The sequence below is a fragment of the Amblyomma americanum genome, chromosome 1 (assembly GCF_052857255.1).
Source record: "Amblyomma americanum isolate KBUSLIRL-KWMA chromosome 1, ASM5285725v1, whole genome shotgun sequence".
Lineage (NCBI taxonomy): Eukaryota > Metazoa > Arthropoda > Arachnida > Ixodida > Ixodidae > Amblyomma > Amblyomma americanum.
Window position 1 is genome coordinate 533022105 of NC_135497.1, and position 121896 is coordinate 533144000.

The window sequence follows — 121896 nt, forward strand, 5'->3', positions numbered from 1 at the left end:
TCCAATCATCATCATCATCATCATCATCAGCCCTACTACACCCACTGCAGGGCAAAGGCCTCTCCCATGTCTCTCCAATTAACCCTAGCCTTTGCCAGCTGCATCCACCCTTTGCCTGCAAACTTCTTAATCTCATCCGCCCATCTAACCTTCTGCCGCCCCCTGCTACGCTTACTTTCTCTTGGAACCCACTCCGTTACCCTTAAAGACCAGCGGTTATCTTGCCTTCGCATTACATGCCCTGCCCAAGCCCATTTCTTTCTCCTGATTTCGACTAGGATGTCAGCTTCTCCAATATAACTCCCTATTTATGTCCCGCGTGAACTACGCTCACCTAGTTTGGGGAACAACCACAGTTTAAAATAAAAATAAAATATATATTCTACAGAAGAAGGCTCTGCGTGCAGTACTTTACGTCGGTTATGAAGTAGAAACACGCGATCTATTCAACCAACTCAGTGCTGTAAAAATATTTCAAATGTACCATGTTAGGCAGGCTGAAAGGTATAAAAAGGAAATAAAACAAAATTTAAATCACATGAGCTACATGGCGCACCTTTCGCTAAAAGTACAAACTTACCCACACAGACATAGCGGATTGTGGCACGTTCCAACATGCCGCACCAATGTATGGTGCCCATAGCCTAGCAAACACGTTACCCCGTCTTTTAAATAAGTTTCATCCTGCAAATGTTGACGTGTCCCGAGTGTGCCGAAAAGATATACAGAGTGTATGTGCTACATTTTAGATTGTCACATGCATATTTCACTGCTTCTTTCGAATTCATTTCATGAAACGGCGTTCTTGATGTAGCCTCAGACGCGCTTTGCGATATTTTTCTGTTCTTTTGTTTGCTATTATTGCTGTTTCATAACATATCTTGATTGCATATGTTTCGCTTCATGTTGCATACTGCCCTGTGTGTAGGGGCCGAGGGGCTCGTCAAGCCACATCTTACTGGCTTTCTTCCCTCGACCCTCTCCATGTGTACATGGAAAATGAAGAATTGAATTGAATTTTTTCCTGCCCCTGCAAAGTTGTTTGGACTGTTTACGGGATACAAGAGGCGTCTCCCTGTGTTCCTCTCCGCTGCTGCTACCACCTGGCTCCCTTCCGCCATTCCTTCGACGCATCGCCAGCGACCCGCGTTCGCCCTGTCCGCAAGATATCCCCACTTCACTTTGGCTGCTCAGTACCTGGTGAACTCTTTCCTTTTATTCTGAAGTGTTGTGCGCTTCCTGGGTGTGTTTTTCTTCTTGGCGTGTGCGTTTCTTACTGGCCTCCTTTCCTTAAATTTATAAATACCGGTTCGTTTCGTTTTGTTTGATCTCATTGTTCTCTTGTTCTCTTGTTCGAACATGCACGTGATAGCGTTCCCCCTGGGAGAGTCGGGGACGCGCTACCAATTCGCGAAAAATACATCGCATGGACGATAGATTTTGCTGCCAGATAGCTAACCAGAGTTTTTTCAAGGTCTTCTTGATAGTGGCGGCATATTTTTTTTCTTTCGTAAGGAAACGTGCCGCGCATGAAACGCTTCGGCTCGTGCCGCCGCTCGTAAACGCTTCGTAACCGCCTGTGCCGCTCGGCTCGAGTTGGCTTCTCCGTCGTGTGACTATCCGATAAATCACGGGTGAGGTGGGAATCAGCACTTTTTCTGCATATTCCATTGTCATCCAAGATTTGGCAATGAAGAGGGTTGCGGCGAAATTCGTGCCGAAGCTGATCACGGTGGAGCAAAAGCAACTTCGTTTTGAACTCTGACAGGACATGCTGGATTCCACAAGCAGTGACCCCGACTTATCGAACACAATAATCACTCGTGACGGGACTCGGGTGTACAGGTACGACCCGGAAACCAAATCCCAGTCGTCATAGTGGAAGCATTCCGCGTCACCAAGACCAAAGAAGGCCCGCCAAGTGCGCAACATCAAAGTGAAGCTGACGGCTTTCGTTGAGTCCCGTGGAGTGGTACGCCACCAGTACACAGCACAGGGTGAAACAATTCCCATATGGCACCACAGAGATGTCGTCCGTCGCCTACGTGATGCTGTGCGCGCATTAGAACGGGCTTGTGGTCATCAGGAAATTGATGCATTCATCACGGCAGTGCTCCTGCACATTCCTCGCACCTTGTTCTGAATGTTTGGCAAAAAACCAGAACTGTACTTCAACAGTACTTCAACAGGCTCATTAATTTCCTGATATAGCCCTCTGAGACTTCTGGCTGTTTCCCCAAATCAAGAGGCTGTTGAAATTAGTGCGATTTCAGAGAAGAACGGATGTTATGGCTGAAACGACCACTGAGCTAAACTCGTTCCGGAAGATTTCTTCTCAGAATGCTTCCAAAAATGGGAGCACCGCGGGGAGAAGGGCGTAGAGCCCCAAGGAGGCTACCTTGGGGGTTATTATGTTTCCAACGCTCCAGTTATGCCAGTTTTTTTTTTCTTCGGCCAAAGGTCGGATACTTTTCTAGCAGACCTCGTGTACCGCCGTTCAGGAGCGGCTGGCCTCTCCTTCTCTGCATCATTGTCAAACCCATTGTTAGAGCCGCCCATTAAACTCCGCCTTTTTTACGCAATGCTGAGCATGCGACGCGCGGTTCGGGCGATAGAGCGGCGTGCGGCGAGTAGGCGACGAAGCGGGCGCCGCACCTGCTGCTCGTCTCCGGTTGTAATGGTAACGGCGCATGCGCACATCTGGGTAATCCCAGCCACCGCGAAATGCTCGACTGGCAGCCCAGTGTACATCTGGCTCAAAATCTGCGTAGTTAAAGTAAAGCGTTCGTGGGATGCTGCGGAACACCACGATCGAGGCGCGCCGCATCTCGTGGCGTACCGCAGGCTGTTCGCTTTCGAAAACCGTTGTTATGCCAACATCCTGGATTTCGGCTTCGATTCTCACCGGCAGGGAATCCGCCGCGTCAAACAGCGCCTGCCTCAGCGCCCCCCTTCAAATCGCGAGCATGCAGTGGTTTGGAGGGCGCGTTGTGTCTGAACGCTGCTTCTTCTGCTTTGCAAATGCCGTCGTGAAAACAACGGGGTTTATTGTAGCGAGAGGTTCATTGCCCGCAGTCTCGTCATTTCGCTGTGGCGATCGGTCGCTAGTTCTGCGCATGCGCGAGGAGTTGAGTGACGTCAGAGCCGCGCAGCTGGTGCGCCGAGCGCCTACCGCGGAGCAGACGCCGCTCACCTCCGGCCAAGGAGACGGCGCATGCGTGAGGAGCAGAGTTACGCATAGCACTCAGCTGGCGCACCGTACCGCTGCGCTCTATTGCGCATGCGCGGCAAGGGGAGGAGTGGTCGTGCTGTAGTATATATAAGAGGGGTGGTAGTGATGTGGCGGTGGAAACCACACTGCCATGGCGGCCAAAGAGAGCAAGACCGACGCTGAGCGGCATAGAAGACAGGATAAACTCGAGTCGTGTGATACAGAGGTTGTAGCCTGGCAGTCAGCCGTCCAGGCAAGGAACATCGAGCATTGCAAGGCCAAGAGAAATGCGGAGACGCCGGAGCAGAGAGAAGAGCGCATGGCAAAGCGTAGACACCAGGGGGCATAATAATAATAATGATTAGGCCCCCTTCGACACGCATGACCGCCGTTCGGCGCCATATTGTCTCTCTGATTGGCTCATAAGGCGATCACGTGCAGGTCACGAGTTTCAAATTTGTGGCGCGAAACCGTCAGGCTTCGAAATCGCTTTCTGCTGTGACGTCAAAATGACGTGTCCTTGAAGACTGATTTTTAGCACAGTTATACTTGGTGCCAGGTTGGTAAATTTAAGTGTCTGTGGAGGGGAAACGAAGCTACAGCTGGCAGGAAAGAAAGAACTTGGCTCGTTTTAGCAATTTTGAGAAAAAAAGTTCTTACTGTGAAGGGTTGCTTCCTAGAATGTGATTGGCTGGGGGAATGTCACGTGAATCACGTGATACGCAAGCGTAATTCAGTGAAGTCAAAATGACGTTTCGTGAAGCAAAGGAAATGCTGCTATTGCTGAAAAATGCCCCATTTGGCCACCGTAATTTGAGACGGCCGCAAGATGGTCGAATTATGGTGGACATAGTCGAATTATGACCACACTGAATTATACGGCTGTTAGCTCACCGTAGATTGGTAGGCGCTTATTTCAAGTAATAAACTGTTCAGAAACATGGTTGTTTTGAATGTAGGAGCATTGAAACGGCGTTATAATGTTACCTCTTAATTAAGCAGCCTTTTAGAGCCTTAATTATCAGAGCGTAATTTTACACCCGCGTGAGGACTCTAGCTGCGCTCCCGTTTGAAACGCTTCTCTCATGCTAAGAAATTATCGGTCCGCGCGGTCGCGGTTGCTACAGCGCGGATATGGCGGCGTCCGTAGCTGCCGTTTGTTGTCATGGGCTGCGAGAAGCGAGGCATTCGTGAGTGCGCCTCAGTGTTTTCGAAGGACTGCGCGGTTCGTGAGTTTGACGCCCTGGCCTGTGTTATATGGTGTGGTGGCTGTGCAAGAAGCTTTGCGGCAAGAGGCAGCGCGTGAGCACTTTGGTCTGCCTTAAACTTGGGATTGTAGGTGCTCCGGCCGTTACTCTGATCCTGTGTTTCAAGGCGCGATCGGTAGCTGTGAACGTCTGGACACCAATTAGTACAGTGTTTGCCTCTATTTACACGCTGTCGCTGACCTGATATTCAACTGCGTGAGTGATGAGAGGGTGGCACAAAAGGTTGTCTGCCGGCTGAGCAACATGCTTCCAGAATGTGTTCGGCTTGTCGGCGGGACTGTGCTCATCAGTGCATCATCTGTGTGCATCAGTGTCTGTGTGCATAAGGTCAGTTTCTGAAGACAGCAGTGTCAGCAAGGCAGCGTACATGTGCCGGGTACATTGTCTCGAGCATCAAAGAGGTAAGAGAAACAGCAACGAAAAATTGCTGTTGACTTTCTTCAGATGGCTGCATGCAAGGTTATTCATATTTATGGTTGGTGGCTTTCTTCGGGTGTGTAATAACAAGTCCCTTATGTTGCTATCCTTTTTTGGTCACATGCAAACAGCTATGAATCTCATGGCACATTTATTTGTAGCCTATTAAGCGAGGAAGCCTTGTGCAAATAAGAACAGCATTTCAAAATGGTATTGTCTGTAAAGTAAAACACACAACGAGTTTTCAGATTACTACAATATGCGGATGTGGGCGACTCGTAGGGCGTCTGCATGTCTATGGTTTTCTTTCGTTGCACACAAACACAATGTCTTGGCATCTGCATTTTGATAAATGCAGTTTCAAAAGCATTCGTGTACTGAGATATTAGTGCAGTTAAATATTCTGAAGTAAAGTTAACCTTGGACTTCCCCTGCAATGTGCCTTGTAGCAGTTGCCTTCACTGCAACACAATAAAAATAAATATGTAATAATTATTTATACCCATCAGTCTGGCTGTAGTCAAGCTGTTTTCACAGTTCTGTTTTGCTTCCTCCATCATTTTGATAGAGATGACCAATAAAATATAACTGTTACAAAAGCAGTTTATTTGAGGAGTAGTTACAGTAATACGTGAAACTTTAGTTTGATAATTGCAGCCCTGTAATGTCACGTATTTGAAAGTCTTTTCTCTTGTGTGTATGAAACTTGCATTGCACTCAAGCTCACGCACTAAAGACAGTGTTGATTGCCTTCCAGGTGACATGTGTATATTGTGCCTCTTCGATGCATCACTGCTATCCTAGGAAGTCATGTGCTGAGGAATGCTGCTGCAAGGTTCAACATCGTTCACCTCTCAGCTAGAGTGCTTCTCAAGCAAAGAATCCTTCTTTGGAAGAGTTGCATTGGATGTCTTCACAGGTGTCAAGTGCTGTACATATGAAACAGGATTCTTTTCAAAGGCGATCACAACTTGCACTGTGCGACACATTGCATGCATCCGCACTTAGCTGCAGGACTCACTGCCATAGTTTTCACCTGTAGTCATGCTATGATCAGTCTATTTTAACATTTTTTATGCTTCAAGTTTCATTGCACACAGCAAGAAAGCTGTTCAAGTCTGTGATTTTTGTGCTGCTCTTTAAACAGGACCAAATTTTACTTTCAGTTTGTCACTCGAGTGTGTAATGACAGGTGTGTTTGATGTGTAGACTAGGCTTTTCTCTAGTGCTGCAGTTCTTCACGTGACAGGAAGCGTAGAAGAAACTTTTCTCCTACCATCTGCAAATTGGCCAGATGTGTGCTTAAACACATGCTTTAACGCTACTGAACAGTTGCTAATACTTAATGTACTGCATTGCTGTGTGCTCTTTTTATGCAGAACGTGCATGTTGGTGCTTTAGTGCAGCGAAACAGAGGAAGTCACCAAAATGTTTTTCTCCTGCCAGCAGAGCTTTGAACCAGTACTTCTCTTTGATTTCTGTTAAATGTTTGTGCTCCATGACGTGATTACTGCTTCACTGAAATTTCTTGACATGCACAAAACATAGGGATGTGTATGCAGTCATTTATCACATCTTGCTCAGGGCGCAGTCTGATTTTGTAGGCAACTGTTCGTCCGATAGGGGGTCCCTAATGTGTCATCTGTGTGTGCTCACAGAGCAAAGCAAGCTCTGTCTTCTGCCATTTCTTTGCCTCTGTGCCTGTTTTTTACTGTTCCTTTTAAATGCTATATGTAGTGATACAGCAATCTACTAGTTTTCCTCTGAGCAAAAAGTGAGGCAACTCTTTCATGTTTGCCATCTGCCAAGCTTGTATGAATGAAAGACAAGGCAGCCGTCTGCTAGTTCGACCAGTTTCGCTGTGTAAGGCCCTGCTTTTACCAACCTTGTTGCTGGCACTTTGCTTCTTGGCTGCTGCTAATGCTGTTAGGAGAATTTGACAAAAATTCCAGACAATCTGTTCAACCTATGTTTCTTTGGTAAAACTGGGGCATCAATGGACGCATTGCTATTTTTTTATTCAACACAGGAATCTACTGGATTTGGCACTTCGTGAAATGGGCATTATAAATGCGCACACATACCGCATCACACTTCTTTCACACATTGCAACTTGTCTTGTTACCGGAGAAATCTGCCTCTGTGACCCTGATATGGGCGGGATTTTATCACTTTTGCTGTGTGGCAGCAGCAATCGACTCATTACTGTCATTGCCATCACATGTCCTGCAGCAGTCATGAAATTTTCTTTTGTATCAAAAACAAATGTGTTTGTTGTCATACTTTGCAGAAGGGAAGTTTGTTCTACAGCTGACTTGCTCCGAAATTTTCCTTGAGCTTCAAAAGAAAATTGGAAGCAAAGCAATTATTTTTTTTTAAAACAAGCTATATTTCAGGGGGCTCAAATTTTGTGCAATATATCTTCCAGTGCACTCAATTTCCACTAACATATTGCAGTTTTCTCTGCCTTTGTATTACAGCTGATGTGTTTAGTCCATAAAATGCACCAGTTTCAGCCGCCGCGGTGGCTGAGTGGTTACGGCGCTCGGCTGCTGGCCCGAAAGACGCGGGTTCAATCCCGGCTGCGGCGGTCGAATTTTGATGGAGGCGAAATTCTAGAGGCCCGTGTACTGTGCGATGTCAGTGCACGTTAAAGAACCCCAGGTGGTCGAAATTTCCGGAGCCCTACACTACGGCGTCCCTCATAGCCTGAGTCGCTTTGGGACGTTAAACCCTATAAACCAAACCAACCAAACCAACCAGTTTCACTTACATCTATCCTGATCACCAGTTTGTCGTCTACTTTACCCAGTACTCAGGCCTTCCCTTGCGATTAACTGTGCCAGTGCCACCAATGTCTAATCCCACCTCTGTGTAAAATTATCTGTGCATGCGTGGCTGTGCTGATGTTCGGCAAAAAAAAATGCAAATGACTAAATGCATGAGAAAATTGCATTCAACCCTTTAGGGCACTTTGTACACAACTGCGTACATTGCGAACTCATTTTTCTCGGGGTTTGCTTCAGTTGTCACTGATTTATTTATTTCAATCCCATTTAGCATCCATCGTCCTCTAAACATGATGCTTTTTATGGTTGCAGCACATATTTTTCTGGCAGACTAAAACAGCATAGCAACTGCTCCAGTATGTATGTTTGTAAACAATACCTAGATCAAAAAATGGAATGCTTGTTCTGCTTCGTATTTGGCATTTCTGTTTTGGTTTTAATGGTGCGCCAGCTGTCTTGAATTGTAATGAATTGCAGGGTTGTAGTCAAGTCTTCAGGCCACATGGTCTGCTTTTGATTCCCGAAGTGCAACACGCAGTGTTCTTGAAGGTTAAAGGGCCTTGAAAGGCTAAAACAAGGGCTTTCCTCACCTTGCAGAAGTTTACAGCATGATGGGTGCCTTGAATACTCCACTACACAGCTAAAAAGTGAACCCTGTGGCGTGAAGACTTCACGTAGGGGTGTACATGCACCGTATCGTTGCAATTCCTACTGCTGACTTCTCCTTTTAGCTGTGTATTGTATGGTGCTGTGAGGATAATTTATTTCGTGTTGAACAATCTCCTGTGGTTTATTAATTATCATGAATACATCCTACGTGGTGCACACATTAATAAACCTACCGAAAGCCAATGGCTACCGTCGCTGGCTAGATTGCTTTTTGTGCATCCTGGAGAGTTTTACCTTAATAGTACCCTAACCAGAACACTACCGCTGTCTGTATTGGTGCCTCCCATATGTTGTCGTGTGAGCGACATCAACATTGAATGTCTTGCCTATTTTCTGTCTAATCTTATGCTTTTGTTTTTCCTGCCATGTTCCGGCCTCTATTGCTGCAATATATGGCTGTATTAAATTCGAAAAAGCAGTTACCAATTTTATGTGTTCCCCCACTCTTCTTTGTATGCCTCCGGGCCTTCAGACTATGGAAATAAATTAATTTCCTAATTGTCTGTAGTGCTCTTAAGTTTACTGTCATTTTTTTGTTCTCCGTCAGCTCTTCGGCTCATGGTGTCACTTAGTTGTCTCTTTAAATACTGCGTGCAAGATCAACTGGAATGCTTGGCCCCAAAACACATGTTCGGGCTTTGTGTGACGTTTACTAGGCAATGAGTGTGCATACATGAGCATTAAATTAAGTTTCTTGCATCATACAAATAAAGCTGCCGCGGTGGCTCAGTGGTTATGGTGGTTGGCTGCTGACCCCAAAGACGCAGGTTCAATCCCGGCCGCAGCGGTAGAGGCCCGTGTACTGTGCGATGCCAGTTCACGGCAAAGAGCCCGAGGCGGTCGAAATTATCGAGAGCTCTCTACTACAGCATCTCTCATAGCTTGAGTCGCTTTGGGATCATAAACCCCATAAAACAAAGCAAATAAAGCAAGTATCTTGCACATTACATGTGTCTTACTGTAATATGGTGTCCACCACCGATATTTACTCTCTACCTCTATGTTCCTCCCCTGCTCCTTTGTGGAATAACAGGTGAAGGAACTTTTTCTTATCCGACCTCTCCACCTTTTCTGGCATATATCTTCCTCTCTTACTTGGAAGCTTGCTGTACTGTACTTGACCAGGCATCTAAAGGAGCTGCTTGATTTTATGGTAGGTGCATAACTGTTATTCTACAACGAAGAAGCTTCAAGACGCTGAATGACTCGTGTTGCTTGTGTGGACTGCAAGGAAGGTGAGGCGGCCTGTAAGTGCTCAAGAAAATAATTTTGCCCCACCTCACAGAATGTTGTGCTTACTTGCATCGCACATATAGTGTATTTGCTTCTCTGTGGTGTTCGTGAGTGTTACGCATTCACTTGAACAAGTACAAAAAATTTATGCCTTTCTAGGAAGGGAAAAACAAGCAAAATTGCTGACAGCATTTGTAATTTTTATGAAGTAATATATGTGCCACTTACATCACAAAAGTGCATGCGTGCAGGCTTACGAAGCAAAATATGAGTACATCACTGAATTTTGTAAGGGTACGCTCTATTCAAATTATGTTGTGTGTGTGTGTGGGGGGGGGGGGGAGTTTTCGCATTGTTTTATGTTGTTTGTTATTAATGCCAGAAAAGAATCTTTTTTTTTCCCCGGCTTTGCACATCTAAGTTGATAATAAGGGATGCGCACTTGGTGCGTTCTCCTTGAAGAGATTTACTCCGATATTCCGCGCTTTGGAGTTTCGTTTCGTGCGCGGGTGCGTGCAAAGATGACTAACAACAGAGTCTGGTGCAACGCGTTGCCTAAAATGTGCACATCGGCTTGCCTTGCCAAGCATGCATTTCAGCACTAAACACATCTTGGAGGCCTTCCAAGCGCACACAGATACAACTCCGCTGCACCCCGCTCTCTGTTAAAGTCGATACGTAGCGATTAAAAGCTTTAGCACCCTTGCTGACCTGACGGTAGCTTACGCGGCGCCTAGGAAACAGTGGTTTTCCGCACAGTTTACAACGCTAAGAAGTATGCGAGCGTTGTCCTCGGGCAGGGACTGCTGGCCTGCGCGGATTTAGGCGCCGCTTCGGGCGCCTTTTCAGCAGTGGCGGCACCACTCTAAAAATATAGCTCTCGTTGCTTCATTTCCTGTACCGGACGAGATGACTTTTCCCCCAGAAAAGTACCAGAAAGGTACTTTGAACTAATGCTCCATTACTCTAAGGACGAACGCGCGCTGCCACACGGACGCGCCAGAGGACACCTAGCTCAAAGGAGCTTCGAAACAAGGCAGCTCGAGTTCGTCCTTTGAGGCTTCAAGGGAGTACTCTCTCTCCCAGCGAGTTAACAGCATAAATAAATTGAGAAAAGAAACGTTCAATTTTAATTTTATAAATTCACTTCATAAGATTTGTGGTTCATAAAATTAAGGGAACAACCGAAGAACGAAGCTGAGCCTGAGCCAGACTGAGCGAGTTGGGCTCAGTGTGGCCAGCACTGTGATGTTATGCTCTGTACTTGGAAAATCATGTCATTATTGCGGTTAAAATGGCGTTGCTTTAACATAATACGGTTATGACACTAATTTACTAAAAAAATTGACATTTCTGTATTTACATGTGCAGTGAGGTTTGAAATTTTATAAATGCTTTTCGCCGATGAGGGCGCTAAAAACTTCTTGCGAAGGTTGTTCCGTGACCGTGTAGCACGGACGAACTCCCTTGAATTAGTGCTCCTTTGGGAGCGTAAAGGATCATTAGTTCAAAGTACCTTTAGAGTGCCCGTGTGACAGGGGTAGGTTAGGTTAGGTTAGGTTAGTCTCAGTTCCTGCATTCAACTGTGGCTGGTAAGCGAATGTGCGAAGCTGTCGTCGATCTTTATGAGGAGCAATGCCACTAAGGCATCATGCCGGCCAAAGCTTTCACTTTCCGCTCCCATTCGGCACGTACGCCATTACGAATACCCTGGCCCCGTTCCTGATGTTCGCCAGCTTCTCTGCGCAACAGTACGCACGCGTGTGACGCCGCTCGTGACTCGCGGGTACGCCATCAGTTCACCTCGACTGCAAAGTCGTCTAGGCTGCGCCCTTGCTCGCACCGCCGCATCGAACTAGATGAATCCTTTGACAACCGACGTGCGAGTCCTTCGCACTGAGTAGCCTAAGTCTTCCCTTAGCTGCTGCCAGACATCCGACATGATACGCAAGAGGCCGCAACATATGTCACTCCTTCGCACTTCCCCTCGACGCGTATGCACCGAAGATTGCAACGCAGAGGCTCAGTGCAAGCTCCCGGAGCGGCGTTCTGTTCCGTACTTGGCGCCAATAGTAGCAGACGACGGTATTTATTTCTAGATCAGTTTTTACTTTTTTTATCTACACGTAATCAGATTCTGTGGGTACGTAACCTGGCACCGCCTTGATGGTTACGTCACGCCTACGTCACAATTTGAACAAAATGGCGAATTGTCGAGAATAGGCCCCCTGGTTGTGGCAGTCACTGCCTCGTTTCGGAGCGCAACCGGCCGCTGCAATCCGGCCGCCGACCGGATTGCAGCTATTGGCTGCTTTTCCCGTGACGTCAGTGACGTCTCAAGCCCCTCCGCCCTCCGCCTCGGTTCGGCCCTGCCGGGGCAAGATGGCCATCCGTCGAATGAACTGGGGAGCGCGGCCTGGGCAGTGGCAGCGATGTCGCGAAGCATATTATATCTGCCACATCTTGATATTACCAGTGTTCAGAGCGACTGCAAACTTAGCCGCGTTCAGTAGTGGCGAGCGATAGTTCCACTAGTTGAATTCTGTAATCATCTACGCTGACGGAGTTGACAGATCGCCTCTTCAAACCGATGCAAGACCTGTGCAGTGGCGGTGTCACGAAGTGTTTATTTCTAGCTGTTTGTGGTTGTTGCAAGCGTTTACAATTCCTGCGAGGATCATCACGGACAGCGGCGAGTAACAGCTGCTCACGGTGAATTTCTTGTGCGTGCACGAGCTGCATAGCACAGTGACAAGTGTCCGCGTAGTGAACGTGATTGCGATCGGAGCGAGTGCTTTTACGTCAAGGCAGCGATGTGTGTACCTGCGAAAACTCACGACGGACGCCTTGCTTTCCGAATGCTGATCGTGACGTTACGCAGCTAGTCGCATTCGTTGCGACGGTTACAATGATCGCGACCACACGATGTTATTTCTGCTACGTATCCATTAACATTTTGACCGCGATTCATGCGGGCACTGTGCTCTAGTTGTGCCGTGTGTGCGACGTGGCACGATCTTGGCTGCACGGCCGTCGGACTGTTTTCTGCGGTGACAAAAGCAACGCCGCCATCCTTTTGCGTCTTGGTGCTCCATTCAATACATTTTGTGATTATGGGTGCTCGGGTTACGAGTGGCCGGCGGCACTGTGGGACTTTTGTGAAAACATGGGTGTGCAGTGCAGACGTATCTTCGGGGACGTCATTTCTTTTTATTTCCTGCCCGCTGTGCAGACATTTGTCTGCATTAAGTATTTTCGCGATGAATGGGTGACTGAACACTTCCTCTAGCCATTTCGGTTTAGGTTGTGACAACATGGTATTACGCGATTACGAACAAGATTCATTGCCGCATTTAAATCACGTCTAGTTCACAGTGTAGAATCTCTAATACGTGTTAACTCATGAGTCAACTTTTAAATGTGCATTCCACTCTGTTGCGCAAAAAAAATAATAACTGTGGCAGCAGCTTATGGGGTAAAAACTGTCCACAGAACAAGTTGGGCATAACGAGTCTTGATGAATATATATATATATATATATATATATATATATATATATATATATATATATATATAAATAAAATCTTTTCCATTGCTCTTTTTCTCTTTCTGCTTTGACAAATTCTTGCCAATGTGAAGTTGAAGTGGGATCTTGGTTTCCACTTTAAACAGAAAAATTCGGTGATCTTGAAGCGCCTCATGAACCGTGACACTGTTTGTTGTTGATTTTGCTCACGGTCTCTTTCGATCAGAACATCAGCGGTACGAAAGTGGATGTGTGCACAATGCCATTGTTGCAGAGCAGCTCGTGAACTCTGCTTTGCTTGTGTTAAGTAGTTATTCAGCAGCACTCCCTGGGACAGCCGCACCAGTTTGTTTAACAACACAATTTCGAAGCCTTGAGAAGGAGATTTCAGAATTCACATGCACCCTGCTACCTTCATTTACCTGTGACTGCTTGCTACGGACATGGTTACTTGTCTGCTGAGTGATGGCGATGGCGAGCACAATCAGCTGTGTATCGACAGTGTAGAACGCTTCCCAGATTTCCTTAATTCTCCTTACATTTTATACTAACAAAAATTTATTTCCTGACATATAGACGCATATTTGCACCTTCCCCAGTGATCGGCTAGGTTTCCTGGTCCACTTATCCTTTCACATTTGTGTGGTCACGACAGTACCATTCCTGCACAGATTCAAACCTACAATAACAAGGCTTATTTCAGTTCTTTCAAATGTGCTAAGCATTGTTACATGGTGGTTGGTTCTGAAATACCGACGTTGCCCTGTTTCTGAGAGTCCTGTAGTATCTATGGAACCGTTGACTTGCCAAGGCAAAGACCACATTTAATTTGAACCCGTTCCTTTACTTGAATGAAATGGCTGTTGCTGCTTGCATTAGCAGATTCCCCGCTTTGCACCGGCGCATAGTTCTGTTCTTGCCCGCTGCGCATGCCTGAATCAGGAGTGTTGCATTTTTCTTTTCTTCTGCGGTGTACTCAGTATAAAAGGTGCTAACCTGGCATTGCGGGCTGCGGGGAGGCATATGTGAGGTTATAATATAAGCAAGCGATTCTGTTGTTTTAATTTTAAGCAGGTTATTTCATTTTGTGCAATGAGCAATCCAAGCCAGGATGTGAGTCGCCGAGCCCTGACAGTGATTTTTACACTAGAAAGAGAAGCTATTTGGCAACCAGAAAGTGTGTGAGCTGGTTAGAAGTCAGTGTGCCTGGCAGTCCACGGGTTAGCATAACAGTCTGTGCAGACAGTGGGGCAAGCATTGTGATGGCAATTCTAGTGTGCAAGAAAGGTATATGATTCAGGCAGCGTTCGATTTATCTGCTCAAATCCAAAGTTCTAAGTCTTTCCCCTCTGCACATTAATGGGACAAGAACACATGCGACAATGGGCCGTACGCATTTTCACTCTGTCCACTATGATCAGCAAGTTTCTATGTTAGCAAAGTGTAAGTAAATTGAAAAAAATTTTTCCCCAGAAATACTACTAATAGTTTGAGTCCATATTAACGAGGACTGCACTAATGAGGAATGGCTGTATGATTAAAAGTATGGTTAATTTTTTAGTCCTGATGATGACACAAGCAATTAATCTGTGTTATTTTGAATACGAGACTAAAGAAGTACATTTATCTTGCAAATTATGAAGATGATTAGAAGGATGTGTTGTATGGCACAGCAGTTTGTTGGTTGAAGAATAGCGATTGGCTTTACCTGACACCACTTAAAACAGCAAACAGCAAAATGAGCCCTGTAGAGCTGGTAAAGGTATGTTAGGAACAAAGTCGACGGAAAATAGCGCCACTGCACATAGCAGCAATTCTTGCTCTGTTGTCCTCGTCCCTTAGCGCAGTTTCAACATGCAAACTTACCGCCGGCTCACCCAACAGTACACTCGTACCAAGTTTTGTTAAATTTGTAGCAAACATCAACAGGACAGGAAGCACGGTGTACGCAAATCTAGTGCATACTGTGCAGATAGCTTCCTGCCTCATCATAGCTTGGCCCCTCTATGTTTCTTACCCATCATTACCCAGCACCTATGGCCCTATTTATGCAATTGGCATGTGCTGCAAATCACCAAACATATTTTGTACTCTTGCCCTGCTAGATTGTTTTGGCCCATTAAGTTGTTTCATCCAAATTTACAAGCTTTTAGAAAACATTCCTGCAATAGACAACTTGCTCTTGTTCTTCACGACATGCACCTTGACTGCAATATCCCCCTCGATGCTTTTCTTCTTGGCTTTGAAAAAGCATGTGATTCGCTTAATTATGTATGGCTTTTTTGTCGTGCTTTAACTTGTATCCAATGGCTCTAATCTGGATCCAAGCCAGCCGTCGGCAGATTTCCCTTGCCAATTCTTAAGCATCCTGCCTTTTCCTGCAGTCTTGGATGTCCCCAAGGCATTGCCCTTGAGCCTCAGCTTTTTACTACCTACATTATGGCTTTCATTTCAGTGTTTTGTTACATGCCTTCACTCATGGCTATATTAAGGGGTCTGCCATCTTGCAATCAATACCCATGTTTTAGTTCTCCAAAACAACATTTTGCATACTCTAGAATGGCCTGTTTGCTAATGTTACTAAGAATGCACTCATATTTTTTTTATTGTTAGCAAAACTACATTTTGCCTACTTATAAGGCCTTACCAAGAAAGGTATATTCACTGGATACTGGTTGAAACACTCAGCCATTCACATGGCTCGCATGGTCTCACCTCATAATGCTTGTGCGCCCTCCCACAGCCTAGGATATTTACACCATAACATGTACTTAGCATCGCCGTCTTCCAAGTTACAATTCAGATCCTCTGTGTGACATCACATTGGGCGTTCTAATGGTGCATGGCACAAACCGAACTTAACTAAAATCCTAGAATGAGTTCAGACCTGAGCCCTTGCTTTATTTTCTCAGACTATTGTTGAAGCTCCAGTTTCACGGCACCAAAGGTGAATCTTCAAATTTCTTCATGTCGTGCAGAAACTGCAGGGTTTTTTTTAACTCTTTACCGTCACATAACCAACTAATCTGTTCTGACCTATGTTTCCTTCTGCACTAGCCGCACTAGTACTGTTGTGCCTAGTTAGCTCATGCCACTGCATTTCAAGATTGATTTTTGTTTTGCCACTAAAGGCTGGAATGGCCTTCCACCTCACAAGGCTTACTAACCTCTTGTCCCTTGAGCAAGTCATTGCAGAAATGCACGCAATAAATGATGATGCCTGTCCACTAATTAAAGTAATTCCCTCAAGGCAGAGAATATTTTTAATAAGCGAGTAATCACTCACTGACATCCACCAAAGTTCAGCCATAAGGCCACAAAGAAGAGCTACAAAGCTTTCCTTTGTAGCCGTATGGCTGTGCTTGGATGCTAATGGTTGATTACTTCTACACAAAGCTGACCACTCAAGTACTGTCATTTAGTACTGTTTAGGTATGATAAATGTTAAAATAAATTGTTCTAATGAAGTGCTTAGTCACTTGCTCAGCTCGGCTAGCCAATGCAATGTTCTCTTACGCGTAAGAACTTTCCTCACAATCTATTTCAAGTAATATTGGGGCACATTTACACAATAGTTTTGTCGGACGGCATACAGTTGCATTTACGCTAACTTGCACACTGTGCACAAGATAGGTCTAGCCAACTGAACCTGTGCACTCAAAATCTAAGCATGCATTATTGTGCCTATCTAGGTCATTTTTCTTCGTTTCTCTCTTATCGTCTCTTCAGCTTAGCAACACACCGCCTTCATAACATGGCTCAGTGAGAATGCTACGAATGCATGTTTATGCATGTGATTTTTATATATTCATGATAGTGTTAACAGGGCTGTTGGTTCATCTTGAACACAAAAGCCGTCAACTTCAATTTGCAGCAAAGAGACACCAGTAAACACAAAAGTCATCACTGCTTTTCTGGGGGTTTTTTTTGGCTTTCTTCGGCCTAACTTCTAATTGGTCTTTTCCAAGTTTCTGATGCCTATCCATGCCTCAATTAATTTCTTTCTTTGAACACCAGACTGGCAGAGAAATAGGTATATTTTGCTGAAAATGTTGATAGTCGGCAACTAATAGCACACTCTAAAATTCAACACACGTTGAGTGGTATAAACATCAATTAACAGTAAGCAATGCTCACTTTTGCTAGCTAGATTGTGAACTGGTCACCTTTACATTCAATCAGTCTACATTTTACTAATGAGTGAAAATAATTCTTAAACATTACTTTAAAGTTGTATCAGAGAACATGCGCATATATGCCTGTCACATACTTAAATGGCTCAATTTTTATTTCATTTTATTGTGCAACATCATAGTCCTCATACTGGAAATCCAAGTTTACAAATTCTGCTTGAGATGTTGGTGTTTGCTCGAGATAACAATATTATACGGTCATTATATCCTGTTTCCCTGACAGTACAAAGTATTCTTTCCCAGCCTAAGCCAGGAGCCATTGCAATGTAAACCGTCCAAATTGGTTCTTGCATTTCCTCTACCTCTAATCCACTTTACTGGCTCCCACATCTCATCATGTTTATAGTAATAGAAAGACATGTGTAGACTTATGCAGTACAAAGGCACCCAAATTGTTTTCCACTCACAGCGACATTTGAGAATGCTTTGGAGTTGCACAGAGTATATGCCAGCTTATTTTGTACATGGCAACAATGACATGGCCTTCGGCAGAACTTCCCATACTTGTTTTCAATGCTGTAGTCTGACTTGTGCAACGGCAATATCAGCTCATGAAGATATGCTAAAGGACTACCTGATGGCCCGCTGTCTCTGTGGAGAACAAAGCGCCTTGCACTACAGCCAAGTGATGCATGTCTAAGCCCCTTTGCAGCCACACAGTGCTATTTCTATTTTGGCTTTAATAATGGACTGAAAAACAACAAAAATAAGTCACTATCGTTACATTGTCACTGTTCTGTAAAATGTGGAACTGCTTTAATTAGAACTGATTTTACCTGTTCCAAACAACTGGAAAAGTCATAATTTCTCATGTGCATTTGTGTTTGACAGCAGTGTGCCAAAATGTGAATTTTTAATGCATACACAATTCAGGCACACACACACACAACTTATATATTGAATAGATAAGCATTTCTTTTGCATTAGCAGTCAGCTGGCTGTAGGTAGTTGAGGGGGGGGGGGGGGGGGGAGGTTGTTTACATATTAAAATGACAACTGTGCAGAAGACAGGCCAACCGTCGGCCGATTCAGTTTGCCAAAACCATGCCATCGTGATGTCTGGCTCTATGTCACACTGCGCCGACGAAAACAGACGGTCGACTGTCGGCGTCGGCGCCAGGTCTCCCACAAGACAGCAGTTGGCCGATGGTTCGCCAACTCCAATGTCACACTAGCGAGACAACGTGCGAGACCTCCCGCCGACTTGGCCCTTTCTCGTTCTCACTCTTCTTTTGTCATTTCCTGCTATGCGAAATTCATGGGCCGGGACGCTTCATTTTTAACTCTTTTAAATAAATGCCACCATAGTAAAACAAACTCTTTAACACTTGTGAATATGAACCTAGACTGAGTGCAGCCCAGTACTGAGCGGCACTTATTGCTGGGTCAGAAAGGCATGGCTCGAAAAATAAATTCAGTCGCTCGCGGGTAAACAAGACGGGAGAGATTATTTAAAACTAAAATAATAAAAAAGGAAAAAATTCCCGACCACGCGGATTCGAACTAGGAACCTCTGCAATGCGAAGCTACTGCTATACCCACGACGCTATGGAGAACAAAGAAAGCATTCCGTTATTTTCAGAGGTACTGATAAGGAGCACTCAGCAGTGTGATACTCGTGACAGAAGTAAAAAGCAGGCGACCCATGTGCGAAAAGTCGGCCGGTGCGCTGCACCGGTCGCTGCTTGCGAATTGCAGCCCCACTGCAAGCAGGGACACACAGAGCAGCAGGCATCGTTGCGCCGCTCGACTCAAGCACTCGAGCTCAGAGCGTACGCTTTGCCACTCGCAGCGGTCTGATTACTGCTTGGCTTGGTGTTGAAGTTCGCACCATAAAAGGCAAAATAACCATATTATCAGAAACAGCGCCTGCTATACGCGAGCAGCGACAAAGCATGCTTGCGCTAGTAGCGAGATTTCGGCAACGGCACCGCCTGCGGTCGCGCCAGGCGACGAACTGCGCTGCTGCCTGGCGCAGCACACGCCGCTTCGCGAGTAGCCTGCGCTATAATATCTCTTAATATCGCTTTGCTGTTAACAGTATAATCTCACCATAAACTAAAATTACGGTCAATTTCCGCGACACCTTCGGCTGCGGAGCCAGCGGACCGCTGCGAGCTACAGGCGAGCCTGACCACAACGGCGGGCCAGCGGCAGCTTGCGAGGCGATTCTGTCGAGAAATTTTGCTCGTATCAGAGTTGTTGCTTTTACCAGCAACTCGGTGTTGATCAACGATCCTCAGGAATGATACATTTGGCACATTTCTCTTTCTCAGCGTTTACTGCTTAGGTCAAAAACAATCTTAAGCTGATTTTTATTAAGGCGGCGGACGGGATCCAAGCTGGACTGCCGGCGAGCAGGCTCGGTTTAGTTCACGTTCGCACCAAAAAAGACAAAACAGCCATGCTAACAGAAAGGCCGCCTGCTATATTCGAGCAACGACAGCATGCCTGCGCAACAGCCGCGCTTTCGTCAACGACGCCGCCTGCGGGAGCGCCAGTGCGACGAACTGCATTGCTTCCCGGCTGCCGTGCTCGTCGCTAAGCCTAGCTTGTTTCGCATCGATGCCGCAGCTCAGGGCGCTTTGGAACAAGCCAGCGCCGTAATAAAGAAACTTCTCTAGTCACCCCTTTACTGCCAACCTGTCCCATAATAAAATAACGTTATGCTCGATTTCCGCAACGCCTTCAGCAGCGGATCTAGCAGACGTCAGGCGAGCCGCACGAAGCAGTAGCAGGCGGCTGAAATTTGCTTGTATCGTAGTTGTCACTTCAACCAGCACCTTGGCATTGGCCAACGATCCTCAGTTATGATACTTTTTTTGGACATTCATCTATCCCAGAGCTTGTTATGAACGTAAACAAACAGCACTATAGCGGAATCGTGTTCGTGTCTGGTGAATGTTTCAGCTCGGCGACCGATCTCGCGTCGACACGGTCAGTCGGCAGACTGGATTTGTCGGCGTCGCGGGCGTCAAAGCATGTCACACTACGAAGACATCTGGTCGTCGGACGCGTTGGTGTCGTTGTCGGCCTAGTGTGACAGCTTCGTCTGCCACAGACACGGTCTGCCGACCCGGTCGGCCGATCATCGGTGTCGTTGTCGTGTCTGCCTCGGTATCGTGTCGGCCTAGTGTGACGGGCCCCTTAGGAAAGGCTGCAAGTGCCATTATATTTTTCTCTGTCAGCAGTGCAAAAACACTGCAGTGTACAATTTTGAATAACTGACTAAAATATTAAGTATGTAATCTGAACTATTTGAAAAATGTGATTATACTGGTTATAATTACGGTCGGTTGATGTCGGTTGTAATTACGGCCTGTACTGTGGCCTGACCCTAACGAGAATTCGCAATAAGAATCGCGTCGTTGTTCTGAATTCCTGAGGGTAGCCTAACTTTCAGAGGGGGCAGTCTTGTGTTATTTTGGCAAATCGTCGACCGTTGTGAAAAAATCGCGATCGAACGAGGAGGAGTTAATAATAATAATAATTGGTTTTTGGGGGGAAAGGAAATGGCACAGTATCTGCCTCATATATCGTTGGACACCTGAACCGCGCCGTAAGGGAAGGGATAAAGGAGGGAGTGAAAGTTCGCGATCGCGATATTTTTCGGTCTCTTGGATATAAATGGTCCACATGTCGTTTCTCACACATATCACAGCCGACCATGATTGTACCTTCGACGAAAATCCTGCGGCAAAAAAAAAAGCGTTGACGGAACGGATGTCTCGAGAACGCCGCAATTAATACGGGCTATTCCTACTGCAAGATATCTGCGTGTTTTTCTACAAGCATGCATGCCTGTACCGCCGCACGCGATTAGACGACAGGCACTGCCGGGCGCGCCAATCGGAAAGCTGGGACCATCCCCCTCGCTCACAAGCGCCAAAGTGATCGTACAACACCTCCGCCTTACGTCCGCCTGGCGGCCGAAAACTGGCGGACCGCTCGCGAAGCGGTCCTGGCGGAAGCCGCTCCGAAACGATCGTACAACGGCCCTTAGACTAAGTGCTTTTCCTTATACGTGGAACCTTCTGCAAACTGCAGTGGCAACCTTTAGTTCCCACGCTACCGCTGTGAAGTGCAGGTGACTGACCTTCGACGCTGCCATGGGGCCCCCTTCAGGCTATTCATCACTGCTGCCTGGACAGCGCGGACCATAACCTGCCAGAAGTGGCAAGAGTGTGTTGTTGGGGGCGTCCTGGAAGGCAGACCCTAAAGACTGGACACGTGATCTACATCACAGTGATTCGACGCATTTTTAATGAACTAAATTCCCCAACTAGGGACCTGGGGACAGCGGACCCTATTTAAGCAGCGATCTGGTGTGTGATCAGCCAGCTCCCGATTCACTCTTTCGAACTATGTAAAAATGTAAATAAACCCTTTCAGTCTTTTCTCCACCTCGAAGACCCTCTCATCTCTTCGTCACCCCACAACAGCAGTCTCCCGATCCGGAACCTGGGGACACCGACCTTGGCGAGAGACGGCACAGGCGAACCAGGGGCCCGCATCTAACTACTGGTGGCAGCGGTGGGATCGAAGCGCAATCCCCCAACACCGGTGGCCTACTATGGGGTTGTAGCCTTACTCCTAACAACTCTTCGGCAGCGGTGGGATCGACGCGTAATCCCCCAACACCGGTTTCCTGCTACGGGATAGAAGCCCCACCTCTAACAACGGTTAGCACGAAACGCCTCCTGGCCACTGGTACCCACAATACCGTGATCAAATTAATAGAGGCTGAACGCACCAACCAATTAGTCCGCCTGAGTCGCACGAAAACAGGACAATGCCTACTGCGACAACTCTGTCTTAATCCTCTCATTCCCACCCCAACAAGTCCTACACCTTACATGATTTCTCTGCCCACGCAGGATCACATATATCAGAAGGTTCTACCTCGCAATATGAATGCTAGCCTCCATCAGGGCAGGCGGCAGGCTCGAGCTAGCTGTTACACCAAAACATACAGCAACCGCTCCGATATCCTTTATGTCGACGTGGCAGAAAGTTGTAAAGTAGGATTCTTCACGGCAGTCGCAGCCTATGAAGACCGCACTGGGGGGAGGGGGGGGGGCGCCGCCACTATCCGAACTAATTCACCTGCAGAGGCGGAAGGAGCCGCGATCGCACTTGCGCTGGCCCACTCCACCACTGACAAAAACATAACCGAAATTTGCACAGATTCCCTGGCCGCATACCGCCACTACCTAAAGGGTGTGGCGACGCCGGCCACACACCGTATTCTTGCCACAGCCACCTCTCTCGACCGAACGGTTACTCTGTCGTGGATCCGAGGGAACGCCTAAATCCCCGGTAATGAGCGCGTTCATGCGCTGGCCGGAGAACTCTGCTCCCGGACCCCGGACGATCAGGCACCCAACCCTGAGCAAGATGCCCCATCGGTCCTTTATACATATTATCAAATCACCGCATTCTACAAACTCAGCCGCATGAAATTACCACCACGCCATGGTACTTTGTCTCCCTTATCCAGCGCCACATAGCGACAATTACAGACGGGGTGCTTTGTTTCACCCTACCGTCTCTCATGCTTTCACCCCACCTTTCCTCCTCATTGTAACACCTGTGGTGTGCCCAGATCCACACTTTTGCACTACCTTTGCGAATGTCCCCCACAGGCAGTACCCCCATCCCCAATCCCACTCATTCTTCCTGGGAGGCTGCTTTACGGACCGCTCAGCCCACAGGCCAGAAATGGCTGGTGTAACGGGCCTTATGTGAGGTACAAGCCCGGGGACTCCTGGACCAGTAGTAGACCACCCTAGAAGATTTTTTCTTTCTTTTTGTTTCTTCTAATCAAAGTTGTTTTCATCCATTCGTTATAGGTTATTACTTAAAACATTTGGACGTAATGGCAGCTCGAGAAAAGGAGTCTATTACTTAAAACATTTGGACGTAATAACCGCCGTCTTCCTTTATTGTCTGCCTATATCCAACTCAGGAACTGCATAAAAATCTGTTCTTTGCGCTTACGTTATCTTTTGCCTTCGCAGTCAGCGCTATAAGATTTGAAGGCTGAGTTCGCAATCTAGATATTTCATTTTAGTCTGGCTGCAACAAAATCATTTCTGATGCCATAGGCAGCAGGGCATTTCATGCATTGCATCAAACTGTAATAATAAATGCAAATAAGGTGCATAAATTTAAGGCATATTAGGAAATAAACTCTGCGTGCTTGCTGACAATGGCGGCGGTCAATAGTAATAATAATTGGTTTTTGGGGAAAGGAAGTGGCGCAGTATCTGTCTCATATATCGGCGGACACCTTAATCGCGCCGTAAGGGAAGGGATAAAGGTGGGAGTGAAAGAAGAAATGAAGAAAGAGGTGCCGTAGTGGTGGGCTCCGGAATAATTTCGACCACTTGGGGATCTTTAACGTGCACTGACATCGCACAGCACACAGGCGCCTTAGCGTTTTGCCTCCATTAAAACACAGCCGCCGCGGTCGGGTTCGAACCCGGGAACTCCGGATAAGTAGCCGAGCGACCTAACCACTGAGCCACCGCGGCGGGTCGGAATAATTTAAACGACCTGGGTTTCAACGTGCACTGACACTATGCGTTACGCCGCCACCGAAACGCGGCCACTACACGTACGTACGGCGAGAAGAGCAGGTTGTAATGCGTGCTGTAGGACCTCAATACTGCAGTCGCATTGGCTGAAGGCGAAGATGAAAACTTGTTTTTAGGGAAAGGAAATATCGCAGTATCTGTCTCACATATAACGGTGGACACCTGAACCGCTCCGTAAGGGAGAGAGAGAGAAAAACATAATTGCTGGAGAGGAAGTCGGGGCACGCCACTGGGTCTCCGCACGACCCCACTGCACTCAAGTGTTTATGTCCCTAAGGTCCGTAACACTGGCAGCCCGGCCGGTGGCGATTGTCTAAACGGCCGGGTCCTCCGAGCGCAGCAGGGTCTCCCAGTCCTCCCAGGTCTTGAGGTCCTCTAGGCCGCGCGGGGGAGGTTCCGCCGGGCAGAGGGAGAGGATGTGGAGGGAAGAGGCGAATGGTTCTGGGCACAAGGTGCAGGCAGGAGTGGGGAAGGAGGGGTGATAGTGGGCTAGGGTCAGGGGTGAGGGGAGTGTGTGTGTCTGTAGTTTGCGAAAGTGTGTTGCGTGTTTGTTATCTAGGGAGGGGTGGGGCGGCGGTAGAGCTGGCGCGAGGCTCTGCAGGCCTGCGTCATCTCGCTGAACGAGTGTATTCGCTCCCTCGCGAATCCCCGATCCGAGGCCACCTGAACCCGGTTTAAGGAACCTCGGGCTAAAAGGTTGGCGGCCTCGTTTCCGGGATTCCCGGAGTGCGCAAGCACCCATATAAGCTCTACATGGCGGGGTGGGGGTGCATCGGGCGAGCCCAGTATGCCAAAAGCAGGGACGTGGACTCGACCTCGCGCAAAATTTAGAATTGCAGTTTTAGGGTCTGTTAAAATGTACTGGGCTTCCGTGCGGGTGATGGCAATTGCGATGGCGGCTTCCTCTGCAGCCTCTGGGGTGGTGTCAGGGGGGAGAGGTAGTGCGAGGAGGGCGGATGAAGAGCAGTCCACCACGGCTGCGGTTGCTTCGTCACCCGTGCAGGCGGCGTCCACCCATACGGCGTCCGGCTCGGAGCCGTACACTCCATGGAGTGCCTTCGCACAGGCTCTGCGGCGCTGCTCATGGTGGGAGGGGTGCATATTTTTTGGCAGTGGCTTGATGACCAGCTCTCGGTGAAGGGATCAAGGAATGGAGAGGAGGGTTGGGTCGTTGGCCGGTATTCTGATTCCGAGGGAGTCCAGGATATACCGGCCTGTGGAGGTTTGTGTAAGCCTTATGTATTGGGCCTGTCGATGGGTCTCCACGAGTTTTCCGATCGTGTTGTGGAGGCCCAGGCCTAGTAATCTGTCTGTGGGGGTGTTGAGGGGAAGATGAAGTGCGACTTTGAATGCCTTGCGGATCAAGGCATCCAAAGTATTTATGTCGGGTTTGGATAGTTCTAGGTATGGGGTAGTGTAGAGCACACGGCTGAGGACAAAGGCATGAATGAGGCGACAGAGGTCGCGCTCCTTCATGCCTCTATGATGGCCCGAAACTCTGCGGATGAGATGCGATATCGCGCCTGCAACCTGCTTGAGTTTCTTGAGGGTGGTGGTGTTTTTGCCATCAATCTGGATATGCAGGCCCAATACGCGGAGGGTGTCAACCTCCGGTACCGGGTCCCCATTCAGTTCGCTGGCAATGGGGGAGCGGGGGGAGCGTTGGTTCTTTGGCCGGATGAGGAGCAGTTCGGACTTCTCTGGGGAACAAGACAGTTCGATGTTCTGTGCATAAGTTTGGGTGAGGATGGCTGCTTCCTGTAAGGTGTTCTCTATGTCGCCGTCACTGCCGTGGGATGTCCACAGTGTGATGTCGTCGGCATAAAGAGTCTGCTTAAGGTGGGGGATAGTTGCCAAGTTTCGGGCGAGGGAGCTGAGGGTGATGTTAAAGAGGAAGAGGGAGAGGACGACCCTTGAGGGGTTCCGATACTCTGAAGCGTGTAGGAGGGGGAAGAGAGATGTCCAAAGTGTATCTCAGCCGTGCGGTCAGTGAGGAATGCTTGAATGTAGGCGTACGTGCACGCACCCACATTCAATGGAGATAGGGCAGTCATGATCGCCTGATGTTCGATGCGATCAAAAGCTTTGGAGAGATCCAAAGCTAAGACTGCCTTTGTGTGACCAGGCAGAAGCGGGTCGAAAATGTCATGTGTAAGTTGCAGCATGGCGTCCTGTGCGGATAGATGGGGCGGAATCCCACCATGCTATGCGGGTATAGATTGTTGTCCGCCATGTGCATTGTGAGTCTTGCTAACACAACATGCTAGAAGAGCTTTCCGAGGCATGAGGTTAGCGAAATCGGGCGAAGGTTTTGAAGTGTAAGTGTTTTGTTGGGTTTGGGTATGAATATTACCTTCGCGTGGCGCCAGGACTGCGGGAGGATACCCTCCCTCCAGCACTGGTTGAAGTATTGCGTAATTTGGGTGATCGATTGGTCGTCCATATTACGGAGCATGGAGTTTGTGATTTGGTCTGCACCAGGTGCGGAGTTGGTTCGGAGAGTCAGGAGGGCCGCTCTAACTTCCGTCTCAGTGATGTCTGTGTCGAGTGTTGGATTGGCTGGTCCTGTGTAGGTGGGTAGAGGTGTGGGGGCACCCGAAGAGGTGTATGTGTTCTGAAGTGTGTTTATGAGGGCCTCGGGATCGTCAATATGTTGGTGTGGGAGGCGTGTCACGTGGTGTTGTGCTGATGATTTGGTGTTTGTGGGGTCGATGAGGTGTCGGAGGAGTTGCCATGCACGTTTGCTGGACAGGTTTCCGGCGATGCCGTCACATATCTGTCCCCAGTTAGATGGGCAGAGCTCCTCCGAGTGTTGGATTTTTGTCTGCAGCGCGACCAGCCGCTTTTTAAGTGTCTTGTTATATTTATTGCCTTTCCAGCGTTCCAGGAGGCTGTGATAAGGCTCCCAGAGGTGGGCTAGGTGTGTGTCCAGGGTAGGGGTTACGGTGGTAGTTTCAATGTGTTGCGTGTTGTGGTGAACGTCATGCTTGAATGATTGCACCCAGGCGTCGATCTCTGTGATAGGAGTGCCTGGGGGGGGGGGGGCGGTGCGTGCAGCGCGAAGTGGTCCTAGTTAACCAGTTTATGTGTTGTATAGGAGTGACGGGGTGGTTTGTACGGGACAGTGATTTGTATAATGTAATGATCACTGCCCAATGTATGTTGAGTTCTGTTCCTGATAACACCGCGGATGTAGCGGCTCAGCGTCAGGTCCGGACTGGTGTCCATGCTGTCACTGTTGCCGATCCGCGTGGGCATCTGAAACGTGTTGTGAACAGTGAGCTGGAGGTTCTGCAGGAGCAGCCACAGCCTGCGGCCTCGATGTGTCGTGGTTGTGTATCCCCAGTCAGTATGCTGACTGTTGAAGTCCCCACCAATTAATAGAGGATGTTTCCCTGCTAGGTGGTGTAGCTCTCGCAGAAGTGATTCAACGAGGCCATCGGCTGGAACGGGGGGTGGTATATATTTGCTATAAAGATTGAAGGAAGTGTATGTGTGTTATGTATAAGTTCAGTGATCACGCAGGGTGTCTCAGACGTGATGTGATGAGTTTTATAGGTGAGGCTGCGGTGGATGAGTGTGGACGCCCTGGGTTTGCTAGTGGTGTCTGAGTGTGTAGATGTGTAGCTGGGGAGGGTTGCCCGGTGTGCAGTCTCCTGGAGAAGAAGTATATGGGGAGTGGGCGTGAGTGTGGGAAGGAGAAGTTGCAGAGGTGCGCGCTTGGCCCGGAAACCGCGGCAGTTCCAAGTTAAAATAGGGAGAGAATTAGTGTTCCGCCCTGCCATTTTGGAGAGTCGGGGGGTTGAGGAGGGGAGTGAGACGGGTGTCAATTGGTATGTGTTCAGCAAAGGGGGTTTGTGGTTGCGGAGGTAGGGGGGAGGAGTGGAGGTGGTCTGAAATTGGGTGAAGCGATGGGTAAGGTTATGTTCCATGAGCTCCATCATCTTGGTAAGCATAGCGTCCATGCGCTGCTGAAGTTTTTCGGTGAGGGTGGTGGCAAGGAGATTGAATCTGGCCTCAAGGCGGCCGTCTAGCTCTTTTAGTTTGTGGTCAAATTTGGCATCCAGTGCAGCGAATTTAGCGTCTATTTCTAGGGGTATGGGAGGCGGTGTGGCATCTGAGGTGCGGTGCTTCTTTGCAGGAGGGGTGCTCGAAGTGTCTGTGGATGGGGATATCGGGTTAACGAGAGGGGGTGCGGGTTGAGTAGGCAGAGAAGGGGTGGGGCTGCTTAAAAGGGAGGGGAGACGGCTTACCTCGTCGCGCAAGGCCCGGAGTTTCTGGTCTCTCGAATCTTCTTGGGAGGACTGGGGTGGCGTTGCCGGAAACGCGGTCTGCCCAAGTGAGACGTGAGGCGTTTTTGCTGCTGTTCTGTCGGTTTCTGGAACTTGACCGGGAAGCCGTCAAGCTGCGTCCGTTTGTTGTGCTTTGTTGATCACGGCGAGACAGCCGCGATTTAGACGGAGCAGAGAGAGTTTTCCTCGGGGACGCTAGTTTACGGCCCCGTGCTTTGCAGTTCGCAGTTCCGGTCATATGTGGGACCCCACAGAGAATGCAGCTGGGGGTACATGATAGCACATCTTCTTTGGGATCAGATTTCCCCGCCGTAAGGGAAGGGACTAAGAGAAGAAAGGAAGAGTTACCGTAGTGGAGGGCTTCGAATAATTTCGTCCACCTGGGGATCTTTAACGTGCACTGACTTCGCACAGCACACAGGTGCCTTAGCGTTTTTCCTCCATAAAAACGCAGCCGCCGTGGTCGGGTTCGAAACCGGGAACTCCGGATCAGTAGCCGATCGCTCTAACCACTAGTAGCCACCGCGGCGGGTAGGATGAAGGCGCCCCAAAGCACAAACCAGGTTCCCCAACGCACAAACCGTTTTTTTGCCGCTTGCGAACCTGTAGCATGTATACCATCTTGACGCTCATGTTAGCAATGAAGCAGCACATCTGGCCAAGAAATCGTTTATTTAGAACTGAGGGGGAAAATTGTTCAGAATTTGATCTACAACACAATGAAGCTTCAGTGTTTTCCGTTTCTTCTCACTATCCTCCTGATTTATACCCTTAACGAAAAAAAAAATCTTTGCCAGGCAATAAAAACGTACAACTATGCTGTCAGCGCAACAGAATGCTCAAAACGACTAGTTTTTGGCACATATCACTAATTGACTGTAGAAAACCTCTTCCGCAGCTTCGATATGCAAGCGCGTTCGGCTGAACGCATGTGCAAGTTCGTTTTCAAGGATAGTGACAATACTGTAAAATGATACTGACGGCCTTGTCGGCACTTTGGATCGCTCGAGACCACTTGGCAAGTATTACCTGGCAGGCAGGGGCACGGAACAGAAAGTTATTGTTTGTTATTTTTCTGTATCCCATGCCACACCCAGGCGCAAAGCACAAACGCCCCGTCTTCTTTTTGTTGTCGAAGGCATCTCACCCTCGGATGAGAAAACGCAACTACAGGCACTCCAATACAGGTGACGAAACGAACTGAACTGCTACGGGGTGCGCAAGGCCGACGCGGCTGAGCTTACCGCGCCGCTACTAGCAGCGCCACATTCCTCCTGGCGGCATCGGTGGGCAGAGGGGTCACGCGCGGCCGACGGAAAGCGCCGCGGTCTTCACACCCTCCCAGTCTTGCCACCTTACGAGAGACTTCCACATTTGGCACTCCTCCAGCGCGCACCTTCTAGTTCATGCCTGTTGCCGCTAGGGAAGGGCAGCTACGGGCGGCGTGGCGCTACATTTAACCTGTTCAGCAAGAGGACGTCGGTTATTTTACTTCAAGGATGAAATAGTTTTTTTCATTTGTCTACGTTTCCAGTATTCGCAAGTTCCGTAGATGGTGGCGCCGCGCACCGGTGAGGCCGAGAAACGCCACAGAGATGATCGGCGCGAGCAGGCGCAGGCGTGTGTGCGGGAGCTAGGACTTCGCAGTTTTTTACTTTGTTCGAGCTGCGCGTCAGCGGCGTCTTAAGGCTGTTTGCGATGGAAAAAAGAAGTGCAAGAGCAACAGGATGTGCTGCGTGCCGCAGTGCACAAACCGGGCAGTGTGCGGACAAACAAGTCTGCATTCTTTTCCCGCTGACGCCCGTCTGAAAAAGCTGTGGGTGATTAAGCTGCGCATCGGGAAACGTGTGACACCGCCGATGAAGGTGTGCAGTGCCCACTTTGTGGAGGAAGACTTCTTTTGGAGCCGTATTGGTAAGCGATGTGCTATTCATTTCACTATTATGCTAGCCCAAATCGACTGTCTAGCGCAAATATTTCTGCAGTGTGTGTGCGCAAGGAATGAGCGGGCGACAAATGCAGATCTAAGGATGTAGAAGGGAGCTGCAGCAAAATGCGTCGCTAAGCTGGGAAGTTGGCGTCAAGCTGTGCATTTGTATAAATGCACAATCGTGAGATCTTTTCTGCCCACTAACAGCTGCTCATTTGTATGATGGTACCCACCGCGATGCCTCAGTGGCTTTGGCGTTCGACTCGTGATCGCAATGTCGCGGGCGAAATGCAAAAAACGCCCATGTTTTGTGCGATGTGAGCTCACGTTAAATAACCCTACATAGTCTACATTAATTCAGAGCCCTCCACTACGGCAACCTCTCATTAGCTGAGCCGCTTCGCGACCTCAAAACCCACAATCCACAATGTGAGGTCACTTATGCTCATTGGTACCGTCGCGGGAATACACAAGCAGACGTGGGCACAAGTTTCTTGTTAATTTCTGCTTAAAGCGAATATCACTGTCTGAGTCACCGACTACGGTGAAATAACAGCCTGTGAGGGTAGTGCAGGGTAGCTATGATACAGTTCAGCGTAGCGTGCGATGCCGCAGTCTACCACTGTCTTTTGCTGCAGTTCCATGCACGGAGTACCCTCAATGGAAGCAATATATGGTTGTACTTAAACAGCTGTGTAAGGCATCTTTTTTCAGTAATTCCTGCAGCAGTCCTAGTGCAGTGCTGCATCAGTTTGCAAAAATTAGTAGCTTGTGCAGAGTGAAGCAACTAATGATAGCATTTCTGTCTTAACAGTGCCGCACTTTCAAACCATTGTCAGAGATAGAAGGCGTAGCTGCATTGAGCTAGGAGGTAATTCATAATTTATTCTACAGATCCAAACATATGGACACCAGTTCGCAAGAGGCTCAAGAAAACTGCTATACCTTCACAATGCCTACCAAACAGAACTCACGACCACCAGGACCTTCGAAGAGCACAAGCATCAACAGCCCGTGCTACGCGAGCATCCGCTAGGGATAGCCACGGTAAGTTATTTTTCAAACCTGGTTGAGACATGGTTGCATTAATGCCAAATTTCTTTATTAGATGCTAATTTCATTCAGTCAAGCACTTTGCTTTTTAATAATTCTACGCTGTACAAATTACAATACACTAGAAACTACTGACGCATACACCTTTCTAAAATCTAAGGTACACAACAGATTACACAACTTTATGCAGTGGCACTTTTATTTCTTTGTTATGGCAGAGAAATGTGCGTGTTCATTTTTTTCAGTGATGCTACCCGAACGCAGTGGCATCTAGGACCTGTCCTCTCCACCATTGGCCCCTTCAGATGGAGATACATCTACAGGGATGTCTGCGATGAGCATTGACTTACCACATTTGTCTGGTTTGAAGCATTACTTTCTCTCTGAAAATGCTCAAATACTCTGTATCAGCTGTCAATTTCCTGCACCATCCTTTGCATCTGTCGTCATTCAGGTGACATGTGCAGACAGTGACACTATCCCTTAATCCTTCGTTAAGGCATATTGATAACATCTGCTGTGAAATACAAAACTCCTGGGTAAAAGATTAACATCTAATGAGGCACAGTGTGGCGCATGTGCGACTCATAAATTTCTACAGAAATTTTGTGCAGCTGAGGAACGCATTAATAGCTAAATATTAACATTGCAGTAAAATTATTCCTTTGCATGGAACATAGAAAACTGAGAAGTATGTAAAAGGTATGTTACTACTTTTTGTACCTATTTTAGTGCTCATGTTGTAGCTACATCTTTTTCTTCAGTTGTTGGTGTGTGGAAATTTGTTTTGTCAAGGTGTGCTAACCCAACCATCACGAGACAGAGGGAGCCTGCTGCACTGATGGCCAGTTTTTGAGAGTTAGGAGTAGGAATAATTGAAAATCACTTGTTCCAGTACCAAGTTGGGCCTGTTGCATGAGCCTCGCAGTGATAGTTCTTCGGGGTGTAATGAAAAACACTAATAAGATTTGTTTGTGCATAAGATGGGGAAAAAGGACAGTCCCAACTTGATTTGTAGATAACGAGGCGAGCTGGAAATTATGACATGTAGGTATGTCTGGCTTCTGTATTTGTTAACCGTGCTACTTTCAATGTTTATTCTCCAGATTCCACTGCAGCAAATTGCAGTACCAGCAGCATGTTTCACAGCATACTTGTCATCCTGGCCTTAAATCCTAGCTCAGATTTAGAAGGAATTTTCATATTTTTCTTTTAATGTCATGCCCATAAACATCTTTCTATGCAGGTGGAAGATGATTGGCATGCAGCTGCATTTCATACTGCCCCCCATGATGGCGAGATTGTGCCCAATCCAACAATGACGGATGCTGAAGTGGAAGAGGTCATGCTTCAGCTAGCAGGGCACAGCCACACCTACACAGACCAAGGTGTACAAGTTGATACACTTTCTGTTCCGCAAAGAAAGAGGAAGGTTGTTGAATTACTGACAACAGATGTAGCTGTGCGAGTCTTCACTGGTGTGAAGTCAAAAAGAGCGCTTTTAGCTATTTCAGAAGAGGTGGCATTGGTCGACGAAATGACCACGGACATTCCTGTGTATGAGCGTGTTGTTCTTGTACTTGTACGCCTAAAAACATGCCTGTCACTAAACTGCCTTGCCACACTATTCTGTACAAGTAAAACGACAGTGCAGAGGCATTTCTATGGCACCCTTCGCAGCCTTGCTGCCACACTCAAAGCAGCCATTCCATGGCCATCAAAAAATGAAATAATGCTGAGTATGCCTCATTGCTTTGCTCAATTTCAGGAGGTGCGGGTTGTCCTAGATTGCACAGAAGTGCAGGTGGGAAAATCGCACTGTCAGTCTTGCCGCATCCTGACATATTCTTATTACAAGGGAACACACACGGCTAAGGCACTTGTTGGGGTGTCACCTGCTGGCCTTATAGCATTCATTAGTAATGGATTTGGAGGTCGTGCATCGGATAAAGCTTGTGTGCTAAAGTCCAATGTGTTGGACAAGCTGAAAAGCTTCGAAGATGACGTAATGGTTGACAAAGGCTTCTGCATTGACGACATGTGTGCAAAACGGGGCCTTGGTGTGGTACAGCCACCATTCCTGCGCTCTGAAGAGCAGTTCTCAGCTGAGGATGCGACTAAAACAGTACACATTGCCAGAGCTCGAGTGCATGTGGAGAGAGCCATCCAACGCATGAAGGTGTTCAAGGTGCTTAAGGGGCCTATTCCGTGGGATCTTGTTGGGGTGCTCGACCAAATATTGGTTATTATAGCAGGCATTGTTAACCTGTCAGCTCCGATATCGTCTGAAAAACGACTTAGTGGGGGTGTCCAGTTGCAGTACTTCTTTCAGTGTAATTGTGATTATAAAATTGTAAGGTTAGCACCATGGTCATATTTTTTTCCACTGTCTTCAAAATACCTTACTACAAATCAACTGTCTACAACTAACACTATTGTTTGCTGTGCCCTTTTCACCACTTAATGCAGTTTATCAGGCTTCATACGCCCTGGCATAACGAAGAATTGTTCTAATCATAAAATGCTTGCAGCTCCCATTCTCAGCAAATTCAGGCAAACACCGCCTGTTTGCAAATGTCCCTATCAGATTGGTTTGGCTCAATTTATGGGATTTCATGTCCTAAAGTGACTCGGGCTATGAGAGGCGTCGTAGTAGAGGGTTCCGAAATTTTGACTGCCTGGGGTTTCTTTAACATGCGCCGACATTGTATAGCATACATGCCCTATCATTTTGCCTCCATCAAAATGCGGCAGCTGTGACTGGGCAAACAGAAAATAACTTCAGGCCTGAGTATGATTCAATCCAGCACTGGCACCAAAAGAGCTGCTTCAGTTTCTCCTGCTGCGGCAAACTTGGCTGTCGCCACAGCTTCTCATATGGTGTGTTTTACTCATAACCTTTTGCACTCTGTATCGTTGTCCTCATCTTTCATCTTTTTTCTGTGCTTCCAAATGCTTAGAGCCAATTGTGTGTGCTACTGCCGCTGGGCCTGTGCAACGGAGCCAGTCATGCCTACAGATACAAGACCTCGACAAGGTCTCTGCAGCTTTATTTAGGTAGACATGAAAGTAAGAAAAAGAGCAAGGAGGTCAAACTTGTCATTACGACCAGCAAAGAGCTAGTCAGTGCTATTGTGTGCCGAACAGCAAAACTAAATAGGAATGCTGAGCGCACTGCCTGCCAGCAGCAGCCAAAGCAGCCGAACGCACCGGCAGATAAATCACAAGAAGTGGCGAATGAAGGCGACCTGGTGATATCAGGCAAAGACCGTGACTTATGCTAATGTATGCCATCTACAGTCCATGAGCTATGCTAGTGTGAGGTACGCTATTCCACGCAATGCTTTTCAAGCTTTCACCCACTTAGTGCGGAGACAGGCTAGAAATTGTTTGCATTATCAGTAAACTCAAGGTTGTGTCTATGGACAGTTATTCTTTTTCTGTTAGGTGGGCCATTACTGATGGGCCAAAAGTTGTATAGCACTGGTTGCACCTTTTGTTGTGATGGTACTCTAGAGTTAATTTTATTTCTGTCTGGACATATTCTTTGGTGTGTCTGCCTTCAGGCAACTGGGTACTCTGCTATGGTCAGTACTGTTCTATGTTATTGAGCATCTGTATAATGTGCACTTTTAATTAGCACGACATACTTGAAAATGCTTAGCATATTGTGAAGTTTTATTCTCAGAATTTTGATGTATTGTTCAGTGCTGTGCATCTTTCTTTCTCCTGGCTTATTTATCCATTCATTATTGCATGTTATTGCATTTTTGTTGTGCTTGTACCAGTTGTGATGACGTGCAAAATCAATTGCTATGGTACATGTTGTTCTACTCTGTTTTAGTAAACATTAAGAGCATCGTTTTCATTCTTGTGATGTTCAGTGTAGCCTATTTGTGAAACAATGTCATTTGCTGTAGTTAATTTCTGCAGAACATTCATTGTGTGATTTGGAAAGTGTGTGCTTTCTTTTTTTGTGCTATGTAGATTTCATTTAGCCTGTGCACGCCGCATTGCTTTTGTGCCTTTCTTCCCATACTATCCTTCAAGGTTATAGCAGTGAATTTAGCAATTCAATTTTTTCAATTTTCAATTATTTTTCTTGCCTGTGACGTTAAGAAAACGTGATTGCGACGTGCAGGCGTTTGCAAACTGCCATCACACATTAACTTGTGTTCTGTTAATTATGAAGTTAAATTAAATGGAAATAAAGCTATAAATGATATTTGTAGTTTCATGCAAAACACCTTTGAAAATTTACTCTCGAGGCAGAAAATCTTGCCGTCAATGAGTTGTAGGGCATGTGCTTTGGAATCACACAAGTGATTTCGAAACTGATCGTTTAGTGCTGTCTTGGGATACGTTTTCTGTACGTCATACTGACAGGCTGACTGTTTTTGAAGCTGGTTATTTTTCCCTCACTGTCTATGTTTTTTTTTCACCCTTTGCAATTGCTGCATAAAGCGGTATGTTCCTGCTGCGTACAAGTCCAAGAAATTACGTCTCTTCTGCAATATCTTTAACCTTCCTTAAGGTAGCATTGCTTGTTTCTTTAGTGCAACAAGTAAAACAACCACAGGTTCTCTGTGCACTAGAATGAAAATGTTTATTAAAATTGCACAAAACCTGCAACGTAGTCTTCTTTCTTACAAGCTGTGCTTGTTAGCGTAGCAAATCAACCTTATGCAACTTTTGTCAGCTTTGGGAGCAGATGTTTAAAATACACGAACTGCAGTTTGCGTACAAGATCATCAATGTTATGGTCACATCGCGCCACATTTACAATGAGTGACTGTACCTTAGAATACACGATGAAATGTGCCATATCCAAGTTCAAAAGGAACATCCCAAGTTGCACTTGAGAAAAATAATTGTGATGTTTGTTTACAACGAAATTTTCACCATCTTTCTTTAAGTATTTTACCTTCCCTTTATGGGCAATATCAATTGCTTCCTGAGTTTTTCCCAGAAGGGGACTTTTTACCTCAATCAGGATGGCAGGACAACCATTCTTGAACACAACGCCATCAGGGCTGTAGCCAAGCCAAGGGAGGAGAGGGTTCACAAGCAGCCCTAGCTTTGTTACAGCATTTGATGTCATTTTGTAATACTCTTCTAGAGCAGGTCCCTCGGAAGCTTTCCCATACCGAGTAGCCTTGTTTCCTTGGAAACAATAGGCGAGCACTGCGGTCACTTTTTGTTCCCATGACTGGTCTTCTCTGGGTAAAAAGGTGAAATATGCACGGCACTTGCTGCCAGTTATCCGCACTTGCCGTTCGTTCTCTTTGCCACTTAGTGGTATTCTGGGAGTGGGTTTATTTGCAGATCCTCACTGCTTGTTCTTGGGACACTTCTACATACTTCTCGTAAAACTGTTGCTCTGCTTGTGACAGATGACTGTACGAAAATCTATATATATTAAGTTGAAATTCATCGGTGAATGCCACTTCATGGAAAAGCATCTGTCTGTATGGCATCACTCTGTCAGCAGCCATGTGGCACACCATCACATGTTCTTTTAATGTTGCGGTGGCATTAGTTTCAGTGGCATCAGTTTGCCGAAACCTTCCGTGAAAGTGCAGCGCAAGTGCACTATCTGGTACTGCTGCCATGAGGCGCTGTCGTATATCGTGCAGTCTCTGCTCTGTAAGTAGCAGTTGTGGCTGCGCCTGCACATGGAACAAATCCTTCAGCTCTTGTGCTTCGTACAGCGGTTTGGATCTCAATCTTCCCCACGCCCTTTCCATATCCGTGCATGTAAGATGTTCAAGGTTCTGTATGCCCGTCCTGCAGATGAACCAAGAGAAGAACACAGGTGTTACATTGCTAGTGCTTAAAAATATATTGCTTCTCGTATTCAAAGTAGTAAGACATTTGAAGACGGTGGTAAAAACTGTGCTTATTACATTTAAGCAGTTCAGCTCATTAACATTGTATTTCTTTGGAAAAATAAAACAGAAAATTTCTTGCCTGTTCATAAACAGCAGCATTGCAATGATGTGCTTGCAGCGTTGTGATTTTCCTGCTTTGCATGAGCACTGGCACTGAAAAAAGAGGGGGGGATTGCACAATCAAATACTGCAACTGAGCTGCCGCGGTGGCTGAGTGGTCATGATGCTCAGCTGCTGAGCTGAAGAACGTGATTTCGATCCCGGCCGCGGCAGTCGCATTTCGCTTATGTGCGATGTCAGTGCACGAATCCCAGGTAGTAGAAATCACGGAGTGCTCCACTACGGCGTCTCTGATAACCTTGAGTCGCTTTGAGATGTTAAACCCTACAAACCAAACCAAATACTGAAACTGCTCGCAAACGGCAATTATTTTCATTCAATTTTCCGTGCATGCCTTTCTCCCCTAACGCCTCTGCAAGCGGAAACATCGTTACGGGTGCCGCGAACGTGTACGCTCGGTGCCAAAAACGTAGTAAATGTAGAGCACTCGAAGTGGCGTGCTGTAGAGCAAGTGAATTTAAACCATATCACGGAACTCTTGGCTGTGCGGTTATTTCTGCTCGACTGCGCTCGTGCGCAAATATCAGTACTTACTTTAGAATTTCGCTTCACTTCACCCGCACAGCACAACTCGCGTGATCGAGAGGGAGCAATGTGCATTCCCGCTGCTGCATGCACGCGCTTTTCAGTGCGATTCGGGCACCGCTTGAGACCGCACTGCCTATGAAACTAGGTCTGGCCTCAGTTATCGCAGGGCCGTTTCACATGATGTGATTGTTGCCGCAGCGCAGTGCGATTTATTCCGCTGTGCGACAGAAATGCGTGTCGTTCTCGTCGCAGGGCCACTGCGACAGACTTTCAACAAGGTGGTCGCACTGTCGCAGCGTCGGTGCGGTCGCAGCGACGGCCACAGTAGTCAGCCTGGTTGTCTGCTTTGGAAAGGCGAAAACGTATTACTGAACATAATAATACATCATGGCTCGATATTATTACCCATGATTACGAAATCAACGCCTGCCACGATGTTTGACATTTATTGCAGCCGAAAAATATTCGGCCACTGAAAGGCCGCACCGACGCTAGGGCGCTGGTGCCGACGGCACCGACTGAATTCATCGTTGTCATGTGAAACGGCGGCTGCGATTACCGTCGCAACGACAGTGCGACCGGGCCGTTTTTTTTTCATTCGCGTCGCACCATACTACAATTTGTATGCAAAATGTAGACTCACATACCTGCAACGAGGCATCAATTCTATAAACGCACTTCACTTCGTGCGGCTTCTGCTTCACGTGCGATGTTTGCAAGCGGAAACGCAGACGCAGGGGAGCAATCCTTCAAGCCACAGCAGATCAGATGGCCGGCGTTGAGGACTTCTTCGCCTTCAATCAAGCACCGGATTCGTCTTTTCTCATGTCCAATATGTTTCATTATGTCTCCTAGACACAATGGCCGAGTAAACGAAGGTGGCATGGTTGCTAGCGAGCGAAGAGCACAACGAAGAGACCGGCCGTACGCTGCGCTTATGGACTAGACCAGCTATGCGGCCGCACGGATCATCTCTCGGGGAGCCATATTGAATTGCCTCGCGCGCCACCTATAGCTCGTGGAACTTCCGAATTGATCATTCATCTACTGCCTTAGCAAAGATGCCATAAAGTCACACACATGCATGCGCGAAAACTGAATATTCACCGCTAGGATTTAAAGAAATGTCATATTTGCATCGTTCATTACTAGGTTTCAAAATATTAAGACAGGACAAATGCACAGGGCGGCAGTGAGAGGAGAGAAATCATTTGTCGAAAGCAGACGATGATGAAGATCCTGACAGACTGGAAGAATACGGCTGCCATTGTGTGAGGTCAACAACAACAACAACAATACGGCTGAACCCTTTAAATCGGGCGGTCAATCGAGCGGTCAAACAGGTCAGTCGAGCGTCCTCTACCGCCAAAAAAAGTTAACGAAAGTTGGCGCACGGAGTCCCATAGGACCCTGCCAAATGTGCAGGTCACTAGTTCTGTAGGTGTAGTTTGGAAATACGCAGTCACTGCCCAGTAAAACTATAGTGCTCTAGAACACTACAGTCAAACTGCGTTGCTGTCAACTTTTCTTGAGCTATCAGCCAATCTGTAGCCAATCCAAAAGACAACAGCAGAACACGAATTACAGTGAACTAGGATACTATTCTAGTGGCGCGAACGGAAAGGCGCGGGCGTGCCGTTTGGCGTAGAAACCACCAGCGGGCGCCACTGCAACTTTTTCTAGCGGCGTCGCGGCGTGGTCGCTGGAGCTTGTGTGTGTTTCTCCGAGTCGTTGTTCCGGTGTGGTGCATTAATACGCCTGTAGTTAATAAGCATGCATGCCATTTGCTTCAACTAGCTTCAACGTAACCTCATAGGCACCTTTTTTTTCCCTGCCGTGCCCCTTTGAGCATTTCGGCGATGATGAAAAATCGCGTCGTCGTATGCCATCTGCTACCGAGAACGGGCGCCGGACAATGAGAGAGGCTCACGGATTTGCCGGTGGATGCTAGTTGTCTAGGTGCATCTTTTGCCAGGCTGATATTGTTTATCTGCGATTATAGTTTGGTGCTGCGGGTATAACGTCCTAAAGCAACTCAGGCGGTTAGGGACGCCATAGTGTAGGGCTCTGGATATTTCGACCACCCGGGTTCTTTAACGTGCACTGGCATCGCACAGTACACGGGCCTCTAGCATATCGCCTCCATCAAAATGCGATCGGCGCGGCCGGGATCGAACCGGTGCCTTTTGAGTCAGCATCCGAGCACAATAACCACTGAGCCACCGCGGCGACTTAATTATAGAGAACTACACCCCTCATTCATCTGTGCGCGCGCCTAGGCGAACGTAGCTACGTGTGATCTAGTCTTACGGAAATCAGTTTTTTCCTGAAACAGTTAAGCGGCCTCAGAAACGCATTTTGTTCAGAAAATTTTACCCATGACTGAAAATATTTCCAACCTAATTTTCGGAAAAATTTACTTGCAGTGTATGCATGACATAAGCCAGGTTGATAAATATTACACGGGAGGCGAGCATTATACACTTATTGGCAAGTGCGGACATGTAAAAGAAAAAAATGAAGCGAATATTGGTTTGATGGCAGGCACATTATTGGCGTAACGAGCCTAAATTAGGTTACATAGAAATTTCATCCGTGGAAACAAGGCTGCGCTTGAAGCTACCCTAACAGGGTGCTTCGCAAATCTAAGCGCATCGACTCATTTTCAGGTACTTAAGCTTGGCATTTCCGGTTGTTGCTGCTATTGATGCTTTTCATAAAAAATTGAAGGCGGGTTGTTATGTAAAAAGCAGTGAGCTAGGCTGCAACATTCTCACAGTGGTCTGGACAGCCAATTAAGTCGAAGCTCTGTTTTTGCCTTAACCACATCTACAATATCAATTATACTGTCTGCATGTAGTTCCAGGAGGCTAAAACATGTTGTGAAAGCATTTTCTAGGTCAGCTACAAATTTGTACAGGGCGGCAGCGGGATACAGAAGACCACCGTTGTCTTTCATGCGAGTGAATTGGGCTAGGTTTAAGTTCCCAGCCGCCACTTTGGTCAACAAAAGCAAATTGAGGCAGCTTTCACAGCCCGCCTTCAGGACACATTTCCTGGCCACATAACCAGCCACAGTGCAAGTGGAATGGTCTGGGGGTAATTTCGGGAGCACTGCCTTTGCTGCATCTATGTTGCCTGCATCGAGAAGTTTATCAACAAGTTCCTGCCTGCCACTATGGGAGCTAAATTTGCTGGTTAGCATCTGCATCCAAAAGGGGACAGCACGGATTTATTGTGAAGAATTTCAAGTTTGGTGTCTCTTCGTATCGATGTTGTTGCGAAGAGCACGCTGGCGTCACTGTCGCAATTTATCCGGCACCAGGTCTCTGAGGGAAGCATCACTCCTCGAAGCATGTTAACTGTGAAGGGCTCACTCTCGGTGGGGCCTGCAGCTTCATTTAGAGCGTTCAGCTCGGAAATCAAAACATCGGTTACAGGCTGACGAAGCGCTTCCTGCGCGACATCTGCACTTTCATTCGGTGCGTCCTGTCGCTTGCTGTTCCTGGCCTTCTTTCTGGCCTCTGTTTCGCTCTTCGGACAGAAAGTTAAGACGGACAGTCAGGCAGGAGGGTAGGCACCGCACCATGTCCCAGTGACGGCTTCCCACGGGGAAGTCGCACTTCGGAGCCATTTATCATGTGTATGTAGTCCCGCAATATGCACTCGGGCTCAAAGTGGCGCTCACAGACCGCTGAGGACTCAGTGAAAGGTTTGTCATCTCTTCGCAGATTGCGCTCCCACTTCTTCCTAAGTTCGTCGTCCGTGGGAGCAGCGAACAAAGACACCTTAGGAGCTCTTTGATAACCGCTCCGACAGCCCGGGGAAAAGCAATGGGAGTCCGTCTTCCTTTTCGGCATCGTGCCTCTCTGTAGTCTTTATAGCACGAACTTCACACACGCAAGACGATTTTCTCCGGATCACTCAGAGTTTACAGCTCGAGCAGCCACGTCGAAACGTAGAACGCAGACAAAACACTTCGTTTCAGCCAGTTCAGCGCCCGGGGAGCCGTTCCGAATGTGAGAAGCAGCCCGGCAGCGGCAGCGCGGGGCTAGTAAAAGGCGCAGTAGCGCCCCTTGCGGCGAGGAGAGGCGTTTTGCCTCAGCTGCTACGCTGCCACGCGCCTCCGTTCGCGCCACTAGATAGGTATTCCAGTTCACTATAACACGAATAAGTGAACTAGAAGATAGAGTGTGTCAAACGCCTATGCCGCCTTTGTATCAAAATTGAGGCAAAAAGAGGGTAATTTCCGATAGGATCGCTGCGAACGTCATGTTTCCATAGGTGCCTTTTTAAGGGCAGCAGAACACGCGAGCACTAAGTGGCGTAGTGGTTAGTTAACTCGCTTCACACGCGGGAGACCAGGGTTCGATTCCCGCTGAACGAGCGACATTTATATTACTTTAAATCGCAGTTTGTTTTAGTGCAAATAAGCCGTGATAGCAAAAAAAAAAGAAAACCGAAATTGAAGTTTGTGAAGTGCCGTCTTGCTGCTGCCGTCAAAATATAACGGCCCCAGAATCTCCGTGCCACCTGCAGCGCCAACTTTGAATGCGCGTTTAGAGCACACCCGACCTTACTCTCCAAGCTCCGACCCGTGCTTTTAACAGATGGGTAAGACAAGCACTCCTTTGAAACAGTGCTGGGAATATTTTCGTTCAGCTTGACGTCTGCGAGCTGCGCAGAGTGCGCCACGCAGAAGTACGCTATCACTTAATGACGGCCAGCTGTGGGGAGCGAGTTGATGCATGACTGAAAAAACTTCGGCGCAATGAAGACAACCGAAGGAAGAAAAAGACAACACATGCGCACACTACTAACTGTTTATTGGAACAAAAGGGGCACATTTACAACCCTCATTCACCGTTCTATCGCTCACAACCCAGTAACAAGTAATATGCAAATTAAAAGATTAAAAACAAAACGCTGAAGGCTTATCTACAATTCGCTTAAACGCCTAGCTTGTGTAAACATTGCACAAAGCACTAGGTTATAATAGAAAGATAAACCAAACAAAATCTTAGCAATAGCAGTGTCACTCAATCGTAGGAAAAGCAGTGTCATCCATTCGACGCAAAAGCAGTTAAAGCCTTAGATATAAAAGCAAATCAAAATAAAATAATAAAAGCCACAACAACCGCCCCACCGAGGTTTGGGAGTCGGACGCCGGAAAGGAAGAGACTGATGAAGCAACGAAGCAGCATGGCAGAGCGAAATGCGGGGAACAAAAAAAAAGGAAGATGAGTGAGAAGAGAGAATGGGGCGAGATTAGAGAAATCCCGAAAGCAAGGGGGGAAGGAATGCGGAAGCCAAGGGTACCTGAGAAATTACGGGCATAAGAAAAATGTAGAATGACAAAGTAAACAAAGAAAGCAAACAAAAAAGGAGACTGAAGGGGAAAAGCTCGGGTTTGGGTGGAGGGACAGGGTGAAAGAAAGGTTAAAGCGGCGATATGTAGCACTGAGAAAACATTTTACCTCGTGGAAGACATTTTTAAATAATTACGCCAGTACTGGAATGTACCAGAGCAGAGGTAAGTTCAACAGAGTATACTGAGGGGCCAGTTGGTCAGACATATTACAAGCAAAAACGTAGCATATGGACGGGACGAAAAGGGGCGAAGACCGGACGGTAGTAACCGTCCTGTCTTCGCCCTTCTTCGTCCCATCCATATGCTACTTTTTTTGTTATAATAAGATTGTAAGTTTTTATTTTATTTATTTAGTAATACTGCAGGCCAATACTTTGGCCCATCGGATATGTTGCTCCCTGCTGGTTGCACGGTTTTTAACTTCTGCAGTGCGGATACCTCTCTGTGTTTTCTATCTCTTGCAAATTTCAAGCCATTTTTTGCACGTTATAGAACACATTTTTCTCGGCTGCCGAGCATAAAGAATGTAATTGGAAGGCGCACATGTACAACCCTCACTTACCATGTGACACCACATTTATGATTATGATGTGGCCTTTATGATTAAAAAGAAGGGGATCATATGCATTAGTGATAGCTGTAGCTCTGCGACATAATGAATTTGCTATCTTGAAGCGTTTTTTGAAGACCTGTGCCGCCAAGAATTTGCATATTACTTGTTACTGGGTTGTGAGCGATAGAACGATGAATGAGGGTTATAAATGTGCCCCTTTTGTTCAAATAAACAGTTAGTAGTGTGTGCATGTGTTGTCTTTTTCTTCCTTCGGTTGTCTTCATTGCGCCGAAGTTTTTTCAGTCATGCATCAACTCGCGCCCCACAGCTGGCCGTCATTAAGTGATAGCGTACTTCTGCGTGGCGCACTCTGTGCAGCTCGCAGACGTCAAGCTGAACGAAAATATTCCCAGCACTGTTTGAAAGTAGTGTTTGTCTTACCCATCTGCTAAAAGCACAGGTCGGAGCTTGGAGAGTAACGTCGGGTGTGCTCAGTGGTTGGGGCGCTCGACTACTGATCCGGAGTTCCCGGGTTCGAACCCGACCGCGGCGGCTGCGTTTTTATGGAGGAAAAACGCTAAGGCGCCCGTGTGCTATGCGATGTCAGTGCACGTTAAAGATCCCCAGATGGTCGAAATTATTCCGGAGCCCTCCACTACGGCACCTCTCTCTTCCTTTCTTCTTTCACTCCCTCATTTACCCTTCCCTTACGGCGCGGTTCAGGTGTCCAACGATATATGAGACAGATACTGCGCCATTTCCTTTCCCCCAAAAAACAATTATATAGCAAGACGGCGCTTCACAAACTTCAGTTTTTCTGTTTCGGTTTCCTTTTTTTGTTACCACGGCTTGGTTGCACTAAAACATACTGCGATTTAAAGTAAAATAAATGTTCGTTCAGCGGGAATCAAACCCTGCTCTTCCGCGTGTGAAGCGAGTTCACTAATCACTACGCCACGCAGCGCGCCTGTTCAGCACCTAGGGAAGGATAACGTTCGCAGCGATCCTAGCGGAAATTATCCTCTTTTTGCCTCACTTTTCGGCTTTCGTTTGACACATTCTATCTTCTAGTTCACTCTAACACGAACAAGAACCAATCATAGCTCTCTGAAAAAAAAAATCTATAGAAACCAATCAGGTTTGATTTCAAGAATCACATGGTCTCAAAACGAATTTAAATGGTACGATTCGCGCAGTTGCATTCCCAACTGTGTTGCATTTCTAGGTCTGTGTGTGTTGCGTGCGGTGGGTCTTTTATTAGCTAGCACGCGACGCAAGGAACGCTGTCAACGCACCGCTGCCTACAGACCGTGTTGTTCCCCGATGCGAGGTAACCTGTAGACCAAGTTATACCCCTGTCACACTAGCAAATGTAATGTCATTCGTTTCGAATTACATTCGCACCTAATGCGATTAACCTGCTGCTACACGGGAACATTTAATGTCAGTAGGTTCGAATGCCATTCGCTATCGAACGAGTTCACGAAACTCATTCGCATTCGATGTCGAACCGAATGTGTACTTTAGACACCATACACGCAGCAGAAACAAGCGACGCGAAAAAATTGTGTGCGCACTGTCAAAGTTAGAAATTATATTTATTTAGTTCTGCTAAAAAATGTTAATTTTGGTGCGAACTTCACATTTGTAGCTGTCGTGGATAGCTATTACTAGATCTCGGTCCCAGCAGCAGCCAAACGGCAGCAGCCGACCGTGTGGGTCGCGTGTTTCTTTCTGGTTGGCGTTACATGTTCGTTTAGCTCGGAAGTACTTAAAGATGTCACTGAGCACTTCACCTTTCAGAAGTCAATTCCACGCTCCACGCGTCGCCGCGGGGCGCGTCTAAATGGAGCAGGAACCGATAGGGACACCAGCCCTCTAGCGCAGGAACCTAGCGCCTTATGGCCCCTAGGCATTTTAGGTGTTTCAGAAATTCCTAGGTTGCGATATTTACGTGTCAAAAAGTACCTTGTCATCTCGCTTTCCTTTCACGCGAGTTAACCCCGCGAACTTCGACCGTGCGACCAAATTGGCGGTTCTTTTCCTCTCGCTGTGCTATATGTCGCTTCCAGCGTTTCTTAGTGCCGATTTGCAGCGGCGTTGCGCGGGGCACGCGTCAGCGACATCCAACTGAAGCGATTGTACAGGTGCCGTCTGCGGTGTTTCCCGTCGGTGGAGACGTGCAGATTCAGATTTGGTGGCTACGATGTCGTGCGCATCAGCCTGCACCCTGCAGATTTCGTGATTTTGTATGTGGGGGGAAACGACCTGTCGAGGTCCAATGCGAGTGCGCAGTTTACCAGCGACAGCATCAAGGTACGTGGGTACAATGCGCTGAACCTTGGCAAATTTCTCTAATGAATTGGTATTTATAATTTTTCATCACAGGCCGCCGTCTTGCATCTTCTGCGTGGCCCCCCTGCGGTGCTTGTCTTCAGGATCTTGCCAACTTTCTCGGTGGTTTGCCACGGCAGACGTTGAGGCGAGCCGTCGCTGGCTCGGCCGCTGTCGCTTGTTCAACCTCAAGTTGACAGCTACGATCCGGACGTAAGTACCCGACCCATGCTTGTCTTTCTGTACGCCTTTCGAGTGAACAGAGCACAAAAAGGCAAGTCCCAACTAGCCCAATAGCAAGCACTTCTAAAAAGAAGACCAGAAGAACACAGCACTGGCTTACAACAACATTTGGGAATCGACATTTGTGCATTGGAATCAATTAACAGTTAAGGAAGAGTCGATTATAAGACCTGTTGGCGCGAACTGGCATGCTCTCGGCCACCTCGGCCTTGCCCAGCGGAACCGAACGTCTTTTGTTTGAACGACTAGTCGCCGCGCGATACTTTTCCGTCATGAATTTTGATGACCAGACGGGTTTCCGTTGATACACTCTTCGCCTTCTTCTGCAGACACCTCAGCTTCCTTATTTCCCTGCGTCTGGTCATCTTTGTTTCGGAGGGCGGAAAAACCCACTAATTCAAGTGTGCGTCCAGAGGTAATACAATACAGTTTCCCTTCGAGGCCAGTTTTCACCATGACGGCACTCACACTCAACATTTCATAACAGAGTGGCTACTCTTGCAAGCATGCTAACTGCTTAATTGCTGCACGAGGAAGGACTGTAGTATACCACATAGTCTACACACATCAGAAACTTCAACTCATGATAGCACTCAGCAACATAGCTACTATGGGCCAGAAACTTAGAGGCTAACAAGAAGGGTTCAACTTAAATTCAGGACAATGCAGTGAACTTTGGAAATGAAAGTGATAAATGTTACATTAAGAGACAAGAAGAAAGTAGAGTGGGTCAGGGAGCAAACACAGGGTAACAGCATACTAGTTGAAAACAAGAAGAAATGGTCTTGGGCAGGGCATGTGATGTGAAGGCAAGATAACCACTGGTCCTTAAGGGTAAAAGATAGGATTCCAAGGGAAGGGAAGCACAGCAAGGAGTGGCAGAAAGTTAGGTACGCTGATGAGATTCGGAAGTCTGCGGGGAAACGGTGGCCGCAGCTGGCACAGGACAGGGTTAATTGGAGAGGTGTGGGAGAAGCCCTTGTCTTGAAGTGGACATAGTCAGGGTGATGATGTTGATGGCCATATCATTAGAAGAGTTAACTGCTGGGCTAGTTGGTGATCATACATACTAAAATGATTTTTGCGCCAAAACAACTATGCACACAGGAAAGACGACGACACCATAGGCCAAATCATAATTGGCATGTTCCCTGAATTTGGCCTATTTCTGAGCAAAATTCTATTTTCTTTTCAGCTTCGTTTCTTGGGTGCAGCAAAAGCGCAGAATAGGCAATTTTTTGCTGGGGACGGGTACGACCTATCGGCAGGAAAAGGAATTGAGGAGCCCGCCAAGACCCTCATCAGAGGCCTGGCAAAGGTGTACATAACAGGCATTCTTGCACCTTCGCCATCCAGGCAGTCCTTTTAGCAGCGCCATCACTGTGTTGCCAAGGGCTCTTTAACATGCAGTGGCATCACACAGCACACAGGCTTTTTGCATTCGGCATACCTGCCGGCATTTGTGGCCAAAATCAATCCAGAGCTCCCCAGTCGGTATCGCATGTAGCCCATGTGGACCTTTGGGACGTTACAGCCCATGTTACAAGGATTATTCACATTGACTGCTATTTTGCTGTCCTCCTTCACAATTTCTACCAATGGCAAGTTAGAAATCTTGGGCGGGAAGAATAATTGTGAAGGACATGCAGTGTGTGGACCTTTACTCCACTGTAAGCTGCGTCCCTGCAAATAGCAGACATAGACATGTACCTCTGCTGCATTTCTCTAGTCCACCAAATCACCTCAGCACAGTGAATGTGCCTCCTGCTATGAAGTAAGCTTGCTGCTTAGCCATTTCCCAGTGTATGGTGCACATGCATTTTGTCCAGGCCAGTCTTGATTGACTGAGACTGTTTGCATCAGGTGCCATGGAGAGGGTCGCCTAGCATCTTGGTGCCTAATGAAACATTGCACAACGACAGACTGGTCCCTGAAAACATGTTCTACTGTGTTGGCCATGTGGGTGCTCTGAACATACAAAGACATTCTGAAGTAGAGGCCTGCTGCTTGCATTGTGAACGCTGATGTACTCAGTCATTTACTGGTGACGTCGTCTCCAACTCTGGAGTCTGTCCCGCAGAAGGGTTCATGATAGAGGAGTCCTACCCAAGGGTGTTGCCTGCCTGTGCTCTGGTTGAGGGAACTGTAAACATGCAAACACTAGTGAAGCTTTTGGATGATTTGTGCCTATGCAGTGACTCATTTAAATCAGCTTTGAAACAGCATGCAAGGGCAAGGTAGCTGTGTTCATGAGAACTGCATATTGCTGTGTGCTAGAGTCAAAATTGCTCCGTTTGTACAGCATGCCATCCTGCAGTTGAGTCGCAAAAGACAATGTAGTGTCATTATAATTAATCTTACAGCCAAAGGCATATTGGGTGCTCTTCTGTCGATGAACATACCACAGTCACACTCCATCACTGGCTAATATGTCAGGACCATCGCACGACGTTCCCTTAGCCATTTCCTTAGTAGCTGCACTTGTGCCTTCTTGTAGAATTTGCAGCACTTCTTACACGTTGATATCACATTGTCATAGTGAATGGTTTTGCAAAAAGTTTAAATATTTTCAAGCACACATTTGCTCATCAGAAGCCATAATTTTGAGTCTATTTCATGTTCTCTAGTCATGGCTTGCCTGAATTCATTGCCTCTAACTGTGGTGCAGCATTTACTGCTTGTTTGAAGATATTTTTGCACCACAATGAACCACTGCATCGTGTCTTCCTGCATAATGGTGTTGCTGCAGATTGGGTATAAACACCTCAGTCCACACTCAGGAAAGTCACTGATAAAAATCAGCTAGCTCAGTCAGATACCGGTGAAATATGCGGCAAGTCTTTGACGCAACAGGGTCTTTATGTGCACAGCTGCTGGTGGACTGGAAATTGAAGGTAGCATTCATTGTGCTGCACCCGGATCTCGATTCGTTTGTCCTGCAGGAACAAGTGATGACATGTGACATGTATGGTTCCTCCTTCATAGCCACATGAGGCAGTTTTTGTCTGAAACCTCTACCCAGGACCTTCCAAATACATCATCATCATCAGCCTGACTATACCCACCGCATGACAAAGGCCGCTCTCTAATTTCCCCTATTAACCCAGTCCTGCACTAGTCGCGATCACGTTATCCCTGCAAACTTCTTAATCTCATCTGCACACCTTACTCTCTGTCACCTCCTGCTACGCTTACCTTCTCTTAGAATCCATTCCATTACCCTTAATGACCATCGGTTATCTTGCTTTGTTATTATATTTCCAGCCCATGCCTATTTCTTCTTCATTTCGACTAGGATGACAGTAACTCGCATTGTCCCGTGACCCACTTTCTTATCTCTCAATGTCACACTTATCACTTCCTTTGGATAGCTCTCTGCATCACCCTCAATTTAAGTTGAACCCCTTTCATCGGCCTCCAAGTTTCTGCCCCATACGTCAGTACCGCTGGAATACAACTATTGTATATTTTTCTCTTGAGGGATACTGGCAAACTGCCCTTCATGATCTGAAAATGCTTGCCAAATGCACTCCATCCCATTCTTATTTCTCTAGTTACTTCAGTTTCGTAGTCCGGATTTGTGGTTACTACCTGCTCCGGGCACATAATTGACAGTAATTGGTGCACAGAATATTTTAGGCGTCAAGGTGCCGGATAGTCAGTATTGTTACCTTGACACCCAGCTGTGTTGGGAAACTAGGGGTCTGTGTCTATAAAACCTGGGCCACGTTCGGATGGGGAGACGAGATAGAATTACTAGAGCTCAAAATGAATCAAGTTCAAAAGCATTGTCACGTGCACATTCTGCTGTAGTGACTCGCATGTCACTGCCTGGATGAAGCTGGAGCTGCTCTTATAGGAGGCTGGTTGTGCAGCTGTTGATTGCACTTTGTTGAAAGGAGAGGTGGATCACTTCACTCATTCTGACGTGCTAATGTAACATATTCTGATATGATGTGTACTGAGTGCATTTGTGTGCTAATTGAATTTTCTCTTTGACAGTGCCTAGTGTTGTGCGTGCGTTGTAAATTTGGATAAGGCTTAAAGAGTGCAAGTGCTGTAGTATGCAGCTGTTACCATTTGTACAAAACATTTCAGCTCTGCACATTTGTTTCCCTATCCTCCGCTCGTGTCTTTTTTTTGTAGTGCAGAGATAGGAACAGTAAATTAGCTCGGTACAAGTGGTGCTTACAGAATGGAAATATGGGTAGTGTTGGTTTAATGGTCCTACCTGTTGTGGCTGCATGCTCGTGTCTGTTCACCGAAAGAAGCGACTGTAATTGGTTACTGCATATATTGGTTCTGTCTCTGTTCTGCTTCCATTCCTTGCAGAGTGTCATCACAAGATAGTGCTGAGGAAGGTTGTTATCACATGCAACCATTCTTTGTCCAGTGGACAGCCTTGTCACATTCCTAGCTCTGCCTGTGCGTTCTTAAAGGGAAACTGCATTGGAATGTCTACATACCTAATTGCTGTGCATTAGCAGCAGATCCGTGCACAAAGAGGTAGTATGCACCCCCAAGTGGCATGATGAAGAGGGCACAAATTTTGTCCCCCCATATGGAGAGAGCTGAGCATGCTTATGGTTAGCATTTAGAGTAACCGCATGACTCACAGAGGTGTTTCTTGATGCCTTATCTCCTTGCATCTCGGGATTACAAAATTCTGCTTACATTGTAAACAATCTATTAAGCTTCTATGCTGTCAACTTTGGTGTTCCTCTTGTGCCATCCTCTATTCTGGTTGTGCTGACTTCTCGGAAATGCCATTGGTTACTGGGGGTCAAGGGACTGGAGCATGGCATCATCTGCTAATCGCTGTCACACTTTCATACACTTATGCATTTCTCCAGGCTTCTTTCAGCTTTGCAGTGAATCACCTTTTAAGTGGCTGGTATTGCATCGCAATTGCTTTTGCAATTATACTTATACTGCAATCATGACTAATTATTCCATGGAAATGACTGCTCTTGTTTTTACCTGCCCACATTCTGACATGCTCTCATTGCAGTCATTTTCAAATCACATGGTGCCTGTCAGTGCAACTGCAGCAGAACGGCCCTAAGCACTGCCCGTGCTTTCTGGAGGTACCGTATTTTCACATAAATAAAGCAACTGTAATTATAATGAGAGTGTGGAGTTTGAGACATAATGAAAATGAAAAAAAAATCCAATTATAACGCGATCACAGCCTGCTCATGCCAACTACAACCGAGAGCTTGGAAAAATGAAGACGGCACGCAAAAATAAGAAAGCGATGCATTGTCTTCACATGAATGTTACATAAACATTATTTCAGAGGCAACACTCCAGAAGAGCGTACAATGTTGTCGAGCGCAGCAATGTCTCATATGAGTTAAATGCAGTCACACACAGTAGCAGCCGCCATCAGCACCATGCCACCATTGCAGCATGTTTTATGCCGCCCAGTCCTGTGTCCTTTCGCCCTTCTTTCTTTTCGTTACTCCACCCATCTATTTCAGTGCCCTCTCTTTCTTGGCGGCCTGCGCAGCTTTTTTTCTACCTTCAAATTTTCACCCTATGCGCTCAGCACGGCCCCAAGGTCGTCACAAAGCTCGCTTTTTCTAGGAGCTTGGTAGCCTTGCGGTGAAGCTTGCTGTAGCTAGCTTCAAGAGCAGCGAGGAAAAGAAAATCACGTTATATTTGTCCTTGCTTTCGAATATAACGCGATATGCATTCTGAAACCACTGAAATGAGGAACAAACTCGTGCTGTATTTGTGCAATTGCGGTACTTTTTGCGAGACTGCTCTCTGAATCTGTTTTGCCAAGAGAGTTCTAAACAGGTCCAGATGCCATTGTGGCACTAACAGTCAATGTTTAAATTCCATCTGTTGTCGCTCCACGGCATAAACATGAATTCTGTGTTACATGCTATATGTAGTCTGAAATATTCATAAGTGAATATTTCTTTGGACTGCAGAACTGTATCGGTGTTGTGTGAATGAGGTGTTTATGGCCTGGCATCATGGAAAATAGATCTATCGAGCTCTGTTAGGTCCTTCCTTATGTAGCTAGGACAGCATAACCGGGAAATGGAAAAGAGAAAGAGGGCATGCCCTATGCAGAGTGGAAAAGATGCAGCTCACATTGCAGATTGTCGTATCACAGAACATATCACAATGAGTCAGCACTTTTATTGTGTACTTGACGTATTCACAGTAGGTGCCGTAAGGAAGTCAGAAATTTATTACAGGAAAACTCCTCCTCTTTAACTGCAATTTCGCACTTCTCGGCTCTGAATTTTGCATTTATCAGGCTAGCTTCAGAGCTTTCAATGCACATTAGGGCATTGATTTCCTTGGTCTATTTACGCTTCCTGCATCAAATGTGGCATCCGCATACACGTGAATGCCAGAAAGGCTGGGCCAGTCTTCTGTTCCCAGTAGATATCTTATAGGGTACGGTAGGCATCGCAAAAGAGAAATTTATTTGAATATTGGTTAATGCAGAACCGCCTGTGCATTCGGGTAAGGACGTGGTCATATGTGCTCGTTGGTAGCTGCAACCACGTGATGGCCTCCTCTCATGAGACGCACCTATGCAGTGGTAGTAACCTCTGGGTAGCAAGGTGGTAATGTTGCACTATGTCTGACTACTAGGCGAGGGCCCAGCCTGGAGACGGGCATGGCGTTCCATCTTCTGTCCAGCTGCCTGTTTGCCCCAGGGCTCAGAAAATGCTTGCTCGAGTCCAGCATGGGCACGCTGGTTGCTCACATCTACATCACTTCAACAGGGAGTATATGACGTGGCTGAGTGGTGAGTAGCTGGTGGGCTATGGGGAAATATGTCTGCCGTGGCAGGAACGGCAGGCTGATCAGGGAGCAGTTATCTCATCTTCGCTGTGACGAAGACAAGATCCAGGATGGAGCACTCTCTAGTGGTGCAATCAACAAGCTGAGTTAAATCAGATCAGACGGCCAAGTCAGTCAGTGTATTACAGAGAACCTTGTCGCGGCCAGTTGCTATCGAGGAATTCCAGTCGACTTGAGGTCTGTTCAGATCCCCACAGACAATCAGTTTACTGTCAAAAGTTTGTGGTTTACGGTATAATCAATGAGAGCCAAAATGGAGTTGCCACCGTCATCTGGAAGTCGATATACAGTAATAATTCTTACAAATAAATTCCATATCCTAATCCTACGCCAGGCAGACTCTGTTTCAGAGAGATCAGGCAGCATCACGTATTCGGTATAATTTTTATAAAAAGTGCTACACCACCACCCCGACCAGAGAGGCTATCTTTCCTAATAACTGAGCAATCTGGTGGCAAGAATTCTTTATCGGAAATTGATCTATTCAACCATGTTTCAGTGGCACATATTACTGATGGCTCATGGCATTCTACAAGGCAGTTGAAGTTGACATAGTCATTTACTAAACTGCAGGCATTCACGATCAAAAGTGTTAGGTTGTGTTTCAGGGAAGGCAAGGATCGCTTTGTGCAATTGTACTGGCAGGCGCTTTAACAAAGAACTTGTCGACATCGTCCCACGATTACCAAACATTGTCTATGAATAGGTGGTCAAACTGTAGATGAGATTTGATGGCGTTCTTCCTATGGAATTATTCCTTAGAAATTTACGCACAGAATGCACGTGCGCCGAAAAATCCTCAGTTATGTATTCCTTGGATCCCTTTAATTTGCTAACGTTGCGCATATAGCAGACTTAGTTTGAAAGTCTAACACGTTAACAATCACAGGCCTTACTTTTCCATCTCTTTTAACGCCTAATCGTTGCCGACGCTGGATGCTATTGCATGCCACACCTACCATTGTGGTTAGCTGATTTGAGTAGCGTGCCAGGGGTCTCATCTGGAAGTTCCGCCAAGCCGTGTATGATTAAGTTGTTCTTGCGGGACCGATTGTCAAGATTATCGTTGTTTTCGTCAATGCTATGCATAATTCCCTTTATGCCAATGAGAGTTTCTTCCAATTCTTCAACACGCAAGGCGGTGTCATTTGTAGCAGCAGAAGCCGCTTCTAGTTTTGTGAAACAATCGTCAAACAGGGCATAGCAGTGACGGCAGCGAGTTCTTGGCTAATGTGGGCTTGACTAGCCAGTAATTCACCCAACATTTTTTCTGATCCCGACTCAACATCATGTTCAAGGGTGGTCCAGGGTTAGCCTCAGCATCAACAGAAAGAAGGAGCAAACTTTTTGCAATCCCTGATAACAAACAACTGCTAGTTTCAGCAAGCACAACAAACACGGTGGGGGCTGCCAACAGCACTAGAAATCTATAATCGCTTCTATAGCACCTAGTTATGAAATTCACCCACCTGTAAAGCGAAGCAAAAGAACCTCAGGAAGCTGTCCGTGCTGCCGCGAGATCCTGAAGCACTTCATGGAGGGCGATGGCCTTTGAAAGGTGTGTCAGCATCAAACCGCACGTGAAAGCTAACAAATTGTCCATAAAAAGGCTGCATGCAGGTCCTTGCTTGAGGCAGGATAAATTTTCCGCATATTTTATGCACTCCTCGGCAAGGCAGGTAATGCTCGGCGATTACAGTTTTGTGCATAAAATTGGCATGGAAGCATTGGGCATTGTGAAAAAGCATTACACTTAGCGTCAAATGTCCAATGCGGTTCATTGGATGTTCGTTATAAGCCACTGCACAAAAATTTTACTTTGTAAAAACGAGATGTCAGTTATATGGGAGCTTCCAAGGGGATTAGCCAACTCCTTCATTATAACCATTATTTCATCGCAAACCATTTTGTTATAGTCAGGTTTGACTGCACCTGTCTTTTTTGCAGTCAAGGTATCTCCAGTGTGCACTCTGCATTTGGAAGGGCCCTTATTTTCAACATGGATCTTGTACTACATGTTGCAGATCTCTGCTCCAGTCAAGTAGTGTCCAATCCATCACTACAGGGGGAATGTGGGTTTCCAACAAGAAATTTGTACTTTATGTTGCATATGTCTTTTCCACTCAGAGCATGTCCAGTCCATCTCCACAGGTGGATATGCATCTGCAATGATCCTCTTAACAGAGACTCATACACTCAGCTTTGCTTCTATGGCTTCCATCTGAGTGGCTGACAAGCGCTGGTGCTTCATACTCTTCTTGTGGTCACAGTGCTTAGCCTGGTACTCCATAGTTATCTTGCTCACTTTCTTGTGTGACGACCATAGTTGCAAAACAATGCGTGGTCCTTAAACACTTGTTCTCAAACTACATTTATATTGGAACCAGTCTTTATGCTGGAATACCATTTCTTTTCCTTTCGTAGTTGCTCTCTGGCTGCAGTCTGTCAGGTTGGCATTGACAGTGCACACATTCAAGCTGTCCTAGGCCGCCGCAGTGGCGCAGTGGTTATGACGCTCGGCTGCTGACCCGAAAGACTCGGATTCAATCCCGGTCGCTGCGGTCGAATATCGATGGAGGCGAAATTCTAGAGGCCCGTCTACTGTGTGATATCAGTGCATTTTAAAGAACCCTGGGTGGTTGAAATTTCTGGAGCCCTTCACTGCGGCGTCCCTCATAGCCTGAGTCGCTTTGGGACGTGAAACACCCTAAACCGCATTCAAGCTGCTCAAGTACACTTCGCCCTGAGAAATATTGTTACATGCAAAATGTTTTCATACGCATAAAATGTATTGCATTGGGTTATGTATCTACTGTATCTTAGTGTTCAGTTTCGCTTTGTTATACTGAGATGACTTGGGAGTCAATGTACTACTCATAGGCGGCAAGTTTTCAATCTGCCGAAAGGAGGGAGGTGGGCTCCAATTAGCACCCTCTCTCTTTTTAATTGTTTCCTCTCTCTCTCTCTGTCTCCCTACCCCTCCCATACATGCTCCTTGGCCAGCGATATACATGCGGATATACAGTAAACATCAGTTTTGGCTTGAGTTGAGCGAATATGCTATACAGAATGACCCCATGGTTCTTAAAATACTAAATAAATTATTTAACAAAAATATCTGAAGAATACTAACCTCTAGGTAGACGTCCATAATGTCCATAGTCGAAGTGAAAGGAAACACTGGGCAACACAAGCATTTCCACAACACGCTAACAATTCATATATCACAGACTCATTACAGATTATTCATTTGTAAAAACTACTGGGTAATGCAAACATTTCCACAATAAGCTAACAATACAAAAACTAAAAATATTTTAAACTTTTCATGTCTAAGGAACACTGGGCTCTACAAACATTGCCATAGTATGGCAACAATCCAAAATGTAAACATGGATTAAAATACTGCTTGTCTATCAAAACTGTAAACCAACTGCCAAACTCTATACAAAACAAAAAACAAAAATTGGAATCAAAAGAGCAAAGGTTGTAATGGGGAAGCGGAAACACGAGGAATTGAATGCTGATTTTATGGGAAGGGGTAATTTGAACTGTCACAGTTTGAAGAAAGCTGGCATACTTTGATGAAGTTCACTGTCGTTTGTTTCATACAAAGGCTAGCATGAAATCAAGATTGTTTCGTTGCACAGTTGATCTCTAAATAAAGTTTTCCGCGATGCCACTGAGATTTATTTTGCAAGTCAACTCTGTGTGCCCATGGAAAAGCGCTATGTGAATGTGATTTAATGAAATCCACAACACACTGTCAGGTTTCTGTTGCCTCTGAATTCCATCACTACTTGGAAGCACCCGCTTGTTATCTTGTTGCGTAGAAAGGTTATCTATGCCCATATAGTAAAACTAGTGTTGCGCGCTTTCTATGCGAAAAGGGAAAAGCAGAGTTAAAGAAGAGCTATTTTGAAAGGTGCGCTCATAGTTGAAATTTCGGGTCAAAACATGATCCCAATGCTTAGGGACAGTTCGAAGTTTTCAAAAAGACTATGTTCAAGCAAAAAAAACTGCACTTATCAAGTGGCCAGTCATTTGATTCCGCATAGAGACTTGGAACAGGAGACGTTTGGTGAGCTCCTGTTGCCAGTCAGATCCTTGATGATGAACTGGATCTATAACTTACTATTGTCGCCCTTCATAAGTGGGAAACAAGTCTATATGTATCCGTGGCTGTTTAAGGTCATGCTGTTCTTGCAGTGTGATTAGGCAGCTGTAACTTTTTTAGAGAATTTGTTGCTGGGCTAGTTGGTTTTGGTCCGTTCTGAATTATTTAGGGTGGAAGGGCGTCCTGTGTTTTTCGACCTTCGTCCTGTCCTTGCGCCCTAAATAATTCAGAATGTAATTTTTTAATTAATTTGTCCAGAACCGTATGGAACAAGATATGCTTCCCCCTAACCACATTATTCAACCTTCGAGGGGGACAGAGGAAAAAAAAGGAGGGGGGCTTCAGCCCTTAAGCCCCCTCGCAGTCGGAGCTTATGGTACTACTTGCAGAAGCAAAGCTGCACAATAGTTTCGCTGGGCTAAGACCTGTGCAACTTGTGTATAGTGCGTAGACCTTTTGCACGACTTTCAACAAAACCTTTTTCGTGACAGCGTAGGCAGCTCGTTTGGTCGGAGAGCTACATGTCCGCACCGTGCGCCGTAAATAATCGGGGGTTGAGTAAAAGAAATGTAACATTGCCACACAGTGCTTTGGATGGTGTCATGCAATTCAGCGTTTCGTGCAGCATAAACTTTCTAGGTATATAAGTTAGACCCTAGCTTGTGGCAGGGGTTCGAACAGACGACCTATTACCGGGGGCCTGCGTAAAAAAAGTTTATCATGGCAATTTGTGGGTCTAGTGAGTGATCAGTGTGTGACAGGTGATGAGTTGATGAAATCAATATAATTGATTAATTAAAGAAAGTAAAAATTGGAAAAGGGGGTTCATAGGTGTCAGATTGCTCTGAATAAAAAGGCACTGCTTGATGATGATAATTAGGAAAATGTAGAATGTGTAGCTGTTAATTTAAAGAATTGAAACAGTTTAAACAATGAAAAATGCTTGCAAACCTGTCTAACCGCTCAGAATGGGAAGCCTAACACACAATGATATTGCGTCATACCCGTAAGGGGCAGCTTAAGTGGCCTCTCCATGTTTTTTTTTTTGGGGGGGGGGCAGTTGTGGAGTATGCATGGGTGGCATTCAATCCTCATTAACCTCATCTCTTTCTTGCGCTACCACCACAGCCCAGTGTTGACTATGGCAGCGCCTTTGGACTTATCTGGAAAGGGGCTGTGCAGAAGAAATTTAGTCCTCGCTGTGCGAGAAAGAACGCGCAGTTTGTCTTAATTTCTGTTGTTAATAATATAAGGCTGCTTCTGTATCAGTTTGTAAGCAAAAATACACTTCCGCATCAGTTCCTACTTCACGAGTCCGTATCCATTGCAAGTCAAAACGAGCCTGTAGCCGAGCACAAATCCGAGAAACAAATAAATATGGCGGAGTGCGTGCATGAAACGCGGAGTGTACTTCGACCTGCTGCTTAACAGGCATAGCCATCGCTAACGTGTAGAATAGTAAGCGAGAGCGATAAATGACATTTAGCTACCGATTCGAGAGAATTAGGGTGCCAAGAGGATCGAATGCGAGTGATTGATGGCAGCGGCATTTTTGAAGTGAGTTATTCAGAACGCAAAACACTCTTCTTAATTAGCATGCTGGTACTCAATGTGCGGTGTTTGTTTTCATTGCTTACCTGAGGCGGGATATACTTTCGTACAGGTTCGGTCATAATATGGAGCATGCGTTATACACAGACCAGCTATTGCTTGTGGTGCGATCGCCTAAATACAAGCACAAGAAAAAGCTTATCTTCTCTACAGTCGCCGCGAGAAAAGTTACACTTTGAAGCGTGGACCTTACTATTTCGGCCGCTCCTGTGCATGAGCCTTAAAAGTTTTCGGAACACTAAAAACACGAAAAACGTGCAATTCCACATCGCCCAGAGGCCCAGCCAGGTAATGATAGTACAGCCTGCAAGCTAGATGGGCACAAGCACCTTTCCCGGAAACCTTGGGCTGCTTTCCAACTTGTTTTTATTGCACGGTGCACATTGCTCAAGCGCTCTGCACAGGGGTGACGCAGACTGTGCACTTTGCAGGTGGCACAGGGAAGTACAAAGCTTATCCTTGAGTTCGTGACCGCTTACTTGTACTGCATAGCGGTCGGGCTTCATCATATTTCTGTGTTCCAAAAACCTCTGCGCTATGCTGTTCACCAGTTGAGGAGTCTGCCTTCTAAAATGGAGCTAGATGACGCATCTTTTGTCCTTGGCGTTGGTCTTCCGTGTATCTGTTCCTCGCGTGCTGCGGTCGGTTGTCGCTGTGCGCGCTATCGTTGCTTGTGTGCAAAATTGTGACAGTTGTGTGCGTGACTTGTTGGATTGCTTGGGAAAAAAACTGTAGCTGTGCTTTTGTCTGGAGAGTGTCATTTGCACGTGGTGGTAACTATATTTCGTCGACAGAACGGATTTGGTTGATTCTAGTGGGCTTCCAGAGTACACGAAGTGGCTGTTCAATCAGGCCCTCCGGTGCATGCTCTAGTCGTGGGGTCCGGTCTTTCCATTCCCAGTTCCAAAGCCCATTTGACGGCCTGCAGTTGAGATGGTGGGTCCAGGCTGGACGCTGCATCCTCCCAGTCTTGCTCGTTTAAGAGTTGCCAACCTTTCTTCAGTTTCAAATTGTTGCATTCGAATGAAATGTGGTTTAAATCTGCTTTTGTGGCCCGGCAGAGCTTACAATAGGGGGTGTAGACCCCTGGGGAAGCCCTGGAATATGGTGGTTTGGAAATGTGTCTATTTGCAGTTTCCGCCATGCCACCTGTTGATGTATGCTAAGGCTTTTTTCAGTCGGCGGGAGCATTCTTCTGTTGTTTCTATAATGTGTATTTCCGTAGTAGGTGGTCAGGGTCTCTCTGGCCGACCGCAGGACCGGCTCTTGCATTGCCAGGTTAGCGAAACGTCGGGATAAGTTGCAGGCCACCTCATTCCCGGGGTACAACGTGTGGGCTCGAACCCATATGTTTCTAATGGGTTTTGTGTTAAGATATTGCTATTTTAGGATTTGTCTGACGGGCTGTCCAGAGGCCGATGTTGCCGCGTAGAGTGGCAACGATGGGTTTGGTATGACGACAAGAAGCTTAGCCGTGGATATGAGGTTTGTGTTGAAAAGAAACCAACCCTTCCAGTGTGCCTTTGATTCTTAGCTGTAGCCTATCTGACTTGATGCTTACAGAAGTGATTTCTGCCTTTAGGGCATTCGTGATGGCAGTGTTGGTGACATTATCAGTCTTTCGTGAGGTCGAGTGCCAGTATTGCTTTAGTAGTGGCGTTAGTGTGCATATTACATGTTCAGAAAGATTGAGCATTATAGCTTGCATACATAGGTTGGGTTGGAAACCCGTCATCATGTGCGGGAAGAGTTTGTGCTTGTCCATGTGGTCCTGTAAACTAGATAGCGCCACACGCTCCAAAACCTTCTGTAAGCATGAGGTTAGGAATATGGGCGGGAGGTTGGTTAGTGAGTTTCTTGCCAGGCTTCGGTATGACTAATAGAAGTACCTTGGTGTGTTTCCGGGTGTCTGGCAGCCATCCATCTTTCCAGCAGTTGCTGTACTCTGTGATCTCCTGAATAGAGTACTTGTCTAGGTTGCAGAATATTTTGTTGGTAAGCTCATATGCTCCTGGTGCAGAGGATGTTGTAGTTTTCTGCATGGATGCTATTACCTATGGTATTGTTTTGTCTTTCTCATTTTTAGGATTGGGGTTGCTGCTGTAGTTGCGAAGAGTTTTTTTTTAATTTTGCATAGGTGTCGTTTCTGCATTTTCTTGATCATCTCTTCTTCATTGGGTGGGCTTTCATGCAGTTTGTGTTACTGTTACCTGGGTCTAAAATGTATCTTAGATTTGTTCTCATTATTGTTTCTCGAGCATGGCTCTCGATTTGTCTCTCTAGTTTGGCTGTTCTAACCGTTAGTTCTTGTTGTGTTTGTTTCAGCCATCTCTTTTGTAAGCTGTTATGTGTCTGACACGTGTAATAACATACTATCAGTGGCTTGGTTTTCTGCTTCTATCCCTATAGTCTTTGTGGTGTACTCTGCATCCTTCAAGAGTCAGTGCACTCTTTTTGTTTTTCAATCTTCTCGCCATCTGCATTGCATTGCCTTCTTTCTTATCCCAGTTTACCACTCGTGTCTCCCTTCTTGAGTGTGCTGCTAAGTAATGGTCGCTTCCTAGGTTCTCATTTATGTTTCTGCATTGTGCATGTATGATGTTTTAGCATAGGGTCAAGTCCGGGCATGTGTTGGCTTGCGCACTATTTCCTATCCTAGTTGGCACTAGCAGATACATCACATGTGTAGCCATTGCCTTGAATGTGTTGCCAGAGGCTCATTCCTTTATTTAAAATTGTTCTGTAACCCCATGCCATGCGTTTTGCGTTGATACTATCAGGGGATTCGTTTTGGTTGTTTTTCTGGCTTCGTTCATGGCTTTCATTAATATAGGATTCCGCTTTTGGGGTTGCTATATATATCTAGAACGGAGTATGGGGCCTCGTTTCTTTTTTTGTGCAATGAGCTCAATCAGGGGGTAGCGTGCTCCGTTTAATTCTGTGTTGTGCTGTATTGTCGTCATATTTCTGTGGACCAAGACAGCCGTGAGTGGTCTTCGTTCCTTAGCATTTTCACGTTTTACGGTCGTGAACTTTTACTTTTTAGCGTGGAAGCACTGCTGCACGAGCAATCCCAAAAAACCTGAGGGGACTATAAAGCCACAACTTATTTCCCTCGAGGGATACTGGTAACTGCCATTTATTATCAGAGTTGCCGTGAGGTGGAAATTTTCTTGCCCCATACCCAAAATCGAATTAGGGCATTATGTTCATTGACTTGGAGTTAAGTATTAGACAAATTCTCTTTCTACATTTTTAGAGACGTCGGTAGCCTTTACAGGCTGCCACGTGCTGTGGTTGACCCTTGGTCTAGGATGCCACACCTGGTTGCTGCCGTATTGGCTTGACGTACGAGAAACCTCTGTGCATCTCCTTCCTCGCTGGGCAGCGGGTGCTCCCACTGTGTCACGTTTGTGTAGTCTTTTTTCATATACAACTCTGCATGCGGGCAGGTCCATATTACATATATGACTGTCGGTTAGCTTGCACCACGGGCATTTGTCAGTGTATTGTGCAGGGCACATCTTTTGGAGCTCATGCAGGTGTGCGCAGGTGCCTGTCTGCAGCCTTCTCTAATCTACCACCTCTTTTGGTTAGTTTTTTGTGCAGGGCTGAGTAGCACTTCCATCAGCCCCTGCAATAATCTAGGATGTCTCAGTATGTCGGAATGGCAGGTTATATGCTTGGCCCACCCCTCAAAATTAACTTCGCCCAAATCGAGAATTGAGTCGACCCGCTTTCGCACGTCTTGATCGATTTCACTGTGTTATATCCTAATCATTTTTTACCTTTGTTTCTTGTAGCCTTTTTTCTTTTGAGAGGGTTTCAATGTGTAGCTGTAGGTTCTCCCGTTTTCTGCAAAGTTCCTACAGTTCCATTGCCATATCTCCACCAAGCCCTGCTCCATAATTGGTTTTAAGGAAGAATATGGGCTGTGCTGTGGGATGACATAAGGCTAATTGAGTAGCTGATGGGCAACTTCAATACCAGGGCAGGCAAGAAGTAGGCAGGAGACCAAGCAGGGGGAGTGGTTTGTTAATATGCACAGTACACAGGTCTCTACCATTTCACCTGCGTTGAAATGTGACCACTGCAGCCAGGGTCGAATTAGCGTCCAGCTGAGCTACTGTGGCTCCATGTTGCTGTAGTAGCTTGTTGGTTGCATTTGCAAGGACTTTTACTTTCCTGCTAATGCGTTGACCTGATCTTGTTTTTATGTTTGCTTCTATTTCCTCAAATCTGCTCGTTGCAAGCATGGTGCTGCCTTTGCTATTAATGTAGTATGGTGAAGTGGTACATGTGTAAATCTAGTCCATGGAAATAAATGGAAAGTCATCCCCAGAGTCGTGGATTTATGCCGGATGCTTTTCTTTCTTTTGGCAGACTGCAATTTTGCAAGGTTGCATGCTACAGGAAGGCCCCAATCAATAAGACGGCGATACCACAATTGCAGGTTTATTAAGCACACTCAAGCGCTGTGGTAAGTTTTGACACTCCAGGCACACAGGTCTACTTTGTCAATATTCAGGCTTTTGTAATGCAGTCATTTAAGGAGCACACGAAGGCACTCTCTCCCCCACAGTATCATCATCATCATCAGCCTTACTACACCCACTGCAGAGCAAAGGCCTCTCCCATGTCTCTCCAATTAACCCTATCCTTCGCCAGCTGCATCCACCCTTTGCCTGCAAACTTCTTAATCTCATCCGCCCATCTAACTTACTTTCTCTTGGAACCCACTCTGTTACCCTTAAAGACCAGCGGTTATCTTGTCTTCGCATTACATGCCCTGCCCAAGCCCATTTCTTTCTCTTGATTTCGACTAGGATGTCATTAACCCTTGTTTGTTCCCTCACCCACTCTGCCCGCTTCCGATCTCTTAACGTTACACCTATCATTTTTCTTTCCATGGCTCGCTGCGTTGTCCTTAACTTAAGCTGAACTCTTTTCGTAAGCCTCCACGTTTCTGCCCCGTAGGTGAGTACCGGTAAGATTATGCTCTTGTACACTTTCCTCTTGAGGGAAATTGGTAAACTGCCACTCATGATCTGCGAGAATTTGCCATATGCGCTCCACCCCATTCTTATCCTTCTAGTTATCTCCCTCTCATGATCCGGATCAGCTGTCACTACCTGCCCTAAGTAGACGTATTCCGGCACAATTTCTAGGCTCTCGCTGCCAATTGTGAACTGTTGTTCCCTTGCTAGGCTGTTGAACATTACCTTGGTTTTCTGCATGTTAATTTTTAGACCCATCGATCTGCTCTGCCTGTCTAACTGGTTGATCATGATTTGCAGTTCACCTCCTGAGTGACTCAGCAAGGCAATGTCATCAGCAAATCTCAGATTATTTAGGTATTCTCCATTTATTCTTATTCCCAACTGTTCCCAATTCAGGCCTCGAAATACCTCCTGCAAACATGCGGTGAACAGCATTGGCGAGATCGTGTCTCCTTGCCTGACGCCCTTCCTTATTGGAATTTTATTGCTGACTTTATGGAGGACTATAGTAGCTGTGCAGTTGCTATATATATCTTCCAGTATTTTGACATAAGGCTCTTCTACCCCCTGATTACGCAATGCCTGTATGACTGCTGAGGTTTCCACTGAGTCGAATGCTTTCTCGTAATCAATGAAAGCTATATACAGAGGTTGATTATATTCTGCGCATTTCTCTATCACCTGATTGATAGTGTGAATATGATCTATTGTGGAATATCCTTTACGAAAGCCTGCCTGATCATTTGGTTGATTAAATTCTAACGTGGCCCTCACTCTATTAGCGATTACCTTAGTAAATACTTTGTAGGCAACGGATAGTAAGCTGATCGGCCTGTAATTTTTCAAGTCCTTGGCGTCTCCCTTCTTATGAATTAAGATAATGTTTGCATTCTTCCAAGCTTCTGGTACAGTCGAGGTCATAAGGCATTGCGTATACAGGGTGGCTAGTTTTTCTAGCACGATGTCCCCTCCATCCTAGTATAGGTCGACACATAAAACTGCAATAAAAGTGACAAAAGAAACGTAACAGGGAACAGTAATTTATTCTGTGGGCCAGTGCCCTCCAGTACCATGAACTCTCATAATGAAGCAGTTCACCCACAGGAATTTTTAGGCTGTTTTCATCCACAGTTGGACAGCAGCTTTCACGTATTGCACTTGCAACACATTGAATGCTGAATATTAAAGAAGTTGCTTCCTTGCAGCAGACGAACCACTGGTGATGCCATGCTGCACGTCTTTGGTACGCACATGTAAGAGAGAGCCAAAGCAACACGCACAATTAGTTTAGCTGTAAGAGAGGTTCCTTTCCTTGCAAAACCACAGTTCAAAGGCGAATGCACTGGTTATGTATGTGCCCTTTCTATCTCCATCCTTCAAAGCTGGCCTGTATTGCTAACTGCATTTTAATGACAGAGTCACTATTTTCACCTGACTCAGCTTAAAGGGACACCGAGAACAACTCTATTGTTAGCAAAATCCAATATGTGGGCATTTCAAATAGTTGTTTGTCCAGCAGCAAAAGACTAATTTATTGCAGAGAGATTTGGAATCTGAGTTCAGAACGATTTTTCGACCTCTCTGACTCAAACTCTGGACTCTCTGATGATTTCACCTCCAAAAAGTGACGTGAACCATGACGTAAATGCGGACTCTGTGATTGTTGACTGCAAGCGGGGCTAGCAGCAGCCGAAGTAAAAGCAACCGCCGGCCAGACGTTGAAGGCATCTTTTGTCTCTTCGTTGACACCAGCAGCTGGTATGGATCCCGTTCCTAATAACAAAGTTTTCGCAATAAACTCTGTTAGCTTCGTCCTGCATTTCCCCAAACTTAGCCCCAGAGAGTGCACAATGCTTTTGAGGACTTAGAAAACTGGACTTCCTGGATACCAAAAGTATTGGACACTGACGAGTTGGCAGCAAACGAGCTATTGCCTCGACCTGCAGAGTGCGGTCGTATGTTACTGCTGAGTCTCTCTCTCGACAGTGTCGCTCGAACCTTGGAACCCTCGTGTTTAGTAGATAGATGGATGTCGTTGCATGTGCCGTCCCTAGTGCCGCTAACCATGCGCTCCGTGGAAAGAATCTGAAGGGAGACTTCTTGTGAGCACAATGCAGGTGCGTTAAGTGGCGGCTGTGATGTGTCTGCACTCTTGATTGACAGGAATACAGTAAAACCTCGTTGTACGTTTTTTTTTACTTGCGGGAAGAAACATATTCAAACCACCTCATTTTGAGAAATGTAACTGCTGAATTGAGGGAAAAAAACATTTATTGACAATTTCACTTTATAAAAATGCCGATTGGCATTTTTTGGCAGAAGAGCTGAACAGATCCTATTCCAGAGCTCTCTGAATGCAATCTGCGTTCGCGCTTTCTTTAGCGCGGAAGGAAATTCGTAACGCGTACAGTCCGTCGATGGCAGTGACGAAAGTAACCAAAATCTCTGCCTTGCAATTTTTGGATGCTTCACCCCGTCGCTCTCTAGTACTGTGGAAAAGCCACTGCGGCAGCTAATTGTCGCAGTGCTGCTTTTTAAGCTGCATGTCCCAGACCCGGCCAATACATATACAAGTTCATCGCTGTAGTTGATAGAAGCTTCGCCTCGTTTCCCTTATGCACCGCGAAGAAACCTCAGCGTTTCTCGTCTTCATATTGGGACCCTGCAGAAATGGCCATTGCGAACGCTAGCACGGTTTTTATTTTTTGTTCTTGATGGCGGCGGTGGTGCTTCGCCTCGTCGCATTGAGATGCCGCAAAGAAGCCACCACAATGGGTGACTGCCGCAAAAACACGTCATGTGCCCTCTCATTCGGCCTACTTGTATGTTTGCACATGTGTGCTTGGTCAATAAACGTATTATACGACCACAATTTGTCAAAAATTTTAAGCGTAGTAGCCGGGAAATCGCGTTTCTGGGAACATATTAACTGGAAAAAATAAGACAATTATAGTGTCCATGATTTTGAGGGTACGAACCGGGAATGTATCAACGAGGTTCTACTGTACTGACAAACTTCGTCCGAGGAACACTTGGAAAGCGTTTGGGTTAACTGCTGCTCCATACTTGTAAATCATGGCACATCAAGAATGAAACCACACGGACACGAATCGCCAGACCAAGGATACTGAAACTATCTGCCTGCCTCTGGGGCCACCAAGTAAAATCTGTCTTTAACTTGCAAAATTCAGACTGCCTTTTTCACTCTTCGTTGTGTGATGAAAGTGCACTAGCATTTGGAAATGACGCTTGCTTCAATACTCAGATGCGTAACCTTCATGGACATTTATCAGCTTCATAGATAGTGTTATTTTGGCGATGTCATCTCACCTGCACTTGCGAAGTTGGCCTGTAGCAACGATACCTATATTTCAGTTATAGCTTTTTTCTATGTTCCAAGAGGTGTTTTTTCAGCAAGACGTCTTTTTGTGATTAGGAGCTGGCATTCTATCAATACTAGCCAAATTCAAATTCTCCTCTGCATCCACGAGACAACTTTTCCAGAAAAAACAGCAGATAAGAATAGAATATTACAGCACGATAAAACTTTAAAAAAAACGCACTTAGTAACAATGGGCCATGGTCTGCAGCATCTTGCATTGCTCCGCTGACGAATCAACAGTCAAGAAAATGAGCTTTTTAAAGCCTCACTATCTCAAACAAACCACAGGCAGCAAAATTCGTGACATTGTAATTTCGGCTTGCAATTTAGCCTTTTATTGCTCGGAGAACGGACTTTTTCATCGAGTACGAATTCCGTGTGACGGCCCTGAATGTGGGCCCTAATGAAAGTGTTAAATCAGATTGAATTTTTAATTTTGCTAAATATACATGCAAGGCCAGCAGTGAAACTTTAAAATAGTTCACTAAGAGGGAAATAACTGTTCATGTACATAAAGGTGAGGTGTGTAATTACCAATTGTCAAGTATGTTGGAATGACTGTAAAAAAAAAGCTTGTCTTTATGCAGGCATCTTTTTGGAACTGAAGCATAAAAAAGTTACTTATTCTAGTTCATTGCACAGGCAAATATATAGGAAAAATAGGTAGCAAAAAATGTTTTTCATGAAAAACAGCTAAAATTATTTGAAACATCTATGAATGCATAAAGCAGTCGAGAGGGTTGCTATCTGCCAAATCCATACGCTGACAGGAAGATTTCCAGTTATAGTCCCATGTGAGGCAAGCCTTCAATGTTTACACATATAACTTGATCCCATTGTGGTTCAAGAATTCTAGCATCCTTCCCTTTCTATTGTTGAGATGACACATGGCACCATAGAAACCAAACATCAGTGTTGGTAGGATGTAAACTGAAAAAGTAAATGTCACAAAAATCTTCCATTTATTTTCCTGTGTGTCAAACTGAAACAGTTAGCTTTGGTTTCGCGAGACACATTTAATGCTCCAACTTTTCCTTCATGTTTGGAACGGTGTAATGGGAACATGATTTCTGAATGATTTGCAAGAAAAATTAATATTTCAATAAAGTGTGAAAAATTCTTTTCCAAAAAGGTGATGGGGCGATTCTACCCTTAGGTGTACAATGCAATAGCATTAGAGATCCCTCCCGTGATTTTTTTCCCTAGGTTTTTGCTCACAAGCCCAAATGGCGTTACGTTACTGTGTGACATGCAGGAGTGTTGCAGAAGCAGTTCCGTAGTGCCACCTGGCATGGTAGGCATGTTATGAGGACGCCACATGATCATGTGACCTCTAATGACCAATTAATTTTCGCCCCCCACAGTAGGCAAGTTGCGATAACAAATTCACGTGATCTCACTCGACCAATCAGTAATTAGATTGCGATGTCACAAGGTCACATGACCTGTCTCTACCAACCAGGAATTTTTATGACACAGAGAGATGCCACTTTCTTTGAAGAAATTGCACCTTTAAGGCTATTGAATTAATGTGCAGTTTTCAAAGCAACCTCATAACATAAGCTTTTAAGGCCAAAAATGAAATGCACATGTTCCTATCACCAGCTGATTTCTGCAAGTAAACTGCAGGGTTTGAAAAGTTTCTTGAGATTAGACTACACCGCCATTCACTTTCAACAGGGTTCTTTATGTGTGTGCGAATTATGAGCTTGAATAGAGTGGCTGGGAAAACTTTGAAATGCAAATTTTGCAGCAGTGGATGAGTCTGTTGCAGAACCATTACCAACAAAGCCAGAATGGTCCATAAATTAAATTTTTACCATGAATGAAAAAAATCTGCAATGAGCAAAACTTGTCAAGACTATGATAGAAATCCATACGCTGTCCAATTTCAATTCCGCATTAAAAATCGCATGAAATAAAATAAGCTGCAGTGAAACCTTGTCAATAGTGTATCAGACTTTGTGACCGCTTAGCAAAACACTGGCATACAGGCAAAAAATTTTTGGGCGCATGTTTTTTTCATTTGGAACCATGCTATGTAAATAAAATTGTATATACGAAGACATGGCATTCGCTTAAGCCTGCTGATAATTTACGATTTTTTCCTCATGCCGTTTCGATGTAAACGCTGCATGGCAGCAGTGACATATGCACATACATGATGTGTCCAGTTCACAGAAGGCATGCAAAAAATAATCGTTCAACTATTGGGTTGGCTTGCGTAACAGTTGATGTGAGGTGAAACGAATAAAGCAGTGACCATACTGCAGTTTTTTTCATGCCTTGCGCAACCTGAGCGCCTTGTGTACATCACAGCGGTCGTTTAGAACTTGAAACCAGAACAGCGAAAAAAGGCAGTTATAAATTATGCACCGCTTGTTGCCGCAGTCCGTCTGCATGGCCATTTTTCAGTGTGCTGCGCATCATTCGAAAGTGAGAAAACAAATCAAATTTAGTTCTGTACTCTTTCAACACCATGTGTTTTCAGTTGGAACTCTGTTCTAGCAGATTTCTCAGAAATCGGGTTAAGCTTCATTTCTTCCCAAAACTGCAGCTTCTGGAAAATATAACTTGCCACAACACAACGCCAAGAGCACTGCACAGGTATTAGTGGATGCCTTGTACTTGTTATAGAACTGCATTTTTAGCGCATGGTGTAACCTGAAGTTGAGTTCGAACAGTACATTTTCAAAGTGAGAGGCCTAGACAAGGTAGTGTCCAGCGTCATTGTATGACCACTACCAATGATAATGACATGTTGAGCCAAAAGCTGGAACAAAGCAGCCAAAGGAAGAGGAAAGGCCAGCAGGGTCTCCATGGCTGCTGCATTTCCTGTGGCATTGAATAAAGGTTTAACGAAACAAAAGCAAGCAGTGTCCTGTGCATCCTGTCGTTTGTTGCTAGGAAAGAAAAACATGCACTAGATAGAGGTAATTTATCATTGTTGGTAACAACACAACATTCCTAGCTATAAAACTTGAATAGCCCGCCCTGTACCTAAGTTTGAACATTAAGTTTGAACACTCCATGTTCAAACTTACGTAATGCCTCAATAGAGGCCTTTAAGGGTAAAATAATGATGGCGACCTAATGTTTTTATCCTCCGAATTCTGGGCGGGGTGGGGGACGAAAACAAAGGGCCACCATTTTGCTGGATGTCCAAGGGTCAGGGCGGACACGGGTGGATGAACTGCGACGTGTCGCTGGCATTGCGTCGAAGGAATCGGTGTAAGGGAGGCAAGTGGTAGTAGGAACAGAGAGGACCACAGGAAGACACCGGTGCACTCCTGTCAACAGCCCCAGGAACTTGGCAGCAGCAGGAAAAGCCATAGCCAGGACCCGTCGACGACATCCTGAAACGCCGTAGGCTTAAAAGGGCTCCGAATAAAGTTTTGGCATACCTACGATGTTAAAAGGTGCTGGTCACAAATATCCTCCGGCTAAAATTTTTTTAATGCGTTTTGTGGAAGCTGAGTTATCTGTAGACAAAATTTGAATTAACGCATCTTCGCACCTTTCTCCTTTCTCTCGTCACTTTTTTGCGCGCTGAAATGTTGGCACGCCTCTGTCGGTCCCACCCACTCGGTGGGAGAGGGGGCGGAGATTCCGGCCGCGGCCATGGGAGGTGCGTGACGTCATGGCAAACCAATAAAAGACCTTTGCTGCTGACTTAACGAGCTTGGGTTTCGGGCGAACACGCGGCACCGCAGGTCGCCGCGAATTTTAAATATATTGTAAATGATTGGTCCGCTTTTGAAGTACTGTACACGGCATGAACACTCGGTGGCCGGTACTATACAAAATGCAAGGCGCTATTATAAGCAAGCTCAAATACCCTTTTCAGGAACCTTTTAATGCAGACAATCCAAGGGAGCCTCTCGGCAGCACGATCCCTCTGCCGATCGGTCCACAGGCAGAGGCTCTTTCATTTTTATTCTTTTTCATTCCTCACCATAATTTATGTCCATCGGCTGCCACCTCCACGTTTGAATGGGGCGCAGTAGGCTTGCATCGGTGGTTCAAGGGAGGTCCACGACAGCACGGACCTAGTGTCCGATGGCTGCCACCTCCATGATTGGATCACGCGACCTCCGCTGCGCTGTCTCCCTTCACAGCTCGGCGACACCACGAGTTCCCGAGAATCCGCAGGGACATTCCCGCAGGGAGATGATGGTGAACAGTGCTTCACCACGGACCCGAGCACCCGCGCTTCGCCGTGCGTGGCATCGCCATGTCCGGGGAGACGGTGTTCCTTGTGGTTGAGCCGATGCCGAGTGTGTGGACCTGTAAGGCCTCTCGGCGAAGGCAATACACCACTTTGGCCCCAGCTTCCTGTAGACGGCACCTCCGGCCTGACCCAACTGGGGGAAATCTGTAGTCGCCTTTTCCTATCGTCTCCTCTATCTTTCACTTTCCTACCCCTTTCGCACAACTATCCTTCCTCCTACTCACTTCGTTTTTCCTGGCAGCGAGGGTTAACCTTGTGTGACCAACCACCGTGAGTTGCGCCATATTTGATTATAGTTAAGGTGTACAGGTGGCGTGGGCACGCCTTCCTTGCAAATTCCTGTCTCGTCGCTTAGTTGGGCTCCATGGTGGGTGGCTGGCACCATGACCGAAAAACTTAATTTTTTATGGCTCCCCCACTTTAAAAACAAGATCGCTTTCTCAAAAGAGGGCAGAACGAGGAAGACGACTTCTTTCAAAAAAGAAGAGTAACTTTTCCAAAATATCACGTGATCCACAGTGAATAAAATAAGCAGGCAAGAATAATATCCCCCTTCCTTGTGTCAATCTACTTGACAGAAACATTAGGCATTGGCTATAAGCTCTCAAAAATGGCCAGCGGCGATTTATTGCTTGAACTGTGCGACAATGTCCAACACTTCAAGTTCTTTAACCTAACGTCCATAGCGGAAATCCCTGTCTCCGTGACTTCTCATCGGTCACTTAACACTGCCCGAGGCGTAATATCCGAAAATGATTTTGTTCACATCACCGAAAAAGAAATGCTCGAAGGGCCCACCAACCAAGACGTTATAGATGTCCACCGAATCAAAATTCAGAAGGACAATAAGGAAATAGACACCAAACACTTGATCCTTACGTTCAACACCAGCACATTGCCCGACACAATTGACGTGGGATATTTGAAAGTTAATGTAAGACCATACATACCCAACCCTCGCAGATGTTTCAATTGCCAAAGGTTCGGCCATGGCTCACAGAGTTGCCACGGTCGCAAAACTTGCGCAAAATGTGCTTGGAATGATCACCAGTCTGATGAATGTGACGCAGCCCCGCACTGTGCAAACTGTGAAGGAGACCATGCTGCATACTCCAGGGCGTGTCCGTCCTGTAAGAAAGAAAAAGAGATAATCACCATAAAAACAAACGAAAACATTTCATTTAAAGAAGCGAGAAGGCGTTTTGCGCTTACAAACACATTCTTTTTCACAGCAAAACAAAATTTCGCTGATGTGGTGCGCAGGAGCGTAGCACCACACAGCAATCCGACACCTGCCAAGGCCGCTTTCACAGATCCTATGGCAGGGCCATCGACGCCCCAGGCAGGGTCAGCGAAAGCTGCCCTGTCATTGCCAAAGCAGGGAGCGCCGGTCCATGGGTCGGCATCCCGCAGGACTTCCCCTGTCAGGGGAGGCCTGAAACTAACACAACCGCAGCTGCGTGGTCCTCCAGCAGTTCTGGCAAGGTGATGGATATAACTCCCAGTCCGCCTGCTTTGCAGCGGCGGAACAGCTCTCTTGAGCGAAAAAAAGACAGGCCCCTCATAACGGGCCCATATCTAAGTAAATCCCCTTTCATTTCCTCTCTAAAACACAAACATGCCTTTTTTTAATTCAGTGGAATTGTAGGAGACTTATGCGGAATTACAGTGACATAACACATATTTTAGGGTGAAAGTTACCCGTAGTTTTATGTTTTCAGGAGACCAATCTTGGTCCACAACATGTGCATATCATGAAACATAAAACTTTTAGACGCGATCAAGAGCAGGCAAATCGACTCTTGGGAGGCGTTGCGATTGTCGTTCAAAGCGGCGTCCCTGCTCAAGAGATCAAGCTCATTACAAAACTTGAAGCGGTTGCAATCAGCATCATCACCTATAAAACACTAACAATCTGTTCAGTATACATTCCTCCACAATTTGCATTAATAGCCCATGATCTACAAGAACTGATAGATGAACTTCCAAAGCCATATCTGGTAGTTGGGGATTTATACGCCTACTCCCATTTTTGGGGAAGCGAGCGCTGCGACTCTAGGGAGCAAACCATCCAAGATTTTATTCTCACAAACAATATGTCTTTTAAACATGGAAAAGGCCACATACTGCTCTCCAACTTCAGGCAATGTGAGCTGGTTAGATTTGTCTTTTAGTTCACCATCTGTTTTTAACGATTTTAAATGGGACGTTATCGACAACCCATATGGCAGCGATCACCTTCCTGTATTAACAGTTTGACATCAGCACCAGAAATCATCCCAACTAAACCGCGACATTGGAAGCTGCATTTAGCAGACTGAGAAATTTGAACACAGGCCAATTTAGAAAATATAGCTTTAGAAAACCTCAGCATCAACTAAATGTTCCCGAATTGCATAATTACTGCCGTACACTTAGCTGTTCCTCAGTCTTCAGGAGTGGCGCGGCAAAAACAGTGTGGTGGACAAAGGAATGCAAGGAAGCAAAAAACAACAAAATAAAGCTTGGGGCAAATTTCGCAGATACCCTACACATAGAACCTCAAGCTCAGTACGTCAGTCACAGTGCTGAGAAAGCCTCATGGCAGACTTAAATTTCTTCTGTAAGCTGTCAAATAACAAAAAAAATAAGATTAACATTTGTCCTTGAACCCCGCGAACTTGATGCCCATCAATGCGGTTATAAAAAGGGATGCTCAACAACAGACCATTTAGTTCGCCTCGAAAACAATAAGAGAAGCTTTTATACACAAACAGCACTGTCTTGCTGTTTTCTTTGATATGGAGGAAGCGTATGATACAACCTGGAAGTTTGGTATCGTCCGCGACCTTGGCGACCTAGGTATCCGCGGTAGGATGTTAAGCTGACTTCCTTTCAGACCGCTCATTTCAAGTACGCCTGGGATCAGCTCTGTCCAGGAGCTTCGTTCAAGAGAATGCGGTTCCTCAGGGATGTATTTTAAGCACGACATTGTTTAGCATAAAAATTAATGACATAAGTAAAATAATCCCAAAGTCCATCCTGTATTCAGTGTACGTTGTAGATCTTCTAATAGCATGTACATCCTCAAACGTAGCAACATGCGAGAGACAAATACAGTTGACAATGAATAAACTAGTGACATGGGCAGATCACTACGGTTTACAGTTTTTCACACAGAAAACAGTAGCCATCCTTTTCTCGCTTAAACGAAGCATACAAGCTGACCCTTTTATACACCTGAACGGAACACGGATACCTGTCAAAAAAGAGCACAAATTTCTCGGTACAACTTTTGACAAGAAACTCAATTTCCTGCCTCATATAAACGCACTGAAAAAGAAAGCCTCCGGATCCCTAAATATACTGAAAGTACTGTCACGTAAACGTTGGGGTGCTGACAGGACGTCTTTTACAAATTTATCGCTGCATGGTACGCTCCACCTTAGACTACGGATGTATAGTTTATGGGTCAGCGAGGCCTTCATACCTGAAACGACTAGATCCAATACATAATTTAGGTTTGCGTCTTCACTCTGGTGCTTACAGAACGTCAAACATAACTAGTCTGCATGTAGAAATCAACAAACCATTGCTTACAGATAGAAGCACCATGCTCACATGCTCATACATTTTAAACATCCGTTCACTGCCCAAACACCTATGTTGCCCAATAGCCGCAAAGTGCCCATCTAGAACACTGTTTCACAACAAACCGCTCGCTATCAGGCTACTCATTCTGTGTATTGAAGAGATGTGCCAAAACCTCGGCGTACTAGATACATTACCGAACATTGCTCGGAGACGAGATCCACTGCCTGCATGGTCCAATTTTCCTGCAATCTGTGATCTCACTCTTACACAGTTTCACAAGAAACAAACTCCGCAACAACATACAGTACAAGAATTCCTTGCACTGGAAGAAAAGTACAGTAGTTTTATACAGATGGTTCAAAAACGGACGTTTACATAGGAAGTGCAGTGGCCCGAGGGAAGTCAGAGAAAACAGCACGATTTCCACAGTGCTCATCCATCTTCACTGCAGAATGTTACGCAGTCTGTGTGGCCATAGAAAAATAGAAAACGAGAACCTTACCAACAGTATTATTTACAGACTTCCTCAGTATACTTACAGCTTTTCACTCTAGAAATGCAGTCACTCCGATTCTTGGTGACATCATGCACAAGATAGTAACAGCCGCAGCTCGAGGACAAAACAAAGTTCTGCTGGGTTACCAGTCATGTCGGAATAAGAGGCAACGAGAGGGCAGTTACTGCACTGCTAAAGCTCGTGGGAAGGAAATAAAAAAAGTTAATATACCTTTTAAGCATTGCATAAACTTGGCACAGCGTGAATTAAGAGAAAAATGGCAGTCGGAATGGAACGGCGAAGTGAATAACAAACTACACTTGGTGAAGCCAGTTTTAGGTGAATTTAAATCGTGTGCACCAGGAACGTTTTAAGGAAGTGATTTTATGCCGTCTCCGGATATGTCACACGCACCTTACGCATAACTTCCTGCTAACAAAACAAGGCAAACCTATTTGCGAATGCGGAGTTGATCTTACGGTCAATCGCATTTTATTTTCATGTGTGCAACTGGAAACACTGAAAAAAAAGTATTTAACTTAATTTTATAATGAATGCATTCCTTTTCATCCAGCACTGCCCTTAGATGATAATGCCATTGTTAACATACATTATGTTTTTAGCGTTTTAAAAGAAGCAGCGGTGCTTAAAAAACTAAATCTTGAACCACTGGTTTGCTTTAATACATGATGCACCTCAGCGACTTTCTCATTCCTGAGAAGGCTGAGGCTTTTTATTTCAGATTCAGACCATTTTATTTCCTTTGAGTTGAAAGTGGAAGGCGAGGCAAAAGGCATGGAGCCTGGCAAGGCCTCGGCTCCCATCTTTAGTTCGGAGCAGTCAAAACTTCAATACATTTGCAGGGATTTCTCCTGATGAAACGGTGTACACATAGACATAAAATAAAAAGTACATATGAACACAAAATGCTGGAAACCATGTGCTCGCAGAGGTGCGCTGCCTTTTGGGCCAATAATCTGGCTGCTTTTCCAGATTTTTGTTTGTAGCAGTGCGCTTTGCTGCAGATGGCTGCTTATCCGGAAATTGCTTTAGCGCCTGTCTTATCTCATGGACTTTATCACGAACTCTTCTTGTGCTGCATCGCCTGATTCCTTGTTCGCTAAGTCTTGTAAAGCAGCTCCAAGCAAAGTACGGATGTTTTCAATACCACGACTTTGCGGCTCAGGAATTGCATCAGCCTGGATGCTGTCGAGAAGTGTCTGGGGCTCATCCAGAGCGAATGAATCATTTTCTGTTGAAGTCGAAGGAAGAGCTGCGCCTTTTTCAGTCGATCCCTGAGCGCTTGAATTGTTTTTTTTCACGCTCCCATTGAGCAACTACATGCATATGCTTACACAAACTGAAGTGCTGCTTGTAATCCAAGCATACACATTGTAAGGTGTAGATACATATGTTGCATTGTTTGCAACTGTAGCTGCACCCTTGGCATGATGTGCTGCCCTTTACTACAGTGTGCTTAAACTCTTTCAAAGATTGCGACTGCACCAGCCACCATCCATCAGGTGATTCACTCACGCCAGATTGAGCGAGCTCGACACCTGCGCGGTGCTTCTTATAGCAGTCTGCTGTCCGGTGGCTTGCCATGGGCCTCACATGTGAAATGAGCTGCTTGATGAGCCGATCATTCGTAAATTCCAGTAAAGTATGCAGCAATTTGTCCAGGCGCTAGCACTGCTTTCTTCGCAAATAAATAGCTTTTAGCTCATTGTGCATAGACTCTATGTGATTGTCGTGAGGCCGGTACCTTGCCTATAGCAATGCGCCCACTGCTCGGGATGCTTCGCATAAGACTTTTCGAAATACTCCACAAAGTCTTTGCACTCCCCCACAGACTAAGCCGCCAGATATTTTTGAAGAAGAGCCTGAAATTCTGGTACGCTTGGGCAAGCCATCAAAGTGTGCAGAGTGTCTGACCAGTTTTTTTATTTTCATCGCCACTAACTTTGCTAAGTTTGAAGGTCCAACTGCGTTTTACGTGCCAGGTGCAGAGCAAGCGTCTCTGAGGAATCCCCATTACCTTTTGCCAAGCATTGCAATATGCTGCTGCATCGTCAGACATGAAGGCCTCGCAGCAAAGTGCCTGACCAAATACTATCTTTTATTGCCTGAAAAAACTGAACCATACTTTCTTCCGATGTGTTTTGAGAGAGGAGATAAGCACAAGGTATGTCTGACCAGTCAGCCGCAATTACGAGCACTGCCATAAGCAGAAGCCCATAAGAATTCGTACCATGCGTCGTGTCAACACATACAGCCTTGGTGCTATAGTGCAGAAGCATTTCCATTTGAGTGCAAGTCATAAGGGCCATGTTAAACTCTTTGATGTCTTTTCGTGAGAGCCACTCGTTATCAGCATACAACAGAGCCGAATCTGTGCTTTCCTTTAGATCATAGATCCACATCTGCATACTGACAAAGTCATCGGGATCTCTTTGCTCCTCATTTCCAATTTGGTACTTGTACTTTATGTTATATATATATATCTTTCGTAGTCAAAGTATGAAGCCTGTCCAATGCAACTCCAGCAAATGAGTGTGCATCTGCAAGAATCCTTCTAATGGGGACTCCTATACCGATCTTTTGTGCTATGGCAGCCACTTCAGTGGCGGACAAGCGCAGGTGTGTCACACTCTTCTCATAGCCATATTGCTCAGCCTGGTATTCAACGGTTACCTTTTCACCATCCTGAGTGACAACCATACCAGCAAAACAATGTTGTTGCATTTCACACTGCCCACTGCCTTTGGCTGCCGTTTACCATGTCCAGACTGCACAGCTACTCCGGTACGGTGGCACTCTAGGTACCTCTTTGTCGCTCCAGAGGACAAACGCGTCACCCCCCTTTGCGATGAAGTGCGCTTGCTCCTTCCTTTCAGTGTTTTCCTTCCAGGCTTGAAATTTTGCAAAAAAATATATATATTTATGCAGAGATCACACAATGAGTGCATTTGATCTGCTATGTTCACAACCATTTACATGACATTCTTCAAGCCTTAAGGCAGCCAGCTGTAGGCTTTGACCAAAAAGCGGAAGTTAGTCACTCTCTACACGACACAGCTACTAAATGACTGCTCAGACTACTTTGAAGACAGCACACTGCCACGATGGCTCGATAGTTATGGCGCTTGGCTGCTGATCCGGAGGACACGCGTTCAATCCCAGCCGCGGCGGTCGCATTTCGTTGGCGAAGTTCTAGAGGCCAGTCTACTGTGTCCGACGTCAGTGCACGTCAAAGGACCCCAGAGTGTCCCTCATAGTCCGAGTCACTTTGAGATGGTAAACCTCCATGAACGTAAAACCCAAACCACTACCAACACTTACACTTCACTACTGTCACCAGCCTAAGCTTTAAAAATGGTTCAGTGCACTTTTTAAAGCAGGCGTCATGCATTTTATAAATCCAGCAACCTGTAAATAGCCTACGAAAGATCAACACTAATCCTGAAAGGGCACATTATTACGGTATACCACCTACCGCTGTGTAAAAATCGAAGATTACCATGCCCAGTCTTCAATGTGTTTACACTGCATGCATTTATTTCATATTCACTTGTCTTTGATTTCATGCATCAGAAAGACCACTCCCGATATAAGGTGAACAGTGGGGCTTGTTGATGCATGATATACTGGTGACAACAGCATCTAGAGGATGGAGGATAAGGGACACAGCACGCTCTCTGCACAACACAGCTCGAGGGCTTCAGACAAACCTCCTTCCCTGTACACAATTAACATATTCCTTTATGCGTGCATACACAAACAAAAACTAAGAACATGCGATTCTTTCTCACCTGCAATGTAAGAGAACTGAACCGTGCTGCGTCTCGCCATAAAGCCATGCTCCTGCTCGTGGTGCTGCAACAGTTCACGACGGTGGAGAAAAGCATTACAGCAGAAGTCACATGCGAAAGTTTTCTCACGAGCTGATGAGCTCGCAGCTTCGGGGTGCTTATTTCGCACATGCCTACTTTGGGATTTTAGAAAAGCAAATTCAGCTTTGCACACAGGGCACAGATACTTATCTCGCGCTGGTGACTCAGCAGGTGGTGAATTTGGTACTTCCATTCCAATGAGGCCACGAGGCGGCAGGCACAATGCTCACAGCACTGAAAAGAAAACATTAAACAAAGGACGCGCAACTGCACTGACAACAAAACGTAAAACAAAGGGCGCGCAACTGCACTGAAAACAAAGCGTAAAACAAAAGACGCACTACAGCGCGCGCGCTACTGCGCGAACTAGCGAGTGGACAAGAGCACTGAAAACAAGACAACAAAGTACGCGCAACTGCGCAAACTGGCGAGTATAGAACGAGAGAATGTGACTCAAACGCAATTGGCGTAACAACTACCAAAGAATCCCGGTGCACCTCAAGCGCAATTAACGGCGATGTCCTCGCCCTTTGTCCTAACCTAGGCGAGGTAAGTAACCTGACCGCGTAACGGCAGGCGGCGTGTCTCTGCGGTCCGACAGATTCAAATCTGTGCCTGTGAAATGAAAGTAGTCACGTGATTTGACACAACTAATAACAATGTATCCACAAATTCAATTCACATAGAAACAGATCATAAAAAATGTGTTTTAAAATTCTTAAACTTTGTACTGTACTACAATCATATCCAAAATTTTTATTAAATGAGAAACAAAAACAAACAAATCTTGCTAGGGACAGAGAATTCTAGGGAGGAACCAGAGCTAGGGACTGCTGGGGACGGACTGAAGTAGACACAAAGAAAAAGGCCGGTTCCGGGCTCTGTCTAGAGGGGCGTATTAAAAACCGAGCTGAACCCGCGAGGCTCCGCCATCTTTCGCCACGGCTGTTGAAGGATACCTAGGTTCGGCTCGGTTGGGGATATCCCTAGCCGTCCCTGTTTTTTTGTGCCTGTTGTGTTTTGCTTAATAATAAGCTTCCACAAACGTGCCTAATTATAAACTTTTAAACCTTATTTCAACCTTATTTCAACATTTAGTTATTTTTTAGACTATAGTTCAATTACATTTACCGTCGGCGCGGTGGTAAATGCGTTTACCACGTGACCATGCTCAATTGCCTTGTCAAGGCCTTGGCTCATCGCCATTGATCCTAGCTGGTCACCGAACGATCTCTGTGAGCAGATTTTCTCTTACCCGGCTGCTGTTTCTATCGCCAAGATGGAAAACCAAAGTTCAAGCAGCGCGGAATGCCTTGCTGCGGGCTCCGCTGAACAAGATAAGTATCTATGTCCGGTGTGCAATGCTGCGTTCACATTTGAAAGTGCACGGAGGCGGCACGTGCGAAAACAGCACCCTGATCTCGCCGACTCGTTGGTTCCCAATTGTAGTGCTTTGTTTGAATGTGATGTTTGCTGTAATGTTGCGTTTCCCCACCGTGGTGGCCTCTTGCGGCACCACGAACAGGTCCACGGGTTTGTGCCGAGGCGCATCAGGCTTGAGTTCTCTTCCTTAACAGGTGAAGTATAAACGAGATCTCCATATTGTGCAGGCACCGTTTTCTGTCATGGGGTTGCGGTATAGGAGGTATTCACTGAGGCCGCACTACCAGACGGCGCGTGCGCCGCCGCGGCAAACGCGCCATGCTTGTGGTCGTTTCACGCCAGCTCGCGCAGTGTCACGGTACGCCGTGAGGTATCCGGCCTGAATTGTTAGTGATCCGTAACATCTTTGCACGTTGTTAAATGCGTCAACGTCCACTTTTCTTTGCGGAACGCTTATTGTGCATAAGGTTTGCAGCAGGATTCTGTACCGTGATTTTACCGAGCTGCCTGACGCGACTCGACAGCAAAAGTGGCCGGCTGCATTGCACGCAATAACGTACACGACTTGCAGCTTTTAATATCAGTTCATAACAGTCAGCTACTCGTGCAGGACACATCGTGGATAACACAGCACATGATTAATCAGCCATATTCCAAAACATGCTGCAGAAACACGTATTGCTAGCGGCTGTAGTCCACGAACTGCTGAAGCCTCATTGTTTCAGCAGAAAGGCAAATTGCGTCATAGCTGCTTTATTTACGCGACAAAACGGTCGAGCAAATACTGTCATGCACTCGCAGCACGAATGGCAGACGTAGCGAGAATGTTTTGCAGGATTGATTGTAGAAACGCAGCGTTGCTTCCAGTGCACAAGACCTGGAATCTATAGGACGGTTCGCAGCAGCGCGATGTCCAGCAATTCCGCTACATTGAGTAGTGACATGTCACTTTCAGCAGACAGAGATGACAAGTTAGGCTAGCTAAACGAACAAACACGTTTAACTACTCACCTCTCCAAAAACAGCACTTCGGCCGTCGGCACCCTCAGCACGGACCTTCGGCTCGCCCATTTGTCAAGGTTTTTCACCGTCTCATAGGTTTGCATGCTTTAATTCCTTAGCATGTCGGCAAACTTACGCCGTGCACAAGGCGGGCCTCATTATCGGTGAATTTAACGCACAACAGCAGTCCTGTAGTACGTCACACACCACGCCGGCGCCTGCACATTCCTACGGGTCGACGTTTTCATGAAGTGTAATATTTTCAGTGCGCCCGCTCTTTTCTGCTTCGCACAGTTCACGGCGTATTCACTAAGTCACCCAGTGTTACGGGGCGGACAGAGATGATCTGCGGCGAGACGCTAAATACACTCACATTTCACACATCACAAGCGAGGTAAATGCTGCGGCTGCTGCGCGTGCGACCACCAACATGGCAAATGCCGCGCCGGCCGCTAGTGCCCCTTGCGGATGACGTCATGTAAATACCTCCTTTAGGGAAGCCACACAAGTTGAAATAACGCATCTCGGAAACTTTCTCTGCATTTGGATGTTTTGTGATGCTATGCGCTAGTACATATGGGCAGAACTATTGTTACGCCTGGGTGGAGCTAGGCATTTTGAAAAGAATTAGCTGCTCTTGAGTTATGTCCAGGAAGAACAACTGCCACTTGAGTTCTGTAACCTAACGTAAACTAATTAAAACAAGCCTAACTGATTTACATGCAAAGTGCTTCAAAACAAACTATTCACCAATATACTGTTGTACTGTTGAGGACAAAATTTTCCAGGACGCACGACTGATGATTTCGGCTTATAGGTGTGAAGTGTGCTATTGTTTGCCTTATTTCACTAATACACATTATACATTCCAAGGCCTAGTTTCATCTCCACAAGCGTGATTTCCAACCGCTGGCTGATAACAAAGCTATATGCTTTTGATAACAATTGCGTGTCCTGGGCAATTTTGCCCCAGACAGTACGTGCTGCGATATTATATGTACAGTCTACTGCGATTTGAAGGTGATCTGTTTAGGCTTTATCAGCTTGGATTAACCGACCTAACACGATATTTTTATTTGAAAGAAGGTTGCAACCACGATATGAACGTAGCTAGCCAAAGATTTTAATGCAACAGTGTTAAGGCTCCCGTTCAGCAGAAAATCTCGCGTCTGTGGCGGGTAAATTATTTATTGTGAGAAGTTGCTCAGAAGGGCAACCCCCTCCGGTGCACAAGGCCCGCCACCTCACCTGTGACAGCACCTGCCATCGCAGGTCAGTGGCACATTGCTTAACTGCTGCACCACTGTACCAGGCGTGGTATGAAGTCCACGGATGAATGTGAAGTCAAGAATGATGAATTCCGCACATATGGTACACATTACAGCTATTGCATCACACTATTAAGGCGGAGCCTAAGTGTGCACTGCAATTTTTTTATATCCTGTAATCACTTTTGTTGCGCACCAAGTGCCCATCATGACAGGAAAAATTTATTGGTTTGTGTTAGGTGGAACAGGTGCGACAACCTTCAAATTTCACTAGTTTCTACAGGTGTTATTGCGATTAAAACATGATGGAAAAATTTGATGCCAGGGGTTAGCTCCAGAAAGAAATGCAGGGTCTGTTAAGGATGGAACTGCAATGCTGAAGTGCTGTTTTTTAACAGAACTGTAGCAGCAGTCATGTCATTCCGTGTTCCGTAACATTAGGCACCTTATTTCGTTTTTTGATGCCAGTGCATGCAAGCCTTCTGTCTGCAATAAACCAGAATCGAAACATTACCGTAATGAAATAGCCTGCTTATAAGTTTAGTTTATGGGGTTTAACGTCCCAAAGCGACTCAGGCTATCAGATACGCCATAGTGAAAGGCTCTGGAAATTTCGACCACCAGGGATTCTTTCATGTGCACTGACATTACACAGCACACGAGCCTCTAGAATTTCGCCTCTATCGAATTAATGTTGGTTCGGGGCACAACAGCCTTTTGAAGCACTTCATCCTTTTTGTGTAGCAGTTTGGGCCAGATTACGCGCACTTTCTGTTTTACGCTATGGCATGTTATAAGGAGTGCATACACATGGCTTATATCGTTAAACAGTTGCGAAATGAACCGAGATAGGTATGGGAGCACATTCAGGTGGCTGGAAATAAATATGGCAACAACAAAAACCTGTCTGCATTATTTGGGATATGTGTCAGCTGAGAATAAGCCTTCCAGAATAAGGAATGCATGCATATGCAAAAAAATGCATCATTCAGTGCCAGGAGGTAACATTGCTGCAATCACTTTGCAGTAATTTACTTGCAGTTCTGGGGATTGCTTGCTGTAGCTTAACTCATATTGATGCCTGTTCCTTTTTTGCAGATTTTGAAAGCTGGAAGGATCATGAGGAAAAGACTGAGCTTGTCCACTTTGTTCTGTCAGGGGGTACAAAACATCTGGCATCTGGAGGGACAAAGAAGTATCTGGTTTGTCATCGCTCAGGGTTATATGTGACGACAGGAAGAGGTAAGCGCCAATCAAAGGTTCATGGTAGTGTGAAATGTGAGAGGAACTGCTTGGCGACAATGGATGTCATTGAAAAAAATGGAAACGTGGTAGTAGACTATCAAGCTGAACACTACGGCCATGAGAAAGAGCTACGGTGCCAGCCCTTGTCAATTGCTGCCCAGAAAGACATTGCATGCAAGCTGAAGCTGCAGGTCCCCCGTAGGGGTTATTCTTTCAGATGAACGTTCGCCTGCCAGAGCTCCACTGGACAGACTTCACCTTTTGACCTCATCAGGTTCAAAACATAAAGATGAAGTTTAATATTGGCAGTGAAGGGGAGAAAGATCGTGATGACTATGTCAGTACACAGAAGTGGATCGTCGAGCTACAGGATCATGGTGCTTTGTTGTATGCAGAGGCAGACAAACTGACAGAAGAAGGCATTGGTGAGTTTGTGTTGGCAACGATGAACACTACCCAGGGTGACATGCTGCTAAAGCATAGTCAAAGAGCAGTGTGTGTTGATTCAACTCATGGCACAAATCGCTATAAGCACCAACTTACAACTGTGATGGTGATAGGAAATGATGGGTCAGGCATTCCGTGTGCCTTCCTCCTCTCTTATAGTGTGTCTTAGGATGTCATGGTAAGATTTTTTGCTGCTATCAATACAGACTTGGCAAACGAGTTAGCTGTGGTGCATTCATGTCAGATGATACACCAGCATATGCAAATGCATGGGCGAGGGTCATGGGGAACCCTGTGAAACGCCTGTTGTGTGTGTGGCACGTCAGACGGAACTGGAAGTGCAACATTACCAAGGTAACTGACAGCCAAAGCCGAGAAGTTGTGCAGGAGAAGTTGAATGCATTGTGGACCAGCAGAAGCGAAGAGGACTTTCACAAGGAGCTGTCAGAGTTCCGTACTTTAAAGAAGTTTGTTGAGTGCGTTAAGATTGTTGAATACTTTGAGAGAGTATATGCTAAGCGCCCAGAACAGTGGGCTCTTTTCTACAGGCAGGACACCGGATTGACTACTAACAACCATCTTGAGTCAATACATAACGAGCTCAAGAAAAGTTGTTTGGAAGGGTTTCAGAACTGGCGGTTCGACAGGCTGCTGGTGTCTTTGATGAAATTGTCCACTGACCGGGTAATGAAACAGCTGGTCTGTCAAGTGAAGCGCAGGGCAGACCATCGCACAGCAGACTGCTTCAAGAAGCATGCTGCAGGAGTGGAAGTCTCCAAGTCTGGCGTGACCAGACTTTCTGATGGAAAGTGGTCTGTGTAGTCGCGATCCGAAGAACGTCCTGACAACACTGTTGTCAGACAAGGTACACAGTGCCAAGGGTGCATGCTTAGCTGTCCTGAATATAACACTTGTTTCCACAGGTTCCAGTGCAGCTGTAGGTATTTTTATCTGTGCATGAAAATGTGCCACCATATCTATCCAGTTGTGCAGTGGGAGCTGCGGAGAAGGAATGCAACTGTTAATGATCCGATCATTGAGGATCCATCTTCTGTTTTGGCATCTGCAGATGATCATTCATTCTCACTGAATTAACCTCCTGTTCACGAGTCAGTCAGTAAGGACAGATCTGCAAATGATTCATTCCCAGTGGATGATCATGCAGCACTATTTGAGAGCATTCAAGGTGACATAATTCAGTCACAAGACTCAAATGTGCTTGCAGGTGTTGACATTGAGCTTCCTGCTCTTACACGCAAATTCAGTAAAAAAACATCAACTGACCCAAAAGTGGGAGCATTGGTGCGTGAATACATTGGCAAACTTGCGCAGGTTGTCAGGGGGTGTGCCGACAAAGAGGAGGAACCACCACAGCCTAGGCCACCTCCTGCCAATAAGCGACAAGAAAAGCAGTCAAGGTATTGGCCCAAACGCAGCAATGCCACCGCTTCTACATCAGCTGGATCATGTTCTCAAGGGGAGCATGTGAGACAACAGCTTGAATGTCAACAGGGTCCACCTATCCGCATCGCAAATTATGATACTTGTATCCACATTCTGAGAGAGCACGACTACGCAAAGCTCTCCTGAATACAATTACAATGAGCAACCGCAGCAGCTTCGCTAACTATTAAACCTTCCTATTATGTGCACACCCCTAAATTTTAGACTATTTGTTTTCGTGTAACAAGTATGCAAATGCATAGAAATCTAAAAGAAGGGTACAGCAGCTATGGGGGATCACCAGTGGCCTTCAAGCTGTGGGCATGATAAGGAAAGCGTTATTGGAGTGAGGACACTATAAAATGCACACTTATGGAGTGTGGTATTTGTTTGGTAGCTCATCTTTTGGTGGCCAGCACTGATATATGAAAGGAAAAAATACAGTAAACAAAGCTGTCATTTAAACTTAGGCTGGTAATATGTTTGACAGCTGTCAAGTCAGGCAGCAGTTGAAAATTAATTTGCTTTGTGTAATTGGAGGTATGGAATAGCTTTTTCATTAATATGAGCCTGTTGGTATGTTGAGAAAATGGCAGATAATTAGACACAGTTAACAGTTCAGTATGCTTTCTGGAATATGAAAACACAGTACAGGTTTACATTTCAACTCTCAGTTCATGAAACTGCCACATAATGAAAACGTTTCTGTTCATTATGTGTGCAGACCTGGTCTGGGGCCTTTTAAAAAGTTAGGCGTGTAACTGTCCTTATATTATGCACACCTCATCGTCATGGAAGGCAGCTCAGTCACGCTCTCACTCACATCCACTCAATCGCACTCACACTCATGACCACACGTACTGACAGCGACTCGCTCACACACGCGACCACCCACTCACGTTATCACACTTGTGTCACATGCATGCGATACGAGTGCACTCGTGAGTGAGTGTGCTGACCTGTGATATTATGTAGGCAGTGGCACTAACTGGCCTGGGTGGTACACCAGTGAGAGGTGCCCCCAGTGCTGGTGCCATCTGTGCTCAAGCTGCTTTTGTGTGCCATGAATGCTGCAGTGTGAATGGGCGACAGCCATTTAGAGTGTTTAGTTTGAAAAGTCTGTCCTGTCCCAGCAGTGTCTGTCTGTGCCTTGTGAAAAGCATTAGTGGGCTCTACAGGGTAAAAGTTGCTTACAGTGGTGGTCCTGCTTTCCAGTGGTGTGCTCAGTGTGTACAGTTGTGGTCTGCAGCCAAGTGGCACTAACTCGCCTGGGTGGTACGTGAGTGAGAGTTGCCCCCAGTGCTGGCGCCACTTGTGCTCAAATTGCTCTTGTGTGGCATGAATGCCATGATGTGATGCGAGAGGTGCTGCTAGTGCTTGTGCCACTTGCATGGTGTGAACAGTTGTAATATGCTGTGACGACGCAGACATTTCTCATGTCTGCGGGTGGTTATCCACATTATCCAGGCGAATATTTGATGACATCCGGTCTGTCGATAGTAAAACCAGCCAAGGAATCTCTTTCCGGTCATCTTCAGATGCTTCACCCCTTTGCAAGCTTGCAGTGCAGAAAAGCGCTTTGGCAGCTGACAGCTCAAATGTCGACTGGCGTTTCTTTGCATAAGCTTTCAATGGCTTCTCGGGCTCGCAGAAATCAGTCCACATGTGCATTGTTTCAAGTGCGGAACGAAATTCGCTAGGCATTTGGTCTGTCAGTAGTAAAAGCAGATAAAAACTCTTCCTGGTCACCTTCAAATGCTTCGCCCTCCTTGAACTTGTGCAGTGCAAGGAAGCGATGTGGCAGCTGACTGTCTTAGTGAGTGCCTTGCTTTTCATGCTGCCTTCTCCGCACTTCGGCCGCTCGTATGTTAGCGCATCGTAGTAGTAATTGAATCAAAGCAGTTCAAAGTCGTGAATTGACAGATGGGTTGCGAGGGACGCCGTATTGGAGGGCTTCGGATTAGTTTAGACCGCCCGGGGTTTTTGTAGCATGTGCCAACATCGCACACACCACACCGCAGTAAGTGACTGCTGCTGCATCCTAGTTTTTCATGTTGCGTGCTGCCATGTTTGGCCCGTTTAAATGTTTGCGCACCTATGGTTAGTCATTAAACATTATACGAACCAGAATTCGTCAGAATTGTAACTTTGGCAGCTGGGGAAACGTGCCGCATGGTGTTGTATTTGTAATTCTAGGAGGAGACATTTCTGCTGTTCGCGATTTTGAGAGCTATCAACTGGCAACATATCAAAAAGGTCTTAATGTATTCATAATCTAGGGAAGTGGCACAAACAGGCCAGGATGTGATTTTGCTAGTGCTGTTGCCACTTGCATGGTGTGAACAGGTGTAATATGATGTGACGACGCAGACATTTCTCATGTCTGCGGGTGGTGGTGGGTCCGTCACACCTAACACTAAAACAAACCGTGCTTTGACTTTTTGCCTGAGTGGAAGTCGGACTGAGGGAATTTCTCGCTACCTTAGGCGGTGTCCAGTAATAGTGCGCTCGCACAGTGTACTACAGTGTAACCCAGTGATGCACTTCAGAAATGTGCACACAAAAACACTATCCAGGCGAATATTTGATGACATCCGGTCCGTCGATAGTAAAACCAACCAAGAAATCTTTTTCCGGTCATATTTAGATGCTTCACCCCCATGCACTTTTGCAGTGCAGGAAAGCGCTCTGGCAGCTGACAGCTCAAATGTCAATCAATCAATCAATCAATTTTATTTCTGCCTCAAAAAAGTGACAGAGGAGCTGCAGAAAAAGCTGTCATAGACAGCTTGACTGAGCCGCAGCCCCCATTATACCGGGCAGCAGTGACAGGCAACAAGAAAAAATAACAAAACAAACAAAAGAAAACAATTCAGAGAAAAACACATTAACACCAAAAAAAAAAATCTACCACTAGATTGTACATGTGGGCAATTTACATGTTCATCCAAACATCATTGCATAAGTATCTTTCAGCAGTACAACAAAAGCACAATGAAAAAAAAATCATTTTGTAACACAGTCTATGTATAGGCAACGCAGCTCACGATTAGTACAGGTAGACAAGTTGAAATTGGCAGATTTGTATGTGTTTAGAAGAGAAGGAAGTCTATATTGCAGGCGCTGTTTACCGGTATTTATGCGTGGTGTAGGCACCAACCAGGTTTCAGGCTCTCTAAAAGGGTAACTCGCTTCTTTTTCTTTCAAATTTGCCAGACGTCGAATATAATTTATGTTATTTTTGGTTTCAAGTTTAAAACGCACACTCAGTCGATATTGATATAAATCAAAGATTTTGATTATGCCCGTTTCATGAAAGAACGCTTTGCTGGGTGCTCCATAGTCCGCATTAAAGACGTAGCGAAGAAACTTTTTTTGCAGAACATAAATTTTTTGTAATGAAGAATACGTTGCAGTGCCCCATACAAGCTGGCAGTAGTTAATGTGGGCACAGAACAGTGTGTTATAGAGAAGTAGTTTAATTGATTTAGGAAGAATGTATCTAATGCAGCCAATCGTGCCTGTTACCCTGGCTAACTGCCGGACAACATGATTTGTGTGATCTTCCCAAGACATGTGCGAAGAAAATACTGCACCTAGGCATTTGAAGTGATCAACTATTTCTATTTCTCTCGAGTTAAAGGTAATACTATCGTGTGGGGTGATCAGTTTGTTTCTTGGTCGAAATATTACAGCTTTAGTCTTTTTTTCATTCACGCGCATATAGTTTGATTGTGACCATCTTTCCAGTGTGATCATTGTTGTGTTGCACATTTGTATCAGGTCATGTATGTTGCTTCCGGAGAAAAAAATGCTAGTATCATCGGCATATATGATAAACCTGACATTTGGGTTAATGTTCACAATATCATTAAGGTAAATGTTGAAAAGTAGGGGCCCAAGTATGCTTCCCTGTGGGACACCAGAATAAATTTCTTTTATTTCTGAATATGTATTATCTATGTTGACAGTTTGTTTCCTTTTTGACAGGTAAGATTTTATTAGTTCTGCAGACTGGCGTTTCTTTGCATTAGCTTTCAATGGCTTCTCGATCTCGCAGAAATCAGTCCACATGTGCATTGTTTCAAGTGCGGAACGAAATTCGCTAGGCATTAGGTCTGTCAGTAGTAAAAGCAGCCAAAATCTCTTCCTGGTCACGTTCAAATGCTTCGCCCTCCTTGCACTTATGCAGTGCAAGGAAGCGATGTGGCAGCTGACTGTCTTAGTGAGTGCCTTGCTTTTCATGCTGCCTTCTCCGCACTTCGGCCGCGCGTATGTAAGCGCATCGTAGTAGTATTTGAATCAAAGCAGTTTAAAGTCGTGAACTGACATATGGGTTGCGAGGGACGCCGTATTGGAGGGCTCCGGATTAGTGTAGACCGCCCGGTGTGTTTATAGCATGTGCCAACATCGCACACACCACACCGCAGTGACTGCTGCTGCATCCTAGTTTTTCATGTTGCGTGCTCCCATGTTTGACCCGTTAAAATGTTTGCGCACCTACGGTTAGTGATTAAGCTTTATACGAACCAGAATTCATCAGAATTGTAACTTTGGCAGCTGGGGAAACGTGTCGCATGGTGTTGTATTTGTAATTCTAGGAGACATTTCTGCTGTTCGCGATTTTGAGAGCTATCACCTGGCAACATATCAAAAAGGTCTTAATGTATTCATAGTCTAGGGAAGTGGCACAAACAGGCCAGGATGTGATGCGAGAGAGGTGTTGCTAGTGCTGTTGCCACTTGCAAGGTGTGAACAGGTGTAATATGATGTGAGGACGCAGACATTTATTATGTCTGCGGGTGGTGGTGGGTCCGTCACACCTAACACTAAAACAAACCGTGCTTTCCCTTTTTGCCTGAGTGGAAGTCGGACTGAGGAAATTTCTCGCTACCTTAGGCGGTGTCCAGTAACAGTGCACTCGGACAGTGTACTACAGTGTAACCCAGTGATGCACTTCAGAAATGTGCACACAAAAACATTATCCAGGCGAATATTTGATGACATCCGGTCTGTCGATAGTAAAACCAACCAAGGAATCTCTTTCCGGTCATTTTAGGATGCTTCACCCTCTTGCAATTGTGCAGTGCAGGAAAGCGTTCTGGCAGCTGACAGCTCAAATGTCGACTGGCGTTTCTTTGCATAAGCATTCAATTGCTTCTCCATCTCGCAGAAATCAGTCCACATGTGCATTGTTTCAAGTGCGGAACGAAATTCGCTAGGCATTTCGTCTGTCAGTAGTAAAAGCAGCCAAAATCTCTTCCTGGTCACCTTCAAATGCTTCGCCCTCCTTGAACTTGTGCAGTGCAAGGAAGCGATGTGGCAGCTCACTGTCTTAGTGAGTGCCTTGCTTTTCATGATGCCTTCTCCGCACTTCGGCCGCTCGTATGTAAACGCATCGTAGCAATAATTGAATCAAAGCAGTTTAAAGTCGTGAATTGACACATGGGTTGCGAGAGACGCCGTATTGGAGGGCTTCGGATTAGTTTAGACCGCCTAGGGTTTTTATGGCATGTGCCAACATCGCACACACCACACCGCAGTAAGTGACTGCTGCTGCATCCTAGTTTTTCATGTTGCGTGCTGCCATGTTTGGCTCGTTTAAACGTTTGCGCACCTACGGTTAGTCATTAAACATTATACGAACCAGAATTCGTCAGAATTGTAACTTTGGCAGCTGGGGAAACGTGTCGCATGGTGTTGTATTTGTAATTCTAGGAGGAGACATTTCTGCTGTTCGCGATTTTGAGAGCTATCAACTGGCAACATATCAAAAAGGTCTTAATGTATTCATAGTCTAGAAAAGTGGCACAAACAGGCCAGGATGTGATGCGAGAGAGGTGTGGCTAGTGCTGTTGCCACTTGCATGGTCAGAACAGGTGTAATATGATGTGACGACGCAGACAGTTCTCATGTCTGCGGGTGGTGGTGGTGGGTCCGTCACACCTAACACAAAAAAACAATGCTTTCCCTTTTTGCCTCAGTGGAAGTCGGACTGAGGGAATTTCGCACTACTTTTGCAAATGCCCTAAATGTATGCTTCGTTTCTTTTGCTTCATCTAAGTGCAGAACAGTTTTGGATAATTCTGTAGCTTGCGGTAACTGCGTAATAACCACATGTGTTATGCCTGGCATCACATATTGCTTTTTCTCCATCTCCAAGCTTCTTTTCCCTTAGAGTTGTTCCTTTTTATAAGCACATTTTTCTTCCATATGGATATTCAGGGGTACCCTGTAGGCAACCAAGGTATGGCTCTGGCACGAACGAATGCCTCAGTCAAACCAGTTCGTGTTTTTTAATTGTCTTGGTACCGATTAAAACTTTTTACAGCCTTGTGTTTTCTTTGCATGTTGGTTTCCGTCTTGTTTCAGAGGATTCCAAAACTTCTTCCTGCTGTTTTATCGTGTTTTACCTTTCTATTCTTTTCTCCTTTTGGCTATGGTAATTTTGTGGCTGTATACTTGGTCTTGTCTGGTGTTTCGTAGCCGCTATGTGATATTACTGCTTCATGTTTTTCCCTTTCTGTGGATATATTATACATTTCTGCATACACTGTTTTATCTTAACCCAACTGTGGTTTCATTGTGCTATCTGTGCCGAATACATGATAGTCGCTTCTTTGCAGAGTGATTACAACATGACTGCCTTGCCAGGACCTCCCTGTCAGGAACCTGTTTTTGGTAGTATCAAATAAAGGAAGACATGGCCACGTATTTTTGTTGTATTATTTATTTGCACAAATACAGGTTTGGATGTCCACAATAGGACAGAGAAGACAGGAGCACAATTCTGTTTCCTTAGCAGCACAGTACCCCGATTTCCAGTTCGGCTGCGCTTTTCACTGATTTCGGCTGAGAAGTGTTAGTGTAAACTTAATGAAAACACAAGCCCAGGGAGGATTGCGAGCCGGTAATTCATGTAGACAGCAAACATGCCGTCCCGCAGAACCAACAGCATCAAGTATTCTGTCGCCTGTTTTCATTAAGTTGCTCCCGTTACAACTCGATGGGATTATTGTGAGAACAGAATCGTGCTTCGCAACCACATTATCACTTCACAAGAATACTTCTGCACACTGCAACCCTGCATTACAGGTGTGAATGGAGCACATATGCACAGGTGTTTTTCTTGCAGATATACTATTGTGCTGTCATTTTGATGACCAGCAAGCAGTTATTCAGTTATTCTTTTACCTTTATTTGAACTCTCTTTGTTGCAACACACAGAAGAGAAACTCTGACATGTTGTAGTGAGTTAGTGGCCACCTTATTTTTATTTTGTGGCCTAAATGGCGACAGAAGTGTTTGAAGAAACAGGAACACCTCATCGTGCAAACGGATGAAATGACTGCACCGGGTATTTTTGTAGAAACGTTTTGTACACACATGTGCTTATATATGCATACACACAACATGGTGTTTCAAATTATTGAAAACGGATTTTTATTTGAGAAGCTACAAAAGGCACGTACATCTATGCAGGTTGATTATACAGCAAGGCGGATATTATGTACATATTAAAACAACGAAATGATTAACGGATATAAACTGAACTTTTTAACTTTTTGTTTTCAGAGCACAAGATTATACTGACAAATTGAAGACCTTCAACATAGCAGACAAATTCTGTTTAAAACACTTCTAAAACAGTGTCGTAATTTGTGATATAGACCATAGAAAACATCCATTTGGCAACTCGTAAAAATTGCCTTTCCCGCACTACATGTTCATAAAAGGCATTGCACGTGGCATTGTTACACGAATTGCGCCTACATCACTTATGTTCTAAAGCCGCCCATTTTCAATATGCGATGTGGCAAAAGCCAATTGAGTTCTCAAAACTTATTCTCATGTTCAATATCTCGAGGCCTGACGCAGGTTCTGAAATTTAAAAGCTGTGCATGCGTCTGATTTTGACGCCCGTCGATTTTGCAATACAGCCCTGTAACATGCCATTACACTCTGAACAATAATCCCATAGAATCAGTAACCACCATCAAGTATTTAGGGGTTCACATAACATCGGACCTTCCTTGGAACAGTCAAATAGACGCGGTTATTAAAAGGGTCGTGACATGTTCTACCAACAAATGATTTTACGTTAGAGCCACTAGCCGCGGAATTATTGCCTATACCTAAAAAAAGGCGTACGGTCCTACGCGCACATTTCAGCTAGAAATTGCAATTAGAAGTGATCGGCTCTAAGCCCCTCCCCTCTAGCAGTGACGGTCATATTGATGCAGCCTGAGTGTTGTCATAAGTCGATAGCACTATCAACTCCAAAACTGCCGTGCACGGTCGGTGTGGAGCACAACACGCACCTACTCAAGTCCTGCCGTGGCACACTGTGCTGAAGTCTCCAAGATCCGGCAGAAGCTAGGCATAAAACAGAAGGACGCAGGCCTTTGTTGCCTTTGTCCCTCTGTTGTGGGGTGTGGGCTCCTCATTCTCTCGCCAGCATCGCCCCTCCACACCCCTAGCCTGAAAAGTATGCAAACCACTGTCCTACCCTCACTATGCGCAGTTCAGGCGACCATTGGTTTACGTCATCACAGATCGAGGGTACGACAGTGTTACCCGACTATTGCATGATTCAGGGTAACTTTAAAAAAATAAATTACAAATCTTGCTTCACCAAATCAGCTCATATATTGCCTACTTGTTCAGAGATGCTTAGCAAACAACATGCAATAAACAATTTGAGTCTCAAAAATGGTACCATGACCCCTTTAACAAGCCATCGAAAGTATCTGGATTCCTTACATGCAACCTTTGTTTAGCAAACCCAGACACAATGCTGTTAACATACAATTCATTAGTGTGCTCGAAGTGGAATATACCTGCTTGATTTGGAACAGACATCACGGATACTTAGTAACAAAACTGGAGCCTGCAGAATGAGCCTGCCCAATTTATATCTAAGTATTACTGAGTGTAAAAGAAATGAAACAAATATCTGAACTTGCCTCTCCTCAAAAGACGGCTAATATTTTGCATTCTGTCCTTTTTCCACAAATAATAGCATAGTCATTCTTCCTTTGCTAGGTGCCATATCACGCTGACCTGTCACGTTTTTACCTGCATTGATCAACTGAAAGAGGAATGTACCTTTCCTCAATCTAATTGCTTTTTTCATTCACCTCTCTTCCACCCCATTCGTCAATGAAATCAGCTGCCTGGTACCATTGCATGTGCCATTGATCATGATAAATTTGAAGCCACTCTGAAATGTTACCTCCAGCTATAGTCTTGACCCTTTCATTTTTCTGTACCTTTTGTGACAACAATGCACTGAAATGAACATGACTGTCTACTGCTATCTACCTTTGTATTAAAATGATAGCGTTAATGGCCCCCTTCTCCAGAACATCTGGTGTCAGCATTGTGAGCAAAAAAAACAGGAATGGCTCTAGCAGGTGGTCCCTACATAGCAACCTAGGAGGTAGGTGGGCCACGTGACCATGCAATGTCATTACAACCTGCCCATTGGATAGTGAGCACACTGCCCACCGTGGCAGGTGGCAGTTAAATGAATGATTGGTCGCTCGGGAAGAGCAAGTGGGGCCGCAGAAGGCCCATCACTGGGGGAACCTGCCATCGCAGGGCAGTGGCGCACCGCTGCACCACTGCGCCAGGAGCGGTATGACGACTCCCAGGGATCTATGAATGTAGAGAATGACCTTCTGTATATATGAGAATTAACTCATTACGCTGTTTGAGGCTAAAGGTGAACATAAAATCTTATACGCAATTTGTTTCTCTACTTCCGGTATTCAGTGTGTTCCAGTTTATACCAGCAAGGTTCAGGTCACCAGCCATGATAATTTTACTTCCAAACGAGCTTGAGCATATATTAGAGCCAAGATATGTTCCTCCAAAATTCTAAATTGTGTAGATGGTATCCACACGTAAGAGACATTCTTGCAGATGCAGCTTGCACCACACAGCTTCAACACCAGGAACATCTGCCATTACAGAGGAAGATAAGCTTTGTTTAAAAGATGCAACGGCCCCTTGCCTTGACTCTACTTCTCTGCACACAATAACATACATGAGTGGAACAGCTGCAGTCTTGCTTGCATGGCAAAACGGCATCCTACTTTGTCATGCATCGTACTAACCTTCCCCTAGCTGAACCACATTGTGCATCCCGCCGTCTTTATAAAGACAGCGGCTTTAGGCACTTACTTAATCGAACAACAGCTGTTAATTTGACTGACCTCCTGCAAGCCATAAGTTGCTGGAATGATATTTCTGATCACACCGATTCATGACCCTGCAGTCTTAAAGTGCTGCTATGATTTTCTTGGTTTATTATGCGCTGTTGTGTACTGTTAGTCATGTTTTAAATGTTCCTATAAACAGCAGAAATATGTCTTGTGTACTATTCTCCAAAGCCCTATATTGTACTCCATATGGTTTTCTGTGCCATGTGCAGTTCTGTAACTTCTTTCCCTACACACTTGCGTATTGTGTACTCCATTTATGGTGAAGGTTCAGAAGTTTGAAAAAAATATGGACATATGATTGCAATAGTGGGCAATGTGAAATTTGAGTGCAGCTCTTCAAACGCCACTTGCCACTGCTGGCAGGCGACGTGTTATGCTGCTAGCCACCTTCCGGTTGCCCATTCCTCCACTCTCTCCCTGGCAGGTGGTGTTTTGCTCTGCTACTACCTGCCATGCCAAGGGTGGAGGATTGGGCAATCAGTTATGCAGACTGTGCCAAAGACGCTGAGTGCAGGAACATGCACTCAAGAGCTTCTCTGTAAAAAAGTGATGTCCTACATGTATGCCGCTTTTTTCTGTCCTTCGCTTTCTGTATATGCCCTCCTCACGAAATACTCCTATTTACGTGCACTGACATCGCACAGCACATGGGCCTCCAGAATTTCGCCTCCATCGAAATTCGACCGCCGGGGTTGAATCCTCGTCTTTCGGGCCAGCAGCTGAGCGCCATAACCACTCAGCCACTGCGGCGGCCGGGAAGGGCAACGATTGCTTTGGCTAGGTGCACAGCAATTTATAGCACCGTTACAGCATAGAAGTTCAATGCATGAGGAATTAAATGGCGAGGCAGTACAAGCAGCATCAGCCCCGATCCTTTTGCGGTCTAACCAATAAACAAGTCCCAGATTACGCGTTGGAATGTGGTGGAAACACCCATGGTTGTATTAGCACAGTTGTAATTGCTGTGCATTTTTCAAATGACAACGTATGTGATCCCCACGCATAGCAATGCGTGAAAGAGTGAAAACTTCACTGTGCAGTCGATATGACAGTAGAACTTATTGATACACTTAAATATTGGCACCTCATAAACAGTAGCCCAAAACAGCCCATTATTGTCTGCAAAACCATGTTGACTGAGCCCATGATTTCATCTAGGAATGTCTGAGACAGAACGGTGCTGCGGTAAGTGTGTACAGACATCATAAGCGCAAGGTGATACCTAGCTGTGTACTTTGGTTCGTAGCGCTTTTCACTTTTATTTGCCAGCGAGAATTACATGGGTAGTGGGGCCTCGTTAGGCTAAGTAAGGCTTGCTGCCTTTGACTTGGCCGAAGAAGACCATGCTCTATGCAGTATTGAAAACAAAAATGCCTTATTTTTAAACCTAAAAACTAGCAGACCTGCCAATATCCCGAACTCTCCGCGATATCCTGGCGTGATCGTTCACGCTGCGTACTGGTGAACGATCCTACAGTTTCGCTGTGGCACTATTATAGATTGAAGCGGAACTGAACGCCGGGAATTCACATCCACATAACTTCCAGTGCAAAGTAGCAGGCACGCGTGACAGGCAAGGCGACAGACTCACTGAACAGTTCTTTAATTGGCACAACTTTCAGTGCAAAGTAGCATGCAGACGCGGCAGGCAAGGCGAAAGGCTCACAGCAGTTCAATTCACACACAGAACTGAAACATCTAATGCTTGGTGTAACTCACCGGACGTGACGTTTGAAATTAATGAGCACCAGTTCCGTCAAAGGCTTGTATTTCTTGTGCTGCTCATCTTCCACCATTTCAAAAACAGCCTGCTGGTACTTAATGCAAGTAAAAGCAAAGCTTTCCTCCGCTCTTGCGCTCGTTGCTCACGCGCTTGCTTATCACGGAAGGCCAGCTACGAAACTTATGTGCCACATTTAAAACAATAGCACGCATTGATTCCTTTGGTATACCTGAAACGTTCACTTGCCTTTCGTATGCTGGCGTCCTGCGAACTATTCGCGATGTTTTGAAATGTAACGCAAGCACAATGGAGGCGGCCATTTGGATGGATGGATGGATGGATGGATGGATGGATGGATGGATGGATGGATGGATGGATGGATGGATGGATGGATGGATGGATGGATGGATGGATGGACGGACGGACGGACGGACGGACGGACGGACGGACGGACGGACGGACGGACGGATGGACGGATGGACGGATGGACGGATGGATGGATGGATGGATGGATGGATGGATGGATGGATGGATGGATGGATGGATGGATGGATGGATGGATGGATGGATGGATGGATGGATGGATGGATGGATAAATGGATGGATGGATGGATGGATGGATGGATGGATGGATGGATGGATGGATGGATGGATGGATGGATGGATGGATGGATGGATGGATGGATGGATGGATGGATGGATAAATGGATGGATGGATGGATGGATGGATGGATGGATGGATGGATGGATGGATGGATGGATGGATGGATGGATGGATGGATGGATGGATGGATGGATGGATGGATGGATGGATGGATGGATGGATGGATGGATGGATGGATGGATGGATGGATGGATGGATGGATGGATACGGCTGAACCCTTTACATCGGGCGGTGGCTCAAGCCACCTTGCCATGTCTTGTGAAATTTTACTCCTGTCTTGCTTTTAGCCACCAATCAGATAACCTTCGCTTGGTTACTTCTAACTTCTTAAAATCCACTTTCCCTTCACTATCCCTAAACCCCAATGCCTTGGGTAAGTCAGCCCCGCTGCCTTCCACTGTAGGGTGAAGCCTTTAGCAGAAAAGTATCAAGTGTTCAGCCGTTTCCTCCTCCTCTCCGCACGCAATGCACAAAGTGTCTATCTCCTGGTACCTGACTCTATACGTCTTAGTCCGCAAAACTCCAGTCCTGGCCTCAAACAACAAAGAACTTCCCCTACAATTATCATAGATATTTTCTTTGACAATTTCCTGTTTAAAGGTCCGGTATGTTTCCAGTGCCGATTTCGTCAGCATCCCTGTTTTCCACAAAGCTCTCTCTGTTCCTTTAAACTTTTTCTTAACCGATAATTGCTGATTTGCCCCCTTACTGCTGTCCAGATATTTGCTTGTCAATTTTCTAGTTCGCTTTCTCCATTTCGTGTCAACATTCTTTATATACAGGTATCTGAAAATTTTCCTAGCCCACCGCTTTTCCTCCATCTTTCTCAATCGTTCCTCAAATGCTATCTTACTGCTAGCCTCTCTGCTCTTGAAAGACGCCCATCCCATATCATCCTGTACCCCCTGATTTGGTGTATTGCCATGTGCTCCCAAAGCTAACCTCCCTACTCCCCGTTGCCTAATTTCCAGCCTTGCTTAAACATCTGGCCTCATACACAGGACCGCATTACCGAAGGTCAGGCTAGGGACCATTACCCCTTTCCAGATCCCTCTTACCACATCATACCTATTGTAATTCCACAGTGCCCTATTTTTCATGACAGCTGCATTCCTACTAGCTTTATTCATTACATATTTTTCATGCTCTGTCAGATACTCAACACTGTTATTCATCCGCACGCCAAGATACTTGTACTCATTCACTACGTTTAGCACGAACTCCTGTAATCTATGCTCGCCACCCTCTTCATTAAATATCATGACTGCAGATTTTTCCTTACTATACTTGAAGCCTAATCTATCTCCCTCTGTACTGCATATGTCTAACAACTTCTGCAGGTCTTCCTTGTTGTCAGCCATTATCACTATATCGTCCGCGTATATTAGTCCCGGTAATGTCTGTTTAATCAATTCCCCTTGCTTGAAAAAAGTTAGGTTGAAGCCTAGTCCGCTCCCCTCTAGCTTGGTCTCCAACCCTTGCAGGTACAACATGAACAACAAAGGGTACAGAGGACATCCTTGTCTAAGCCCCCACTGTATCTCTACAGGCCCTCATACATTTTTTTCCCATTTTATGAGCACTCTGTTACCTCTATATATATATATATATATATATATATATATATATATATATATATATATATATATATATATATATATATATATATATATATATATATATATATATATATATATATATATATATATATATATATATATATATATATATCTTTTAAAAGATTAATTACTCCCACATCCAATGTGCCCAGTATGTCCCACAAATGCTCCTGAGTAACGTTGTCATAGGCTCCCCTAATATCCAGAAATGCTAGCCATAAGGGCCTATGTTCCTTTTCCGCCATTTCTATACACTGTGTCAATAAAAATAGATTATCCTCCAACCTCCTTTGTTTCCGGAACCCATTCTGTAGTTCCCCTAACACCCCCTCGTTCTCCACCCAAGCCTGCAGTCTATCCTTTATAATTTGCATCACCACCCTGTAAACCACAGATGTCACTGTTATGGGGCGATAGTTACTTACGTCTGCTTTATCTCCCTTTCCCTTATATATCATGTTCATTCTACTTAATCTTTATTCATCGGGGACTTTCTCATCCACTGTCATTTTGTTCACTACCTGTATTAATGTTTGCTTGGATTTTGGTCCTAACTTCTTTATCAACATAATCGGGATACCATCTGCTCCTGTTGATGTGCCACTAGGAACCTTCTTATTTGCCCTTTCCCACTCTCCTTGCTCAAGTGAAGCTATTGCTGTAACCGGTCTATCCTCCTTCGATAAATTATGTACCACGTGCTTTGCTGAAAATTTTTCCGTCATCCTTGTTCCTATGTGTTTTATTGCTTCATCCCCTTCTAGTCGAATAACCTCATCTGTAACAATAAACCTTTGCTCAAGCCTAGTTTTATTACTCATTGCATTTAGATGTTTCCAGAATTTTTGGGCTGCTTTTCTATCCTTTTTATTTAGTTTTGACATCCATTGGGCCCCCTTTCTTCTAATTTTCTCATTATTCAAATAGGATGCGTTCCTTCTACACTTTATGAAGGTATCCCATTTTCTGTCTACTTCGGGTTTTGGTTCCCCCCTCTTCTTGGAATATCTGTGTTCCCTGGACGCTTCCTTGCGCTTTTCTATTGCCCTCTTGACCTCCTCATCCCACCAACTCTTGGGTTTGCATCTTTTCCCTTTTAGCTTTACTCGCACCTTAGCTAGCTCTAGCTCCAGTAATCGAGTTAATTTGGTATAAGTCCATTCTGTTTCACTATCCTCAAAAATTACTTTCTCGATTTGTTTGGCTGCTGCTTCCAATTGCTTTTCTGAGTAAAAATTTCCCCCTGATTGTTCATCTTGCTTCAGTCCTACATTGCTTTTTTCTTCTGAAGCTCAACTTGATACGCTTGTTGTCACTACCTAGACTTCTGGAACCATCTTCATCTATGCTCATTACCCCTAATCTATTATACATCCTCTGTGACATTAGTGCATAATCTATCGTCGAGTGCAGGCTCCCCGCCTCCCATGTTATGAGCCCTTCACACTTCTCGGTGCTGTTGCATACAACTAAATCATGCCTGTCACACATGTCCTGCAGCATGCTTCCTGTCGAATCCGTGTACCCATCCAGGTCTTCTATGTGTGCATTCATGTCGCCTAATATAATTATCTCGCCCTGTCCTCCTAGCTCATCAATGTCGCTTGCAATACATTCTAACATTTTCCTGTTTTCCTCTTTGGCATTAACCCCTGTCCACAGGTAAACAAAGGCAAGGAGTGTTTGCTTGCCTGCCACTATTCCTTTTAGCCATAAATGTTCCCTGCATCCCAGTCTAACCCTTTGAAAATTCATACTTTTATAAATGAATGCCCCAATTCCACTCCCTTTCTGCTGCCCTCTGTTCTATTGCAATATTCGCATGCGTAGTCTGGGTTACAGGGTGGTTGCTCCATGTCTCTAAGATGTGTTTCCGCTAAACCATATACCATTAATTCCTCCTGTCTTAACTATTCTTCTATTTCCTCCCATTTCAATCTATTCCTCCCACCTTGCATGTTAATGAAACCTATATCTGAATTAACTTAGCCCTGGCGCTTGCGTCTCTTTATACCCCTATGGTTCTATTGTCCGTTTGATCTTAATTCTTCCTTCTCTACACTGGTTCCTTCAGAGCTCTGGGTCCCTCCAAAAAAGCTGTTGCCTGGCGACCTATCCTACTACCCACCTTCTTGCCAGTGGCACCACCGTAGTGGATGCCATGCTGTGCAAAAGGGTGGGGCCTAACCTCGTACACTTCCCTGTTGACCTCCATCACCTCGTATCTTAGTCGTCGACTCAATAGCCTAATTACCCGATTAGTCTCCACGACCCTCCTTTCCGTTTCGCGAGCCTGCCTCTGGACCTCTGGGATTGCGCATATGGTCACATGCACACTCTCAGAGGCCTCTCTAAGCCTACGCATCCCCACCTCCAACTGCGTCTCAAGATTCTGGCTCCTCCCCTGCAGTACATCATTGAGACCAGCATGGATGACCACAAGGTGTTCGCCATCCATGCTGCCCACCACCACCTCCTGGGCTCTGGCCATTGCATCCACCATGCACTTTCCCGACTGAGCCTCCACCTGCACCCGCCTGTCTGCCTTCACTGCCGTCAGAACGCCTCCCTCAACCCTCGCTACATTCGAGTCCCCGACCACCAGAACTCTCCTGCGCCCCAAACGTTCGCTTCCTAATTCCATCTGTTGGCCTCCGGATCGCTCTAGCTGACTCTCCTGCCGCTGTACGCTATTGTCGCGAGTTTCCATGCCCGCTTTAACCTATTTCATTTCGTTCTCATTTTTCTCACTCAATGCTCGCTGCACTACAGCACTGTACGATCGACGAGCCTCGTCCCCCACCTGACACTTCTCCGAACTGGGGTGCCCAGCCGGCCGCGACCTGAGCGCTTCAACCTGTTTTTCTAGCTGGGTCCGCTTTTCCCGCTCTTCTCTAATCTCGCCCACAATTCGCTTCAACAGGGCGGCATTATTCTCCTCCTTTTTAATCAAATCGGCGACCTGAGCTTCCAGCTTAATCCGTGCCTCTCGTTCGACCTGCCGGACCGCATTAATTGCATTAAACCCAGCTTCCCATTCCCCTTTTAACGCATGAACAGCGTCCCTAAACAGCTTACACATCTTACACACGAAGCTAGCCTCTTCCGCCTCGGCTAAGCTCCCGAACCCAGTCTCATCTAAGTAACACCAACGGTCGCACTCCTGGCACTGTACTAACTCCCCGTCCTCGTCCTCCTTAACTTTCCTAGCTTGCCGACCCATCGTCTGGCCGACTACGCCTTGTGAAAGCCCGCCAAAATTCTTATGCCGATAGCCCCCGACCCTGCGCAACGTAAAAACCGGCCAAAAATTATTAGTCTACCGCTTTTTGGTCCCCTAGCTGTCGACGCAAGCACTGCCATAGCAAGCTTATTTGAAAACAAAACAAAAAAATCATGTCAAAATGAATGCCAGCACTATTACATCCTCACATTTTAGTTTTGGCAACACTTAACGTACACACCCCAAGTAGCCAAGATTTCACAACTATATAAATGGTTTTCGCGTTTGTAAGTTCGTAAACAAATTTGGCTGCTGCTGATGATACTAGCCAAACAGCGCTTTTGGCATAAATGGCGCGCCGTTTGAAAACGTTTGCGCCGTGTTTGGGCCAGAGCAGACGACGGGAGCCGCGCAGCATTTGAAAAAGTGCTAACACAGATAATTCATGTCGCAGTGGTTTTTATAAGGCAGCGCGGCAAGCGAAACGCGCATCTTTCGATGCTTCTATTATCCCCATGCTCGCGAAAGGCGCCCTTCCAAATTATTCAAAAGGAAGTGCTCTGGGGCTAAATGGTCGACAAAACCATGCATACATTACCAAAAGCCGGCCTAAGGTGCACAAATTGTCATCAAAGCAGTACAGACACATTTCGGCTGTACGTCCTGTATAAGCACGAGAGAAGTGAATATAAACTGCCATGTAGAATATGATTACGTCTAGTAAATAATTGCAATGAATTTCTTATTCTCGTTCCGCTGTTTAGCATCCGAATAGCAAAATGGACTAGTGCAATTATGTACACATTACGTAAGCTTACAAAACCAATTAGAATTACAAGATTTTTAGTAGGCATGGACGAAAGTGGTATTCCATATCTACTTGTGTGCTGATTAAGCACCGTTACAAATAAGAGAACGCTCAACTGAAGGTTTAATGTCCATGCTCCTTCAGAACTTTGTTTTCGTAGCAAATGGTTCAATGTTTGCTGCCACATCGCCAAGGTAGTCCTTCGATGTGGTGTAATGTATGCTGAACGAAATCTAGGTCCATAGTTTGAAACCCTGGCAAAAAATGTAAAGTTTAAAATGGCTCCAGCCATACGTGTGGCATACCTGTGTCGTGCTCAATTTTATGCATATGGACAGTTTACTTCACTTTGCGTGAGTGATATATGTGCATAAAAAGAAATGAATAGCCTCCATTATATTTATACCCAGTGGTGTTGTCATCAATATCGGCAGCTTCTCAGCACTACAGCTATGTTACACAGTGATGTTATTTCGTTGTATTGTGCAGGCACCGATTTAAGCATGCAGTCCTGATTGACCTCCTTCTAATTAACTGGTTCTGACCTCCTCAGGCATTTAATAGTGCATAGCACTTTGCCTTGAAATTCTTCCTCCTTCTCATTACCTTTTCCTATTCCTGGTTTCTCTTCCAGCCTGGCTGTGGAGGATGCACGCATATCTTCAAGGTCATCCCCAGTTAAACCTTTCCCTTCACCTGTTGTTTTTGAAAACATCTACACTCCCATTCCTGTATATTAACCTCACATTCACTGCCAAATTTCACGACGCACAATAAATGAGTGTAAGTGTGCATTTACACAACATTTAGTAGGCCGTTCCATTTTCCTGCAACTAACGCCACACTGCACTGCACTCTGCACACTGGTGCAGAGAAAAGAAGGCACTTCAACACCTTTACCCTGATAAATCGAGGTGCCTTTCCTTATCAGGCAAATTAAAAGGATGGTAATGGTGCTCAGTCGAAAAAAAGAGCCACCTCATAAATGCCTAGACAGAGCCACCCTGGAAGTGATGAGTGAAAAATCTAGTCCTGAAGACATTGCATGGCTCAGCACATTAAAAATTCTTTATGAAACAACAATTTTCTTTCATTTGCACCATTTTTGTGTTGCGCCCCGTTAGATTTCATTTATTGCACCTGGCAGGTGCTGCATGACGAATTGTACAAATGAAAAGCAATGTAGCAGGAATGAATACAACATATGGTTTCTGAATTAAACACTTTGAACTGTTACAAAAGCACACATACAACCAAGAACTGGGGGCACAGCTACACACTCCAAACATGTGGCAGTACAGACAAAATATAAATAAACACATCATCACACATATCAATATGTGCTGCCAAATGGTCACAAACAGTTTCGCTGAACATGGAGAAGTGTGAAAGCCTTTACAATGAGAGCCGCAAGCGATTGCATAAAAGGATAATTTGAAATTTGTTCAGCGCATAAAGCTGCACTGAACATAATTTCAAGTTGACATGTATAAGGGTGCTTCCAGTGGTAGTAGTGGTGGGCTTGAAGAGTTATGCTAATGAAGCAAGCTAAAGTGTTCACAAAAATTTCAAATGGCTCTACAGGAATGTCATGCGTAATTCTGTTGTGCTGGGTACCCATTGTGAACAGTGCTTAAAGTGGGCAGTCTTGTATTGTATTCATTCAGTGAAATATCTCAGGCATTCTTGAATTCTTGAGGGAGTAACTGTAGTGATGAGGCCAATGTCATGTGTGGGTAGAAAAGTTAATGAGGGTGAGTCGCGTAAGTTTTGCGTATAGTGTAATGCTCTTGACACCGTTTCACACACGTTTATATTATGTGGATAATGTATACCACCTGCACAACAAGGTTATGTGCAGTTGTGCGTTGTGGCCTGTTTGACAGCCTGAAACTAGCAACACAAAAGGCAGCCCACACCTCAACTTGCTTCAGTATTGCCATTATCATAAGCACCAGTTCAAAGCAATGTCATGGAGCAATCATGGCTGTGAACTGAGCCAATATAAACAAGGACAGATGCATGAGAAACACATCAAAATATGTAGGTATAAGGATCCTTGTCTTGCTAACCTGGTATACAACCGTGTATGGGAAATCAACTTCGAGCACTCATGGAAAAAGAAAAGTGATTTCAAATTAGATGTGTAACGAGCCATTTGCCAAGCATCCCACCATATAAATGCGGCATTTCAGTCATTTTAAAGGTTGACACGGTCATCAATGATAGCAATAACATCACAGAACTGTCCACAAAAAAAGGAGCATGCAGAATACAATGTTAGCATGTAGATCATAACATAGATTGCCAAAAGCAAAAGTCTAAGAATGCTGTTCATGTACTGTCTGTCTTCGATACTTGAGAAAAGCTATCGGCTCAACCACAAGAATATTAACTTCTATTGTCTTTCCGCACAAACACCGTTATATTTGGGTACTAAACCTTGAGGTTTGTATTTAAACATTCAGTAAACTTTTTCCGGAGCTAGTTTCAGAACCTTTTCTTTTTTGTTGAGAATGCTACTTCTGACAGAACTGTCAGTTTTTTTTTTTGGTGATCTATATGTGCAGTCACAACAGACGTGCAGTTCATCTTGGCTTCTTTGTTAGTGCCAGTGGTTGATTTACATGTAATTAATGCACATTTCACAGTATTCATTCCTACAGCAGTGCTTACAAAATGAAATGCTATCATCATAGGGTATGCAGCAGTGCAAGAGTCAAGCGATCAGGCCTTGATGCGAAACGATAAATCCAACTTAGTTTCTAAAATCTTCGGGGTGGAAAAAACAATGAGTCAAAGCAACAGGCAAACTATGTACATGTACAGTTGCCACACATGTGCAAGAGCAAAGTTTTTCTTTGTCTAGTCGCCTCCCCTTCCTGATCAGTTTATCTGGTTGTTATCAGTTCATAACTATTTCTTGCTTCTCGCTCACTGCTGAATTGTTCAGTCATGGAACTAAATGTGAAAGTAAAAAATGCTTCACAAAAGTAAACTTTTGTGTTGAAAAAAAAGACATCCACTACAAGGAGAAATGCAGTGATGAGTGAACCGCCATGGAAGTCAAGTTGCAACACTTCTTAGTGACATTTGTGCATGGTTTACAATGACAGTGGTTTGTTACGATTGCAAGTGTTGTCAGTGCCCTTACATGCAGTGCAACAACAACCTCGACAAAGTAATTGCTCTAATGAGGTAGATAGCAGAATAATATCTGAAAGCGGCCAACAGCATTACTTAGGCTGCCAATCACACTACCGCACACGCTCCTGGTTCTCATACTGTTTTCTTTTTGGACTGGACTCATACTCCATAGCCAGCAAGCAGTGCAGACATCTCAAGGATAGACTTCTCTAGGTGTAAACCAAATTTTGAACAATTAATTGGGCATACTGTTACTGGTCTTTTTCTGTTTGACCCAAAGGTGCAGTGTCTAGACATACCAGTGGTTGGACTCTCTACACATGCTGGTTCTATAACTTCGACAACAGACAACTCAGTCAGGCTGGCATAACTTGAACAGCCTTGATGCCGATGTCTAACGATCTTGGCTGTGCAAGTATTGAAAACTAATGGGTTCTACATTTGTGTTGTCTCCTTTGAGTGCGGAAACATAAAATGTGTAGGAGCATTACGTTTTGTTTTATGCTTTTGCAATCCAAGAAGTTGCTGATCGGAGGGAGAAATTTCTCATCTTTGAATAAGAAGTCACATAGGAAAGTACAAATCTTTCCAAGTATCTGCTCCAACCATAACTTTTGCGGAAAGAACCAGTGCAGAAGTAGTGTGATATAGTCAACCCATGAGTACCAAGACTGCTATCATGCATGGCGATTAACTGCAGCACAATGGCTTTTCATTTCTTAGCGTACTGCAGTCGACTAAAAGAACATGTGAATTTGTGGAACAAACCAGGACCACATGTGGCCAACTATTACCACAGATGCACATGTACACCAAGTTTAATGGAAATATTTTTTTCGGGCACAGAAACAGATTCTGTGCAAAACTGCAGAACTGGCCTAGCTACATAGGAATCACCTAAGAAAGCTTGACATATACATTTCCTATGACGTCTGGCCGTCAACACATTGGCTGCGCTGACATCATAGCATCTGCCATGCTTGAGACCAGAACCACGGCAGAAACCTCCACGTTCTAATCTAGTGATCGCCACTTTCAATGCGGAAGCTATGCCCCGGACTCCATCTGGTGCCTGTGACAAAACGTGAAATACTTCTTTCACACAGTCCTACAGTCCCGCAAAATATTTGCTTATGACTGTTTCACACTGCACACACCATTGCACAGCAGTGCAGTGACATCGCACTCAATTTTACACAACAGCGTATACAGCTCGTTCGGTCAAAAAGCCATTGCTGTGACCTAGGATTGACAGCAAGGCCTCACAATCTTGGCGAAAATATTCCCAGAAGTTTCATACGAAAAGAAATTCGCTGCCATTGGGGTTCGATCCTAGGTCCTTTGTGTGCCAGGCAGGCACTTAACAAATATGCCACAAAGGGTTGTTGGTTCAAGCGTGTCAGAGGGGCACCAAGTGAACACGTGGTGTATGGCAGTAAGGCGTCTTAGGGATATACACTGTTATAGTAATTAAAAAAATTAAAAAGAAGGCAAATTCGTTATCGCATCTTATCTTAAAGGGACTCTGAAATGATTTCCATGGGCATCTTCTACTGCAACTAATCTGTAGAGGTGGGCTTTGCGGGTATTCAAGTCAAATTTGAAAGCTCCGAGTGCGCCGCTGTAGCTCGCAACTCATTAGAGCGACACACCTCACACATGACACGTCAGTGAGCAAAAGCGCCAGCCTTCAAGCTCGCCCAGTCTGCCCAGATGTCATCGGGATAGGGAATGTGCAGTGAGGTGCATTACCCTAATCGGTTGCGAGCTACTGGGAGCAGCAGTTTTTAACAATTACTTCTAAATTATACGGTTCATGCAAAGGTTTCAAATTTGACTTGAATACACACAAAGGCCACCTCTACACAATTGTTGCTCTAGAATACACCCATCGAAATCATTTCAGGGTCACTTTAAGGCAAAGCTTAAATGTGCTCCTAATTTTTAACTTTACTTCTTTCAGTCACAATGACCTCAGGAACCGTTGTGTACTCATTAACATGATTTAGAGAGCAGAGGCCGTATCACGTAACTGTCATAAATTCTGTCAAAAGTTAATGACAGTGACGTCAAATTGGTGAAACGATGAGACGTCACCGCTTGATGCAACGAGGAATCAGCCAATTACATCAGGGCGCCACCCCGAGAGCATTTATTTGCACGGCGATAGACCGTCTGCTAAATTTTTTGTAAAAAGCATTCAGAAATACAGTGATCAAAATAATTAATATTTTATTTTGCCAAAAAATTGTGTTTAAAGTTAGAACATATTAAGCAACACAAAAAGCATAAGAAGTTGTGTTATTCAATTTTTGGAGGGTGACTATTGGTGCCGAGGAGATGCACTCACAACGGTAAAATGTCAACAAGCCGCTTTGTACGAAACATGGAGTCCTTCCTCCATGGCACGAAAGCAGCCGAAGCAGCCAATTCCACCCAATGTTATTGTTTTTTACGCGGCATCTAAAAATCAGGCTACTGTGCGGTTGACCTAAGTGCACAGAAAAATTTGAACGAAGGCAATGAAGGCTACGTGCCTGCCGAGCAAACTTGCAAGCAGCGATTGGTAAGAAATCAATGAAAAAATCTTGTCTTGTTCGGTGCTTACGTTTGAAAACGCCAAAGGGTGAAGTGTTGCAGTATGTGATGTGTGGCCGTCTGTTTCTTTTCCCTTGAGGAAATAGAAGACGACCACGAAGTGCGATTTGCTGGGAAAAATGAAGTGCTTTGCCAGCATAAGCCTGTGTTGCTTATGTGTAGCTATTGCACTTAGGTGACCACGGAAACCCACCCCTTCTGCGTGCTAAGTTAGCAGATTGGCATTCGCTTACCATCGGTTGTGTAATGCCGATGTGTGCCTTGCTACCAACGGCAGCTTGAAGGCTGCCCGTGGCAATTAACCGCAGTGCACATAGCACCTGCCGCCGAACCGATAACGCGCTCGCACACGCACCTAGCAGTTCATCGGAGACTTCGTCGTACAGCCATTCCACAATCTGCTTCTACAGTCAAAAAAAGGCGTTAAAACAGCTCGTCCGGCAGGTCAAACGCGTCTTCATGCGCCCTCCTTCGCCGTTGCTCGCACCGGCGCAACCGCCTCAGTTGTATCGCCGCGTTCACCGCCGCCATTTTCTGTCCCAAACGCAACAGTCAAATTGACCGCCTCGAGGCGATCACAAAAAAAAATCAATTTGCACCTGCGTAATTAGGTGTGCAACGCCATCACTTCTGCCACATCCGTGACGTAATCTGCAGCCACCCATGATGCAAAAAAGCAATATGGCCGCCAGCCACGACTGACCAATAGGATTGAGGCTAACTGACTGTTTTCGACAAGTTTAGGCAACTTTGCTATTTGACAGTTCTGTAATACGTCCCCAGGACTCTTGCAAACACTATCTGCAGAAAGCATGGGCAGTGCCCAAGACCGTTCTGTGCTTGCATCAACAGGCACCATGTGATTTGGGAAGGACTACAATGAGAACATGCCACAATGTGGGCAGGTAAAAACAAGCACAGTCATTGCCATAGCATCATTACAATGATAATTGGAGCATGACTGCAAGGGCACTGGAAACGTCAGGCACTTAAAAGGGAATTCATTTTGGAGCTTAAATGAGCCTGTGCTAATATGCAAATATATTAAATTATGAGAATGACAAGGAGACTACACCATGCTCTCATCTGTTATGCTTCATGCTAATTATAGTCACATTTCTCACAAGTTAGCTTAAAGAGGATAAAAAGCAGCACAACAAAAGTCAACAACAAAAAAACCTTACTGGACTGTTGAATTGCTAATAGAGTTTTGAAATTCACCGATGTAAGGGTGTGTCACGAGCGAAAAAGAAAAGAGGGATGAGTAAACACTGGACGTAAGGAAAGGCATGTTAATTGGCACATGGCACTTTGAAAGAAAGAGAAGAGGGAAGAGAGTGCAGTCCTATTTTTGGAAGAGATGGAGAAGACGACGACGAAACTGAAAACAAGGAAAATGAATTCAACTACACCTTGGCCAACCCCCTGCGTGGATATGTGCTATATACCTAAAGTGAAGAAGAAGAAGAAGAAGAAGAAGAAGAAGAAGAAGAAGGACGTACAAAAGGAGGGATGGCGAGGTAGACAGGAGGAACGTTCTAGGTGCGGACGTTGGCGCATTGCCATCAGCTGCAGCAGGAGGTGTTAGATCGCGAGGCCTACTGACCTGGCGTGGTCCCCACCGGCTGATGCTCCGGACCTGTGGATCACGACGCTGACCCCGTCTTCGGAATGCGGGCCCTGTGTCAACGCCTCCGGATTGACGCTTAGCCTGCGGCTGTTGCTATCTGCCAGACCTCGTCATCAGTACGAAGATGCTCCAACGCCGACATCCAGCTAAGGCAACGTGGCAGCACCGACTCTCGTTGTTGTGCCAATCAGTATGAGGCCGGCACGATAAAGGAAATGATTTATTTACTGGCTGAAGTGTTAGAACGTATGATGGCGTGCAGCCGAACGACGCGTGACGCCGGCACGCGGAGGAAGCTCAATTCGGCTACACTTCGGCGTCATCATCTTCAGCAGTTGGTGCTGCTCCTGCTGCGTAAGGCCGCCGCTGCTGCTACAGTTTCACCTGATCCTCCTCACCACTCTTCTCATAGAACAGCGGCGTCTCTTAAAACAAGGTACCACCTGGGCTTATGTCCGTACTCCGCGTCCGAGAGAGCGTACAAACCACCCGCATTTGGTAGCAAGACTGTATGAGTGCGAATTTGTGGTTTATGCGTGAGGACCATTAGTGTGATAGGTATGCGGTGTTTTCTGTTGTGTTATCTTGATGTATGTGTAATGTGCTGTTTTTGTTTGTTGTTCACTCAGGCATAAAGTGCGTCTTGAGTTTCCCCTTTGAAGCCTTCTCTCTCCTTTATAGGCTTGCACACACACAGAGCGCTTACCATTCCACACCATAAGCACACTTTTGTGTGACCGGGTGCAAGGCTTTTAGGAGCACCTCTATGAGCCTCTCTGAGCTACGTGGTCAGTGTAAACTCTAATGCACAGCAAATGGCTGCATGACATTCTAATGCAGATCGCACTCAAAAACGCATGAGAAGAAGCAGTGGGAATGTTACAGGGCTGACTAATAGGCAAAGTATGGTTGGATGTTAGAAAATCCTTCCTCAGCACCAGTTTGCGATACCACTCTCCAAGAAGCCAGAGCAGCTCAGAAACTGCAGTCGCAGAAACACACTCAACATGTAGAATAAACACTGAGTGTCATATTTTTTGATGGACAAACATTGCTATGTACACAGAACAGGTAGGACCATTCAACCAACGCTACCCATATTAACATTCCATAAGCATTACTTGTACCGTGGTATTCTACTCTACTGCACTACAAAAAAAACATGAGGGGAGGAACTGGGTCAAGAAATGTGTAGAGCTAAAATTTTTGTATAAAAGGTAACACCTGCACACTATTACACTTGTACTCTTGAAGCAGTTTCTACAGTTGCAATACACACACAACAGTTGGAAACATGCAGTCATTCACCAAGTTCACTGAGTACACATCACATCGCAACATGTCACAATGATTGAAGTGACCCCTCCTTCCCTTCTTATAAAAACAGAAGTGCAATACCAGCCTCCTTCTCCACCCAGGCAGTGACATGCAAGGCACACCAATTAAAAGGTGGTCCTAATTTTGCAGACATAGATTCTTATGAATCTCAGGACAACGGGGGTACCAAGATAAGAATAGACATGTTCTTGGAGGTGGGTCCAGTACCGACTGTTGTGTAGCTTTAAACGTTGAGAGAGAAAATTGTACGACACAGCTGCGAGCCCTGAAGAGCTTCTGAAAGGCTATGCAGTGCAAGGAGCCAAAGAGTAAGGAAGTGGTGCTGTTGCACCTGACTGTCGGAGGCACTTATGCTTTTTCATTAGGCATCTAAATAGTAGGTAACGCTATCCACCGCACTTCATTCAAACAGTGTCAGTCAATGACAGGCCTGGATGAAAGACATGTGCACCACAGCATTGCAAAAGGATGCCGTACCAGGCTTATTTTGCAGCAGGAGGCAGACCCCACTTGCAAAGATGATGTGGTGGGCTAGAGAGCTGCAGCGGAGGCAGCAGTTTATGTCTACTATTTCGTTGAACGAACAGCTTCACGCTTGATCAGCCTAAACAAGGGAGCCTGGAAAGGGCATTCACACGGTTGTGACTGCAACGGTTCAATTGAGCACAAGGCCTGGGTTGGCCAAGTCTGTACATAATGCAGAGCCAGGTCAGGGTCTGTGCAGACTGTAAGAAAGGTGATGACTGATGATCACCACTGTGTGACTATACTCATATTGTCCAACACATGTGTTGGACATCTGTCAGTAATTCCCAGCTTGGTGAAAGCATAATTGCAGACCAGCAGACAATTGGGTTGTACCTTGTAATGAGCTGGTATTTCCATTGTGTTTGTCGTTGATGAATGCATTCATGATTGCTCAGCTCCATGGGTCCCAAGACAGGTGCCTGCTACCTCGTCAGATACCGGTTGTTGGCTGTTCCTCGAAGTTTACTGCTGGCAATGCAAACTACAAAGCAAACTGCAGCGTACATTAAATGTCTTCGATTCAGAGCTTAACAGATTGCTTGTGACAGTTTGTGAACAGTTGCAAGCTCTATAATACACGGTCGCTTGTATTTGTGGGAAATATGGAACCAGGTACTGCAGGCGACGACATTGGTCAAGGGGCACTGCAAAGTTCTGCAAGTGCTTTGGCTGCATGAAAAGTATTCGACTAGTGGCAACGTGCAGCACTACATAGTTGTGGGGTGCCGTTATTCCAAAGCAACGAAGACGTAGCTGCACCAAAAGTTTATAAAACAGCTTGCCATTCTCAGGGACGTAGCTTGCCGGGAAGTAGAATTCCACACTTTCCCAATTGTTCTTCCCATCAAAGATTTGCAGCTTGCCAAGCAGGCCAGCAAAATATTAGCGGATGTGAATAATTCTTGTCATGCGGGGTTGAATTTCATACAGACTATGAGCGACGCAACAGGCGCTGCTTTCCTGTTGTCTCCTTTTTCCTGTGAACGTCTTTTTTAGCGCACAGCCTCCAGAAATGAATATGTACCAACTAGCCTGTCAGAAAGTCTTACTAAACAACAGTGGAGAGCTCCAGATTAATTTCAACCGCAGCGGTGGCAAGTCATGAAGATTAAATGCAAGAAAGCCTGCAAGCTGTGCGGTGTCAGTGCATGTCAAAAACCCCAGATAATGTCAACAGATTCCAAGGAGCAAATGTAGCTCAAAAGCACATCAGAAATAGGTCTCACTTTCACTACAGTACCCACTGCTATGAGCACTGCAGATAGTAGTGCAGGTCCTACGGCCTGCAGTACTCGTAGCAGTCCCCGTTCACATGGCCCTTTGTACCGCAGTGATGGCACGCATTAATGATGTGCCTGGTTGGCACCCTTGAGAAAGGAGCAAGGATGCCTGGTCCGTACACCTTTTCCAGGCTCCTGACGAGGATCTCCACCAGCTCCTCCACTCCTTCACCAGCCGACAGATGGTATCCATCGGCGCCAAAAAGGTGCCTCTTTGGAAATTTACGTGCATCCAAGAAGCGATGCTGAAAATAAAATAGAATTTGTTCAGAAATAGGGCAAATTGAGGCAATACGTCAAACATGGTATGGTATCAAGGGTTAATGTCCAAAACTGACTTGAGGTATGAGGGCTGCTACAGTGGAGGGTTCCAAATTAACCTCGACCATTTGCAATATCACATAGCAGCACATTGCCACCATTTTGTTACCGGCTCGGTGAGCGTGAGCAACCAGCGCGGGGAAACATTTAAGACATCACAACAGTATAGAGCTAGAGTAAAATTTTACCTTTCTGGTATATTTTTGAAGTAAACAACTCATGAACAGGCAGAAACAAAGCAGACCACACAAACATAGCACTTGCTTAAAACAGAATTAACTCAAACACGTGAAATTTCTGGCATATAAAACACATCAGATCAAAACCTCAGTACGCCAGTCCCATCTGGAACCCACCTCAGATACACCTAACAAATGTGCTCGAAAAAATTCAAAGCTATGCCGTCCATTTTGTGCATCATGCCCCGTACCCTTATTTCATCAGCGTTTTATCTCTGAAGGACAGCCTTGAAAGCCTCTTACTTTGACGCCGCATTACCAGCCTTTCTTTCGAGCACAAAATTCTTTGCAGTTCACTCAGTCAAGCACCTTAAGTTATGCATCGCACCCACATATCTCACCACGCTGTGCATCCTTTTCAGATAACTCGGCCTGTTGCTCACACATTTTCAGGATCTTTTTTTCCGCCTAGCATTTGTGGACTGCAATGCCCTTCCCCATGAAGTCGCTGGCATCACATGCCCATTTTCATTTCTTGAAGCCTTGACAATGCATTTTCAAACGCAATGCCTGCACTCGTATCTTTTCTTAAATATCTGTAACCCCAACCCTCATATAATACCTCCATAGGTGGTATTTTAGAAGAACGTCAGTTTGGGCTAGATGGTGCATTATTTGGGACAGAAATGGTAATAGCGCTGCAATTAGACGTACACAAGAAAGACTGACACAGGACATGCGCTAACTTCATCTGATTTTATTTACTGCAAAGCCAGCAAATATATGGAAAATTCAAGGCATGCGCAATCAACACCTACACAACAGGCATCAACAAAACCGTTCCAGATATGATATCTCATTCTTGAAAAGGCGAACCGAGGTATCACTCACGCAATCTATTCCCCTTTTCCTAATGTGGAATGCTTCCAGAAGCTCCCTCGCCTTCGTATCTCCACTCCTGTCCAGAATCTTTATCTCCCGAAGCCGTGGCTCACACTTCTTGCATTGCTGGCATCTTTTTTGCCCCGGCCCATGTTCTGCCGCACGATTACAAACGAAGCACTTCTTTTTTGCCCCGGCCCATGTTCTGCCGCACGATTACAAACGAAGCACTTCGAAGTGCTTCGTTTGTAATCGTGCGGCAGAACATGGGCCGGGGCAAAAAAGATGCCAGCAATGCAAGAAGTGTGAGCCACGGCTTCGGGAGATAAAGATTCTGGGCAGGAGTGGAGATACGAAGGCGAGGGAGCTTCTGGAAGCATTCCACATTAGGAAGAGGGGAATAGATTGCGTGAGTGATACCTCGGTTCGCCTTTTCAAGAATGAGATATCATATCTGGAACGGTTTTGTTGATGCCTGTTGTGTAGGTGTTGATTGCGCATGCCTTGAATTTTCCATATATTTGCTAGCTTTGCAGTAAATAAAATCAGATGAAGTTAGCGCATGTCCTGTGTCAGTCTTTCTTGTGTACGTCTAATTGCAGTGCTATTACCATTTCTGTCCCATAGGTGGTAGTTGAGGAAAACAAAGTGAAGATAAAATGTCTGAACATATATTGACGGCAGGTCACCAAGAAGACATGCTGGGATAAATACTTTAATGCCTGCATGTGCCCCTTAGCTTGGTGAGCTCTGCATCATGACAGTGAGCATATACTGATGCAGTCACCACCTCTTGGTACAGCCTTCTGATTTTCTGTAGTTTTCTGCTCATATTTACCTTCATGTTTTTTCAGAATGAATCTGCAAACCGACATATATGCACCCACTGGTACTGCAATGTGCTGCCATGCATCCTTCATGGGCAGTTTTATCCTTGCTGGCAGGCCTACTGAGAATTTTATAATGACATCAGCTACTATATCGAACGTACTACTTGCCGTGAGTGAGAGACAAGACCCTGCACTCCTCTGAACACTCACTCAGTTAACAGATATTATGATGTTACGTATGTTGCCCAGCATTTTAGGTGCTGAAAAATCAAACTTAACAACGGCCAACCTCTTGAGATTGTGTGGCAGAGTGTGAAGGTAAAAAATTACAGCATCAGTGTGTTCTGCCTTTTTTTTTAAGCTGTGAGCAAACTGCATTCACAAAACGTGATGGCTCCAGCACATTTTCTTCAATGCAAATGAGAATATAAGTTGGGCAACTGGCACATGTCACCTGCATGCATAGCTACTGAAACATTTTGTCTATTTCGTCAGGGCAAGACCTATTCAACGAAATCTAAACAATACATAATCAATGTTCTTTTCATAATTTTGTAATGTGTGCAACTGAATAGTGCAGGTAGTCGTGTCACTGTGTGTTGTCAAGAGTTGTTACTAAGAGTTCGATTAGTGAGCACGCAACATGTGGTATACTGCATGCAATCATTTCTCATGCAGGAAGCAGTTAGTATGCTTGCAAGCAGTTGAGAAAGTACGCCAACAAGGTGGAAACTGCCCATGATGGATGACTGCATTGTAGTACCTGTGGGCGCACGCCTCAATTCTCAACTGTTTTGCTCTAAATATATAAAGTGCAACTGATACAGCAAAATATGTCTAGACGCTTCGGTCGCCGCGCGCGCGTCCGAATAAATACCGACCTGAACCCAACTCCAAACCGTCCCTATGCTGTCCCTAGCTGAACTAAACTTGACGCTGTCTGTTTCCTGTAATCTTAGATGTCCCCAACCATTGTATGTGACTGCGAGGTGCGCTTTTTTCCACGTTTTCTACGCGCGCGAACTTCAGTTGCCGCCAGTGACGATCCATCATGGCGTTACGAGGCGTGCTCGTTGGCGATAGTCAGCTGAAGCGTTTGTGCAGGTCTCGTCTGCGGTTGCGTCCGTCGGTCGAGACCTGCACATTCAGCTTCAGCGGCTACTATGCCGTGAGCCTTGCAAGCGCTGTGCGGCGCATTAACCTGCTGCGCGCAGACTTCTGTGTTGTGTACGTGGGAGGCAACATCTCTAGGCCAAACACAAGTCCGCAGGAGATTTGCGACAACATCAAGGTATGTACTACGTGGTGGTGCAACGCGTCGAACTTCTGCCGATTTCAGTAATGAGTTCTGAACTATCATTTCGCATCCTAGGCCCTCGTCCTGCAGCTGCTACGCGACGTGGCCCCTGTGGTCCTCATGGTGAAGGTGCTGCCACGCTGGTTTATTACGGCGGACGCCGAGGTGAGCCGTAGCTGGTTGAACCGCCGTCACCTGCTCAACCGCAAGCTGACGGCTACGCTCAAGCGGATGCCGTCTGTGTTCATCCTGAACCCGGACGTGAGTACCGACATGCTTGTCTTGTTGTACGCCTTTGGGGTGAACAGTGCACAAAAAGGCGAGTAGAATACCAGATGAACATAGAGCTGGTGTGCAACAACATTTATTCTTATTACAGGAAATCTCCGTTTGTTCGTGGCGAAACAAAAAACAAGCAGTTTAGGAAAAGTTGTAACTGCCGGCCTCTTCTGATAACAGAGAAAGCGAGCATACATTGACATAGTCTTTGCCCCCTGCTGCTGTCATCTCAGCTTCCATATTTTGCTGTATCAGTTGCACTTTATATTTTTTAGAGCAAAACAGTTGAGAATTGAGGTGTGCACCCACAGGTACTACAATGCAGTCATCCATCATGGGCAGTTTCCACCTTGTTGGCGTACTTTCTCAACTGATTGCAAGCATTCTAACTGCTTCCTGCATGAGAAATGATTGCATGCAGTATACCACATGTTGTGTGTCCATTAATCGAACTCTTAGAAACAACTCTTGACAACACATAGTGACACGACTACCTGCACTATTCAGTTGCACACATTACAAAACTATGAAAAGAACATTGATTATGTATTGTTTAGATTTCTTTGAAGAGGTCTTGCCCTGACGAAATAGACAAAAGGTTTCAGTAGCTATGCATGCAGGTGATATGTGCCAGTTGCCCAACTTATATTCTCATTTGCATTGAAGAAAATGTGCTGGAGCCATCACGTTTTGTGAATACAGTTTGCTCACAGCTTTAAAAAAAAGGCAGAACACACTGATGCTGTAATTTTTTACCTTCACACTCTGCCACACAATCTCAAGAGGTTGGCCGTTGTTAAGTTTGATTTTTCAGCACCTAAAATGCTGGGCAACATACGTAAAATCATAATATCTGTTAACTGACTGAGTGTTCAGAGGAGTGCAGGGTCTTGTCTCTCACTCACGGCAAGTAGTACGTTCGATAGAGTAGCTGATGTCATTATAAAATTCTCAGTAGGCCTGCCAGCAAGGTTAAAACTGCCCATGAAGGATGCATGGCTGCACATTGCAGTACCAGTGGGTGCATATATGTCGGTTTGCAGATTCATTCTGAAAAACATGAAGGTAAATAGGAGCAGAAAACTATAGAAAATCAGAAGGCTGTACCAAGAGGTGGTGACTGCATCAGTATATGCTCACTGTCATGATGCAGAGCTCACCTAGCTAAGGGGCACATGCAGTCATTAAAGTATTTATCCCAGCATGTCTTCTTGGTGACTTGCCGTCAATATATGTTCAGACATTTTATCTTCACTTTGTTTTCCTCAACTACCACCTATGGAAGTATTATATGAGGGTTGGGGTTACATATATTTAAGAAAAGATATGAGTACAGGCATTGCGTTCGAAAATGCATTGTCAAGGCTTCAAGAAATGAAAATGGGCATGTGATGCCAGCGACTTCATGGGGAAGGGCATTGCAGTCCACAAATGCTCGGGGGAAAAAGATCCTGAAAATGTGTGAGCAACAGGCCGAGTTATCTGAAAAGGATGCACAGCGTGGTGAGATAGGTGGGTGCGATGCACAACTTAAGGTGCTTGACTGAGTGAACTGCAAAGAATTTTGTGCTCCAAAGAAAGGCTGGTAATGCGGCGTCAAAGTAAGAGGCTTTCAAGGCTGTCCTTCAGAGATAAAACGCTGATGAAATAAGGGTACGGGGCATGATGTACAAAATCGACGGCATAGCTTTGAATTGATTCGAGCACATTTGTTAGGTGTATCTGAGGTGGGTTGCAGATGGGACTGGCGTACTGAGGTTTTGATCTGATGTGTTTTATATGCCAGAAATTTCACGTGTTTGAGTTAATTCTGTTTTAAGCAAGTGCTATGTTTGTGTGGTCTGCTTTGTTTCTGCCTGTTCATGAGTTGTTTACTTCAAAAATATACCAGAAAGGTAAAATTTTACTCTAGCTCTATACTGTTGTGATGTCTTAAATGTTTCCCCGCGCTGGTTGCTCACGCTCACCGAGCCGGTAACAAAATGGCGCCAATGTGCTGCTATGTGATATTGCAAATGGTCGAGGTTAATTTGGAACCCTCCACTGTAGCAGCCCTCATACCTCAAGTCAGTTTTGGACATTAACCCTAGATACCATACCATGTTTGACGTATTGCCTCAATTTGCCCTATTTCTGAACAAATTCTATTTTATTTTCAGCATCGCTTCTTGGAGGCACGTAAATTTCCAAAGAGGCACCTTTTTGGCACCGATGTATACCATCTGTCGGCTGGTGAAGGAGTGGAGGAGCTGGTGGAGATCCTCGTCAGGAGCCTGGAAAAGGTGTACGGACCAGGCATCCTTGCTCCTTTCTCAAGGGTGCCAACCAGGCACATCATTAATGCGTGCCATCACTGCGGTACAAAGGACCATGTCAATGGGGACTTCTACGAGTACTGCAGGCCGTAGGACCTGCACTACTATCTGCAGTGCTCATAGCAGTGGGTATTGTAGTGAAAGTGAGACCTATTTCTGATGTGCTTTTGAGCTACATCTGCTCCTTGGAATCTGTTGACATTATCTGGGGTTTTTTGACATGCACTGACACCGCACAGCTTGCAGGCTTTCTTGCATTTAATCTTCATGACTTGCCACCGCTGCGGTTGAAATTAATCTGGAGCTCTCCACTGTTATTTAGTAAGACTTTCTGACAGGCTAGTTGGTACATATTCATTTGTGGAGGCTGTGCGCTAAAAAAGACGTTCACAGGAAAAAGGAGACAAGAGGAAAGAAGCGCCTGTTGCGTCGCTCATAGTCTGTATGAAATTCAACCCCGCATGACAAGGATTATTCACATCCACTAATATTGTGCTGGCCTGCTTGGCAAGCTGGAAAACTTTGATGGGAAGAACAATTGGGAAAGTGTGGAATTCTACTTCCCCGCAAGCTATGTCCCTGAGAATGGCAAGCTGTTTTATAAATTTGTGGTGCAGCTACGTCTTCGTTGCTTTGGAATAACGGCACCCCACAACTATGTAGTGCTGCACGTTGCCACTAGTCGAATACTTTTCATGCAGCCAAAGCACTTGCAGAACTTTGCAGTGCCCCTTCACCAATGTAGTCGCCTGCAGTACCTGGTTCCATATTTCCCTCAAATACAAGCGACCGTGTATCATAGAGCTTGCCACTGTTCACAAACTGTCACAAGCAAACTGTTCAGCTCTGAATCGAAGACAT

At 45.6% G+C, this 121896-nt stretch overlaps 2 protein-coding genes across 4 annotated transcripts; both read left to right on the forward strand.

Annotated features, from left to right (window-relative positions):
• Positions 1-45602: 45602 nt before the first annotated feature.
• On the forward strand, positions 45603-92859 carry LOC144116270 (uncharacterized). Of its 3 annotated transcripts, XR_013311811.1 has the most exons (4): positions 45603-45959; positions 46032-46190; positions 80883-80934; positions 84109-92859. XR_013311811.1 is itself a non-coding variant. In XM_077650989.1 (3 exons), exons 1-3 carry the CDS (start codon positions 45895-45897, stop codon positions 84113-84115), a joined length of 231 nt encoding a protein of 76 aa, XP_077507115.1. In that variant the 5' UTR covers positions 45603-45894; the 3' UTR covers positions 84116-92859. The 3 variants fall into 3 exon arrangements, 2 of the variants coding, with proteins under 2 accessions (XP_077507115.1, XP_077507114.1); XM_077650989.1 differs by lacking the exon at positions 80883-80934; XM_077650988.1 differs by lacking the exons at positions 80883-80934; positions 84109-92859 and adding an exon at positions 50553-51003.
• A 25696-nt stretch (positions 92860-118555) lies between these two features.
• Positions 118556-121511, forward strand: LOC144107646 (uncharacterized). The gene is made up of 2 exons (XM_077640747.1): positions 118556-118702; positions 120880-121511. Exons 1-2 carry the CDS (start codon positions 118562-118564, stop codon positions 121126-121128), a joined length of 390 nt encoding a protein of 129 aa, XP_077496873.1. The 5' UTR covers positions 118556-118561; the 3' UTR covers positions 121129-121511.
• The last annotated feature ends 385 nt before the right edge of the window (positions 121512-121896 follow it).

Bases quoted from the DNA above. Each gene is read 5' to 3' on its own strand.
- LOC144107646 (XM_077640747.1), top strand. From the start codon at position 118,562: ATGGTGAAGGTGCTGCCACGCTGGTTTATTACGGCGGACGCCGAGGTG. The intron at 118,703-120,879 runs GTGAGTACCGAC...TTTTATTTTCAG, and splicing joins TGTTCATCCTGAACCCGGAC to CATCGCTTCTTGGAGGCACG.
- LOC144116270 (XM_077650988.1), top strand. From the start codon at position 45,895: ATGTGGGGGGAAACGACCTGTCGAGGTCCAATGCGAGTGCGCAGTTTA. The intron at 45,960-46,031 runs GTACGTGGGTAC...TTTTCATCACAG, and splicing joins TTACCAGCGACAGCATCAAG to GCCGCCGTCTTGCATCTTCT. The intron at 46,191-50,552 runs GTAAGTACCCGA...CATTCCTTGCAG, and splicing joins TTGACAGCTACGATCCGGAC to AGTGTCATCACAAGATAGTG.